Source organism: Aquarana catesbeiana, linkage group LG02 (assembly GCF_042186555.1).
Source record: "Aquarana catesbeiana isolate 2022-GZ linkage group LG02, ASM4218655v1, whole genome shotgun sequence".
Classification (NCBI taxonomy): domain Eukaryota; kingdom Metazoa; phylum Chordata; class Amphibia; order Anura; family Ranidae; genus Aquarana; species Aquarana catesbeiana.
In genome coordinates, this window is record NC_133325.1 from 445,769,027 (window position 1) to 445,913,205 (window position 144,179).

The window sequence follows — 144,179 nt, forward strand, 5'->3', positions numbered from 1 at the left end:
CACCGACAGGAAGAACTTATGGCTAGAGTGAGTCACTAGATTGGGACCACCCTCTCCCCACCGACAGGAAGAACTTATGGCTAGAGTGGAAGGACTCACTAACAGCTCTATCCAACAGCTCTATCCAACCTTAAAATTCCATGCCCATATGCTCCTTGGCCATCTGCAGACATTCAGATGCACAGACTTTGTGTGTTTTTGGATGCTTCTGTTAAAGCAATTGCTGCTGTAGCCTACCTGAAAACCATAGACACTAAAGGACAATGCCACATAGGGTTTGTAATGGGGAAAGCAAAACTTCCCGAACACACCATACCCAGGCTGGAACTTTGTGCTGCAGTATTGGCTACAGAGCTAGCTGAACTAATTACAACAGAGACAAATCTAGAAATTCAAAAGGCTGAGTTCTACACAGACAGTAAAGTAGTTCTGGGTTACATCCATAACGAAACTAGGCGTTTCTATATCTATGTCAATAACAGAGTGTTAAGGATAAGGAGATCCACCTGCCCAGTGCAATGGCATTTTGTGCCTATAAACTATAATCCTGCAGACCTAGCAACCAGATCTGTGATGGCCAGCCGCCTCGAAAGTACTTTGTGCTTCACAGGTCCCACCTTTCTACGTAGTACAGACTGTAACACTAAAGACCTCACCACATTTGATCTAATAGATGCAGACAAGGATCAGGAAATTCACCCTCAGGTTTCTACCGCAGTCACAACAACTTCTCTGAACCAGTTTAAAACCCACCGTTTCAGCAGGTTCTCCACCTGAAAGTCACTAGTTAGAGCTATCACTTGCTTAATCCACATAGCTCAGTCCTACAAAAAAGAACCACCAACTCATGACAATTGCAGAGGTTGGCACCACTGTAGGAAAGTCTACTCAGCAACTGACCTAGAACTATCTAAAAATTAGTTAATATCTGTTGTACAGAGAGAAGTCTTTGCCAAAGAGATTGATTGAATTCTTAACCAGAAACCTGTTCCTAAAGACAGTGTTTTAAAGAAACTTGATCCAATCCTTGATGAAAATGGCATGTTGAGAGTAGGAGGTCGTTTAAAAGAAGTTAGAGTTCCCAGAGAAACATCCTTTAGTGATCCCTGGTCACCATTATATTGCCTATTTACTCATTCAACACTACCATGACCAAACTAAACACCAGGGTCGACTGTTTACTGAAGGAGCCTTACGAGCTGCTGAACTGTGGATAGTCGGAGCTAAGAGATGTGTGAGTAGGTTCCTCTTCAAGTGCGTTATCTGCCAAAAACTTTGTGGAATGTTACAATTTACCATCTGACAGACTTAGCATGGATCCGCCTTTCACTAATATTGAATTTGAAGTTTTTGGTCCCTGGTCTGTCGCCATCCAGTACACCAAATGGGACACTCAAACAGTAAATGCTGGGCAGTCATATTTGTCTGTATGTCCATCAGAGCTGTTCACATTGAAGTGATTGAGTCAATTGACACTTCAAGTTTCATTAATGCTCTTAGATGTTTCATTGCAATCAGAGGTCCAGTGAAACGCATTCGCTCTGACAGAGGGTCTAACTTTGCAGGAGCAGTAAAAGAACTTCAAATTCCTTCTAACTTGGACGTTCCCAGAGTAGAAAGCTACTTGAGTAAACAAGACTGCACGCGGATCTTCAACCCACCTCACTCTTCTCACATGGGAGGTATTTGGGAGAGGAAGATAGGCATAGCCCGCAGAATTCTTGATTCTATCTTCCTACAAGTAGGAACTGCAAGGCTTACTCATGAATGTTTAGTGACATTCCTGGCAGAGGCTACAGCTATCATTAATGCCAGACCTTTGACATCAATTTCAAGTGACTCTGAAGATCCAGTGGTCCTCACACCTGCCATGTTACTCACGCAAAAGACTTGTCTTGCCGGTGCTCCAGCTGGAGAGTTTTGTGAGAAGGACCTTTACAAACGTCAATGGAGACAAGTACAAACCCTTGCCAATACCTTCTGGAAACGGCGGAGGGAACAATATGTATCTACTCTACAAGTAAGGAGAAAGTGGCACACTGAAAAGCCTAATCTTAAACTTGGTGATGTTGTGCTCATGAAAGATTGCCAGATACTAAGGAATATGTGGCCTTTAGGTCTGATCACCAATGTACTTCCAAGCAAGGATAAGGTCGAGGTCAAGATCTTTCAACAGAATGAGGCTAAAGTATTCTTGAGACCAGTGACCAAACTTATTCTGTTGCTTTCTATGGAGGACTCTGTTAGTGACATCACTTGATGTCAGGTGGGGAGTGTTCTGTCCACCAGATGTCTTGCTGATTATTTTTACCTGTGTTGTTAAATTTACATGCAAAATGTGTAATTTACTTGAGACAATCATATGTGGTGTGCAGGCTCCATCTAGCGTTCCTTTTTGGTATTGCTGCGGTTGTTCTGTTTTATTTGACTTACTGTATGTGTAGTTAAGGAAGTTGTCAGCAAGCAGGGAATGCTGGGTAGAATCTTCACAGGAAGTGAAGCAGCTACCATTCTTTGAGAAGATACTCAGGAAACAACACATGTATTTCTCAATCTATTGCCATCACCCCTTGGAGAACTTAAAAAGTTATTTTTTACTATCACATCTTGTATTGTATATCATTGTTTCTGCAATGTATGCTGTATTGTATGCAATATTGTACTTATTGAAGTCTATTTCTGTTATTTGTAGTTTCACCTGGCTTGTTCTAATAAAACTGAGATCAAAGAAATATGGTATCTTAAGTTAAGTTATTGGGACAAGAAGGTTTAGCTATCTGCCCTAGAGACAGAACAAAGGTCATGTCAGGTCACCTTGAGGCTAGGTGACAGATGCACACCGTTGGGATCAGGAGTGCACCGCAAGGCAGTGGACCCTATGGCTGACTGCTGCGGATGGGAGTCCTGGTATAAGGAAGGCAGGGCCGCTGGAACACCAACACGGATCCCACCGGGTTAGAGCATAGGATTCCCTGGAGCACAGAGTCTAAGAGCCAGCAGGTGTTCACCAGAGCCTCTAGTGGTGAGGATGGACTGGGCTGCAACTGGCTCCAGGTCGCAACCCCCAGGGTCCCCCAGCTCACACCCACAGTAGGCAACAGAAGGATAGGGATAGTATAGGAGTAAGCCAAGGTCAGGGCCACAAGCCGACAAGGACAACAGAGGTTCAGGGTCACAGGCAAATAGGGATAGTCGGGGACACGCCAAAAGGTCAGGGTCACGAGCAGACAGGAATAGTATAGAACACGCCAAGGTCGGTAACAGAAATAAACATAGAGCACACAGCAGGCAGGAACAGGAAGCCAAACACACAAAGGTTGATCAGCAGGGCTCACCTGCAGTGCAGAGGTTAATATAGAGTTCTCTGATAGGAGCTGGGGTGGAGCCATGCTAGAGGAGAGTTAATAAAAGCAGTCAGGTGAGAGACAGCTGGTCTTTGGAGATGAACACATGGAGACAGGTAAGCTGACAAACAAACTCTATTGCATAACCATGACAGGTCATAATACAGCATCTCAATTGGATTTAAGTCCGAGCTTTGACTAGGCCACTCCAAAACCTAAATTTTGCTTTGTTTGAAACATTTGGAGGTGGACTTGTTGTGTTTCAGATCATTGTCCTGCTGCATAACCCAAGTGCATATTTGCTTAAGGTCACAAACTGATGGGCGGACATTCTCCTTTAGGATTTTCTGGCAGAGCTTAGAATTCATGGTTCTATCGGTTATGGTAAATCGTCCAGGTCCTGAAGCTGCAAAGCAGCCCCAGACCATCATGTTAGGGTATGACACTGTAACTGAAAATCCTCCTGCAGCAACACTGAGGATTTTCAGTTACAGTGTCATACCCTCAGGGAAAGATTTATTGAAAAGGGATACAGACCATCTGACCTTGATAATACCATCAGAGAAGTCGGGGAAGTGGATAGAAATTCGCTTTTGATTGACCGCCCCAAAGTACAGGGTGACAACCCTCATAAATGGTCGTTCTTTACTGCATTCTCCACCCAACATAAAGAAGTTAAAAGGATTATTGACAGGCACTGGAAGGTCCTAAAAAATGACCGTGTTCTCGGTCCTGTATTACCGGACCGGGCCGATATCATCTTTCGGGGCGCACGTTCAGTCCAGGGGGAAATTGCCCCCAATGTCATTGACCCCCCTCGGTCTATTTCTTTCTTTCACGACTGTAAGGGATACTTCCCGTGTAGAAAGTGCAATGTGTGTCTACACAATACAAGTGGGAGACGCAAAACAACCACTTTTCAATCCACGGTAAGATCTAGAGAGTATAGCATGAAACACTTTACCACATGTGCTACCCGACACATTGTTTACCTTATTACATGTCCATGCGGTAGACAGTATGTCGGGCGCACTACTAGAACTTTTTCTATTAGGGTCAATGAACATATTGCCAAAATTAAGAAAGGCTGCATTAAGCATAGTGTTCCCCGTCATTATTTGGAGAGTCACAATAGGGATCCTATAGGTACCTCTTTCGTGATCATAGCCAAATTTGTCCCCCATTGGAGGGGTGAGTCTTGTCTTAGGGGTGTGTCGCGGCTCGAAACATATTGGATATATGAGCTTAGGTGTTTCTCGCCGCATGGTATGAACGTTGAGTGGGACATCAATAGTTTCATTAACCGTGCGTGAGGGACACCAGAGTTCTCGAGCCGTGACACACCTCTCTTTCATTTATGTTTAGTCTTTAGGATGCTGCTTTGAGTGTTATTGGGGTTTTATATTTGATTTTATCTTCATGCCATTGTGTTCCCTTCCCCCCTCCCTCTTTTTTTCTTTTCTAGCTTGTTGAGTTATTGTCTCTCACTTTTGAGTACCCGCCCCATTGTGGTAAGGTACTTTGCACTCTGTTTTGGGACTTGCCTCCATAATGGCTGGCTGATGCCAGATAGAGTAGACAACTGCCTCAAACTAGGACATCAGTGGTGAGCCAAAGCAGATTTGGGGGCCATCCAACATGTATTTATGTTGGCTACTCATCTATCTGCCTTCCCCCCCCCCATATTTTATTTAAGTTTTTGGTCAGGTGATCGACTTGTCAGGGATAAGTCGTTCGGCCTACCATTCAGCCTTCAGAGTCCTAGGGTGGGAGATAATGCCACCTGTGGACCCTGCTATTGGCTACTGTTTGGTATATTATGACATACGTGAAGAGGTTAATTATACCATATTTCCCCAACTTTAGGACCTTAAATTTCCCCCCGGGTCAGTCTGACAATGTGGCATTGCTCAGTCTTCACCTTTGGTGGGCTGAGCCTGTATTACTGCGTCTGAGCTGCAGGGGTGTGATCGGTTCAGGTATTAGCCGGTTAAGTTCATTTTTATTAAAGATGTAATGTAGGGGTTTCCCCTCTTCCATCTGATCATTGCGCCAGGCCCACCTCGCTAGACATTACCTATTTGATCACTTTTTACTTGGTCACCTCTTTGGGGATGATCAAGGGTTGGGAATTGGATTTCTCATTACGGCCGCGTTACCATGGCTTTGGCTTCTGCCGTTGCCATGGTAGCGCTCATTGTGACTTTTAGGTTAGTGTAGTGACGATAGGAGGGGAGTGACCAACTGCCCAGCTTCCCGGTGATTGGCTCGGCTGGTCTTGAACACTGACGAGGCTGGCTCCAGAGTGGCCGTCCGCCCCTCCCCATATAAGAGCCCTGGAACGCACGCTCCATATGAGGGAGTGGAGGAGATGCCGGCAGCGTATTGGTTGTCGGCTTGTATCTCCTCCCCACCTGTGGCTGAGGCTTGGAGCGCACGCCCTGCGTGGTGACCGTGAGAGACATCAGCGGCGCAGAGCGTGCCGGCTGTCGTTTCCTTCCGGTCACATGTCCTAGACACTTGGAATGCAAGTTCCTCTAACCAGTGTGAGGCTTGGTACGCAAGCCGATTCAGTGATTCGATTTTTGTGACCCCCCACTATTATATACACTCCTATTTAACCTTCAGATCATCATACTCTTCAAATCCTATGTAGTGTGTCAGTTTACATGCGATACATACCATATTAAGCCAGTTTACATTGTTTGTAGTATTAACCTCGCACTTCCGGTTCCGCCATGATGGGGGCGGACCCAACTACTTTGTAATGGTGTCTACAGTCTATATATATGGGCAATGTGGAGAAGCTGTTTCATGCCCCAGTTGAAGGCTTTTCAGTCGAAACGCGTAGGGCATTCAAGCTTTCCACATTGCCACCAATTTTATTTAGTGATCACTTTTTACCTTGTAAGGCCTTTATTCAATAAATCCCTTTTATTTTTGACCTACGCCATGTGGAGCCCCTTTTTTCTTCTTTCTCCATGATTTTATCTATGATTGGCTTCTTGAGACCTTTTGATCCTGCCCGGAACCGGAGAGTGTGGGAGTGACTGCCCTGGCTATCGGTGACCGTGACCCTAGTGATTACCTGCCTATCGGAGATCGTGACCGAAGGGTGAACCTTTTGGGAGAGTTCACGGGAGGCTACTTACACAAGCTCTGATAGACGTACTGCTATATGGCTGATACGTCCCACTGGATCCGGTAAGAGTACCTAATCTTAGATACCTATAACGTGTCGTCTGTGATCGATGTGTTTTCCAGTCTTCAGTCAAGATCATGTATCCAAGCACCCCCTGTGTTTGAGAAGACATCTTCTACCTATATGCATTGACTCTAATCTTTGACTCTAGTCTTACTCCTGGACATATCCATATTTAACACATTTCTTTGTGACATTTTTATACACCTCACCAATGTTTATTTTGTTGATTATTTTATAGTTGTTTATTGTCACCAATTTACACATTTATGTTTGACACACTTATATATATTTTTTTAGCGCTGCACGTATTATTTACACATTTGATGCGACTTGGTTTGTTTGTGTGCTAGCAGCTTTTCACCACGTGTTCACATATTTTGTCTTGGGGTCAGCGCAACTTCTCATTTACACCACATGTATTAGATATATGCCAGATGTAATGGGACGCACACCTTCCAAAAAGTTAAATTTTTGTCTCATCAGTAAACAGATTATTTGCCTAAAAGTCTTTGGGATAATCAAGATGTTTTTTGGTAAATGTGAGATGAGAATTTGTGTTCTTTTTGGTCAGCAGTGGCTTTGGCCTTGGAACTCTCCCATGGATGCCATTTTTGCCCAGTCTTTTTCTTATTGTTGAATCATGAACACTGATCTTACCTGAGGCAAGTGAGGCCTGCAGTTTTTAGATGTGGTTCTGGGTTTGTTATGACGTCCTGGATGAGTCGTCATCATGCTCTTGGAGTAATTTTTGTAAGCCGGCCACTCCTGGGAATGTTCCCCACTGTTCCAAGTTATCTCCTTTTGTGGATAATGGCTCTCCCCATGGACCACTGAAGTTCCAAAGCCTTAGAAATGCCTTTGAAACCCTTCCTAGACTGATACATGTACATTACTTTGTTTCTAATCTGTTCTTGAATTTTTTTGATTGTGGCATGATGTGTGGCTTTTTGTGATCTGTTAGCGTGCTTCACTTTGTCAGACAGCTTCTATTTATGTGATTTCTTGATTCAACAGGTCTGGCAACAATCAGGCCTGAGTGTGACAAGTGAAATTTAACTCAGCTTTCCAAAAAATTGTGGTTAATCACAGTTAATTCATGATTCAGCATGGGAGGGGGCAATTACTTTTTCACATAGGGCCAGGCAGGTTTGAACAGCTTTTTTCCCTTAATAAATGAAATAATAATTTAACAATTACATCTTGGATTTACTTGAGTTATCTTTGTGAAATATTAAAATTTGTTTGATGATCTGAATCATTTAAGTGTGAGAAATATGCAAAAAAATAAAAAATCAGGAAGTGGGCAAATACTTTTTCACACAACTGTATATACAGTGGATATAAAAAGTCTGCACACCCCTGTTAAAATGTCAGGTTTCTGTGATGTAAAAAAATGAGACAGAGATAAATCATTTCAGAACTTTTTCCACCTAATGTGACCTGTAAACTGTACAACTCAATTAAAAAACAAACCAAAATCTATTAGGCGGGGGGGAGTAAAAATAAAAAAACTAAAATAATGTGGTTGCATAAGTGTGCACACCCTCTTATAACTGGGGATGTAGCTGTGTTCAGAATTAAGCAATCACGTTCAAACCCATGTTAAATAGGAGTCAGTACACACCTCCCATCATTTAAAGTGCTTCTGATTAACCCTAAATAAAGTTTAGCTGTTCCAGTAAATCTTTCCTGACATTTTCTTAGTCACATCCTACAGCAAAAGCCATGGTCCGCAGAAAGCTTCCAAAGCATCAGAGGGATCTCATTGTTAAAAGGTATCAGTCAGAAGAAGGATACAAAAGAATTTTCAAGGCATTAGATATATCATGGAACACAGTGAAGTTAGTCATCATCAAGTGGAGAAAATATGGCACGACAGTGACATTACCAAAAACTGGACGTCCCTCCAAAATTGATGAAAAGACCAGAAGAATACTGATCAGGGAGGCTGCCAAGAGGCCTACAGCAACATTAAAGGATCTTCATTAATATCTGGCAAGTACTGGCTGTGTGGTACATGTGGGGTAGAGTGGCAAGACAGAAGCCTTTTCTTACCAAGATAAACATCCAAGCCCGGCTAAATTTTGCAAAAACACATCGGAAGTCTCTCAAAAGCATATCGGAAAATGTGTTATGGTCTAATGAAACAAGGTTGAACTTTTTGGCCATAATTCCAAAAGATAGGTTTGGTTCAAAAACAAAACTGCACATCACCAAAAGAACACCATACCCACCGTGAAGCATGGTGGTGGCAGCATCATGCTTTGGGGCTGTTTTTCTTCAGCTGAAACAGGGGGCTTACTCAAGGTAGAGGGAATTATGAACAATTCCAATTACCAGTTGATATTAGCACAAAACCTTCAGGCTTCTGCTAGAAAGCTGAATATGAAGAGGAACTTCATCTTTCAGCATGACAACGGCCCAAAGCATACATCCAAATCAACAAAGGAATGGATTCACCAGAAGAAGATTAAAGTTTAGGAATGACCCAGCCAGAGCCCAGACCTAAATCCGATTGAAAATCTGTGGGGTGATCTAAAAAGGGCTGTGCACAGGAGACAGATTTGGAGTGTTTTTGCAAAGAAGAGTGGGCAAATATTGCCAAATCAAGATGTGCCATGCTGATAGACTCATACTCAAAAAGACTGCTGTAATAAAATCAAAAGGTGCTTCAACAAAGTATTAGTGTAATGGTGTGAAAATTATGCAACCATATTTTAGTTTTTTATTTTACTTCCCTCCAACTAAAAGATTTCAGTTTGTTGTTCAACTCAGTTGTACAATTTATACAGTTTGTACAATTTATACAACTATAGCTTGGCTGACGCATGGTTAGTAGGTCCGGCTGCTGATGTGCTGTCTCTCCCTTATTGTCATGCCAGTGTGACGTTGGCTGGGACCCTGGTCTCACCCTGCAGTTCCCCTTCAGTGACCTTTTTCTTAGCAGTCCCACACTGCACTCGATTTTTGGTTCATATCCCATTAGGACCTACATGGGTAAATACATAGCAAGCTCTTGATTTATTCTTAAATTCTTCTATAACAAGCATTACTAATATTTCTTTACTCTAGTTTTCATTAATTTCTCCTGATTTCAGGAATCTCATCTCCTCTTCCCCATTCTTACTATATAGACACCCCATTTTTTTAATTCTGTTTACCTTGTTGATATGCTCCACAATATACTTCTATACTGTGGTGATGAGTCTACTCTATATGACATTTCTTTTTTTTTTCTTTTATTTATACCAATATGGTAACAAACCACTTACTTTATTGTATACAATACAGAAATCCCATCCAAGATTTTTCCATACACACTTTTTTTGGGGGGACTGCGTGTGCACTCCTGATCCATGCTTGGGTCCTTTCCTCAGCTCCCGTGCTGAACATAATTATCTGGCTGACCTCCGGCAGGTGGTATCGCATGCCCTAGTATCACCTCGCATGTGAGTACTTTCAGTTATGGCCGTTTATTTGTACATCATCATCTTTAATCCCTCTACCCCTCCAGTCTGTGGTTATATCAAACTATAATGGTGATTTTTTTTAATCCCCTTTTTAGTATATGGATGCACTTGCTCCTGATGAATGGATAGAAGTCCATGAAACGTCGTCGAGCTTATTTTGATGCATCCATCTCATATTCATGATTCTAGATTGTTTTTATTGCTCTACCGCCCTGATATGTTATGCCTACACCATTTGGGGGACTGTGATGTATAATATTTAATTTCTGTGTCATGTTGGTGACTATCTTCAATATGTATGTTGATACTTTGTATTTTATATGCCAATGTGCTATTACGTGTTTTTATGGGTTGATCCATGCCCTATCTTTGGTCTAATAAAGAATACAATTTTTTTACATATGTATATGGTTTTGTCTGGCTCTACCCCACACACCTCATCTAAAGTACCACCCTCCCCCCCTCTTTTTTGCAAAAGCAACCAGAGATGGAGGCGCAATAGTCCCTGTTGCATCTCATTTAAAGTCCCAAATATTCCCTTTTTTCGTTGTACAGTTTATAGGTCACATCAAACATGGAAAAAGTTCTGAAATGATTTATCCCTGTCTAATTTTTTTACATCACAGAAACCTGACATTTTAACAGGGGTGTGTAGACTTTTAATACCCACTGTATATATATATATATATATATATATATATATATATATATATATATATATATATATATATATATATATATATATATATATATATATATAAATATACAGTATCTCACAAAAGTGAGTACCAGTGGTGGCCTGTCCATGGGGGGGCGCCCGGGCGCCGCCCCCACCCTCAGGCAGTCAAAAAAAGGAAAAAAAAAGTCCTTAAGTGCACTGGGGGAGATTTACTAAACCTGGAGAGTGCAAAATATGATGCAGTTCTCCATAGAAACCAATCAGCTTCTACATTTTATTGTCAAAACCTAATTGAACAAGCTGAAGTTAGAAGCTGATTGGTTACTATGCACAGCTGCACCAGATTCTGAGTGCACCAGTTTTAGTAAATCTACCCCAATGTGTTCGGGCGATGGACACAGTGCACTATGGGAAGCACCACGTTTATGCAATCATGAGATTGCAGATGAGGCACTTCATTGGCGGGGTTTGGAGCTGCTTTGCGGCTCAATCCATCGTGTCGAACAGATTCCGCCCGACGCCCGTAGTGAATCACTACAGCTGGCTGCTTTGTTCTCAGTGTGAGGAGGTACTCCGCTGATGGGGACACAGATATAAGGAGGGACTCCGCTGATGGGGGCAACTGATGTAAGGAGGGACTCTGCTGGGGGCACCTGATGTAAGGAGGGACTCCACTGCTGGGGGCACCTGATGTAAGGAGGGACTCTGCTGGGGGCACCTGATGTAAGGAGGGACTCTGCTAGGAGCACCTGATGTAAGGATGGACTCTGCTAGGGGCACCTGATGTAAGGATAGACTCTGCTGGGGGCACCTGTTGTAAGGAGGGACTCTGCTGAGCTAACCTGATGTAAGGAGGGACTCTGCTGGGGCACCTGATGTAAGGAGGGACTCTGCTGAGGTAACCTGATGTAAGGAGGGACTCTGCTGGGGGCACCTGATGTAAGCAGGGACTCTGATGGGGGAACCTGATGTAAGGAGGGACTCTGCTGGGGGCACCTGATGTAAGGATGGACACTGCTGGGGGCACCTGATGTAAGGATGGACTCTGCTGGGCCCACCTGATGTAATGACGGGCTCCACTGGGGGCACCTGTTGTAAGGATGGACTCCGCTGGGGCACCTGATGTAAGGATGGCAGGTGACACGCTCAGGGCTCCCACTGATTCTGCATTATGGTGAGTTGAATGATTTCATTTTATATTACAATGTAATAATAGAAATAGTGTGCTTCAATCATCCTGACACCATAACATCCATGGTGCCGGGATGATTGAAGTGCTAAAACCAGGTGTTTGGAGTATCTTTATCTGCTGATTGTTAAACTTTCTAGAATACAAATATTTCTATTGCTGTGTAGGATCTGGGCCTGCTGTCCCTCCCTCTCTCCCTCCCTCTCCCTCCATTCCTTGTTCATCTCAGAGGCTAACCACACCCCCTTAGAGCCACACAATTTAAGCCACGCCCACTATTTCACTGAAACCACGCTGATTTTCACCAAGTGGGAGGGACCAAAAAGGAAGGGCAGGGTCTGGCACCCCCCATCCTAAAACTTCACCAGCTGCCACTCGTGAGTACACGCCTCACATTTTTGTAAATATTTTATTATCTCTTTTCATGTGACAACACTGAAGAAATTACACTTTGCTACAATGTACCGTAAAGTCGTGAGTGTACAGCTTGTATAACAGTGCAAATTTGCTGTCCCCGCAAAATAACTCAACACACAGTTGTTAACGTCTAAACCGCTGGCAACAAAACTGAGTACATCCCCAAGTGAAAATGTCCAAATTGGGCCCAATTAACCACTTTCCCTCATATGACTCGTTAGTGTTAGAAGGTATCAGATGTTAATGGGGAGTAAGTGTGTTAAATTTGGTGTTATCTCACTCTCTCATACTGGTCACTGGAAGTTCAACATGGCACCTCATGGCAAAGAACTCTCTGAGGATCTGAAAAAAAGAAATGTTGCTCTACATAACGATGGCATAGGCTGTAAGAAGATTGCCAAGTCCCTGAAACTGAGCTGCAGCATGGTGACCAAGACAGTACAGTGGTTTAACAGGACAGGTTCCACTTAGAACAGGCCTCGCCATGGTTGACCAAAGGAGTTGGGTGCACATGCTCAGCGTCATATTCAGAGGCTGCCTTTGGGAAATAGACGTATGAGTGCTGCCAGCATTGCTGCAGAGGTTGAAGGGGTGGGGGGGTCAGCCTGTCAGTGCTCAGACGCCGCACACTGCATCAAATTGGTCTGCATAGCTGTCGTCCCAGAAGGAAGCCTCTTCTAAATATGATGCACAAGAAAGCCCACAGTTTGCTGAAGACAAACAGACTAAGGACATGGATTCCTGGAACCATGTCCTGTAGTCTGATAAGACCAAGATAAACTTATTTGGTTCAGATGGTGTCAAGCATGTGTGGCAGAAACCAGGTGAGGAGTACAAAGACAAGTGTGTCTTGCCTACAGTCAAGCATGTTCATGGGAGTGTCATGGTCTGGGGCTGCATGCGTGCTGCCGGCACTGAGGAGCTACAGTTCATTGAGGGAACCATGAATGCCAACATTAGGGATGAGCCGAACACCCCCCTGTTCGGTTCGCACCAGAACATGCGAACAGGCAAAACATTTGTTCGAACACATGAACACCGTTAAAGTCTATGGGACACGAACATGAATAATCAAAAGTGCTAATTTTAAAGGCTTATATGCAAGTTATTGTCATAAAAAGGGTTTGGGGACCTGGGTCCTGCCCCAGGGGACATGGATCAATGCAAAAAAAGTTTTAAAAAGGGCCGTTTTTTCGGGAGCAGTGATTTTAATAATGCTTAAAGTGAAACAATAAAAGTATAATATCCCTTTAAATTTCGTACCTGGGGGGTGTCTATAGTATGCCTGTAAAGGGGCGCATGTTTCCCGAGTTTAGAACAGTCTGACAGCAAAATGACATTTCAAAGGAAAAAAAGTAATTTAAAACTACTCATGGCTATTAATGCATTGCCGGTCCGACAATACACACAGAATTTCATTGATAAAAACTGCATGGGAATTCCCCACAGGGGAAACCCGAACCAAAATGTAAAAAAAAAATTTTGTGGGGGTCCCCCTAAATTCCATACCAGGCCCTTCAGGTCTGGTATGGATATTAAGGGGAACCCTGGCCAAAATTAAAAAAAAAAAGAATGACATGGGGGTCCCCCTAAATTCCATACCAGGCCCTTCAGGTCTGGTATAAATATTAAGGGGAACCCCGGCCAAAATTTAAAAAAAAAATGGCGTGGGGTCCCCCTCAAAATCTATACCAGACCCTTCAGGTCTGGCATGGATTTTAAGGGGAACCCCGCGCCAAAATTTAAAGAAAAAACAGCGTGGGGTCCCCCCAAAAATCCATACCAGACCCTTATCTGAGCACGCAACCTGGCAGGCCGCAGGAAAAGAGGGGGGGACGAGAGAGCGCCCCCCCTCCTGAACCTTACCAGGCCACATGCCCTCAACATTGGGAGGGTGCTTTGGGGTAGCCCCCCAAAACACCTTGTCCCCATGTTGATGAGGAAAAGGGCCTCATCCCCACAACCCTGGCCGGTGGTTGTGGGGGTCTGCGGGCAGGGGGCTTATCAGAATCTGGAAGCCCCTTTAACAAGGGGACCCCCAGATCCCGGCCCTCCCCCCTGTGTGAAATCTGTCAAAAATGTTAAAAATGACAAGAGACAGTTTTTGACAATTCCTTTATTTAAATGCTTCTTCTTTCTTCTATCTTCTATCTTCCTTCGGTTTCTTCCTCCATCTTCTTCTTCTTCTGGTTCTTCTGGTTCTTCCTCCGATGTTCTCATCCGGCATCTCCTCCGCGGCGTCGGCGTCTTCTTCCCTTCTTCTCCTCGGGCTGCTCCGCATCCATGATGGCATGCAGGGAGGCTCCTGCTCTTCTCTTCATCTTCTTCTCTTCATCTTCTTCTCTTCATCTTCTTCTCCGGGCTGCTCCGCATCCATGGTGGCATGCATAGATTTTGAGGAGGACCCAACGCCATTTTAAAAAAAAATTTTGACCGGGGTTCCCCTTAATATCCATACCAGACCTGAAGGGCCTGGTATGGAATTTAGGGAGACCCCCCTTGTCATTTTTTTTTTTACATTTTGGTTCGGGGTTCCCCTGTGGGGCATTCCCATGCCGTTTTTATCAATGAACTTCACTCAATATCTAAGGCTCAGTTCTTATGCTTGAAAAAGGAACTACACCAATCCAGGACACTTTCTTAAGGAGCCTGCAGTTTTAAAAGCTAGGTTTGTAGCTAAAGGTTACGATAGCAAAACCTTGGACTCCCTTATAATTGAGGTCAGTAATAGGGATCGTCAGGAACTGCTTGTGGAGAGAGAGGTGCAGGGTGCCGACATGGAGGACTATGGTTTGGCTTTCCTTACCACATTCTCCAGTCAGCACTGGTTGATCAAAAGGCATTGGCCGATCATTAAGAATGATCGAGTCCTAGGTCCTCTCTTATCTGAGCGGCCCTGTGTTATCTTTAGGGGTAAAGTGATGGTGACAGGAATCCAAAGGAATATATCCATTTCAGTCAGTTTGTTTAAAGATGGTAGAAATGACTATTCTACCCTCTGGTATTGTGATCTTTAAATCCAGAAATTGGATTTCTGTGGGACTTATCTCATGGCTAAGAATAATTCCTCTGTCATTATCATTCAAATGGATCTGAAAAGCTTGAGCAGATTCAATGTCACCATCCCAAACAAAAATTATGTCATCGATGAATCTTTTCCACACATCAAGTTCAGGGCATCTGTTGCGTAGAATCATATCCTCCTCCCATTTCGACATAAAGAGATTGGCCATGCTTGGGGCAAACTTGGCTCCCATGGCCACTCCTTTGATTTGCAGGAAGAAGGCCCCAACATGTCAAAAATAGTTATGGGTCATTGAGAATTCTAACAGTTCCAAAACAAAAACCCTGTGTGGCTGAGATAGTAGAGTCACGACATAGGAAATGTCGTACTGCTTCATGCCCTAATTGGTGGGAAATTGCCGTATATAGAGAAGCGACATCCGCAGTCACTAATAAGTACGTTGGTTGCCACTCAATGCTGTTTAATACATTAATGGCATGTCTAGTGTCCTTTAAGAATGAGGGGGTACTATATATTTACCAATATGTGAAGTTATAGACTCAATACCACTGATGATGGGTCGACCCGGGGGGTTAGATAAGGTTTTATGAACCTTAGGCAAGCATCTGTGGGGCATACTCAAATGAAAGATGGAGGAGCGCAAGGTCTCTAACATCCACCAGCTCCGTGATGTTATCATGGAGGAGTGGAAGAGGACTCCAGTAGCAACCTGTGAAGCTCTGTTGAACTTCATACCCAAGGGGGTTAAGGCAGTGCTGGAATATAATGGTGGCCACACAAAATATTGACACTTTGGGCCCAATTTGGACATTTTCATTTAGGAGTGTATTCAGTTTTGTTGCCAGCGGTTTAGACATTAATGGCTGTGTGTTGAGTTATTTTGAGGGGACAGCAAATTTACATTGTTATACAAGCTGTACACTCACTCATTTACATTGTAGCGAAGTGTCATTTCTTCAGTGTTGTCACATGAAAATATATAATAAAATATTTCCAAAAATGTGAGGGGTGTACTCACTTTTGGGAGATACTGTATATATACAGTATACAGGTGCATCTCATTATTAGAATATCATCAAAAAGTTCATTTATTTCAGTAATTCAAGTCAACAAGTGAAACGCATATATTATATAGATTCAACACACAGAGTGATATATTTCAAGCATTTCTTTCTTTTAATGTTGATAATTATGGCTTACAGCTAGTGAAAACCCAAAATTTTGTATCTCTATACAGAAATGTTTGCTTACTGAAAAGTATGTCCATGTACAGCATAGTATGCACTCAACACTTGGCCAGGGCTCCTTTTGCATGAATTACTGCATCAATGCGGCTTGGCATGGAGGGGATCAGCCTGTGGCACTCCTGAGGCGCTATGGAAGCCCAGGTTTCTTTGATAGTGGCTTTCAGCTCATCTGCATTGCTGGGTCTGGTGTCTCTCATCTTCCTCTTGACAATACCCCACAGATTCTCTATGGGGTTTAGGTCAGGCGAGTTTTCTGACCAATCAAGCACAGTGATACCATGATCAATAAACCAGGTATTGGTACTTTTTGCAGGTGCCAAGTCCTGCTGGAAAATTAAATCAACACCTCCACAAAGCTGGTCAGCAGAGAAAAACATGAAATGCTCTAGAATTTCTTGGTAGAGGGCTGCGCTGACTGGATTTGATCAAACACAGTGGACCAACACCAGCAGATGACATGGCTCCCCAAATCATCATGGGCTGTGGATAATCTTGTATTAAATTAGTAAATCAAGGTTCCAGAGTCTGGAGGAAGAGTGGAGAGGCACAGAATCCAAGTTGCATGAGGTCCAGTGTGAAGTTTCCCCAGTCAGTGATGATGTGGGGAGCCATGTCATCTGCTGGTGTTGGTCCACTGTGTTTTACCAAGTCCAAAGTCAGCACAACCCTCTACCAGGAAATTCTAAAGCACTTCATGCTTCCTTTTGCTGACCAGCTTTATGGAGATGCTGATTTCATTTTCCAGTAGGACCTGGCACCTGACCACACTGCCAAAAGTACCAATACCTGGTTTAATGATCATGGTATCACTGTGCTTGATTGACCAGCAAACTCACCTGACCTAAACTCCATAGAGAATCTGTAGTGTATTGTCAAGAGGAAGATGAGAGACACCAGAACCAGCAATGCAGATGAGCTGAAGGCTACTATCAAAGAAACCTGGGCTTCCATAACACCTCAGTAGTGCCACAGGCTGATCGCCTCCATGCCACGCCACATTGATGCAGTAATTCATGCAAAAGGAGCCCTGGACAAGTATTCAGTGCCTACTATGCTGTACATGGACATACTTTTCAGTAAGCCAACATTTCTGTATTATTATTATTTTTTTTTATTGGTCTTATGTAATATTCAAATTTTCTGAGATACTGAATTTTGGGTTTTCACTAGCTATAAGCCATAATCATCAACATTAAAAGAAAGAAACGGTTAAAATATATCACCCTGTGTGTAATGATCTATATAATATATAAGTTTCACTTTTTGAATTGAATTACTGAAATAAATAAACTTTTTGATGATGTTCTAATTTTATGAGATGTACCTGTATATAAATGAACCAGTAGGTATGTAAGTGTATAATTATACTTCTAATATCTCTATATTCTCTATAGACATTCGTACAGCAAAAATATCTCCTGAAGTGAACCATGGATCACAAAATGCGTCGAGAGCTATGGTGTTGCTCAGCCACTTTTCCTGGCTATGATCTCAATTTACAGGGTTGGATGTATTTATACTGCTGATAAATGCATTCTGTCTGTGTACATTAATTCAAAGCTTTTGGATAAGTGAACCCCCTTACTATAAAATGAGAGACACAAAACGGCCATGGTGACAGTGTATTAGAAGCTGCTGTAGGGAAAGGATAGGGATAACAAAGTGCATAGGGAGAGACTAGGGATAGTTAGCAAAATGTAAATGAATTCTCTTTGCTAGCTCTTTGGGCAATAAACTTCATTGTTGCCTTTTTTGTTCCTATTATTGGGGGTTTTGTCTTTAATGTTATTTTGTGTTTGATTTGAGGTCAGTGGTCACTTTTAGCTACTATTCTGCCCAAGAAAAACGTTTGTGTGTTGCAAATCATCTTTTTAAAAATAAGATTTTGTTTCGGAGGGTGCTATTTTGCGGTTTTCATTTCTTTTTTTATATTTTGCATATCATGTTTGTTGTTATGATCAGAACCCACTAGAGTATTTTCTGCTAGGTTTAATTGGCAGGTGACCCTGCTTACAGTGCTTAAAAAATTATATTTATGTTGCAGTTACTTATACTTTTACGTAGCCTCCCTGGCGGTTTTCCTGAGTGTGGCTCGGGGTTAAAATTCAGGACCATTAGTGGTAACCCCGAGCCACACTCGGGATTGCATCGCAGGATCCTGGTGCCTCCTTACTTACCTTGTCCCCGGGATCCTGCGATGTCCCCCGCAGTGTCCGCGGGCTGTGTCCTGTTCCGAAGCCTCTCTGTGCCAGGCTCCGTTCCCTGCGAGCATCGCGACGCATGGGGGCAGAGCCTGGCGGCAAATTCAAAAAAATGTAAAAAGCATAACACATACAGTACTGTAATCTTACAGATTACAGTACTGTATGAAATCATTTCACATCCCATTTGTCCCCAGTGCTCTGGCCCATGCCCTGCATGCAGTTTTATATTGCATATACTGTTCTTTCTGCCTGGAAACCTGAGATTGTCCATAGCAACCAAAAAGTGTCCCTTTACGTCAAAAATGGCTTTAGACCAGCTAGAAAACAGCGATAGTAAATTAGAACACTTGCAGAATTGAGCGATAGTGAATCGTGTGGAAATTTATTTTATTACTATTTATTTTTATTTTTTTTAATCATTATTTTTTTTTTATTATATTATAATTTATGTTTTTGTGTTTCAATCTTTATCATACCCGGGATATCTACTAGACTCTTGTTTGGACAGATTTAAGTGTGTTATTGTTAAGAATTACAGGCCTACAATATAAAACGCCAAATTTCCATGCAAAATAATTGTACCGCTTTCAGCACCTAAAATCCGAAATAATCATACCGCCAGGGAGGTTAATTTACCAATATAGATTCTTGTTTGTTTGTTTTTCTATTTTGTATTTAGATAATCAATACAGATAAATACCATATTTGCTTCTCTATTTTTGTTTTCAGCCCGTGTGTTGAGCCTGTTTACTTTTTAAAATACTAGTTATATTTTTTGCTTCTCTCTGGCCTTTTACGATTGTCTGTGTCACAGATTGACTGTAATACCTTTACAGTGTTTATAATCAATAATGTACTTTACTCTGCTCGTTTCAGAACTTGTGTGTTATTATCAATAGTTTATTTTTAAAGCAAATTAAACTTTAATTGCCAAATCTAAAAGTTACTTTTGATTTCCCAAATGTTTCCTCTAATTTAAAAGTATTTTTCTCTTATGCCATCACTGGTGTTCTACTGTTCCAAGGTTAATAATGAAACTTCCCTATAAATCTTGACTCACAAAATGATACAAGTGCACATAGGTTTATACTGAGCACATTTTATTGCATATAAAAGCACAGCTCATTTCAATAGATCTTTTGCGTGGTATTAAGAAGAGTTAAAATTCATTTTTAGTTGTTCTGCTGTAATCCTGAAATTCTGAAGACAGTCTGTCTGCAAAAATGATTTTGAAAACATGTTTACTAGCATTGCTTTGTATAGTGAGACAGCCTCTATGCACTGTAGTTCTTTTTGGTCTTTGTTGCTTTGCATTGGAAACTCTGTTCCCTTTGGTCTCCATCACTTAGAGGCATGAAGAATGTCTCATTACTGTGGACAGAAGCTGGTTTCTTTTATAGGCTTGTGTTTTAGACAGTGGAATATGGAGGTGGCAAATCTTTTGATGTTGTTTTAACGGCCTCCTCATAGGATGGTAGTGCTACCTGTAATACAAAGAAACAACATTTGTAGAAAATAAAGAAGCAGTATATTGACAGCTTTCTGGGTGACTTTTTTTTATTATTGAAAAGTAGTAAACATTCTGAATGAAATAGAGCAGCTCTGAACATCTAAGGAGCTTCTAGATATGTTTGAGCTCCTCTGCAATTTCCAGTGATGACCCATTCTGAATTGGACCTAACAATCACTGACACACAAATAATAACACAAAGGTTTTTATTAGGGCCAAGCCCTGTAAGAGAAGATTCAACAATGACAGGATCAACCATGTATTAAAGTCGGAACAATTATACAGTAAGTACAGCCAGATAAATGACGTTCATTTCCCAAGCTGTCTGTGAAACAGCCTGGCCAGGATGCACTAAGCAGGTGTAAGGGAACAATGTTAACAAAGCAATATCAGCACAAAGAGAAGTATATACTCTGGTAATGTATGATATTTGTAAACCAAAGGTAACATAAGAGCGATGAAATACCTCATAGGCAGAAACTCAGTGACAGCAAACCATTAAGCACACAGAAATAGCTAATACTGTCGGTCTCCCACCACAATGATGGAGTATAGATGTCCTCCTACCAACAGTCTGTCACTTGATGGTCACTAGGGTTGCCACCTCATCCCTTTAAACCCAAACACATATTAATTACACAGGTTCCTTGGCTGATTAAGGTGATAATTAAACTCACTTGGTGCCTTATCTGCATTAAATTAGCCTCTGAACCTGTGTAATTAATATGTGTTCGGGTTTAAAGGGATGAAGTGGCAACTCTAATGGCCACATTTGTAGGCTAGGTGGAGGCAGATGGCCGTAGGCCACACTTCCCCTAGTAGTCTGGGCACTACTGGTATTTGGGGGTTCAGGAAAGACCGCAATGCCCTGGGCCTTCCTTCTAAAACCTGCACATTTCCTCTGCTCTAGCTGCTCTGATACTACTACTAGATACAAAGGATACACTCTCCATGTGTATCCTTTGTATCTAGTAGGTTCCATTCAAGCAAAAGGGCTTTTTTTTGTATTGATTGTTGGCCAAATTTTTTCCCCTATCATCAGTAGCATCAAAGAAGTCATATACAGTATCTCACAAAAGTGAGTACACCCCTCACATTTTTGGAAATATTTTATTATATTTTTTCATGTGACAACACTGACGAAATGACACTTTGCTACAATGTAAACTACTGAGTGCACAGCTTGTATAACAGTGTAAATTTGCTGTCCCCTCAAAATAATTCAACACACAGCCATTAATGTCTAAACTGCTGGCAACAAAAGTGAGTACACCCCTAAGTGAAAATGTCCACATGGGCCCAAAGTGTCAATATTTTGTGTGACCACCATAATTTTCCAGAACTGCCTTAAAGCGGGGGTCCACCCACACCGCCAAAAAAAAAAAATATTAAAAGCCAGCAGCTACAAATACTGCATCTGCTGACTTTTAATACATGGCCACTTACCTGTCCCAGGGTCCAGCGATGTCGGCAGGCGACGCCGAGAACCCGCTCGGTTCTCGGCAGCTGCCGCCGCCATCCTAGGCGGGGGAATCAGGAAGTGAAGCATTGCGGCTTCACTTCCCAGTTCCCTACTGTGCATGCGCGAGTCGCGCTGCGCGTCCCAAGTGGTCCCCGCTCTCTCTTGGGAGCTGTGTGTTTCCCAGGAGACAGCGCGGTGGGGACGGGAAGAGGCGTAGACTCCCATGGGAGTCTATGCCGGAAGTGGGTGAAAATACCCCCTCCCCCCTGAAAGGTGCCAAATGTGACACCGGAGGGGGGGAGGGTTCCAAAAAGCGGAAGTTCCATTTTTGTGTGGAACTCCGCTTTAACCGTGCGCTTCTCCACCTTCTGTTTGATTATGCCCCACAGATGCTCAATAGGGTTTAGGTCTGGTGACATGCTTGGCCAGTCCATCACCTTAACCCTCAGCTTCTTTAGCAAGGCAGTGGTTGTCTTGGAGGTGTGTTTGGGGTCATTATCATGTTAATATACTTCCCTGCGGCCCCGTTTCTGAAGGGGGGGAGCATGCTCTGTTTCAGTATGTCACAGTACATGTTGGCATTCATGATTCCCTCAATGAACTGTAGCTCCCCAGTGCCGGCAGCACTCATGCAGCCCCAGACCATGACACTCCCATCACCATGCTTGACTGTAGGCAAGACACACTTGTCTTTGTACTTCTCACCTGGTTGCTGCCACACACGCTTGACACCATCTGAACCAAATAAGTTTATCTTGGTCTCATCAGACCACAGGACATGATTCTAGTAATCCATGTCCTTAGTCTGCTTGTCTTCAGCAAACTGTTTGTGGGCTCTCTTGTGCATCATCTTTAGAAGAGGCTTCCTTCTGGGACGACAGCCATGCAGACCAATTTGATGCAGTGTGCGGCATAAGGTATGAGCACTGACAGGCTGACCCCCCACCCCTTCAACCTCTACAGCAATGCTGGCTGTACTCATACGTCTATTTCCCAAAGGCAACCTCTGGATATGACGCTGAGCATGTGCACTCAACTTCTTTGGTCGACCATGGTGAGGCCTGTTCTGAGTGGAACCTGTCCTGTTAAACCTTTGTATGGTCTTGGCCTCCGTGCTTCAGCTCAGTTTCAGGGTCTTGGCAATCTTCTTATAGCCTACGCCATCTTTATGTAGAGCAACAATTATTCTTTTCAGATCCTCAGAGAGTTCTTTGCCATGAGGTGCCATTTTGAACTTCCAGTGACCAGTATGAGAGAGTGAGAGCGATAACACCAAATTTAACACACCTGCTCCCCATTCACACCTGAGACCTTGTAACACCAACGAGTCACATGACACCGGGGAGGGAAAATGACTAATTGGGCCCAATGTGGACATTTTCACTTAGGGGTGTACTCACTTTTGTTGCCAGCGGTTTAGCCATTAATGGCTGTGTGTTGAGTTATTTTGAAGGGACAGCAAATTTAAACTGTTACATAAGCTGTACACTCACTACTTACACTACTACATTACACTCACTACATTATAGCGAAGTGTCATTTCTTCAGTGTTGTCACATAAAAAGATATAATAAAATATTTACAAAAATGAAATGTGAGGGGTGTACTTACTTTTGTGAGATACTGTATATATTTGAGTAAAATTACAGCGTCTTTCCTTATTTTAAACTGGGTAGGAACCTGTAAAACAAGCTTTGTCTAAAAGAAGTAATTTCAGCTAAGGGGCTGAGCTCTGTGTGTGCTTGCCTACAGGTTCCAGTAGTAAAAATATGGCCCTGGTACCATGAAATCTGGACATTTCACATTTTCCAGTAGATTCATTTTTAAGGCCATGTCTGCTCTGCAAGTTTACAAACTTGGTTTTGGAATTACTGTGTAATTAAATATTGTCACAAATGTGATGTGGCAGCTTCTGTTCAGATTAGATATCCTTGGGGGTAGGGACTGTCTCTATAAAGGAAATCAATACTAACTCTAAAACTATGAGGAGGTCTAACTAAAAGAAATATGGAATATACAACATAAATCTCTATATATATACATTTGACCCAGGTGGCAATTTATAAACCCACGGTGTCCTTTTTTATATATTCAGGCCAAAAAAAAAATTATTTCAGCACTCTTTCCTTGTGTTGATTCTGACCCATTGAAACACATGTTTCAATGGGTCAGAACACATATGGTTAAAAATCCTTACGAAAGCTTCTGATCAAAATATCTATTTCCATTCATATTCTTACTACTTCTCAGAAAATGAGAAATGCCTGAGAATTAGGTGATCTCCCTGCCCAATATTCAGCATAGAATGGAGGCCTCGCACAGAAGTCTTCCCTTGAGTTCTGATTTCTCTACCATCTTTCTACCTTTATGCTATTGTAAAATCACTGGTAGACAGGTAAGCTTGCCATCTTACCTTTGTGAAATCTTGTTGTTGAGGCACATCTTTCTTCTTTGCCGGAGGATTCAGAGACTTGAAGACTTTCCAGACACAGGAGATCATAAGTGCCTGTAGACATTGGGTAGAACCATTAAACTATCACTCTACATGCTATATAAAGAATGTGTGTCTTTGACAAATGTAGACTATGACTTCTTTTTACCTACTGCCAACTGGACCATGGCAAAGTCAGTGTAAGACTTGCTGCAGACTGGCACATTGACTCAAAAGAAAGACTTGTGTTACTTTACCCATAAACAACTTTCCCTTCCAACAAAATGCAGGTAGTTGGTGTAACTAAATAAATACATTTCTGCCCAGGACAGAAACTTCTCTTTAAGATGATATTTTGCTATAGCCTTTATCAGTCACTTTTTTTATCAAAACTACTTTCAAAATAAAGTAAATAAAAAATAATTTATTTACTTTGTAATTAGTTTCATTGGGCTTACATTTATCCAGAGATTTGTGACTAGTTTGCAGTCTGAATTTTGCTCTCACAGGAAGTACATTTATGGGTTTACTAAATGTAGTGTCCAAAACCTTGTAGTGATCATTATATAATTAGCTATTTTTTTAATAATGTGCAGATTTAAAAGAATTATATGTTACTTGCAAAGAACTAGATGCTCAGCTCAGCTTGATGTTTTATGTCTCTTTATTGCACCTTTACTTTTTAGTTGTTTATTTGTCATTTTCGTTTTTACGAGTTTTATTCCATTAAAAATGAACACTAATAGGGTTTGTGTATGTAAGATATAAAAGCCTATGCAAATGATTAAAAATTTTCATGTGCCTCTTTGCATACTTTACTGTATATAAAATTAATAATAAATATAAAGTATAATGAACAGTAATGGCTAGGAATTTGAGATTTACTCATTAGTACCTGTATTTTAATTGTTTTTATGGTTCAAAATGTTCATCTATCACTATTTTCAACTATTCCACGATTACATCTTGTTTAGCTAGGGAACTGGCAATGCTATTGTGCGGTACAATCACAGAGGAGTGAAGGGAATCCCTAGTTGACTACTATGGCGCATGTCACACAGAGGTCATCAGTAAGCTGTTCTAGACCAGAGTATATGTAGCCTCTTCATTCTATGTTCATCTCTCATTCATTGCACGTAAGCAAATCATTGTCTAATGCTGGTATAAAATCCGGAATAAAAACAGTATTATGAAATTATACTAAAATGTGCACATGCTTCGAATCTCTCTATTAGGAATCCAATTATTTCCTCATTTGGCCTCTGGAAGCACCCCACATGACTCATCAGCATAAGTATTGGCTTCAGTAAGTTGATTGGAATCCCTCTCCACCCCACATGATCAGCTGTGTCTTATTGGGGGGAGTTGCTCCAGCAGGGATAATTGAGAATCTTCTTCTGCCCTGCTAGCCGCCTCTCATGACACCTCTTAGCAGAAATTATAACTAATATTTTATACTACTATTTTTTTTTTAAATCATATGTGACCACAGCAGCACCCAATCAGCTTTGTGCAACCATGGGAATACATAGTCAACTTCCCACAGTGATGTCTGCAGTCGATGTAACAGGTTTCCAGCTTGACCACCCCCTGATCTCACAGCGCATTATGGAGCAAGCGGCAGATGTCACATGATCACAGTATACAGCAAAGAAAAAAGGTACAATGTATTTTGCTTCAGTATTTCCAGTGTGCAATGTATTGCTGCTCATGGTAATAGATGTATGTGAAATACTGGAAATGGGTTTAATGGCACTTTATGAAAACTAGAGTCAGAATTTAAGATGGCTGGATGAGTGCTTGTGACATTTTGACTAATGTGTCAACTAATTTTGACACAGGGAAACTAGAGCAGCTGAATCACATGTCCAGATCAGATTTAAAAAGGGTAAGTACATACAGTTGTGTGAAAAAGTATTTGCCCCCTTCCTGATTTTTTTTTTTTTTTTGCATATTTCTCACACTTAAATGATTCAGATCATCAAACAAATGTTAATATTACACAAAGATAACCTGAGTAAATCCAAGATGCAAATTTTAAATTATTATTTCATTTATTAAGGGAAAAAAGCTGTTCAAACCTGCCTGGCCCTATGTGAAAAAGTAATTGCCCCCTCCAATGCTGAATCATGAATGAACTGTGATTAACCACATTTTTTTTGAATGCTGAGTTAAATTTCACTTGTCACACCCAGGCCCGATTACTGTCAGACCTATTGAATCAAGAAATCACATAAATAGAAGCTGTCTGACAAAGTGAAGCACGCTAACAGATCGCAAAAAGCCACACATCATGCCACAATCTAAAAAAATTCAAGAACAGATTAGAAACAAAGTAATGTACATGTATCGGTCTAGGAAGGTTTTCAAATCCATTTCTAAGGCTTTGGAACTCCAGTGAACCACAGGGAAAGCCATTATCCACAAATGAAGATAACATGGAACAGTGGTGAACCTTTCCAGGAGTGGCTGGTCTACAAAAATTACTCCAAGAGCATGACGACGACTCATCCAAGAGGTCAAAAAAGAACCCAGAACAACATCTGAAGAACTGCAGGCCTCACTTGCTCAGGTATAATCAGTGTTCATGATTTAACAAACAGAAAGAGACTGGGCAAAAATGGCATCCATGGGAGAGTTCCAAGCCCAAAGCCACTGCTGACCAAAAAGAACACAAAGGCTCATCTCACATTTGCCAAAAAACATCTTAATTATTCCCAAGACTTTTAGGCAAATATTCTGTGGACTCATGAGACAAAAATTTTACTTTTTGGAAGGTGTATGTCTCGTTACATCTGGCATAAAACGAATACAGCATTTCATAACAAGAACATCATACCAATAGTCAGACATGGTGGTGGTAGCATGATGGTCTGGGGCTGCTTGGCAGCTTCAGGACCTGGACGACTTACCATAATTGATGGAACCATGAATTCTGAGATCTACCAGAAAATCCTAAAGGAGAATGTTCGGCCATCAGTTTGTGACCTCAAGCTTAAGTGCACTTGGATTATGCAGCAGGACAATGATCTGAAACACAACAGCAAGTCCACCTCCAAATGTTTCAAACAAAACAAAATTTAGGTTTTGGAGTGGCCTAGTCAAAGACCGGACTTAAATCCAATTGAGATGCTGTATCATGACCTTACACAGGCCGTTTATGCTGGAAAACCTTCCAATGTGGCTGAATTAAAATAATTCTGCAAAGAAGAGTGGGCCAAAATTGCTCCACAGCAATGTGAAAGACTCATTGACAGTTATCGCAAACGCTTGATTGCAGTTGTTGCTGCCAAGGATGGCACAACCAGTTGTTAGGTTTAGGGGGCAATTACTTTTTCACATAAAGCCAGGCAGGTTTGGGCAGCTTTTTTGCCTTAATAAATTAAACCATCATTTAGAAACTGCATTTTGTATTTACTTGGGTTATCTTTGTGTAATAATAACATTTGTTTGATGATCTGAGTCATTTAAGTGTGACAAATATGCAAAAAAATAAAAAATCTGAAAGGGGGCAAATACATTTTCACACAACTGTATATATTTTTTTTAACCACTTTAGGTCCGCCCTATAGCAGTTCCACTGCTACAGGGCGGCACCTGTGTGCCGGATCCTGTATATATATATGACCTGACGCTACTCCCTTCCTCTGCGATTACACACAGCAGAAGCCGATCGGCGGGGGCAGGGTACTTGATGTCCTCTGGCACCCACCGATCGTCAGGCATAGAGCCAGAACTGTGATCTGCCTATGTAAACAAGGCAGATCACTGTTCTGACAGGAGGGAAGGGATGGAGCTTGTGTCCCTCCCCCCATCTCTTCCATTAGTAAAAGCACCTCACATAGTATAGTAAAACACTGGCTAGACTTTTTTTTGTTTATAGCGCAAAAAATAAAAAATGCAAAGGTAATCAAACACCACCCAAAGAAAGCTCTATTTGTGGAGAAAAAAAGGACATACATTTAATTTGGGTGTTGCATGACCACGCAATTGTCAGTTAAAGTATGGTAGTGCCGTATATCAAAAAATGGACTGGTCATTAAGGGGGGTAAATCTTCCGGAGGTCAAGTGGTTAAAAAGGGTATGCAGGATAAAGAGGTAAAGGAAGTGGGAATTTTTCAGAAATAATAGATTGTGTTCAAAATGCAATAACACTGTTTACCAGAAATGCTCTGGTAGCAAGCCATGTTGTGGTTGTTGTGGTTCCATTTATATAGCCGTGTAATTTTACGACTGTGCGTGTTTTATGTGCTCTACTGTAGCTCATCAGAGAGGCTTCTCCAAGGACCACTGGCACTGCTCTGGTGTTGTTGCCTGGACAGTTTTGATTTTCAGCATTTACAAAACCTAATTAACTTTAGGTTTTAAGTACATAACCTTATTTTTTTCAGTAATCTTCATCTTCTGATGACCTTTTAATAGTATTTTGCTAGACAATGCACAGTGTTTATTCCAGTGAGTGCTGGAACTCTTCTTGTGCTAAGCAGCAAAGTTTATGGAGCAGGCATGGTATATATTCATCTTGCTAATTACATCGCACTGAACTGCTGAATCGCCTTTTTTTTCTGCTCACTCGGTTTGATTAAAAAGCTTTCTATAAAGTTTAGACATGTGTACTCAAACAGAGAAATGTTACCTTGTACAAAATCACAGCAGCGTGGAGCAAAGTGAAGATGATCAGTCTGGTGGTATATTTCTGAGAGGGGACTTTGTTCACCAAAATATAATTCTGAGAAGATAAAGAAAAGTGCTCATTACTATTTTGTACCCTGAACCTAATTGCTAATGGGTGTCATAAAGATAAACACAGAACATAAATATAGCTATACTAGCACAGGCAGCTGGTGTACTCTATAACATTTTTTTCAAGATCATGGCCTATTCTGATTTCAGTCTTAATAAAAGCCCTAAAATTAAAGATAATTAGTCCAACCATATACTATATAATGTCGGCCTGTAATATGGCTTCTCCAAGATTGGTGGCAGCTGGCAGGGTGCGTTAACAAATAAGCAATAAACAGTGACCCAATCTGATCTCCCATTAGGTCTTCACTGCTGTCTAGGAACCCAGTGGTGAACTTTCCCAGTATTCTCAGCAAGTATACGAAAGGCTAAAAGCTTGTGTTTTCAGCAATGATAATTGTCACCAGCTTGAGAAATCTTTATCTCTTCCTAAGGAAAATCAAAAAAATGGAGCAGGATTTTCTGTACTCTGCATCTTTTATGAACAATTCATTTCAGATAGCAATAATAGTAGCTCTACCGAAAAGCCACGGAAATATGTACATCATACAGCTGCTTGTTTACAAGCAGGAAAAAGTAGCCAGGGAATGTCATAAGCCAGCAATTTATATATTTTTTTCTTTTTATATGTCACTTTAGCTGCAGTACATCGTAAAGGTGCACGTTTTCACAGGCAGGTTTAGGGCATCCCCCAAGCATTGTATTTCAAAGGAACCGCGCTTTTTTATTATTGCCCTTTAGGCCCCTTTCACACGAGCGCCTCCGTGAAGCAGAATCCACTTGCTTAGCAGGGGATCTCTCAGCCAATCCCGCTGAGCAGGCTAATGACAGGTCCATGTCCGCTCCACTATGCAGAGCGGACACAGACATAGTCCCACTCTCCTCTATAGGACAATCAGATAGAAATGGACTGCCTCTCCGTTTCCATCCAATGCCATCTGATCCGATCCACCAGGAGGATGGGGAAAAGGTCCACCATCTATCTCTTTTTGGTGGACAGGATCGGATCGAATGGCGGCAGGAGCAGGTGTCAGCGGACATCTTCTGCTCCATAAAAGAGACTGGAGGGTCCGATCAGGTCAGCCTGAAAAACTGAGAGGCGGACCTGAATGGATCGCCCATGTAAAAGGGGGTTGCATCCTTTATCCTTTAGTGCTGCTCCCTTTTTTTTTTCTTTATTTTGATTTTGGTACAGTGGCGTATAATCCATGTGTGTAGGGTGTTCACTGTACACGGGCCTCCGAGGGGAGGGGGGCCCATTGTGACCCACCCTGCACACATGGATGATTGTCCCTTCACAGCCGGGGATGATCGGTGCAGCAGGAGGGACAGCTGTAAGCACCGATCTGCCTGCATGACAGCCCCTTTTCTTCCTCTCTTCCCACGGCTATTGGTGCTTACAGCTGTCCCTCCCGCCGCACCGATCCTCCGGGCTGTTCTCCATGTCCTTCTCCTCCTCCCATACTCCTTCTCTGCTCCCCATGTGCTCTCCCAGCTCGCTGGGTCCTCCTTGTCTGCTCCCCCGTTCTCTTCCTCCTCCGCCCCCCCATTCTCCTCTGGCCCACTGTGTCCTCCTCCTCCGCCCCCCACTCATTGTGGGATGTGTCAGGATGGAGAGCTGAGGAAGGGGCCAGTAAATATGTAATTTACTGGCCCCTTCCTTTTCTGAATTGGACACAGAGAGCGATCGTTACCGAGCGCTCTCTATGACCTGTAATAACTGAGCAGAGTAACCTGTGTGTTACTCTGCTTCAGTTTATGAATAGACAGGAGCCTCTGTCTCCTGTTCATTTATCTTCAATGCTGAGAAAGGGACTTTGGAATCTGTGTCCTCAGTCCCTTTCCCTGTCTCAAAGGGGAGATGTCAGGGGTCTCTTTAGACCCCTCATATCTCACCAAAGACCACCGACAAGGCTGATTAAAAAAAAAAAAAAAAAAAAAAAAAAACAATATTGCAAAAAGTATTAAAAAATAATTTAAAAAAATAAAAATAATTGTAAAACAAAAATTTAAAAAATATAATTTGTAAAAAAATAAAATAAAAAAACTACTGACTCCACCCCCCTCCCTGCCCTGCCTACACTTTCCACTGCCTCAACCCCCCCACCCCCTCCCAAAAAAAAAATTACAAAAAAAAATGAATTTGTAAAAAAAAATAAATACAAAAAATTAAAAACTGACACCATCCACTGCTCTACTGACAACAACCTCTGCCCTATTGACATCGTCCACTGCCTTATACCCCCCACCCCCTTCCCCGGAAGCACTGTGAAAAAAAAATATTAGGAGAAATATCAAAAAAATTAAAATAAACAACAAAATCGTAAAAATTAATAGATAATAAGATAATAAAAACCAAAAAACTACTGACACCGTCCACTGACCTACTGACACTGTCCAAATCCCCCCCCCCCAAATCATTGTGAAAAAAATAAAATAATACAAAAATAGATTTTAAGAAATTATTTAAAAAATGTAATTGTAAAAAATAATTTTTAATTTTTTAATTTTTTTTTTATGTAATTGTAAAAAATAAAATAAAAAAAAATTCTGACCTGTCCATTGCTCTAGTGACACCGTCCACTGCGCTATTGGCACCACCCACTGAATGCCAAAAAGCATTTTGAAAAAATGAAAAAAAAAAAATACTAAAAAATGTAATTGTAAAAAATAATAATAATAAGAAAAAAATACTGACAACGTCCACTTCCCTAGTGACACAATACTGAACATAATACCCACCACTGTACACTCTGCGCTCCTCACCTGCACATACTACCCACCTCCATACACTCCGCACTCCACTTCTGCACATAATACCCACCTCCATACATTCCACACTGCTCTTCTGCACATAATACCCACCACCATACACTCTGCATTCCTTACCTGCACATAATACCCACCACCATACACTCCACACTCCTCTCCTGCACATACTACCCATCTCCATAAACTCCATACCCCTCTCCCTGCACATACTACCCACCTTCATACACGCCAGACCCCTCTCATGCACATACTACCCACCTCCATACATTCCGCACTCCTCTCCTGCACATACTACCACCAAGCACACCCCACTCCTCTCCTGCACATACTACCCACCATCAAACACACCCCACTCCTCTCCTGCACATACTACCCACCACCAAACACACCCCACTCCTCTCCTGCACATACTACCCACCACCAAACACACCCCACTCCTCTCCTGCACATACTACCCACCACCAAACACAGCCCAATTACCCAATTGCTGCCTGAGCAGTTATATAGGCAGAACAAAGGGTAATACGACCCCTATAAGTAAAGAGGAAACAAATAAAAATGACATTTGAGCACTAACAGAAAGTGAAACAAGCTGAAAAAAGATCATAGTATAACTATACATTGTATATGTATATCCCTATGCATGCCATATATATGTGTACTCATACCGCTGGATCTTCACCCTCAGAAGCATGACCCGTGGGGGACTCAATGAGGATCCTGAGGATCACAAAATCACCTAATATCACAGAGCACTTAAGTGGTTCTAATTGGGCTGGCACTAAGTACCTACTGTACTCTATCTAGCCTAACGAGCGGTTCACTCATATGGCTATGGTAGGTCTTTATTTGACCTCAATAGTGCTGCCTTCAGTAATATAGCGCTGATCCGCTCTTCGCTGCCTACATCATCAGCGGGCGATGGATGACGCGGAGATCTTCTATAACTGTGTGTGAGTAGTTTCTTTTTATCGTTTTTAATAAATTCACATCCAAAGGATAATGCACATGGCTGGTGCGCCCTTTCTTTTTTTTTATCTTTGTACTCCTCACCTGGTTGCCGACACACACGCTTGACACCATCTGAACCAGATATTTGATGGTACATATCTGTTGTTAAAATGACCGCTTGTAGTTTCAGAAGCTTATATGACTGGGTGACAATGAAGGCACCCACTCCCAAGGAGTCACTCTATAACAAAAATGGCCTGAACACAGACCTTAGTGACAAAATCATCAGTATTGCTATAATTATAGCCACAGATTTCAAAATATTGAAAGTTACTTTTTAAATGACATTATGTGTTAAAAGAGAATTTGGTGATTGTATTTAAATCTGCTTTGATGGATTAAAGCAGTGGTCTCCAAACTGCGACCCTTTGCTTGCTTTTATCTGCCCCACCACTGACACCAATGAAAGGGCACAATTCCTCCCAATGACACCAACGATGGAACACTATTCCTCCCACTGACACCAAAGGTGGGACATTGTTTATTCCAACTGACATAAGTACCCTTTTAACTCCCCATGGCCACAGTCCGGCCCCCATTAAGTCTGAAGGACAGTAAACTGGCCCTTTTGTTTAGAAAGTTTGGAGACTCCTGGATTAAAGCATGCTTATGCATTGGCACATTTTCTCTTTGATGAGGCACTGGAGAGCATTTTAGAAAGCTAGGAATGCAAACAACAGGCCACATCTTTATCAAACAAGAACATATATTCTGATAAAACTGACACTGTTGCAAGATATGTAAACACCCAAATCCAAGCTCCAAGGCACTAGAAAATACAGCATGTAGTATGGGATGTATGGTTAATCAGGAGAAAACCAAGTACATGGCTAATGCTAGAAGTGATGAAGAAGAGGAATAAACACGGATGACATTTTTCTCTTAAATGTCTAAAGGTAAAATCAGAGAATTGTATTGGTGACAGAACTGAAGTTGGTGTAATGATTGGCAGCAGATCCTCATGCACAAATTAATTGAAATCCAAACTTTTGAGAAAGACAACCAAAGTTCAGCTACATAAGACACTTGATTATCTGTCATGTATAAAACTGAATATTTAAGCTGGTCACAAGAATATAAGAAAAGGTTGGACATATTTGATAGCACGGTGCTTAGGGGAATATAGAGAGGTGTACTTGAAAATGGAATGTGTGGATCAAGAAATAAAAACCTTTATGAAAGATATAATGAGTTTATATTATCAGAAATAATGTGCATTGCTCTTAAGCCCCATACACACGATAGGACTTTGTACAAACTTTCCCTTGGATTTTTTTACAAAGGGCTTGGCTAGAAGTTTGTCTTGCATACAGACGACAGGACTTTTCCAGCCAACTTTCACCAAATCACGTGGTTTTCCAGCTCTTTACCACCACCCTTTGGACAACTTCTGTATTGTCGTCTGATATTGTGTCAATCTCGCCACTTTTACTGGTGAGATTGACACCATGTGAGCCGGGATCACACTGGTGCGGGGATCCGACTTGCCAGGCACTGTGTTTGGTATGAATCTTGAGGGGGAACTCCACGCCAAATTTTAAATAAAAAAACGGCATGGGTTCCCCTCCAGGGGCATACCAGGCCCTTAGGTCTGGTATGGATTTTAAGGGGAACCCCCTACACCAAAAAAAAGGCGTGGGGGTCCCCCCCAAATCCATACCAGACCCCTATCCGAGCACGCATCCCGAAAGGGGGTGGGGACGAGCGAGCGCCCCCCCCCTCCTGAGCCGTACCAGGCCGCATGCCCTCAACATGAGGGGTGGGTGCTTTGGGGGAGGGGGCACCCTGCGGCCCCCCACCCCAAAGCACCTTGTCCCCATGTTGATGAGGACAAGGGCCTCTTCCCGACAACCCTGGCCATTAATAAGAGGGCCCCCAGATCCCAGCCCCCCACCCTATGTGAATGAGTATGGGGTACAGCATACCCCTACCCATTCACCTAGGAAAAAAGTGTCAATTAAAAAAACCACACTACACAGGTTTTAAAATGAATTTATTAGGCAGCTCCGGGGTCTTCTTCCATCTTCAGGGGTCTTCTTCTGACTTCGGGGGTCTCTCCGGCATCTTCTCCCTCTCTCCAGTGTCGTCTCCGTGCTCTCTGGTTCTTCTCTGGTGCCTTCTTCTTTCTGCCAGGCTGCTATCTTCTGCTCTTTTGCCGCTCTTTTGCTAGCAGAGGAGCCCGGACATCTGGATCATCTTCTTCCTTCTTCTCTTCCAGAGATGTTGACAGGACGCTCTCTCCGGCTGTAATGCTGTCTGTGCGCTCTGCTATGACTTATATAGGCGGTGACTCCGCCCCCTATGACATCCGCCCCCTATGACATCACAGTCCCGGGGCATGCTGCGGGGCAGCTCCCCACCCGCCCCGCCCCCCCTCCCCCAAAGCACCCACCCCCCATGTTGAGGGCATGAGGCCTGGTACAGCTCAGGAGGGGGGGCGCTCGCTCATCCCACCCCCTTTCCTGACCGGCCGGGCTGCGTGCTTGGATAGGGGTCTGGTATGTATTTGGGGGGGACCCCACGCCGTTTTTTTTGGCGTAGGGGGTTTCCCTTAAAATCCATACCAGACCTAAGGGCCTGGTATGCCCCCAGAGGGGAATTCCCTCTCGCGCTCGCCGCAGTAGGAAAATGTGTTTTTCCTATTGCAGCCAGTGCGAGATGTACAGTACCCTGTCACCGAGAACCAGCGCGATGGGTTCGCGCTGGAAACATTCTCACGGCTGCGTACTGTAGTTTGTACAAAAGTCCGATGCTTTTGTGTACACACGATCGGACTTTGCTCCATCGGACTTTTGCTGCCGGAAAGTTTGTCCATTCGCACAGCCAACAAAAGTCTGATGGAAACAGAAAAAGTTTGTCCGATGGAGCGTACACACGGTCGGATGTTGCTCTAAAACAGCTAATTTGGCATTTCAAAATGTTCTGGTCAAATTAAAGAGGTGGTTGAAGATGGTAGACCAAAATTGATTCAGACAACAAGATTACGGTGGGTGGAAAGAGACATACTGGCCGACCCAGAGCAAGATGGCAGATGAAGTCAAAATGCAAGATTGGAAGCAGGGGATGGTGGCCTGTGGTCAGGATCAGAACATAACAAAGGTAGATATTGAAGGAAACCATAACTCTGAAGCAATTGTTGCACAATGATGATGATGATGGTGATTATGAACAATAGTAATCATTATAATATAAATATTCCCTATTCATTAAACATAATAAAATTGCACACTGGCTCATTGGCATCTTTGCAACAGCTTTGTTATGTGGTGCACAACTGATGGTTCAAATTTTGGAATTTATTTACCAGGTAGTTTTTAACTGTTACTTTGGCTTGTGCTTTCTTTTGAATAACCAATGAAAGAAATGGTCATAATGAAGTTAAGATATATCTTCTATATTAGATTGTGAAATTAGAGTGAACCCAAATTAGGGTGTAAATCACAACCCCCCCCCCCCCCTTCTTAGAAATAAAGTAAACTTTTGCTTGTTACTTACCATGTAGCTTATAGCCTTGAGATCAAGGTAGGTTGGCACTTCAACAAAGCAACTACAAAAAGTCAACAGTCTAAGACACATTTCACAAACTTTCTGTACTCCAGCTGGAGTGTCAGGATCAAGAATTACCTGAAAATAATAGACAGGAGTTTTATGAATGTAAGTAAAGCAAAGGCAAAATAATTGAGTGCTAATAACAGTACTGGAGAACATCACGCACCATCTTGTCTTCAGTGATAGATGTTTGGCTGGAAGGCATATCGCTGTAAAAACTACAGAACATGAGAAAACTTAGGATCAAATCCATTGTCTGCAAAGCCAAAAATGGAATAACCAAAGATCTTTGATTCTAAAACACAGGAAAAAGAAGGAAAAAATAAATACAGTTATGCGTTTGTTTTAAAGAGACTCCCACCATATACTGTATAATATGACTATCTTAGCAAACAAAACTGCCCCTTAAAGGTGTTCTATAACATTCTGAAACAAAAGGCCTCCAATTTCTGTTTTTATATAACAAATATAACTTGATGCTGAGATTTAATTTACTGTATAAAGATTTTCAGACTGGCAAATCCCAAGATCATGTTGCCAATTTTAATGATTGCAGAACCAGAGATAATTATGCACCTAGACACTAACAGATGTGTTCAGACACGTATACATCGAGATCTGAGACTCCTGATAAACCCTCTTTAACTCAATTCAATGTATTTTTGAATAAAATTTACATTTTAGTTAGGTGAAATGAACTATGTAGCAGAAGAACAGAAAACATTTAAATGTAGGTTGCAAAGTACATCACAACAGAGCTTACCTTAATGTGACACTAAACTCTGGTTTAAAAAAAAATATTTTCAAGTATGCAGTCTTAACTCAAAATAGTACCTTTATTGCTCTCAGCCTTGCAGCCTCTCAGGCTCCTCCAAAATCTCCAAATTAATTTTTTTCTTGCTGCTGTGATCCAACTTCCTGTTAGAGGGTGGCTATGTTTGTTCTCCATGGTCACCCTGTATGTAGGAACATAGCCACCTTCTTTTGCTCGCATTGGGGATAGACTATATACTGTGGACTATGGGATGTGTAATATATATATATATATATAGATATAGATAGATAGATAGATAGATAGATAGATAGATAGATAGATAGATAGATAGATAGATAGATAGATAGATAGATAGATAGATAGATAGATAGATAGATCTATCTATCTATCTATCTATATATATATATAGTAGCTCACAAAAGTGAGTACACCCCTCATATTTATGTAAATATTTTATTATACCTTTTCATGTGACAACACTGAAGAAATGACACTTTGCTACAATGTAAAGTAGTGAGTGTACAGCTTGTATAACAATGTAAATTTACTATCCCCTCCAAAAAACTCAACACACAGCCACTAATGTCTAAACCACTGGCAACCAAAGTGCGTACACCCCTAAGTGAAAATGTCCAAATTGGGCCCAAAGTGTCAATATTTTGTGTGGCCACCATTATTTTCCAGAACTGCCCTAAGCCTCTTGGGCACGGAGTTCACCAGAACTTCACAGGTTGCCATTGGAGTCCTCTTCCACTCCTTCATGACGACATCATGGAGCTGGTGGATGTTAGAGACCTTGTACTCCTCCACCTTGCGTTTGAGGATGCCCCACAGATGCTCAGTAGGGTTTAGGTCTGGAGACATGCTTGGCCAGTCCATCACCTTTACCCTCAGCTTCTTTAGCAAGACAGTGGTTGTCTTGGAGGTGTGTTTGGGGTCACTATCATGTTGGAATACTGCCCTGCGGCCCAGTCTCTGAAGGGAGGGGATCAAGCTCTGCTTCAGTATGTCACAGTACATGTTGGCATTCATGGTTCCCTCAATGAACTGTAGCTCCCCAGTGCCGGCAGCACTCATGCAGCCCCAGACCACGACATTCCAATCACCATGCTTACTGTAGGCAAGACACACTTGTCTTTGTACTCCTCACCTGGCTGCTGCCACACACGCTTGACACCATCTGAACCAAATACGTTTATCTTGGTCTCATCAGACCACAGGACATGGTTCCGGTAATCCATGTCCTTAGTCTGCTTGTCTTCAGCAAACTGTTTGTGGGCTTTCTTGTGCATTATCTTTAGAAGAGGCTTCCTTCTGGGCTGACAGTCATGCAGACCAATTTGATGCAATGTGTGGCGTATGGTCTGAGCACTGACAGGCTGACCCCCCACCCCTTCAACCTCTGCAGCTATACTTGCAGCACTCATACGTCTATTTCCCAAAGACAACCCCTAGATATGGCACTGAGCATGTCCACTGAACTTCTTTGGTCGACCATGGCGATACCTGTTCTGAGTGGAACCTGTCCTGTTAAACCGCTGTATGGTCTTGGCCATTGTGCTGCAGCTCAGTTTTAGGGTCTTGGCAATCTTTTTATAGCCTAGGCCATCTTTATGCAGAAAAACAATAATTTGTTTCAGTTTTCTTTGCCATGAGGTGCCATGTTGAACTTCCAGTGACCAGTATGAGAGAGTGACACCAAATTTAATACACCTGCTCCCCATTCACACCTAAGAGCACTAACGAGTCACATGACAGCGGGGAGGGAAAATGGCTAATTGGGCCCAATTTGCACATTTTCACTTAGGGGTGTACTCACTTTTGTTGCCAGCGGTTTAGACATTAATGGCTGTATATTGAATTATTTTGAGGGGACAGCAAATTTACACTGTTATTCAAGCTGTACACTCACTACTTTACTACTTTACTTTACTACTTTACTACTTTTACTTTTGTAGCAAAGTGTCATTTCTTCAGTGTTGCACATGAAAAGATATAATAAAATATTTACAAAAATGTGAGGGGTGTACTCACTTTTGTGAGATACTGTGTATATATATATATATATATATATATATATATATATATATATATATATAGCAGTGTACATTACCACAACTAACATGCACTGTTTGTAAGCAAAAGTGAAACTGCAGCACAGGAAATCATCTCCCCTGCCAGTTAGAACCGTGCTGTGAGGCAGAACTGTGTAAATTGCATTTCTGGATGGACAGGAATACAATTATTTTTAGAAGGTAAAACTGCTCTCATATACTGTATGTATTTCATCTGTGTATTTAGCTGTATTACCAGATTTTTTTCATTTTGGATAGAGTAGGAATTGATAAAAATCCACATTTTTGCCCTCTGTGTCATTAAGAGATTTCTATTTACTGTCTGTCTTGTATACAAAGAAGAAAGTGTGAGGAAATGTATCCAAAGTGAAGGATATCCCCACCTAGAAAGTTGTCATCAGAACACATATCCCCTTTGAAAGATTTCCCTTATTTTCCAGTTCTGGTGACAAAAACTTTTGGATTTTCTCTCATTTTTAGGCTGTATTCACACTACAGCGTTTTGAATTGCGGGCAGATTTGCCATGGATCTGCCCACGATTTGACAGCACCAAGGTGTGAATGACAAAACACGGGACTCGCATTCGAGATGCCATTCATTTGAATGACACCACAAATCGTGGTGCGGGTCTGCCGCGCTTGTCATGCGTCAAAACGTGCTGCAATCGCGGGACGCATGTCGCCCAAAAGTAGCTCCTGAACTATTTTTGGGCAACATGTGCCCCGCAGATTGCCGTAATTGTAGCATGTTTTATCACGCGACAATCGCGGCAGACCCACACCGCGATTTGAGGTGTCATGCAAATGAATAGCATCTCGAATGAAAGTCCCGTGTTTTGTTTCCGAACGTTATGAAAAATTCTCGTACGACAGCTTAAAAAATCGGAAGTGATGTCATGTGTTGTAGTGTATTTCTATTGTATTTTAGGACAACAGTATTGATTAAAAGAAAATCATCCGATCTGGTATCATACGAGAAAAATTTTCGTGTTTGTCTGATCGGATAATATGGGATGAACTGTCATGATCGGCTCTTGAAAGCTCTGTACTAACGATCCAATTATCGTACGATCGCTTTGAAAGTGATATTTTTTGTTCGATTTTCGGATAGTGTGTACAGGCCATTAGTCTCAGTAGAAATAAAGAATGTTCCACTTGTTTTCTCTCTCTTTTTTTCTTTCTATTACTTAATTACCTCCCTTCTTGGTTTTTTTTTAGTTTTCCTTTTCTTGTATATCTTTTTGGACAGCCCTTTTCTTTCTTCTTTTTTTGTATGGGCTGTTCTTTGTTCTTTGGAAACACTGGGTTGCACATCAAATATATATTTTCAAAAATTACGTGTGTAATATGTGTCCAGAACTAATGTTTTCAACCCTACTGAAGAGTTGTCACATTTGTGTTTTATTGCTGTAATATTGTATCTGGAAGGGATTATGATGTTTTGTGCTCTGAGCTCCCCAAGTGTCTCCCCTAAAAGCTGTTCAATAAAACCTATTCTATAAAAAAGAATGTAAATCACTGTTCTAATTCTTCCACATGCCATCTAAAACCATCTAAAATGCCACAAAACAGTTTACCAGCCCAAACAGTGTGCTGCTTCTTCTGAGGCAGAAAGTCATTCATTTATTGGTGGTAAGTGTTTTTTTTTTTTAATCCCTTACTAAAACCTTCTGAATATGATGATGGAGCAGTCACAGGTTATATATATATATATATATATATATATATATATATATATATATATATATATATATATATATAAAATATATACATATATTTGGCAAACAAAACATACTGTAAGTGTTTTTTTCTTCTTTTACAGTTTGTTGTTTTATGGTTTATGGTCAGTTTATTTGCCTACAATGATTGGTAAAGCTCTTAACATATGACATCAATTTAAAATGTAAAATCATGATTCACTTACCACTATGACTCCATATAAAAAAGTACTGCTGATCAGAAGTAAGACCACAAGCAGAAGATAACTTGAGATTATATCTGATGAAAAGAGAGAGAGAGAGAGAGAGAGTATAAAAAAAGACAAAGGTGTGTTCCAGTTGATTATTATTTTTAAACAGCTATTGATTAAATCCCAAACACTTACAGTGGGGACAGAAAGTAAGTATTCAGACTCCCTTAAATTTTTGACTCTTTGTTATATTGCAACCATTTGCTAAAATCATTTAAGTTCATTTTTTCCTCATTAATGTACATGCAGCACCCCATATTGACAGAAAAACACAGAATTGTTGACATTTTTGCAGATTTATTAAAAAAGAAAAAACTGAAATATCACATGGTCCTAAGTATTCAGACCTTTTGTTGTGACACTCATATATTTAATTTAGGTGCTGTCCATTTCTTCTGATCATCCTTGAGATGGTTCTACACCTTCATTTGAGTCCAGCTGTGTTTGATTATACTGATTGGACTTGATTAGGAAAGCCACACACCTGTCTATATAAGACCTTACAGCTCACAGTGCATGTCAGAGCAAATGAGAATCATGAGGTGAAAGGAACTGCCTGAAGAGCTCAGAGACAGAATTGTGGCAAGGCACAGATCTGGCCAAGATTACAAAAAAATTCTGCTGCACTTAAGGTTCCTAAGAGCACAGTGTCCTCCATAAACCCTAAATGGAAGACGTTTGGGATGACCAGAACCCTTCCTAGAGCTGGCCGTCCGGCCAAACTGAGCTATCAGGGGAGAAGAGCCTTGGTGAGAGAGGTAAAGAATAACCCAAAGATCACTGTGGCTGAGCTCCAGAGATGCAGTCAGGAGACGGGAGAAAGTTGTAGAAAATCAATCATCACTGCATCCCTCCACCAGTCAAGGCTTTATGGCGGAGTGGCCCGACGGAAGCCTCTTCTCAGTGCAAGACACATGAAACCAAAGTGCAGCACTAAGAGTATCTAGCATATACTAGACAAATAAGTGAAAAACCAATAAAGTACTGAATAAACATGTACATAAGACAGCATATTAATGTGAAAAGCCGGCAGTAGGCCCAGCTCTAGTTAATCAAAATGTCCAAGTGAAGAATGGGACGGCAAATGGTGAAAGTCCATAACATGTGAGATAAAGGAGGATGTCTTCTCCAACAGGAGGATAACAGTAGACGCCAGGAGGCGTGTGGGCACTCGAATGGGAACAGCAGATACCACAGCACACAGATCTTCAATGAAAATAAATGGATACCCTTACCTGATCCGTAGGACGCACATACCGTATAACAGTACGTCAAATAGGCATAAGGGGATGATCTTCTGTGATATCCAGCCGGATGATGTCCCACAGGCCGCGGTCACCGGTAAGGAGTGGTAGTCACAGGTGGAAGTCGAACAGCTCCCGAATACGTCCTTCAATTCCAGACCGCAAAGATCCCAAAGAAGCAGATCAAAATGGGGCCACGGAGAAAGAAAAAAGGAAGCTCCACATGGTGTAGGTCAAAAATGGGATTTATTGGATAAAAACCATGAACAGATAAAAGTGATCACAAACAGGTTAAAAATGGCAATGTGGGAAGCTGAAAATGTTAGCCCTATGCGTTTCGACTGAATAGTCTTCAACAGGGGCATAAACCAGCCTCCCCACATTGCTCTTACTTATAGACTGTACAAAAATTTGTAAATGAGTGGATCCGCCCCCAAAATGGAGGAACCGGAAATAAAACAACCATAATAAAATATAAGACATCCATAATACTAAGGATACAGCATTAATATGGCCTAACTGTTTACAGTTCAAAAGATGTAAGTAAAACAAGGCTATATACATGTAGAAACAAATAAAGATTAAACTGGTGAGGGCAGCTTGTGTTCCAAGCCTCGTTTTGAAGCAGGCAGGAAGAAACAAATACATCCGGCTTGCGTTCCAAGCCTCTTTCAGGGCCGGCAGGACAGGATGACACATCATCACCAAGCCTCGTTTTGGAGCAGGCAGGGAAAGACAAGCATATCCGGCCTGTGTTCCAAGCCTCTTAGTGGGACTAGCAAGACAGGACAGCACATCATTGCCTGTCAACGGCTAGCAACATTAACCCCTCACATAGGGGGGCCTGCATTCCAAGCCCCATGTGCAGAGGGAGGATAGCACTGCCGGGATACGGCATCATCGCCGCCCCTCTTTCATTGGAAGATGAGCGACCAGGCCCCGCCCCCACTAAGGGCACAGCATAAGACACTGAGAGTGCTTTAGGAATGGCTAGCAAACCACGACCTAGTACAAGTATCACAGCCAAAATGTTTGGAAAAATGTAATAAGGACATAATAAAGTTAACAATGACTGGAACTGAATCAGTGTGACATGGCCCATAGAGGGACAAACAAATATTATATGCCCAGACATAAATAGCCAGCACAGTGCACCGTCAGGATGCCTCTCTAAAAAATTGGGGACATGACAGAACTGGGATCTGGATGAGAAAACTAACACCGGCTCCCAGTCCAGGTACAGCATCATACCCCCAGATGAATCCCCATTGGTACAGTGTTGACATAATGGCCTGAAGCCAACATCACAGCTGAAAAATAAAAATGACTGAACCCCCTGTGAGATGACAGAATTAAGCGGAAACTAGTAAGGGTGTGTCGCAGCCCACATATCCAACGCCAGTGTGAAACCAAAGCCGGGCATCAAGGGCAGCAGTACATCCACCTACCATAAAGTAAAATTGAATGCATACAGATTGTAAAGGCCCCAGGCTAAAAGATGTCTGAATAAGGGTCTGAATACTTAGGATCATGTGATATTTCAGTTTTTCTTTTTTAATAAACCTGCAAAAATGTCAACAATTCTGTGTTTTTCTGTTAATATGGGGTGCTGTGTGTACATTAATGGGGAAAAAATGAACTTAAATGATTTTAGCAAATGGCTGCAATATATCAAAGAGTGAAAAATTTAAGGGGGTCTGAATACTTTCCGCCCCCACTGTATTTGTATGTATATATCCATGCAGTTGTATGCAAGCCTCTGCAGTTCTATGGGCCAGCTCTCTTGTACCGTGTGTAATATGCTTTAAAGCCTTTTTTCTATAGAATTTTCTTGGCAATTCGTTTATAAGGTTGGTTGCTAGGTCTTTCCCCAACCCCATCAAATTGCTCTGATTAAAATGGACATGTAACAGTGTGGTGGCACATAGCCAATTTGTGCACACATACTAGGGCTAATTTAAACAGGAGCCAATTAACCCACTGCATGTCTTCAGAATGTGGGAGGAAACTGGAGAACCTGGAGGAAACCCAAAAGAACACAGGGAGACCATGCAAAAAGGAGTGTTTTTTATAGAATTATTATTCAACTAATTCCCATTCCAAGGTGGATTACTTCAGGTAGCTACTATTTTGGCACAAAAACATCAATATGTATTACCTTTTTTAATATCACCATATATTAATTCAGGATTTTAAATACATCATATCTCTCAGCGCAGATATCTGGTTAATACATATTGTGTCTTCTTCCAAAGAATACTAAAGAGACAGAGCTTTGTAGACTCAAAAAATGCAATATATTATATATGTATATTTTATATCAGTGGACCATAGTATTCATACATATTATTATCAGATGGACCAGTCTTCTACATACTATCTTCCATTAATCATCATAATAGTCAGCACCATTGCGTCATTCACAGTATGTCTAATGTAAACAACTGTTTTTTGTGTGTTGCCGCAAAAGAGAACCACAATAACTTATAGGATGTAGGTTCAAATTAGAAAATGATTTCCCAGCTCACCAGCACCTTAGTAGAAGATCTTCATGCACCTCATTGGAAAAAAGTTGCACCTCGTCTGATAAGTATGTTGTATTAATCTTGTTCAGTTCAGTAATTTTTCCTATCATACATACTGAATTTAACATGCATATCAGTGCAACCATTTGCAGTGCTTTTTTAATATCAATTGTTCATATCTTTTTCACATCAGCAAGCTGTCTGCTGTTATCTGTACTGTTATACGTCTCTGTACTGTTATACTTCTCCCTGGTTTTTCGCTGCAGGCTGTGTGCTGTCTAGGGATGAGCCGAACACCCCCCCAGTTCGGTACGCACCAGAACCTGCGAACGGACTGAAAATTCACACGAACGTTAGAACCCCATTGACGTCTATGGGACTCGAAATCAAAAGTGCTCATTTTAAAGGCTAATTTGCATGGTATTGTCCTAAAAAGGGTTTGAGGACCCGGGTCCTGCCCCAGGGGACATGTATCAATGCAAAAAAAACTTTTAAAAACGGTAGTTTTTTCGGGAGCAGTGATTTTAATGATGCTTAAAGTAAAAAAAAAAAAAGTGAAATATTCCTTTAAATATCGTACCTGGGGGGTGTCTATAGTATGCCTGTAAAGTGGCGCGTGTTTCCCGTGCTTAGAACAGTCCCTGCACAAAATGTCATTTTTAAAAGAAAAAACGTCATTTAAAACTGCTTGCGGCTTTAGTGTAATGTCAGGTCCTGGAAATATGGATGAAAATCAGTGAGACAAACGGCATGGGTACCCCCCAGTCCATTACCAGGCCCTTTGGGTCTTGTATGGATATTAAGGGGAACCCCGCACCCAAATTAAAAAAGGAAACAGCAGTATACAGGCTCTGTACTCTGAACAGCAGTATACAGGCGGTGCAAACAAGATAGGGACTGTAGGTTTGTTGTTAAGTAGAATCTGTTTGTGATTTTTAACTGGTACATTTTTAACGTGTTTAGCTCCAGCCAAAAAATCTATTTTAGGCTTTTTGGAAAACATAGGGAAGGGTTATCACCCCTGTGACATTTGTTTTGCTGCCTCTGCTCCTCTTCAGAAGATTTCACCTTACTTTTTGTCCCAATGACAAATGTTTTTTGAAAATTTGGGTTTTTTTGTGAAACAAGGATTGGTGATAAAGCATCAGTGGAAAGGAGAAATGTTTTTCCTATATTAACTCTTACAGGAGAGAATTTCCCTTCCTAGGGGTAGATTGCATCTCACTTCCTGTTGTCTCTTTCTGTTTGCAAGTAGGAGTCGTTTGTAAGTTGGATGTTTGAAAGTAGGGGTCTGCCCTATATACTCAGCAGTAGGGATGAGCTTCGTGTTCGAGTCGAACCCATGTTCGACTCGAACATCGGCTGTTCGATCGTTCGCCGAATTGCGAACGTTATGGGCCGTTCGCGCTAAATTCGTGTGGCGCGTCACGGCCCATAATTCACTGCGGCATCGCAGTGCATTGCTGGCTGATGATTGGCCAAGCATGCACTATGACCCGCATGCTTGGCCAATCACAGCGCCGTCAGTAGAGAGAGCTGTAATTGGCCAAAGCCAGGGTGGCTTTGGCCAATTATGGCTCAGGGGATTTAGTACACACCCCACACTATATAAGGCCGCCTGCACGGCGGCCCTGTGTAGTGTGTGTTCCGGTGTGCTGAGAGATAGAGAGAGAGAGAGACAGTGTAATTTGATTTGAGTTAGATAGATTAGGCAGAACAGTCAGTCAGTTAGCTGCACTTACAGTGTATTGTGTATATATATGCATCCCAGGTGTTGCATATATATATATATACACTGTATTCAGTTTAGCTAGATCCGTTCCTGTTATCTTCTATCTAGACTATTTACATTTAATGCAGTGCGTCCTGCTCACAGTGTTCAGCTAGATCCGTTCCTGTTATCTTCTAGACTATTTACATTTAGTGCAGTGCGTCCTGCTCACAGTGTTCAGCTAGATCCGTTCCTGTTATCTTCTAGACTATTTACATTTAGTGCAGTGCGTCCTGCTCACAGTGTTCAGCTAGATCCGTTCCTGTTAAATTCCTACTGACAGGCAGGCTTGTCTGGTTACAGTATATAAAGCTACCTGAAGAAAATTACAGGTGTTCTATTTGATCCTATTAGTACCACGGTCAGGCAGCTAGACTATTTACATTTAGTACAGTGCGTCCTGCTCACAGTGTTCAGCTAGATCCGTTCCTGTTATCTTCCTACTGACAGGCAGGCTTGTCTGGTTACAGTATATAAAGCTACCTGAAGAAAATTACAGGTGTTCTATTTGATCCTATTAGTACCACGGTCAGGCAGCTAGACTATTTACATTTAGTACAGTGCGTCCTGCTCACAGTGTACAGCTAGATCCGTTCCTGTTATCTTCCTACTGACAGGCAGGCTTGTCTGGTTACAGTATATAAAGCTACCTGAAGAAAATTACAGGTGTTCTATTTGATCCTATTAGTACCACGGTCAGGCAGCTAGACTATTTACATTTAGTACAGTGCGTCCTGCTCACAGTGTTCAGCTAGATCCGTTCCTGTTATCTTCCTACTGACAGGCAGGCTTGTCTGGTTACAGTATATAAAGCTACTTGAAGAAAATTACAGGTGTTCTATTTGATCCTATTAGTACTACGGTCAGGCAGCTAGACTATTTACATTTAGTACAGTGCGTCCTGCTCACAGTGTTCAGCTAGATCCGTTCCTGTTATCTTCCTACTGACAGGCAGGCTTGTCTGGTTACAGTATATAAAGCTACCTGAAGAAAATTACAGGTGTTCTATTTGATCCTATTAGTACCACGGTCAGGCAGCTAGACTATTTACATTTAGTACAGTGCGTCCTGCTCACAGTGTTCAGCTAGATCCGTTCCTGTTATCTTCCTACTGACAGGCAGGCTTGTCTGGTTACAGTATATAAAGCTACCTGAAGAAAATTACAGGTGTTCTATTTGATCCTATTAGTACCACGGTCAGGCAGCTAGACTATTTACATTTAGTACAGTGCGTCCTGCTCACAGTGTACAGCTAGATCCGTTCCTGTTATCTTCCTACTGACAGGCAGGCTTGTCTGGTTACAGTATATAAAGCTACCTGAAGAAAATTACAGGTGTTCTATTTGATCCTATTAGTACCACGGTCAGGCAGCTAGACTATTTACATTTAGTACAGTGCGTCCTGCTCACAGTGTTCAGCTAGATCCGTTCCTGTTATCTTCCTACTGACAGGCAGGCTTGTCTGGTTACAGTATATAAAGCTACCTGAAGAAAATTACAGGTGTTCTATTTGATCCTATTAGTACCACGGTCAGGCAGCTAGACTATTTACATTTAGTACAGTGCGTCCTGCTCACAGTGTTCAGCTAGATCCGTTCCTGTTATCTTCCTACTGACAGGCAGGCTTGTCTGGTTACAGTATATAAAGCTACCTGAAGAAAATTACAGGTGTTCTATTTGATCCTATTAGTACCACGGTCAGGCAGCTAGACTATTTACATTTAGTACAGTGCGTCCTGCTCACAGTGTTCAGCTAGATCCGTTCCTGTTATCTTCCTACTGACAGGCAGGCTTGTCTGGTTACAGTATATAAAGCTACTTGAAGAAAATTACAGGTGTTCTATCCCAGCTTAGTGCAGCTACAGGCCATTAGTATGTCTGGAAGGCCAAGAAGGAGAGGCAGACAGTCACAAGCCAATAAGAGAGGGCAAGCAGGCTCTGTGTCTAGTGCTGGTCGTGGAGACGGTGCATCCTCATCAGCACGTGGCCATGGGACACGCTTGGCCTTTTTTTCGGCAGCTGGCCGTGTTGAGCCGCAACATGCGGAAGACTTGGTCGAGTGGATGACCAAGCCGTCCTCATCCTCCTCATCCTCTCTCACCCATGCCCAGGGTGCTTTGTCTGGCAAAGCAGCGGCCTCTTCCCTCAGCTCAATGTCATCAGTGACTCCTTCCCTAGCTCCACCATGTCCTCATGAGGATTCCCTCGAACTGTTTGACCACAGTGTTGGGTACATGCTCCAGGAGGATGCCCAGCGTTTGGAAGGCTCTGATGACGATACTGAGCTCGATGAAGGCAGTAACATGAGCACGGACAGAGGGGGTGCCCAAGAAGGACAGCAATCTGGCAGTCATGCTCCCCCTGCTGCAGCATACTGCCAGGTTTGCTCCAGTGATGAGGAGGGAGGGGATGATGAGGTCACTGACTCAACGTGGGTGCCTGATAGGAGAGAGGAGGAGGAGGAGGAGGAGAAGGAGGAGGAGGAGGAGGAGGCGGCGGCACATCACCAACGAGGCAGGATGCCCTCCAGGGGCCAGCCTAAGGGCAGCACATTGACTGCATCACACCCCAAAGCTCCACATGTGCAGGGCGCTGCAGTCTCTGCGCGTTATTCAAAAAGTTCTTTGGTGTGGGCCTTTTTTGAGATGAGTGCATCAGATCGCACCGCTGCTATTTGCAACATATGTCTCAAGCGTATCTCGCGTGGCCAAAACATCTCCCGCTTGGGTACCACATGCTTGACCAGACATATGTTGACCTGCCATGCAGTTCGTTGGCAAGCGTATCTAAAAGACCCACACCAAAGAACAAAGAGGATCTCTCCTTGCTCCTCATCAGCTGAGATTTCCAACCCCACTAGACCTTCAGTCCTCTCTGAGACCTGCAGTGAGAGGAATGAAGGTGTAGAATTAGGTGTGTCACAGCCAAGTACTTGTGGGCAATCTGCTTTTGGTACACCGACGTCAGATTGTACCAGGCAAATTTCCCTGCCCCAGCTGCTGCACCGCCGAAAGAAGTTTGCTCCCAGCCATCCACATGCCCAGCGGTTGAATGCTAGCTTGGCAAAATCGCTAGCACTTCAACTGCTGCCTTTTCAGTTGGTAGACTCTGCCCCCTTCCGTGAGTTTGTGGAATGTGCGGTTCCTCAGTGGCAGGTACCCAAACGCCACTTTTTCTCACGGAAGGCGATTCCGGCTCTCTACCGGCATGTGGAAGGCAATGTCCATGCCTCGCTGGACAGGGCGGTCAGCGGTAAGGTGCATATTACCGCTGACTCATGGTCCAGCAGGCATGGACAGGGACGTTACCTAAGTTTCACGGCGCATTGGGTGACTCTGCTGGCAGCTGGGAAGGATGCAGGACAAGGTGCAGTAGTGTTGGAGGTTGTTCCGCCACCACGCCTCCAAAATGCTGATTGTGACACACCTCTCTCCTCCACCCCCTCCTCTTCTTCTTCCTCCATGGCCTCTTCCTCGGAACCAGCGGTGCTCCGTAAGCGTTCAAGGGGCTACGCAAGTACGCAGGCCAAAAGATGCCATGCGGTGCTTGAGCTGGTGTGCTTGGGGGACAGGAGCCACACTGGGGCAGAGGTTTTGTCAGCTCTGCAGGGGCAGGTTCAGAGGTGGTTGACGCCACGCCAACTTAAGGCAGGAATGGTGGTTTGCGACAATGGCACCAACCTCCTCTCTGCCCTCCGACAGGGACAAATGACCCATGTGCCCTGTTTGGCTCACGTCCTTAACTTGGTGGTGCAGCGGTTCTTGGGCAGGTACCCGGGCTTACAGGATGTCCTGAGGCAGGCCAGGAAAGTCTGTGTGCATTTCCGCCGGTCATATAATGCCAGTGCTCGGCTGACGGACCTCCAAAAGGAGTTTAACCTGCCCAAGAACCGCCTAATCTGTGACATGCCCACCAGGTGGAACTCAACGTTGGCCATGCTGCAGCGGCTGCACACGCAGCAGAGGGCCATCAATGAGTACCTGTGCGACTATGGCACCAGGACAGGGTCAGGGGAGCTTGGTTTTTTTTCCCCACGCCAGTGGGCCATGATCAGGGATGCATGCACTGTCCTGTCACCATTCGAGGAGGCCACGAGGATGGTGAGCAGTGACAGTGCATGCATCAGTGACACTGTCCCCCTTGTCCACCTGTTGGAGCACACGCTGCGTGGAATAATGGACAGGGCACTTGAGGCAGAACAGAGGCAGGAAGAGGAGGACTTCCTTAGCTCTCAAGGCCCCCTTTATCCAGACAGTGTTCCTGCGTGCCCGCCGATCACACAGGAAGAGGACGAGGAGGAAGAGGAGGAGGAGGAAGATTGTGTCAGTATGGAGGTGGAGCCTGGCACTCAGCATCAGCAGCAGTCTTTAAGGGATCAGTCCCAAGAAACACATGGACTTGTACGTGGCTGGGAGGAGGTGGCTGCGGACCATGTCGTTCTTAGTGACCCAGAGGACTCCGGACCGAATGCCTCAGCAAACCTACGCTGCATGGCCTCCCTGATCCTGCAAAGCCTGCGTAAGGATCCTCGTATTCGTGGTATCAAGGAGAAGGACCAATACTGGCTGGCAACCCTCCTTGATCCACGTTACAAGGGTAAGGTTGCGGACCTTATCTTGCCATCGCAGAGGGAGCAGAGGATGAAACATCTTCGGGAGGCCTTGCAGAAAGGTCTGTGCAACGCGTTCCCAGAGACTGGGAGGTTACAAACTCCTGTTTCTGGACAACGTGTTGCTGAGGCTTCGGTCAGTCAAAGAAGGAGCGGTGGAGAAGGTGGCCGTCTGACCGATGCGTTCAGACAATTTTTTGGTCCGCAGCCCCAAGGTATGATCGGTTCCAGCAACCATCGCCAGCGTCTGTTTTACATGGTGCAGGAATACCTAGGGGCAAGATCAGACTTGGACACCTTTCCCACCGAAAATCCTCTGGGTTACTGGGTCTTGAGGATGGATCACTGGCCAGAGCTTGCACAGTATGCAATTGAGCAACTGGCCTGTCCTGCATCCAGCGTTCTTTCGGAACGCACATTCAGTGCTGCTGGAGGCGTGGTAACCGATCACAGGGTGCGTCTGTCCACCGACTCGGTCGATCGGCTGACCTTCATAAAAATGAATGAGTCTTGGATCACCACCAGCTACCAAGCACCTGATGCTGATGTAACCGAATAATTTTTTTTGAAATCTCAGATCCCTTCAAAGACTGCCTATGCTGATGCTGAGTGACTATCCCTGAGTAATTATCCTCTTCCTCCTCAATCATCACGCTGATAGCTTGTAAGAACATTTTTGGTTCTGGGCGCCACCACCAGTGCCTAAGGCACAATTTTTCAGCCCCTGTTTAACAGGGGCGTGTAATTACAATTTTTGATGTAATACTTTGCAGCAGGGCTCGTTCCTGCATTCCAACTAGAGTGTCTGTGAGGGGTTGCAGTGTTGTGGCACCAGCACCAGTGCCTAAGGCCCAATTTTTCTGCCCCTGTCTAACAGGGGCGTGTAATTACAATTTTTGAAGCAATACTTTGCAGCAGGGCTCGTTCCTGCGTTCCAACTAGAGTGTCTGTGAGGGGTTGCAGTGTTGTGGCACCAGCACCAGTGCCTAAGGCCTAATTTTTCAGCTCCTGTTCAACAGGGGCATGTAATTACAATTCTTGATCTAATATTTCACAGCAGGGCCCTGTGAGGGCTTACAGTGTTGTGGCCACAGCAACACCTAAGGCCCAAATTTCTGCTGAGTATATAGGGCAGGACCCTACTTTCAAACATCTAACTTACAAACGACTCCTACTTGCAAACGGAAGGAGACAACAGGAAGTGAGATGAAATCTACCCCTAGGAAGGGAAATTCTTTCCTGTAAGAGTTAATATGGGAAAACAATTTCTCCTTTCCACTGATGCTTTCCAATCCTTGTTCCACAAAAAAACCCAAATTTTCAAAACACATTTTTCATTGGGACAAAAAAGTGAGGTGAAATCTTCTGAAGAGGAGGAAAGACAGCAAAACAAATGTTACAGGGGTGATAACCCTTCCCTATGTTTTCCAAAAAGCTTAGAAAAGATTTTTTGGCTGGAGCTAAACACGTTAAAAATGTTCAAAATTACAAACAGATTCTACTTAACAACAAACCTGTATACTGCTGTTCAGAGTATATAGGGCCTGGTGGCCCCACACCTTTCCTTATTTTAATTTGGGTGCGGGGTTCCCCTTAATATCCATACAAGACCCAAAGGGCCTGGTAATGGACTGGGGGGTACCCATGCCGTTTGTCTCACTGATTTTCATCCATATTGCCAGGACCCGACATGACATTAAACCCGCAAGCAGTTTTAAATGAGATTTTTTCCTTTAAAAATGACATTTGGTGCAGGGACTGTTCTAAACATGGGAAACACGCGTCACTTTACAGGCATACTATAGACACCCCCCAGGTACGATATTTAAAGGAATATTTCACTTTTTTTTTTTTACTTTAAGCATCATTAAAATTACTGCTCCCGAAAAAACGGCCGTTTTTAAAAGTTTTTTTTGCATTGATACATGTCCCCTGGGGTAGGACCCGGGTCCCCAAACCCTTTTTAGGACAATACCATGCAAATTAGCCTTTAAAATGAGCACTTTTGATTTCGAACGTTCGAGTCCCATAGACGTCAATGGGGTTCTAACGTTCGTGCGAACTTTCGGTCCGTTCGCGGGTTCTGGTGCGAACCGAACCGGGGGGTGTTCGGCTCATCCCTACTCAGCAGAAATTTGGGCCTTAGGTGTTGTTGTGGCCACAACACTGTAAGCCCTCACAGGGCCCTGCTGTGAAATATTAGATCAAGAATTGTAATTGCATGCCCAACAGGGGCAGAAAAATTGGGCCTTTGGTGGTGGTGCTGGTGCCAAAACACTGTAAGTCCTCACTTGCTCTTGGTGGGTGCAGAAACGGACCCTGCTGTGAAATATTAGATCAAGAATTGTAATTACATGCCTCTGTTGAACAGGGGCTGAAAAATTGGGCCTTAGGCACTGGTGCTGGTGCCACAACACTGCAACCCCTCACAGATACTCTAGTTGGAACGCAGGAATGAGCCCTGCTGCAAAGTATTGCATCAAAAATTGTAATTACACGTCCCTGTTAGACAGGGGCTGAAAAATTGGGCCTTAGGCACTGGTGCTGGTGCCAAAACACTGCAACCCCTCACAGATACTCTAGTTGGAATGCAGGAACGAGCCCTGCTGCAAAGTATTGCATTAAAAATGGTAATTACACGCCCCTGTTAAACAGGGGCTGAAAAATTGGGCCTTAGGCACTGGTGGCGGCGCCCAGAACCAAAAATGTTCTTACAAGCTATCAGCGTGATCATTGAGGAGGAAGAGGATAATTACTCAGGATAGTCACTCAGCATCAGCATAGGCAGTCTTTGAAGGGATCTGAGATTTCAAAAAAAATTATTCAGTTACATCAGCATCAGGTGCTTGGTAGCTGGTGGTGATCCAAGACTGATTCATTTTTATGAAGGTCAGTCGATCGACCGAGTCGGTGGACAGACGCACCCTGTGATCAGTTACAAAGCCTCCAGCAGCACTGAATGTGCGTTCCGAAAGAACGCTGGACGCAGGACAGGCCAGTAGCTCAATTGCATAATGTGCAAGCTCTGGCCAGTGATCCATCCTCAAGACCCAGTAACCCAGAGGATTTTCGGTGGGAAGTGTGTCCAAGTCAGATCTAGCCCCTAGGTATTCCTGCACCATGTAAAACAGACGCTGGCGATGGTTGCTGGAACCGATCATACCTTGGGGCTGCGAACTAAAAAATTGTCTGAACGCATCGGTCAGATGGCCACCTTCTCCACCGCTCCTTCTTTGACTGACCGAAGCCTCAGCAACACGTTGTCCAGAAACAGGAGTTTGTAACCTCCCAGTCTCTGGGAACGCGTTGCACAGACCTTTCTGCAAGGCCTCCCGAAGATGTTTCATCCTCTGCTCCCTCTGTGATGGCAAGATAAGGTCCGCAACCTTACCCTTGTAACGTGGATCAAGGAGGGTTTCCAGCCAGTATTGGTCCTTCTCCTTGATACCACGAATACGAGGATCCTTACACAGGCTATGCAGGATCAGGGAGGCCATGCAGCGTAGGTTTGCTGAGGCATTCATTCCGGAATCCTCTGGGTCACTAAGGACGACATGGTCCGCAGCCACCTCCTCCCAGCCTGTACAAGTCCATGTGTTTCTTGGGACTGATCCCTTAAAGACTGCTGTTGATGCTGAGTGCCAGGCTCTACCTCCATACTGACACAATCCTCCTCCTCGTCCTCTTCCTGTGTGATCGGCGGGCACGCAGGAACACTGTCTGGATAAAGGGGGCCTTGAGAGCTAAGGAAGTCCTCCTCTTCCTGCCTATGTGATCCCTCAAGTGCCCTGTCCATTATTCCACGCAGCGTGTGCTCCAACAGGTGGACAAGGGGGACAGTGTCACTGATGCATGCACTGTCACTGCTCACCATCCTCGTGGCCTCCTCAAATGGTGACAGGACAGTGCATGCATCCCTGATCATGGCCCACTGGCATGGGGAAAAAAAAACAAGCTCCCCTGACCATGTCCTGGTGCCATAGTCGCACAGATACTCATTGATGGCCCTCTGTTGCATGTGCAGCCGCTGCAGCATGGCCAACATTGAGTTCCACCTGGTGGGCATGTCACAGATTAGACGGTTCTTGGGCAGGTTAAACTCCTTTTGGATGTCTGCCAGCCGAGCACTGGCATTATTTGACCGGCGAAAATGCACACAGACTTTCCTGGTCTGCCTCAGGACATCCTGTAAGCCCGGGTACCTACCCAAGAACCGCTGCACCACCAAGTTAAGGACATGAGCCAAACAGGGCACATGGGTCATTTGTCCCTGTCAGAGGGCAGAGAGGAGGTTGGTGCCATTGTCGCAAACCACCATTCCTGCCTTAAGTTGGCGTGGCGTCAACCACCTCTGAACCTGCCCCTGCAGAGCTGACAGAACCTCTGCCCCAGTGTGGCTCCTGTCCCCCAAGCACACCAGCTCAAGCGCCGCATGACATCTTTTGGCCTGCATACTTGCGTAGCCCCTTGAACGCCTACGGAGCACCGCTGGTTCCGAGGACAAAGCACAGGAAGAGGCCATGGAGGAAGAAGAAGAGGAGGGGGTGGAGGAGAGAGGTGTGTCACAATCATTAGTAGTGGCATTTTGCAGGCGTGGTGGCGGAACAACCTCCAACACTACTGCACCTTCTCCTACATCCTTCCCAGCTGCCAGCAGAGTTACCTAATGCGCGGTGAAACTTAGGTAACATCCCTGTCCATGCCTGCTGGACCATGAGTCAGTGGTAATATGCATCTTACCGCTGACCGCCCTGTCCAGCGAGGCATGGACATTGCCTTCCACATGTCGGTAGAGAGCCGGAATCGCCTTCCGTGAGAAAAAGTGGCGTATGGGTACCTGCCACTGAGGAACCACACATTCCACAAACTCACGGAAGGGGGCAGAGTCTACCAACTGAAAAGGCAGCAGTTGAAGTTCTAGCTATTTTGCCAAGCTAGCATTCAACCGCTGGGCATGTGGATGGCTGGGAGCGAACTTCTTTCGGCAGTACAGCAGCTGGGACAGGGAAATTTGCCTAGTACAATCTGATGTCGGTGTACCGAAAGCAGATTGCCCACAAGTACTTGGCTGTGACACACCTAATTCTACACCTTCATTCCTCTCAGTGCAAGTCTCAGAGAGGACTGAAGGTATAGTGGGGTTGGAGATCTCAGATGATGAGGAGCAAGGAGAGGTCCTCTTTGTTCTTTGATGTGGGTCTTTTAGATACGCTTGCCAACAAACTGCATGGCAGGTCAACATATGTCTGGTCAAGCATGTGGTGCCCAAGCGGGAGATGTTTTGGCCACGCGATATACGCTTGAGACTCGTCTCAAAAAAGGCCCACACCAAAGAACTTTTGGAATAATGCGCAGAGTCAGCAGCACCCTGCACATGCGGAGCTTTGGGGTGTGATGCAGTCAGTGTGCTGCCCTTAAGCTGGCCCCTGGAGGGCATCCTGCCTCGTTGGTGACGTGCCTCCTCCTCCTCTCTCCTATCAGGCACCCACATTGAGTCAGTGACCTCATCATCCCCTCCCTCCTCATCACTGGAGCAAACCTGGCAGTATGCTGCAGCTGGGGGAGCATGACTGCCAGATTGCTGTCCTTCTTGGGCACCCTCTCTGTCCGTGCTCACGTTACTGCCTTCATCTAGCTCAGTATCATCATCAGAGCCTTCTAAACGCTAGGCATCCTCCTGGAGCATGTACCCAACACTGTGGTCAAACAGTTCGAGGGACTCCTCAGGAGGACATGGTGGGGCTAGGGAAGGAGTCACTGATGCCATTGAGCCAAGGGAAGAGGCCGTGTTGGCAGCTGCTTTGCCAGACAAAGTACCCTGAGCATGGGTGAGAGAGGATGAGGAGGATGAGGACGGCTTGGTCATCCACTCGACCAAGTTTTCTGCATGTTGCAGTTCAACATGGCCAGCTGCCGAAAAAAAGGCCAAGCGTGTCCCACGGCCACGTGCTGATGAGGATGCACCGTCTCCACGACCAGCACTGTTGCCTCTAGACACAGAGCCTGCTTGCCCTCTTTTATTGGCTTGTGACTGTCTGCCTCTCCTTGTTGGCCTTCCAGACATACTAATGGCATGTAGCTGCACTAAGCTGGGATATATATATATATATATATATATATATATATACTGATACTGCAGCTAGCAAAATCAACTGCCTGCCTGTAGTATGAGAACACCACCAACCTTCTACAGGTATCTTTAGCTGAACACTGTGCAGAGCTTGCAAAAAACTAACTTGTAGCTTATTTAGCTGCCTGCAGTAGTGATAGGATCAGGAAAACACCACCAACCTTCGACAGGTAGCTTTAGGTGAACACTGTGCAGAGCTTGCAAAAAACTAACTTGTAGCTTATTTAGCTGCCTGCGGTAGTGATAGGATCAGGAAAACACCACCAACCTTCTACAGGTAGCTTTAGGTGAACACTGTGCAGAGCTCGCAAAAAACTAACTTGTAGCTTATTTAGCTGCCTGCGATAGTGATAGGATCAGAAAAACACCAACAACCTTCTAAAAGGTAGCTTTAGGTGAACACTGTGCAGAGCTTGCAAAAAACTAACTTGTAGCTTATTTAGCTGCCTGCGGTAGTGATAGGATCAGGAAAACACCACCAACCTTCGAAAGGTAGCTTTAGGTGAACACTGTGCAGAGCTTGCAAAAAACTAACTTGTAGCTTATTTAGCTGCCTGCGGTAGTGATAGGATCAGGAAAACACCACCAACCTTCTACAGGTAGCTTTAGCTGAACACTGTGCAGAGGTCACACTACACTAACTTGTAGTTTTAGCTGAACACTGTGAGGAGGACGCACTACACTAACTTGTAGCTTTAGCTGAACACTGTGCAGAGGTCGCACTACACTAACTTGTAGTTTTAGCTGAACACTGTTCAGAGGATGCACTACACTAACTTGTAACTTTAGCTGAACACTGTGCAGAGGTCGCACTACACTAACTTGTAGTTTTAGCTGAACACTGTGAGGATGACGCACTACACTAACTTGTAGCTTTAGCTGAACACTGTGCAGAGGTCGCACTACACTAACTTGTAGTTTTAGCTGAACACTGTGAGGAGGACGCACTACACCAACTTGTAGCTTTAGCTGACCACTGTGAGGAGGACGCACTACCCTAACTTGTAGCTTTAGCTGAACACTGTGCAGAGGTCACACTAAACTAACTTGTAGCTTTAGCTGAACACTGTGAGGAGGACGCACTAACCTAACTTGTAGCTTTAGCTGAAAACTGTGCAGAGGTCACACTAAACTAACTTGTAGCTTTAGCTGAACACTGTGAGGAGGACGCACTATCCTAACTTGTAGCTTTAGCTGAACACTGTGCAGAGGTCACACTAAACTAACTTGTAGCTTTAGCTGAACACTGTGAGGAGGACGCACTACACTAACTTGTAGTTTTAGCTGAACACTGTGAGGAGGACGCACTACACTAACTTGTAGCTTTAGCTGAACACTGTTCAGAGGACGCACTACACTAACTTGTAGTTTTAGCTGAACACTGTGCAGAGGTCGCACTACACTAACTTGTAGTTTTAGCTGAACACTGTGAGGAGGACGCACTACACTAACTTGTAGCTTTAGCTGAACACTGTGCAGAGGTCGCACTACACTAACTTGTAGTTTTAGCTGAACACTGTGAGGAGGATGCACTACACTAACTTGTAGCTTTAGCTGAACACTGTGCAGAGGTCGCACTACACTAACTTGTAGTTTTAGCTGAACACTGTGAGGATGACGCACTACACTAACTTGTAGCTTTAGCTGAACACTGTGCAGAGGTCGCACTACACTAACTTGTAGTTTTAGCTGAACACTGTGAGGAGGACGCACTACACCAACTTGTAGCTTTAGCTGACCACTGTGAGGAGGACGCACTACCCTAACTTGTAGCTTTAGCTGAACACTGTGCAGAGGTCACACTAAACTAACTTGTAGCTTTAGCTGAACACTGTGAGGAGGACGCACTACCCTAACTTGTAACTTTAGCTGAACACTGTGCAGAGGTCACACTAAACTAACTTGTAGCTTTAGCTGAACACTGTGAGGAGGACGCACTACACTAACTTGTAGTTTTAGCTGAACACTGTTCAGAGGACGCACTACACTACCGTGTAGTTTTAGCTGAACACTGTGAGGAGGACGCACTACCCTAACTTGTAGCTTTAGCTGAACACTGTGCAGAGGTCACACTAAACTAACTTGTAGCTTTAGCTGAACACTGTGAGGAGGACGCACTAACCTAACTTGTAGCTTTAGCTGAAAACTGTGCAGAGGTCACACTAAAGTAACTTGTAGCTTTAGCTGAACACTGTGAGGAGGACGCACTATCCTAACTTGTAGCTTTAGCTGAACACTGTGCAGAGGTCACACTAAACTAACTTGTAGTTTTAGCTGAACACTGTGAGGAGGACGCACTACACTAACTTGTAGCTTTAGCTGAACACTGTGCAGAGGTCGCACTACACTAACTTGTAGTTTTAGCTGAACACTGTGAGGAGGATGCACTACACTAACTTGTAGCTTTAGCTGAACACTGTGCAGAGGTCGCACTACACTAACTTGTAGTTTTAGCTGAACACTGTGAGGATGACGCATTACACTAACTTGTAGCTTTAGCTGAACACTGTGCAGAGGTCGCACTACACTAACTTGTAGTTTTAGCTGAACACTGTGAGGAGGACGCACTACACCAACTTGTAGCTTTAGCTGACCACTGTGAGGAGGACGCACTACCCTAACTTGTAGCTTTAGCTGAACACTATGCAGAAGTCACACTAAACTAACTTGTAGCTTTAGCTGAACACTGTGAGGAGTATGCACTACCCTAACTTGTAACTTTAGCTGAACACTGTGCAGAGGTCACACTAAACTAACTTGTAGCTTTAGCTGAACACTGTAAGGAGGACGCACTACACTAACTTGTAGTTTTAGCTGAACACTGTTCAGAGGACGCACTACACTAACGTGTAGTTTTAGCTGAACACTGTGAGGAGGACGCACTACCCTAACTTGTAGCTTTAGCTGAACACTGTGCAGAGGTCACACTAAACTAACTTGTAGCTTTAGCTGAACACTGTGAGGAGGACGCACTAACCTAACTTGTAGCTTTAGCTGAAAACTGTGCAGAGGTCACACTAAACTAACTTGTAGCTTTAGCTGAACACTGTGAGGAGGACGCACTATCCTAACTTGTAGCTTTAGCTGAACACTGTGCAGAGGTCACACTAAACTAACTTGTAGCTTTAGCTGAACACTGTGAGGAGGACGCACTACACTAACTTGTAGTTTTAGCTGAACACTGTGAGGAGGACGCACTACACTAACTTGTAGTTTTAGCTGAACACTGTGCTGAGGTTGCACTACACTAACTTGTAGTTTTAGCTGAACACTGTGAGGAGGATGCACTACACTAACTTGTAGCTTTAGCTGAACACTGTGCAGAGGTCGCACTACACTAACTTGTAGTTTTAGCTGAACACTGTGAGGAGGATGCACTACACTAGCTTGTAGCTTTAGCTGAACACTGTGCAGAGGTCGCACTACACTAACTTGTAGTTTTAGCTGAACACTGTGAGGAGGACGCACTACACTAACTTGTAGCTTTAGCTGAACACTGTGCAGAGGTCGCACTACACTAACTTGTAGTTTTAGCTGAACACTGTGAGGAGGACGCACTACACCAACTTGTAGCTTTAGCTGAACACTGTGAGGAGGATGCACTACCCTAACTTGTAGCTTTAGTTGAACACTGTGCAGAGGTCACACTAAACCAACTTGTAGCTTTAACTGAACACTGTGAGGAGGACGCACTACACTAACTGTAAATAGTCTAGCTGCCTGACTGTGGTACTAATAGGAACAAAAGAACACCTAAAAATATGTACCACACTGTATGTCCTCTATGCCCTCAGCAAACCTGCTTCACCAACCATTTGTACTGGATTTTCTTGGTAATCACTGTGGCTTTAGGGGGGGCTGGCAATCAGTAATGTAATGCATATTAGTAGGTTGAATCTCACTAATGTGTCACTTCAAAAACATCCAGGCAGCAAGAGTCACAAGGAGAAATTTGAAGTTACTTTACAGTGTGCATGAAACACATCAGGTATTCAGTATTTGCTATATAATAGCACACACTGATAACACTGACATGGAGGAGGAAAGCAGAGAGAGGGCACAGTTAGGTACCTGCATGTTAGTCCTGGGGCCATTTTATTAAGGGCAATTTTATTAACATTTTCTTAGTTATACAAAACAAGAAAATGCATAATTACGCAAAAGTATATTCAGTGCAAATGCAAATACACTATATTGTCAAAAGTATTGGGACACATGGTATAGTGGAAAATGACCAGAGAGAAGAACAGGTATTTATGAAAGTGGAAGACAGTGATCACAGAGGGGAGAAGAATGGGCATGGATCTATGAGGATGAAAATGGAAAGAAAGGAAACTAAGGATCTCCTATCTGGGGAAGCCTAACATAAAACTCATAATATCCAAAGTTGTTAAAATGGCCCCAGGACATGGGCCCACTAGTGAGACAGTACTGGTTGAAAATTTTTAGGTTTTTTTAGGTAGAGGAGAAGTTACCTATTCCAAATATCTACACCACAAACTCGCTCATCCATGTCTTTATGGATCTTGCTTTGTGCAATGGTGTGCAGTCATGTTGGAACAGAAAGGGGCCATCCCCAAACTGTTTGCACAAAGTTGGGAGCATAGAATTGTCCAAAATGTCTTGGTATGCTGACGCCTTAAGAGTTCCCTTCACTGGAACTAAGGGCCAAGCCCAACCCCTGAAAAACAACCCCACACCATTATCCCACCTCCACCAAATGATTTTGACCAGTGTACAAAGCAAGGTTCATAAAGACATGAATGAGCGAGTTTGGGGTGGAGGAACCTGACTGGCCTGCACAGAGTCCTGACCTCAACCTGATAGAACACTATGTTTTTTTTTATTAATCGGATTTTTTTTAATTTTTACTATTAAACATACATACAAACAAATAACCATATTTAAATCATATAGGGATAACCCCCCCCCAAAAAAAAAAGAAGAAAATACATCAATTACATATATTATGTAAAATTAATCCATAAAGTATCAAAAATAGGAAAGCACACAAAACAAACAAACCTTGCACCTCTCGGACTAAAATAGCTTAGCATATAGTAAACAAAACATAATATTATATAGAGACATGGATACATTTTACACGTTGAATTGTTCACCCCTAATATCAAGCATCAGACTATAGCAACTTCCTCTATGCAGCATCAAATTATCTTTCTTTTATGTGCTCATTTCTTCTCTTCTACTGCTCACCCCTCCACCTCTGCTCTTTGCTCCCATCTATCACCTCTATCGTCACTCCTTTCCACTAGGTAAACCATCATATAGTTGATTACTAGGTTCTTGCAACATGACCTTATTTTACCAAACCTTTGGGATGTACCTTGGGGGTGGCACAGTGGTGTAGTGGATAGCAATTTCACCTAGCAGTAAGAAGGGTCGCTGGTTCAAATCCCAACCACGACACCACCTGCCTGGAGTTTGCATGCTCCCATGGATAATGGGAATTTACCCGACGTTTTGCTAAATTTGACAACAGGGGGGAGTATATTCTTATCTGTATATTCTGTAATATTCGGTGTAATTATCACTCCCAAATATTTAAATGATGTAATCAGGGCCATCTGATGAGCCTGGTGTGGATGCTCCAAACATGCAGGGTCCAAAAGCAGCATTATGGACTTAACCCCAATTAATATTGAATCCTGAAAAGGATCCAAACAATTCTATTAAGGACATAACATATCCCCCCAAAACACTGTCATCTGCATAGAGTACTATGTTATCTTCACCTGTAGATCTACGAAATCCCACAACATTTGTAGAAGAGCGAATAGCCTCAGCCAGTGGTTCAATGACCAGAGCAAAAAGAAGTGGGGATAGGGGACATCCCTGCCTTGTCCCTCTGGTCAATGAAAAAGGGGCCGATATGCATCCATTCACCTGTACCCTTGCATTTGGGGAGTTATATAAAAGTTGCATCCATTTAATAAATCTAGGGCCAAACCCATATAGTTTTAAGCAATTCCACAAAAAGACCCACTCTATACTGTCAAATGCTTTAGCTGCATCGAGTGACAGTATAGCTCTGTTTCCCATGTTGTCTGTTGGGAGTTGTGGATTTAAAAATAGACGCCGGATATTATTCGCTGTAGATCTATTAGGAATAAAGCCTGACTGATCACAATGAATTAATTTTGAAATGCATCTTGATAATCTAATCGCCAGTACCTTTGCCAGCAGCTTGATGTCGGACGTTAACAAAGATATTGGACGGTATGAGTCAGGATTACTTGGGTCCTTCCCAGGTTTCAATAAGACAATAATTACTGCTTCAGTCATAGAGGGGGGTAATGAACCCACCTCCATGGCATAATTAAAGACATCGAGCAATTCAGGTAACAACACATCCCCATATTTTTTATATATTTCCACTGGAAGACCATCTGGTCCTGGTGCTTTATTACTAGGTAAATTGGATGCTGCATTTCTTAGCTCGTCCAATGTTAATGGGCCCTCCAAAGGCACCCTTTCATCATTTGAAATGCTTGGTAAATCAATAGTATCAAAGATAAGAAAAAGTGGGATGATGGCGCTACCATACAGGCACTAAGTGGTTGTAGGAAAAGAGTGTGTGATAAACCAAATTCTTTCACCATACCATAAAATTTATAAAGGTACTAATTGTGGTTCACAGATGTGTGATAAGAAAGTGAACGTGTAAAAAATTCCGAAACAAACGGAAAAGAATTATTAAATTACCTATATCCCTAATTACTTGAAAAAAGTGTATTAGATCTAAATGTATAAATAAGACTGATAAGCAACCTAAATACCTGGTTAATGGGATACATGTCCACCCTCATCCAACCTAAAAACCGTTGCAAACATAATCATTAAACCATATAATAAGAGTGATTAAATATACAGATATCCCCACATCTATTATATGCAGAAGCTGAATTATATAAACGCACCCTAAAAAATGTGCAAAAGCAATCCACAGTAAATACTTAGTATTGGTGAGTGTTCAGTAAATAGTCAAAAAAAACTGACCATTAATGACCATAGAAATGTGCAAAAAAGTCACTCAATCAGAAGATTAAAAATTAAAAAAGGAAAAAAAAATATATATGATCCCAGATGTCCAAAACCAGGTGACTTCGGTGCAAGACACATAATGTGACTGTAGTGCTCCCCCAGTGGGTCCCCACTCACCAGAGGTAGATACCCCTGCAGGGGTAGTAGGCAAAAGAGTGGGCAACTCCAGTAGGATCTTCACCTTGGTACGCCGTGCTAGGTTTTCTATACCTCCATGGACCTTTCCACCTGTTCTGTGAGATTTCATGTTATCCTCCGATCAGGGTTCCCCAGGTCCTTCCACAGCAGCAGGCGGCATGATCCTCACAGAAACAAACAAGGGGCTCCCATAGTGTAGTAGTAAAAAGGATTTTATTTTAAAAAATGTATTAAAAACAATTGCTAGTAACGATGGTACACGTGAGCGAGGAACCGCATATGTAAGTAAGCAGTATGCCGGTCCATGGCATGCATACCAATCTGCGTTCCAAATCCAGACACTTCTGGGTATGACGTAAGAGCGTGGCTCCGCCTTACGCGTTTCGTCATTGGATGTTCTCAAAGGCGGTGCCATCACTCCATGCTCTAACAACTCATATAGACGAGCGGCCCAGCGGCACCTCCCGCCCCCCTGCAATGGCAAATGAGCGGTTTGGGACAGCTGAGGATGCGGCCAGCCATAAAAGCAGACCTCACCATAGATAAATTATATTCCGCTCGTCTATGTGTGGAACAGACAGAGGAACCATAAGACACACCAAACATATTAATCATACGTTTATATGCAGACATATTATAGTAATACACCATATGAGTGAGTCTACTGGAAATAAAATGAGGTAAAAGAAAACAATTGATTAAAAGAGTAAACTAAAATAAAATAAAATAAAAACTATAGTTAAATTGATATGGATAAAATAAGAAAAAGAGGAGTACGGCCAAGTTTCTTTTCTTTTCCGTTTGTTTTGGAATTTTTTACATGTTCACTTTCTTATCACACATCTGTGAAACACAATTAGTACCTTTATAAATTTTATGGTATGGTGAAAGAATTTGGTTTATCACACACTATTTTCCTACAACCACTTAGTGCCATCACCCCACTTTTTCTTATCTATACATGTAAGTTCCCTTGGGAACCTAACAGGGGAGGCTGCAACCTTCGATCCTAAGCGCGGAATCTAATATTTACCATTTTACAGATCACCTTAGGGTGTGACTTCTTCTGCTGCTATGGATATCTTTGCCTATATGACAAATAGAAATATAGATATAGAGGGTATTTTCAGCCAAGAGCAGGTTACTAATAACAAGGATATGCATGGCCTGATGAAACAACTGAAACATACCTTAGAAAAACAATTAAGGGTCTGGTGGGACATTGCTACTTTGGAGATGTACATTACGGAAAAAATGACCCCCAGGAGACTCAGGTGGGATGTACACCCTAATGATAGCATTGATGATGCTGACCTTATGAAAGACTGGTATACCCTCTTTAATAAATGTGAAGGAGAACTACTCCAAAACATTATAGCAAGGAGAAAGTTCAAATTAAGGGGGATTGAAACCAATATAATGGAGATAAAAAAACCTACTCGCACCTTTTGCCCACTTAAAGGAATATAAGGATAAGGAGAAAGAGCTCCAATAATCCATCAAAAAATATGACAGTGATACTCAGGCCAAAAAACAGAAAAAAATTAAGAGAGATGTGTTGGATTATAAAAATTCCGAAGTATATAAATGGCAAGTAACACTGGAAGACCAACAAGACGAACTAGAAGATCTCTCTATGGATGAGAGCTCTGAAGAACCTATATCAACCCGACCCCTAGGATTGTTGGGGTTCACACGAACTGAAGTAGTTAACAATCCACCCTTGAGTCAGGAAAGACCTGGACCCTCTAATAGATACCCAGGAAGGAGGGAAGATAGAAGAGATGAATATCAAGCGCCCCCAGCCTATAGAACCCCAAACAATAATAGATATAATGTACCCATATATAATAGTTTTTCACCATTACGGAGGTATGAACAGAGGGGTCCCCGTTCTCCTTATAGGAGGGATTATGAGGATGAAAGGGGTTTTCCCAGGGCTACCCATCGGGACAGGCCACCTGGGAGATGGAGACCCCATATCCCCTACAGGAATTCTGGATGGAGAAGACAGAATGGGTACAGAGGAAGACCTCCAGGAGAAAAATCATCAGTATGCGAGGGAAGAAAGGGTCCCGACCGAACATCAGGCTTATGGAGATAACATACACCCTAGAATCAGGAGAGATCATTACCAGGGAGGAAACACAGGACCCATACAGAGGAACCTAGAAAGAGAAAGCAGACAAGAGGAAGAAGAGGAGGCAAGAAGAAGAAAAAGGAGGCGAGAATGTTAGGCCAAGGAATTTTTAATCTAAGTAATGTACAGTTTTCTAAAGAGGAGTTGAAAGTGCTTGAATTAGGGCTTAAATATGCCCCTGACAAGCCCATGGATAAATTTGAGGTCTATATTGACCTCCAAAAGTTTTTGAGGAAACTCAATATAAAGAAACATTTTGCCATAAATACAGTGAACGGGAGAAGGGAAGACTCAGAGTATATACAGACAAACCTGAGAAACAATTCCATCTTCAATCCGAAAACGCCTGGTAACCAATGCATAAATGCATTCAAGAAGATGGTAGAGGATGATATGAACGCAATGTGGAAAGGCAATAAGAAAGCACATAATATCTGGAGAACTATCAAAGAAATAGGAAGCAAGCATGAGGTGATAATACGGCCTGCAGATAAAGGGGGAGGATTAGTAATCTTAAACAAAAAAGACTACCAAGAAGAGATGGACAACTTATTAAACACAGAAAATACCTACATGAAACTGAAAGGAAATCCCAAGAAAAGATATGAGAAGAAACTGAACAGTTTTGTGGAAAAAGGGAAAAATAAGGGTATCCTTAATCCCAAAGAAGCGGAATATCTGGTCTCAAATTCCACAAAAACACCAGTGGTATATTATACACCTAAGATCCACAAAAGACTGGAAAAACCCCCGGGGAGACCCATTATTAGTGGAATCAATTTGGTCTTCTCTAGACTTGGGGAGTACCTGGACAAATATCTTAAACCTTTGGTACAAGAAGGCAAATCTTATCTACGGGACAGCATGCAACTCATCCAAGAGCTCCAGAGTATACAAGGTGTGGAACACTGGTTGCTTGCTACAATAGATGTCAACTCATTATATACAAGTATCAAACAAAAAGATAGCCTCTTAGGAGTGGAGAAAGCATTACATGCCCACACAGGGATGAAGCAACAACAAATTAATTACATTCTAGAGGGCCTAAAAATCGCCATGGAATGTAACTACGTTTGGTACAACAAGGAGTACTATGTACAAATAAAAGGTGTTGCAATGGGAGCTCGCTACGCTCCAAGCGTAGCGAACCTATTTATGAATATGTGGGAGGACAAGTATATTTACAGTAAGAATATCCCTCAAATCAAGATGTACAAAAGATACATTGATGATTTGATAATACTCTGGGATGGAACACCAGATAGCTTTAGCAAATTCCTTGAAGATCTGAACACAAACAACTACGGAATTACGTTCACAGGAAAGTGGAGTGATCAGAAGATAGACTACTTGGATTTGGAGATTTTCAAAGTAGGGGACACTTTATCCACTCGTACATTTTTTAAGGCGACTGACCGGAACGGGTATATCCCCACTTCGAGCTGCCACCACCCACGGTGGAAGTGTAATATTCCCAAAGGCCAACTAATGCGGATACGCCGTAACTGACACAATTGAAGATTTCAATGCTCAGGCCGATATTTTAATCAATAGGTTCCATGAAAACGGCTATGGATTTGAAAGCCTCTTGAAACTTAAAACAGAAATCATGGCAATGGATAGAAATACTCTATTTCACAAAAAGAATAACAAGACGAATGAACCAACCGACATAGCCTTCATAACTGGATCTAATAGCCAGTTCAAAGATTTGGAACGGATTGTGAAAAAATACTGGCCGATATTAATAGAGGATTGTGTTCTATCTAAAATCCTGCCCACAAAACCCAAATTCATATATAGAAAGGCACCCACCCTGAGGAACCATCTGGTACGTAATGCTATAGACCCCCCCAAACCGATCAAAATTCTCCCTGATCTCAAGGGGTTTTATAGATGTCTAAGATGTCTACCTTGCAAGGTTATCAAAAGACAACCAAGAAAGAAGACCACATTTAAATCGCTTACTGACCATAAAGAATACCATATTAAGCAATTAATTACATGCCGGAGCACACATGTCACATACATCATTGAATGCCCTTGCCACCTTCAGTATGTGGGCAGAACCACCCGCCTCCTCTTTGTCCAGATACGGGAGTACATTAAAAACATCAAAAAAGGTTTTCCCAATCACAGCTTGTCAAGACATTTTGATGAGGCCCGCCACCGAGATCCAAGTGGGCTCATTTTCTATGGGATTGATTCCGTACAAGAACATTGGAGGGGTGGTAACAGGGAAACCCTAATTTCCAGGAATTAAACTAGCTGGATATACTGGCTGGGGTCCCTTGCCCCCAAAGGACTGAACCTAGATATTGATCTGAACTGCTTCATAGCAAATCCTTGAATACCTATCATAGATTAGGAAGGTGATAACACATGAAGCTGGGCCTAATGATTAGAAATGGCTCTTGGCAATAATGGATGGCTTTTGGGTTATCTTCCACTCATAGCCAATATCATATATCTTCTCCTTGAGATATACTCAATGAAGTTAGCATAACATCTTCTTAATTAATGTACCAGCCTTCTAGCCCACCCTGCGCACCAGCGCCAAGTGGGGTACAACTCTGCCCACCGGATGCTGGTGCGTTTATCTAATATAGGTATTAGCGTCCCACTACATATGAGACTTACCCCCTCTACAACTTAATAGCGTGTACTCATCTCCTAATCCACCGATCACAACCTCCCCCAGGCCAACTAGGGACACCACTTTTCCCTTCCCCCTTTTTTAATTTTAATTCTAATTTCCCTGGGCATATGATGCCCTGGGATTATGGGTCACATTCAGACCTAGTAAGATGCCTGTTATTAGTGGCTTAGCATAAGATGTAGGATTTGATTTAGAATATTTATTTATATATTAGCTTTATATTAAGGGGGTGTATCATAAGGGGTGAACCTTTTGTACCGACCCCCTTAGTTTAATATTTAGCTGCAACATAACACACCATGTGGGGGGAGTCTCTCTGATGGGTGTTTTAATGATTTGTATATAAGTAGTACACTTTATCAAAAAAAAATTTTTTTTTGCTAAACATTAAATAATATCTATCTTTAGAACACCTTGCCCTTGTTCTGGTAATGGGAGAGTGGAATCCATATCTCCACCTTATTGTATATTGGGCACCTTTCCACCTTATGCGATTTTTTCACATGCATTTCAGTGCTAAATACACTATTACATATGGATGCACGCTATTGATATTTGGTACTGTTTCAGCCTTATTTTAATGCTGAGGGGTATGTAGTTTACAATTGGAATGACCCTCCTATATATACTTTTTAGTTATAGTTATTATATATTATCTATGGGTTGATCATCTACATTGTTTAGCCACTTAGTGGGGATCTTATCCACTTCGGGCTATTTGTATGCATTGAAGGTTTGCAATTAGAAGTATAATGCCCCATGTATATTTCATCACCAAGGCTATATGCAGTACCTGAAGTGACCACTTGGCCGTACTCCTCTTTTTCTTATTTTATCTATATCAATTTAACTATATTTTTTTTAATTAATTTTATTTTAGTTTACTCGTTTAATCAATTGTTTTCTTTTACCTCATTTTATTTCCAGTAGACTCACTCATATGGTGTATTACTATAATATGTCTGCATATACAAATATGGTTAATATGTTTGGTGTGTCTTATGGTTCCTCTGTCTGTTCCACACATAGACGAGCGGAATATAGTTTATCTATGGTGAGGTCTGCTTTTCTGGCTGGCCGCATCCTCAGCTGTCCCAAACCGCTCATTTGCCATTGCAGGGGAGCGGGGAGGTGCCGCCGGGCCGCTCGTCTATATGAGTTGTTAGAGCGTGGCGTGATGGCACCTCCTTTGAGAACGTCCAATGAAGAAACACGTAAGGTGGAGCCACGCTCTTACGTCATACCCAGAAGTGCCTGGATTTGGAACGCAGATTGGTACCCACGCCACGGACCGGCATACTGCTTACTTACATATGCGGTTCCTCGCTCACGTGTACCATCGTTACTAGCGATTGTTTTTAATACATTTTTTAAAATAAAATCCTTTTTACTACTACACTATGGGAGCCCCTTGTTTTTTCCTGTGAGGATCGTGCCGCCTGCTGCTGTGGAAGGACCTGGGGAACCCTGATCGCAGGATAACCTGAAATCTCACAGAACAGGTGGAAAGGTCCATGGAGGTAAAGAAAACCTAGCATGGCATACCAAGGTGAAGATCCTACTGGAGTTGCCCACTCTTTTGCCTACTACCCCTGCAGGGGTATCTACCTCTGGTGAGTGGGGACCCATTGGGGGAGCACTACAGTCACATTATCTGTCTTGCACCAAACTCACCTGGTTTTGGACATCTGGGATCATATATATATTTTTTTCCTTTTTTAATATTTAATCTTCTGATTGAGTGACATTTTTTGCACATTTCTATGGTTATTAATGGTCAGTTTTTTGGACTATTTACTGAACACTCACCAATACTAAGTATTCACTGTGGATTGCTTTTGCACATTTTTTAGGGTAGCGTTTATATAATTCAGCTTCTGCATATAATAGATGTGGGGATATCTGTATATTTAATCACTCTTTTTTAATGGTTTAATGATTATGTTTGCAACGGTTTTTAGGTTGGATGAGGGTGGACATGCATCCCATTAACCACGTATTTAGGTTGCTTATCAGTCTTATTTAGACACATCTAATACACTTTTTTCAAGTAATTAGGGATATAGGTAATTTAATAATTCTTTTCCGTTTGTTTTGGAATTTTTTACACGTTCACTTTCTTATCACACATCTGTGAAACACAATTAGTACCTTTATAAATTTTATGGTATGGTGAAAGAATTTGGTTTATCACACACTATTTTCCTACAACCACTTAGTGCCTGTATCGTAGCGCCATCACCCCACTTTTTCTTATCTATACATGTAAGTTCCCTTGGGAACCTAACAGGGGAGGCTGCAACCTTCGATCCTAAGCGTGGAATCTAATATTTACAATAGTATCAAAGATTCTATTCAGGGACTCCTCTGGGTAAAATACTCTACTCTTATATAGTGCCTGGTTAAATTCCCTGAATACCTCCAATATCTCTGGGGTAGTATCAATCCTCTTATTTAAAGATGATTGTATTTATATAAGATGATTGTATTGAAGATGATTGCATTGATTGAAGATGGTTGTATGTATATAAGCTGAGCTTTTACAATAGATGCCAATAGGTGCCCTGTCCCCTTTCCCTTCTCAAACTATGATTATTGTAGGAAGAATCTTTTATTTTCTGCCTTCTTCTCAGCCACTGCTGCAAAATGTAGTTGGCTATGAAGCCATTCTTTTTTACTATCTTCATTTGGATTAGTTATATATAGGAATTCGGCCTTCATCATGTTATCAGCTAGAGTTTTTTCCCACCGCCTAGATTGTTTCTTAATTTTTGATATCTGCACAATAAGGAGACCTCGGAGATACGCTTTCAATGCATCCCAATATATTAGAAGTGAGACTGAGGTTCTGTTTATATCCTGGTAAGTAATTAATTCAGTCATAGTTTCTTCAGGTGGAGAAAAAAGTGACAACCAGTATGAGTTCACCTTCCATAGAGTACATCCTGAACTAGTCCTAAAAGAAAAAATTAGCACTATAAGGGAATGTTCTGAGATACCCCTGGCCTCATACTTAATATCACAAAGATATGGGAGCAAGGAATACAGTGCCTTGCAAAAGTATTCACCCCCTTGACTTTTTACCTATTTTGTTACATTACAGCCTTTAGTTCAATGTTTTTTTTTAATCTGAATTATATGTGATGGATCAGAACACAATAGTCTAAGTTGATGAAGTAAAATTAGAAAAATATATACATAAAACTATTTTTCAAAAATAAAAAACTGATCATTGACATGTGCGTATGTATTCACCCCCTTTGCTATGAAGCCCATAAAAAGCTCTGGTGCATCCCACTACCTTCAAAAGTCACATAATTAGTGAAATGATGTCCAATCTAAGTGTCACATGATCTGTCATTACATATACACACCTTTTTGAAAGGCCCCAGAGGCTGCAACACCTAAGCAAGAGACACCACTAACCACTGCCATGAAGACCAAGGAACTCTCCAAACAAGTAGGGGACAATGTTGTTGAGAAGTACAAGTCAGGGTTAGGTTATAAAAAATATCCAAATCTTTTATGATCCCTAGGAGCACCATCGAATCTATCATAACCAAATGGAAAGAACATGGCACAACAGCAAACCTGCCAAGAGACGGCCGCACACCAAAACTCACCGGGCAAAGAGGGTATTAATCAGAGAAGTAGCACAGAGACCTAAGGTAACCCTGGAGGAGCTGAAGACTTCCACAGCAGAGACTGAAGTATCTGTACATAGAACGACAATAAGCCATACACTCCATAGAGTTGGGCTTTATGGCAGAGTGGCCAGAAGAAAGCCATTACTTTCAGCAAAAAACAAAACGGCACATTTTGAGTTTGCGAAAAGGCATGTGGGAGATTCCCAAAATGTATAGAGGAAGGTGCTCTGGTCTGATGAGACTAAAATTGAACTTTTTGGCCATCAAAGGAAACGCTATGTCTGGCGCAAACCCAACATATCACATCACCCAAAGAACACCATCCCCACAGTGAAACATGGTCAGAGTTGGGATACTGGTCAGAGTTGAGGGAAATATGGATGGTGCTAAATACAGGGATATTCTTGAGCAAAACCTGTACCACTCTGTGTGTGATTTGAGGCTAGGACTGAGGTCTACCTTCCAGCAGGACAATGACCCCAAACACACTGCTAAAGCAACACTTGAGTGGTTTAAGGGGAAACATGTAAATGTGTTGGAATGGCTTAGTCAAAGCCCAGACCTCAATCCAATAGAAAATCTGTGGTCAGACTTAAAGATTGCTGTTTACAAGTGCAAACCATCCAACTTGAAGGAGCTGGAGCAGTTTTGCAAGGAGGAATGGGCAAAAATCCCAGTGGTAAGATGTGGCAAGCTCATGGAGACTTATCCAAGGCGACTTGGAGCTGTGATAGCTGCAAAAGGTGACTCTACAAAGTATTGAATTTAGGGGGGTGAATAGTTATGCACATTGACTTTTTCTGTTATTTTGTCCTATTTGTTGTTTGGTTCACAATAAAAAAAAATCTTCAAAGTTGTGGGCATGTTCTGTAAATTAAATGATGCAAATCCTCAAACAATCCATTTTAATTCCAGGTTTTGAGGCAACAAAACACGAAAAATGCCAAGGGGGTGAATACTTTTGCAAGGCACTGTATGTAGCAAGTAATGGATAGGATGGCAGCTGGTATTGTTTTTATAACAGCCAGCTGATATCTAACAAGCAGCTATTATAACAGGCAGCGAGTAAAGCAGACAGTTAAAATATTTTTAAAATCTGAAGCAGGATAGATAATCAGAGTTGCCATAAAGTGAGCCCAGAGATCCTAGGAGACCACGGGGGGTCCTTGGGGGGTTTGCAGTCACTTAAATACCTGAGACAAAGTCTGATCAAAGAAGCCAAAGATGAATCTGATTAACAGACCGACCAGAAGGAGGATCGAGTGCCGAAGAGTCCAGGATTGCCGTGAGGCCATGGAGAAGCTGCTGATCTCATTGAATGCCAAGAATTTCCTCAGAGCACTGTAGAGTAGCGATAATCAGAGATAAGGCAGGCATACACTGAAAATCAGCAAGCACTGCTGCGAGCAGAGCAGTGATACACCAGCTGACACACCAGTGATAGAGAGAGGGAGGAAGCCAGCGGTAGGAAGCCAACGGTCGGGGCCGGGATCTACACGGCTTCAGCACGGCTCATCATACCATCAATCTCAGGATAAGAGGGATAGAAGTGAGAGTTAGCAGAGGAGCTCTATCCCATCACGTCTTCTCACATGGGGCATCCTCTTTCACTGCCGTGCCCTGCCCCCACTGGTCCTGATAGAACACCTTTGGGATGAATTAGAGCAGAGACTGCAAGCCAGGCCTTCTCTCCAACATCAGTGCCTGACCTCACAAATGTGCTTCTGGAAGAATGGTCAAACATTCCCATAGACACACTCTTAAACCATGTGGACAGCCTTCCTAGAAGAGTTGAAGCTGTTATAGCTGCAAAGGGTGGACCAACTCAATATTGAATCCTATGGACTAAGACTGTAATGCAATTAAAGTTCCTGCATGTGTAAAGGCAGGTGTCTCAATACTTTTGACAATATAGTGAAATAATACTTTCTCAAGACATGGTACCAGTATTAAGTAACATTTTGTACCTAAATGTACATGGCATTTAGTTACAAATGACCAGAGAATGTGTTTCAACCATCAAAGAACTATAGACTTGTGAGAAAGTTGACACTGAAAGCTTCGTATTTAACGTATGGCAATATGAATAACTGGTACAAATGCAATACTGCACACATTTATTCTCCAAAGAGTTCAGAGTAGAGAGAGCATCATAATACATGATAGAAAAAGTCTACTTGAAATACATTCAGCAACAAGCTGTAGACACAATTTTAATATATAGTATCACTCCTCTATGGTAATGGACATAATGGAGACGATCTATCCAGAATTGGATGATGAGGGGATTTACTTCTTTCCATCTCTAAGACAGAGTAATGCCTTCTGTGAACCATGCAGTTACTCCTCAACAAATGGGGTGCAGATATTTGGAATAGACAGCTTCTCCTCCAGACACCTAATAATATCCAACCAGTAACTGTCTCATTCGTGGGCCCATGTCCCAGGGCAATTTTAAGAACTTTGTATATTAAGAGGTTTATTTTAGGCTACCCCATATATGAGATCCTTAGCTTCCTTTCTTATCATTCTCATCCTCATTGTTCCATTCCCATTCTTCTCCCCTCTGTGATCACTGTCTTCCACTTTCATCAATACCTGATCTTCTCTCTAGTCATTATCCACTATGCCTATTCATGCTTACTTGATTCTCCTCTTTAATCATTATCACCAACTAGGAATGTTCTTGACCAAGCTGTATTGGTGTTGGAAGGCAACATGGTTTAATATCATATTTCTGGAGTTTCTTTCTGATTGATAAAACCAGGTGACTTAAGTTGAAAGTTGACCCAGCAGGGTGTCAATTCATGCCCCTAGCAAGGATGCTGAACAAAAACTTGGCTCCTGACCAACTGGTGTGATAAGATTGAAATCCTTGATTAGCACTCTGCAAGCAAGCTTCAAAGAGGGCCATGGCTGCCAGGATGATTTATGAGGGTGGGCTACAGAAGATCAAAGGACCAACAATCACTGAAGATGACCCGGCTCACATAGAGATGATACATGGATGTTGCCCCTAGAGGCGAATACAGCAGGACAGACAGAAATATATTAACTACTTTGATTCGTCAGAAACCGAGATGGGCTGGCAATGGGGTTAGGTCTGGACGGTGTATGGATGGATTTTAAAAAGTGCACACAGAAGGGAAATCGTTCCTTTCCACTCTTAGCTCGCTTGCCTGATGGCACTCGTGCCGCATGGCTCTCTTGCCATTTTGAGCCCAGCTGACAAGACAATATCTAGAGGACCGCCTTGCGTTAAGTATCTTTGATGTTCTTTTGTTATATGCTCTGTAGGGATGAGCTTCGAGTTCGAGTCGAACATCGGCTGTTCGCCAGTTCGCTAAACACTAAACTTTGGGGTGTTCGCGGCAAATTCGAATGCCACGGAACACCCTTTAAAAGTCTATGGGAGAAATCAAAAGTGCTAATTTTAAAGTCTTATATGCATGGTATTGTCATAGAAAGTGTTTGGGGACCTGGGTCCTGCCCCAGGGGAAATGGATCAATGCAAAAAAAAGTTTTAAAAACGGCCGTTTTTTCAGGAGCAGTGATTTTAATAATGCTTAAAGTGAAACACAATAAAAGTGTAATATTCCTTTAAATTTCGTACCTGGGGGGTGTCTATAGTATGCCTGTAAAGGGGCTTATGTTTCCCGTGTTTAGAACAGTCTGACAGAAAAATGACATTTCAAAGGAAAAAAAGCCATTTAAAACTACTCGCGGCTATTAATGAATTGCCGGTCTGACAATACACATAAAAGTTCATTGATAAAAACGGCATGGGAATTCCCCACAGGGGAATCCCGAACCAAAATTTAAAAAAAAAATGACGTGGGGGGTCCCCCTAAATTCCATACCAGGCCCTGGATATTAAGGGGAACCCCGGCCAAAATTTAAAAAAAAAAAGGCATGGGGTCCCCCTCAAAATCTATACCAGACCCTTCAGGTCTGGTATGGATTTTAAGGGGAACCCCGCGCCAAATTTTTTAAAAAAATGGCGTGGGGTCTCCCCAAAAATCCATACCAGACCCTTATCCGAGCACGCAACCTGGCAGGCAGCAGGAAAAGAGGGGGGGATGAGAGAGTGGCCCCCCTCATGAACCGTACCAGGCCACATGCCCTCAACATTGGGAGGATGCTTTGGGGTAGCCCCCCAAAACACCTTGTCCCCATGTTGATGGGGACAAGGGCCTCATCCCCACAACCCTTGCCCGGTGGGCGAGCGGGGGGCTTATCGGAATCTGGAAGCCCCCTTTAACAAGGGGACCCCCAGATCCCGGCCCTCCCCCCTGTGTGAAATGGTAAGGGGGTACAAAAGTACCCCTACCATTTCACAAAAAAGTGTCAAAAATGTTAAAAATGGCAAGAGACAGTTTTTGACAATTCCTTTATTTAAATGCTTCGTCTTTCTTCTTTCTTCTATCTTCTATCTTCTTTCTTTTATCTTCTATCTTCCTTCGGTTTCTTCCTCCATCTTCTTCTTCTTCTGGTTCTTCTGGTTCTTCCTCCGGTGTTCTCGTCCGGCATCTTCCTCGGTGGCACCAGCTTCTTCTTCCCTTCGTCTTCTGGGTCGCTCCACATCCAGCATGGTGGGAGGCTCCCGCTGTGTGACGCTTCTCCTCGTCTGACGTTCTTAAATAACAGAGGGCGGGGCCACCTGGTGACCCCGCCCCCCTATGACGCACGGGGGCTTGACGGGGACTTCCCTGTGGCATTCCCCGTGATGTCAGGGGGGGCGGACAGGGAAGTCACCATGCGTCAGAGGGGGCGGGGTCACCGGGTGGCACTGCCCTCTGTTATTTAAGAACCGTCAGAAGAGGAGAAGCGTCACACAGCGGGAGCCTCCCACCATGCTGGATGCGGAGCGGCCTGAGAAGATGAAGGGAAGAAGACGCCGGATGCTGGACGAGAACACTGGAGGAAGGACCAGAAGAACCAGAAGAACAAGAAGAAGAAGAAGATGGAGGAAGAAACCGAAGAAAGATAGAAGATAGAAGAAAGAAGATAGAAGAAAGAAGAAGCATTTAAATAAAGGAATTGTCAAAAACTGTCTCTTGTCATTTTTAACATTTTTGACACTTTTTTTGTGAAATGGTAGGGGTACTTTTGTACCCCCTTACCATTTCACACAGGGGGGAGGGCCGGGATCTGGGGGTCCCCTTGTTAAAGGGGGCTTCCAGATTCCGATAAGCCCCCCGCCGGCAGACCCCCAAAACCACCGGGCAAGGGTTGTGGGGATGAGGCCCTTGTCCCCATCAACATGGGGACAAGGTGTTTTGGGGGGCTACCCCAAAGCACCCTCCCAATGTTGAGGGTATGTGGCCTGGTATGGTTCAGGAGGGGGGCGCTCTCTCGTCCTCCCCTCTTTTCCTGCAGCCTGCCAGGTTGCGTGCTCGGATAAGGGTCTGGTATGGATTATGAGGGGGACCCCATGCCATTTTTTTTTTTAATTTTGTCTGGGGTTCCCCTTAATATCCATACCAGACCTGAAGGGCCTGGTATGGAATTTAGGTAGACCCCCCACATCATTTTTTTAAAATTTTGGTTCGGGGTTCCCCTGTGGGGAATTCCCATGCCGTTTTTATCAATGAACTTTTATGTGTATTGTCGGACCGGCAATTCATTAATAGCCGCGAGTAGTTTTAAATTACTTTTTTTCCTTTGAAATGTAATTTTTCTGTCAGACTGTTCTAAACACTGGAAACATACGCCCCTGGTACGAAACACCCCCCAGGTACGAAATTTAAAGGAATATTACACTTTTATTGTGTTTCACTGTAAGCATTATTAAAATCACTGCTCCCGAAAAAACGGCCGTTTTTAAAACTTTTTTTTGCATTGATCCATGTCCCCTGGGGCAGGACCCAGGTCCCCAAACACTTTTTATGACAATAACATGCTTATAAGCCTTTAAAATTAGCACTTTTGATTATTCATGTTCGTGTCCCATAGACTTTAACGGTGTTCGCGTGTTCGAACAAATTTTTTGCATGTTCTGGTGCAAACCGAACAGGGGGGTGTTTGGCTCATCCCTAATGCTCTGTAATATTTCCCTTGGTGTTTTTTATGTTAGCATTCCCTATTTTCTTGGGAAATAAAAAAGACGTTTTAGTAAGCAGTGTGTTTGTTTTCATAGCTATCCTTATATCATTGGAAAAAAAGAAACTCAAACTGCGCTAGGGTAAGGCAAGAAAAAGAAAATAAAACCCATTCAATATTAACAAATGGATAAACATGTGAAAAACAGCAGCAATTCTCCTGTATAACATAAGCACAGTGCACAAAAATAAAAAAATTCTAGGTTTTTTAATCCTTATATCATTGTCCTATCAACAGTAACATTATCAGAGTTTTAATAGACTAGCTAACTATAGGAATAGACAAGTTAATATGTATATGGAATAAATAGAGGGAATCCATAACCACCTGGCAATATTTATTAATTTAACTCAAGTAGAGAAAAGTGAGGTCAGATCTTTGCTGTGATATCTGGCAGGACTGTGTAGAAAACTGAGAGAATAGCATTACGGTCTGTGTTGACAGGCTTTTGGGCTTGTGTCAATTGCATCAATTTGACATCAGTTTGAGAGTCTGCTGAGATCTTTCAGAATTCATTGTCAGATGCAGCTGACCTGCAGTTAACTGCTTTCTGACCTGCATTTGACCTGCAGGTTTTGCATTCTCATAGACTTGTATGAGAATGCAAAACCTGTCCTACAATTCATAATTGTTTTTTCAACTGGGAATTTAGCTCTTTGCCTACCTATTTTCTTAAGATATTCATCCCCTAAGAGGTAATAGGAGTCTCTGGCAGGTGATGTCTGTCTGGCATTTTATTTGGGGCACCGATGTTAATGTCAAGTTCCTCAGTGAATAATTACTGCTAATCCACTCATCACATACAACATATCTATTACAACATACTAGATTTCTGGTTTATTTTCAACTGAAAAACAGCTGCTAATAATTAAGCTAGAACTACAGCGTCCAACAAGCACAGTTGATGATTAACATTCATTTCCGGTTTGCCACTTTAAGAAAAAGCAGAAGTCCAGGAAACCACAACCGCATATAAGAAATATTAATAGTCTGAAAAACAAGCCTTAGCTTCAGGTAATGACTGTGTGCTTACCAAGGCGAATATAATTGCTGATCTCAAGGCAGCAGCTCTTTCTTCTGGTCAGTTCAACAGAATATTCGATTAAAAGAATAATGCTTAGTACCTGTAAAAATTAAAATTAGAATATGTGTAAGGTACTTCATAGTACATTGAATAGGATGCACTATTTTATGCACAGCATCATAGAATATTTATGATCAATAAATACCTGGTGATTCCTCTAGTGGGCCCTTTATTTTACTTATTAATGCTCGTGTCTATTGGCAAGTCTGTGTCTATGCCAATCATGTAAAAATAATAAGTGCAGGTTTAAAACTCTTCAACTGTTTTAAAATACCTAGGTTGTCTCACCTCCATTTCTATTTGTGCTTGCTATCCTTCGAGTTCATTTCTTGATGTTAAAAGGTCATCAACACCTTGCGTGTTGGCAGTCAGCAAGCATTTGATGCTGCAATATATTTAAAGCGGTAGTAAACTAACGTTTTTTTGTTGTTTTTTTCTTTTTAAACCTGCAAGTCAAAGTTATAATGTGTGAGTATGCATCGCATACTCGCACGTTATGTGAAACTTACCTTAAAATGAAGCCCTCCAGCGGCACGCTGTCACAGAGTTTCCATCTTCACCCGGTCTTCCTTTTGGGTTGGCGGGCTCCAGTCCTTTGATTGGATGAGCCGCGATGATGTCACTCCTGCGCATGTGAAAAGGAGCCGCTGTTTATGGCACAGGGCTCTGAAGGAACAGCACGGTATGCCATTCCTTCAGAGCGCATGTGCCGGTGACGTCACCGGCGGCTTCACAAGTAAATATCTCCTAAACAGTACACGTTTAGGAGATATTTACTGTACCTTTAAGTAAGCCTTACTATTCGTCTATGGGAGTTTACTCCCACTTTAAAGTGTATGTAAACTCTAACCATCAATGCAACGTTTTTTGCTCTGTGAAATATACTATTGATAGTATTTTATTATATCTGTTGTACAGGTTGAAAAAAATAGCTGTTCAGCCATACATTTTGTGAGCTGATAAATGACTGCGCTTTCTGCCTCTAGACTACTATCAGTTAGCAGTGTTCCCTGCTATCTCCATGGACTACAAAACACCTCCCCTTGTTATGGAGAACAGAGGGAGGTGTTATGTAACCCTAACGTGCCTTCTGTGCTAGGGTGACAATGTTGCTTAGTACAGTTGTCACTCAAGGAAATGAAGTAAGTTAGAGGCAGAATTACCTTACCGGGTTGAAACAAAGGGGAAAAAAGTGTGAAAAAAATAAATGTGAGGGGAGGAGGGGAAGCTGGCCACCAGCACTGCAGGAAGGAGGCGCCAGGGGATTGGTGAGGTGGGGAGCTGTACAGTGGGGAGTCAGCAGCAGGGGTTTGCAGCACCCAAAGCCGGTGGGAGGAGAGAGGAGAGAGGAGAAGAGGCTGGCAGCTGCAGGGAAGCCTTAGGGGATTAGTGCTGTGGGGAGGGGGGAATTGGCAATGATGGAGGGGGATTGGTGGATTACTTCCAATGTGCGATGTGTGACAGGGCCCCCTTTTCCTCAGTGCCCCGCCCACACTTGCACACTGGATAATAGCCACTGGTGCCCACCCGCCAGAGCACAACAAGAACACAAGGCATGTAATCCGCTCGGCAGCTTTGAACATTAATCATAAGTAGGAACACCTCCATCACCTGTGATTGGCTGTTGGCTTTGAGAACTTCCCTACTGGCATAAGCATGTGCACAGGGTGTGCCCTAATCATCCCATGTGAGTCTGATTACTCCTGCTTTCTCCCCCTGCAGTGCTGCCAGCTTCCCTCCCTCCTCTCCTGCCTGCTGTGTGGAATGATTTCAGGATGGAGAGCAGGGGATGGGGCTAGTAAATATTTCATTTAAGGGCCCCTTCCCTTTCTAAATGAACACAGTGAGTGATCTGTACCAGTCACTCCTGTGTTCATTCCCATCCTTCAGTTTGTGAATGAACAAGAAGCCGCTCAGCACAGAGTTCTTCCTATTCGTTCACTGTCCAGTGCAGCTGAGGCTGCAAAGAAACGGACTGGGGAATTTCTGTCCCCTCTCCCTTTCTCTGTCTCAAAAGTGGGACATCAGGGGTCTGTTTAGATATGTCACCAAAGCCCCCCAACAGGTCTCCTAAAAAAAATTGTAACAAAATAAAAAATAATTTTGTAAAAAAATAATGAAAAAAATAAAATTGTAAAAAATAATAAAAATAAAGAACTACTGATACCGTCCACTGCTCTGCTGATATACATGCATGTGTGTTTGTGCTCTGTGGTGCACTTCACACCCTAATGCAATAGGCTGCGCACACCAATGCCTGCAGGATAGTTCAGGCAGCTTTGGACCAGTGTCTGAAGCTGCCCGAGCTCATCCCTGCTATCTACCTGTTAACTGCCCCCGATAAACCGGTAGATCGTGATTGACAGGTTGCTGACCCCTGTACTAGACATTATATTACAATATTACATAAGATGTTACCAGATTATGAAGAAAAAACAGGACTGGGGGCACCTTAAGGTGAGTAGGAATGCCCAAAACTCTAAAGTAGGCAGAAACAGAACCAGAAGTTAGGGTATGTTAAAGTGTTTGTTTGGGCAATAAAATAAGTCTATGCAGCCTCTCTATTAAAGGCTGGCATAGCACACTGTTTAAGTTATATTTAGAAATGAGCGCTGTAAATACTGAATTCCTGCTGCCTTCAGGCCAGCCGCTTTCCAGCTCTGATGGATGTCTTCTGCGGGAGGGGCCATGATCTCCCTCTGACGTCAGAGGGAGATAACGTGGCCGCTCGTCTCCTCCGCAGAAGCAACCCATCGGAGCTGGAAATCGCCCGGCCAGAAGACAGCAGGAATTCAGTTTTTACAGCGCTCGTTTTTAAATACAACTTACACAGTGTGCTATGCCAGCCTCTGATACAGAGGCTGGCAGTGATAAATTTAAGATTTTAATATTACAATAATAGCGGCGGGGGGGGGGGGGGGGGTCGGAGACAGATAGAGAGGGAGGGTGCTGACAGGGAGGAAGGAGGGGTGTGAGGGGGAAAGAGGAGAGCAGAGAGCAGGCAGCCTATTACGGAGGGAGGCACTTTGACCACGGCGATCAGGGCAGAGCAGCCCTGGTTATCGTGGTCTGTTTAGTAGAGGGCAAACAGGAAGTGGCAGGTTGAGGGAGGTTTTTTTTTTACTGTTTAGAGGGGGGCAGATTACACAGCACAAGCGCTGTACTGTGTAATCTGCTTTAAGGGTCCAGAATCTACATATTTATGATTGGGTTAACAAACTATTTAATTCCACCACTGGAGTTCCAAGTGTCTTTGTCCTCTTTATTGACATAATTTTGTTTCAGGTACTGATGCTAATGTTTTTTTTTTTTTTAATTCCACAATATTTGATTAGTTGAAAAAAATAATACTGTTAAACAGAATGCTGGTGAAACATGTTGATAGTTACAATCAATGGTAAAACAGTTGTGGTCAGAACAAACGATAGTATATAACTATGCCAAAAGTCATAACAAAACAAGTATTATTTAAGACATAGGGTCTGGTTGTGTTGGATCCATTAGGGTTCAGTTAACTATAATAAAAAGCCTTCTGTCTATTGCTAGATTGGTTTGGGGTGTGTATCTTGTATAAAATTGGATGTTTAAGAGTTGGTATAATAACTACGATCTTTAGGTGTGGTATTTCGCCCATGTGACACCTGACCTGATCTGGTAAATTTTTGGTGCTTTATGAGATAGAGCTCTAGTGGTTGCATAATTTCAGTGAAGCTGTAAACCATAAGAGAAAAAGAAAATAAAATGAGCAAGGCTTCATGTACACGGAACGTTTTTACAACCTCTCCTGAATGATTTTAACTTGACAGATAGTAACCCACATTTAAAATGTCTGTTTTGCTGCGTTTACATGCCATGTTTAGCTGCGTTTTGCAGCGTTTCACGTTTAGAAGCGTTTAAAAAAAATAATAATTCAATTTTTTTAAAAATAGCCAAAAATGAAAAACGCCTTTAAACGAAACGCAGCTAGACGCGAGTTACTGCGTTTAGCCGCATTTAGAAGCGTTTGGCGCTTGAAATGCCTGTAAACTCAGCTTCTGAATGCATATTATTGCGTTCCAAAAAATTCCTCTAAACACAACTGCCTAGAAACAACTGTAAACGACCCTGTGTACATGTATTGACAAGATAACATAGAGGAGAGTTCAGGGGCAGTTGAAAAAAACTCCCAACTGCTCCTAAACATCCGTTTACCAGCAGCAGTGTACATAAAGGAGGGGGGGAGGGGCGGGAAGAGGAAGTTGTGTTGGGGGGGTGTAATTCACCTCCCAGTCTCCACCAACCGCTGCCAAAAGTTGATGAAATACGGATAGAAACAGCCAAGTCCAAAAGTTTCAGACATGTAATTAAATGTCTCGAGAGGGGTCCTCCCTCACTCTTCCCTTAAAATACAAGACATAGGGGAGGCCCTACATCTCGTATTTTATTAGTTGTCACACTAAGCTTCCAAAAAGCTTGAGTTAAGGTTAAACATTAAAATAAATGACTTTACTCAAAAGTTAATTTATTTAGAGTAGCAAAACAGTTATATAACTCTAAAATGACTCCTTCTCTATTTGCAGTCAGAACATCCTTATAACTCAAAATACAGCTTACAGTTTCAGGTTTACAGTTAAAGTTCTCTTATCACAACACATGTCACAGGCAGATCTGCTTTGTTCCCATCTGACAACTCTTTTTTAGATACTATTGAGAATTTTCAGTTTTATCCCTGTATATGTGCGCTTTCTGTCACTTGTTTACTGTACTTCTCTTAGAGCGGTGAAATGACTTTGCAACTTAAAGAGGAAAGCTAACTGTATCTTAGCACCACAAACTGAAAATGCTTTTAAATTGATTTGTAATATTTAAAGCAAATTCACCCATCCACCCTTGCCTCCATCCTTTATTTTGTTGAGAAATTTCCCCTCCCCCTCATAGCCATCTTGAGTAAGGGCAGATGATTCATGTAGAATTTACTTCCTGGAATCCATCTTCCCTTAGCTCAGGCATGCAGGGAGAAGGTGTGCTTGGCTGAGAAAGTACCTCCTCCAGATAAAAGATAATGAAAATGCCCATGAAGACATCATTTTGGCCTAGGCCAGAAAACAGGAAGCAACTAAACAAATGTAAAAAAAAAATAAAAACGTTAACTTTTTTTGGAGGGAGCTTAGCCCTGCTTTAAATTTTTGAACTTCCAAGATATATATTAATGATAATTCCTTTGCAAGCTTTTTGTTTCAAATATGCACACATGCAATGTAAAGGGGATTATGTTTTTAGGGCCGGTGCTAACAGGCTTTTGTTTGTGTCAGATCTTCTTTACTCCCCATGAGAGTGTGTGGGAATGCAATAGCAGCTCTAAGTAGGTCACACGGAGGACAACTGTAGGTCAAATGCACCTGTCAATTACTTTTTAAAGTATTATTAAATGTTATGTCATACTCACCTGCTTTGTGCAGTGGTTTTGCACAGAGCAGTCTGATCCTCCTTTTCTCGGGTCCCCCACCGGCGCTCTTGGCCCCTCCCTCCCACCGAGTGCCCCCACAGCAGCTTGCAATGGGGGCGCTGAAGCAGGCTCGTTCCCATGCCATGGCTATGCATGTGTCCATTCACACGCAGAAAACTTCCAGCACACTAATCCCAACACACACATCCCTGTAGGTCACATTCCTGATAAAGGTGTCCTGCATATGTCTCTGAAACATTGCTATCAATTTAACGATGTGATCACTGATTAAAGCTTTGGACCCACTCTGGAGATCCTTGGTGTGCTGGAGTTGCGGCTTGGCCTGTTCCCTCTCTCTCCTCATTGGCTCACTTGCTGTGATTGACAGCCAATGGCACCTGCTGCTGTCTTGGCCATGAGAAGGGAGAGTCTCTGGAGAGCTGAGACTGGATATATATTTAGAGCTTCACCCACAGTAGCCGCTTGGTAATTTGAGTTCTCTGTTCTGCTCCTTGACATTAAGAACAACATCAGCCCTACTGACACACCTAGTCAAATGAAAGTTACTTCAAGCATTTATAAGAACACGACTTTAACCCAGCTATGAATTAGCACCCGGAAATAGACACAAAACCTTTTAGTGGTAAATAAACTCAGTGTGTTGGTACAGGTTAGAATAAAGGGTGGTTTGAGCATAAACACACAGAACATAGGTTCAGACACAGTCTGCTAGACAGTATAATCACTAAGCCAAAGTAACTTAGAATAGACCTATGGGATTAACTCATGAATCAGCAAAATCACAATAAACAGTGCATATAAGCATTAACTGCAATGTGAACAATAATACTATAGTTAGCCTAAAGGAGAATGGCTAGGATATGGTGCAATGTCCCCTGAGAGATACCTCTTAGCTTAAGCAATAGGTGAAGATTTCTGTTCAGCAGCTGTTAAAGGACAGTCTTTAGGCCTAATTCCTCAGCTGGTTAGCGTTGGGGTCCAGGTGTACTGTTGGTGCATGTGCTGATAGTCCCAATAAAGCCTGTAGGCAGCTATAAGGCTGCTAGATGACTGTATGGTCATTTCCTAAATGGCTCAGTCTCTCTAGCAGCACCATCCGGTCACACACAGTGATTGGTCTACTCTTCGTACCCAGGTGACTCTGGCTATTGGAGCTCCCAGTGCTCCAGATCTTGGCCAGGCCGCCGACATGTAGCAATGGTAGTGCACACTGGACAGTGATGAGCACTCTCTGATCACCCTCATGGCAAGAGGATGCTATGTCCTTTACAGCATGATAAAATGCAGTTCTTCCCCCTTCTCCTGGCAATCTCTTTCTGGGATATGCAGTTCAAAAGCTCTTGATTATAATAGTGTTTGCTCTGGACTACAGTTCCCACAGTGCAATGCTTCCTGATTCAGTCTATTGAACACTCCTCGCTCAGCAGATCCCTCCTCTTGCTTATATAGCTGTTAACCAGTTCAGCACTGCATGGCAGCAGCTACAGAAAGCAGCTGCAACCAGTGTTTCTCTGGAGAGTGAGAGAAATATAAGAGATTTGCAGGTGTTGTCAGGTGAATAAACTGTACAAATCTGAGCTGCTGCTTGCTCAAAAAGTTGTTATTAAAATTTTTAATTTCTTATTCACCAATTGTGAGTGTCTCACATTGCGGGAACTAGTAAAAGTATGCCATTGTTCAGGATGTGACATCAGCTGTTGAACAGTGGGTAGTGATCTGCTGCCTTCTGCTGTCAGGTGTTATTATCATAATGTTATGTATATTTATGTATTAGCACTTCCTGTCTCTTGGAAACTGGCTTTGAGAAACCCCAGAAGGAGGAAGTGGAAAGATAGAGAAGGTCTCAGCCACACGTCCTGTCCATGCTGCTATACACCAGCCAGAAGAGACTAATATGCAATTAGTCTATGTTCTAATAGTTTAACTGCAGCTGCACAACATGCACTGTTTAACCCCTTACGGACCTCCCCATGTACATGTACTGTGGCAGGGCAAGCCTTCAGCACCAAATCATGTACCTGTACGTCTTTTTTATTTCTGGGTCTGGGACGCCCATGTGCACCACTGGCCACCCGCTCCTGCTGTGATTGGACACAGTAGGAGCCAATTAGCGGGTCCGGCGGACCCAATGTTCAGCGGCACCTGACAATCGTTCCCGAGAGGGCAAAACGGCATTCAGAAGATGGAGATCCTGTGTTTCTGCTAAGCAGGGACAAGGATCTCTGTCTTCCCACAGTCAAAGCATCCCCCACACTGTTAGCAAGCACTCCCAGGGACACACATTTAACCCTTTGGTCGACCCTGATGTTAACCCCTTCCCTGCCAGTGTCATTAGTAAAATGACAGTGCATATTTTTTAGCACTGATCATTGTATTAGTGTCACTGGTCCCCAAAAAAAATGTCAAAAGTGTCACTTCATCCGATTTGTCCACCACAATGTCGCAGTCCCGCTATAAGTCGCTGATTGCCAACATTACTAGTAAAAATACTAGTAGATACTTTTAATTTAGGACTTAATAACCAGCCTAGGCTAGAACCAGGTTAGGCATCCAACGGCCACTTCTGATAGTTAGAGGTTAAGAAACTAGAAACTAGAGATGAGCCGAACACCCCCCGCATAACATGTGAACAGGCAAAAAATTCGCTCGAACACACGAAGACCGTTAAAGTCTATGGGACATGAACATGAATAATCAAAAGTGCTAATTTTAAAGGCTTATATGCAAGTTATTGTCATAAAAAGTGTTTGGGGACCTGGGTCCTGCCCCAGGGGACATGTATCAATGCAAAAAAAAGTTTAAAAAATGTCATTTTTTTCCGGAGCAGTGATTTTAACAGTGCTTAAAGTGAAACAATAAAAGTGAAATATTCCTTTAAATTTCGTACCTGGGGGGTGTGAGGCTCTTTTTTATTTTTTAATAAAGGACTTGTCCTAAGCAGTTTCTTGTCATTTTTACCATTTTGACACTTTTTTTGTGAAATGGTAGACTACCCCAAAGCACCCTCCCCATGTTGAGGGCATGTGGCCTGGTATGGTTCAGGAGGGGGGGTGCTCTCTCGTCCCCCCCTCTTTTCCTGCAGCCTGCCAGGTTGCATGCTCGGATAAGGGTCTGGTATGGATTTTTTTTTTTTAAATGTTGGCGCGGGGTTCCCCTTAAAATGCATACCAGACCTAAAGGGTCTGGTATGGATTTTGAGGGGGACCCCCACACCATTTTTTTTATTTCGGTGTGGGGTTCCCCTTAATATCCATACCAGACCTGAAGGGCCTGGTATGGAATTTGGGGAGACCCCTACGCAATTTTTTTTAAATTTTGGTTCGGGGTTCCCCTTAATATTCATACCAGACCCAAAGGGCCTGGTAATGGACTGTGGGGGAATCCCATGCGTTTTTTTTTAATGACTTTTATGTGTATTGCCGGACCGACAATTCATTATAGCCGCGAGTACTTTTAAATGACTTTTTTCCTTTAGAAATGTCATTTTGTACAGAGACTGTTGTAAACACGGGAAACATGCGCCACTTTACAGGCATACTATAGACACCCCCCAGGTACGAAATTTAAAGGAATATTTCACTTTTATTGTTTCACTTTAAGCATTATTAAAATCACTGCTCCCAAAAAAACGTCAGTTTTTGAAACTTTTTTTTGGATTGATACATGTCCCCTGTTGCAGGACCCAGGTCCCCAAACACTTTTTATGACAATAACTTGCATATAAGCCTTTAAAATTAGCACTTTTGATTTCTCCCATAGACTTTTAAATTGTGTTCTGCGGCTTTCGAATTTGCCGCGAACACCCCAAATTGTTCGCTATTTGGCGAACAGGCGAACACCCAATGAACATCAGGCTCATCCCTACTAGAAACTACTAGGGAAAGACTGAAGCACAGAGTGGATAGAAAGGCTCTGATTTTCAGTGCCACACTACCGTTTCTGTACTTTTTTTCTTTTTCTTCAGGTCTTCGACACAAAGACAGATGCCACATAATCCTCAGGGGTCCCTGTAACTGCACTGTGCTACAACGTTCATCTGGAGGTATCTCTGTTAATAACTATATATATACCCTGGTATACATGAACAATTCCATCAGGACTCCTATTGGGCCCCATTGCTAATAATACTAATCTTTTCTTATATAAAGCTTGTATTATTTCTGAACTGGTGTGCACCTATGTACGTATGGTTAATGCTATATACTGGTTGCAGTATTTCTTCAGCTCCCACTTACTTTGTTTAGATTACTGGTTAATTTCCCAGGAAGGGACACCCCTCTGTTCACAGAGGCCCTGTGAAGGTGCTGCCAACTTTATTATCAAACCCATGCTTCCACTTAGTGAGGGTTCTGGTTCTCTTATTTACCTGCAGGTTTAGCACAATATCCCATTCGGGGAGGACCATTTCTCATAACACCCACCCCAAAAAGGGTTACAGATGCTAGGTGCTTTCATTAGTTTGTGGGCCACTGAGGAAATGAGGTTTGAGCAGGGTGTGATTGGGAGAGGTTAGCACTTCCCGACTCACCAAGAGTTACAAACTTCTGGCACTGTTTAACTCATGCCCAGCTTACCAGTCCATGGAAATGACCATGCCCACCACATTCTAGGTGGGAGCCCCTAGATGCTCCTAGGTTTCCTGTTTAATTCAGTTCTAGCCAAAACTATGAAGCTGGAACATGGAAATGCTCTATGCACTGTACAACTGTACTTTTATTTTGCAGTTTTAAAAGGCCTTGTGTCCCTTCACATGAATGTGATGTTTTGAAAGATATTGGTTTCAAAACACTGTTTTTCACACAATCAGATTTGTGTGCTTGACCTAATTTTTGCATAATTTAAATGTTGATTTTACTAATAGTGCAAACTATCCAAAATAATAAACTTCATGTCTTTATGTTTCTCCATATATTCTGAAAAGGAACTGTGTTGTAAATGTCTTGCATAGAGACAACACAAATAAATATATATTGTAGCTGTCATATATTCAGTGTTTGAGACTAGTTAGCTGCTATTAACACCATTAGAGTGTAAGGCTATCCAAAGCAATTATTGCTTATAATGAAACCATATATAGTTCCAACTATAAGCACTGGAAGCACTAATTGTGTGTAGCCATGGAATATGCTGCACGAATAATTCCATGAAGTCACTGAATGTTTAAATATCATTATAATACGGCACTAATTTAATCCTAGCACAGTTTTGTAGTTGACTGTAGAGCAGCTTCAGTAAAAGTTGAACATTAACAAATATGAAACTTTCAGAAAAGGCAACGGCAGTGTCATCCAACTTTCACCAGGTGTTTGACTGTAGAAAAATTCTATACTGGTAGTCAACAGCTGCTTATAAATTGGAAAAATGACAGATATTTACAGTGTTAGGCAATGTAATATTGTACATATCCAATATTGTGGTGTGAAACTAAGTGTTGCTGCAAATAATATATATAACACTCCTGCTAAAACCCTGCGCATGTCCTCTGAGCTCGTATGGTACATCCTATAGCTCACCCCCCCCCCCCTCAGGGGCCCTTTCCTATTTCTCACTCCTCATTTCCCTCCCACCTTCTTTTCCTCACACCCTAGCCCTCTTCCCTTCTTTTCTGTTCCTTGAGGCTTCCTCCTCTTCTCTTCTTGCTCCTTCTGCCTGCGGATTTCCTCTGTTCCTGGTTACCCGCTCAAATAGATGCTTACTGAGGTAACATCAGCCACGCATTCTTTCACCAACGTGAGACCTTGTAACTAGTTGGATGCCCTCTCCTCTGTACTGTATTACTTGGCTTGATCACTGTATCCTTCTCAAGCAATCTTGCGCCTCATGAACCCAATAGTTGTGGCCACATGGGGTTCCACACCAAGATAGGGCATCTTTAGGGCTTATAATTTTATGTCTCTGTTGGGATTATGAGATTCACATGCCACATAGAAACAGTCCGTGGTTAAGGTGTATCTAACTGGAACTTTAAGATACCTCCTTGCATATCAGGGGCTGTATCCCCACTGTTCAGATGTGTCACTAGGCATCCGCCCTGTTGTATTCTGCATTGCTTCTTTGCCTGTACTTCCTGTACTTGTATTTTCACAATAAAATATTTGAACAAGAAAAAAAATATATAACACTTACTTTCTCATTAGAATAAACAGGGCAGACTACTGACAAAGATGGTCTCCTAATTGCTTTATCTAGTGGTAGACACAGAGCACAGAGGACCCATGTAACAGTAACAGTTTTGGCCACCTTCTGACACTCATAGTTGTTTTTTTTGCATGATGTCACAAAAGCCTGAGTCCATTCACAACTCCTCAGGTTCTTACAGCATGTTGTGTCCAATGGTTCCACCTAGATGCAGTTCGCTTCCATATCAAAAAAATGTACTCTAGCTCTGGGCTCAACGACATTAACAGTAAAAAATAACATTACATTGTCTAACTAGCTTCACCAGTACCAGTTAAGCACTGTAATAGGAATCCCCTCATTCTACAGAGGGGAATAAATGTCACATTTATAGTGTAGAGGCCCCCATTGGCCCAGTCTCCATATTGGCTACGTAAACTGGAACTCCACACAAGATTGGTGGTTATTTAATAACATAACCAAGAGCTAGGATGTGTAAACAATAAAGGAATAGCTCTTCCCAGTCTAACTACTGTAGGTTAATACAAATTGTCACGGAACGCCCCACACTCCGCTTGAGTGCTTCCGTCATATACCGCTTCCTAAGTTCTGGAACACGAGTCCAATGGATCTGGCTATAGGAACCCCAAGAACTAGACAACACCAGTCTTGGAGTACATCAGAACTGCCTTTTATTTTGAGATTTCACAGACCTTTATACAGCAGGGATGACTGAAAGCTAACCTAATTAACATGAGCTAATTTACTACAAAATGTACCCAGACCAGATGACAGACTTGTAGGCACCGAGCTTCACACATTAATATAAACACAATAGCTGGAGCTAATTACAACTAACAATACAAACAACAATCTCCCCCCTCCTCAGCCCAGACCATTCGTCTATTAGCCAGTGCTGGTGGCTAATGTGATCAGCTCTCTCAATTAACATAAACAACAATGGGTGAAAAGACTCTTAGAGCCACACTAAACACATTATAGCAGAATTGATGACATTAGCATTTAACAGTACGAGTCCCAATGGTATAAATCAGTCACCATTCTAATATGGCATATAAAGGGTTCCAGAGTCTGTGTGTTTTGGGGGGACATGGAGCTGAATCCATAGTAACATCAACCCCAGGGTCCCCAGGCATACAGCTCACAGAGAGCACCATTCCCCCAAATGCTAGGGCCCATAATCGGTGGGCAACAGGCTTGCATACAGTCCTCTCCAACAGCCTCCGTCCCGGCCAGGTCCGTGACATTTCTCCCCTTTCGGCAGGAGACTAACACAGGAGGAGACCCCAGACGGGTTGACTCCGAAGTTAGTAAACAGCTCCAGTCCTCTACTGCCTGTACCCACACCGTACCCCAAATAAATTATTCCAAACAGAGTATCACTCACCCAGCCAACCTCTCTGTCATGCTGTTGGGGATCGGGGCCCACTGCCCAGCATCCCTGGGGTATACAGGTGGAGACTGAAGTCCCATCCACCTTCACAGGAAATCCATCCTCTGTTAGTTGAGGGCAGAGTCCAGCAGTCCTCGGCCCTGTTGCCAGCCCTTCTGCTGGAAACTCCACACCATCTGTTCCGGCTAACTGTTGGAGAGGGAGGCCGACTGCCCCGCCTCCCTGGAACTCTGTATTTGTTGCTGGTGCTGGGCAGAGGTTGGTAGCACTCTGCCCTGTTGCCAGCACTTCTGCTGGGGACTCCGCATCCTCTGCTCCAGCTAACTGTTGGGGAAGGCAGCTGGCTTCCTCCCCTCCCAAACTGTGTAGCTGCCATTGGGGAGGTGAGCCGGCTGCTTCCTTTTCCATTCCCTCATCTGGCTGCTGGGACGACATGTCGATGGTACTGTCTCCCAGGTACACGGATCTTTGCTGGGGAGGAAAGCCCACTTCCTCCACCCTGGCCAACTGTTGGGGAGGGACAACACACACCTCCTCTCCCTTCTCCCCCTGTATCTGCTGCTGGGAAGTGATTGCCATCTTCTCACCCTGAGCCTCCACAATTGCTGCAGATGTGGGGCAGAGGTCTTGGACCCTCTGTCCGGTTGCCAGCACTTCTGCTGGGGGTTTGCTAGGTGGTTCCTCCTCTACAGAAATGTCTATTAAATCCCCAGTCTCTGGAAGTGGTAAAAGTGTGGGACAGAGGTCTTGGACCCTCTGTTCAGTTACCAGATCTTCAGCTGGAGAAGTTTGTTTTAACTCCATAGATGCTGCTGGCAGAAAATCACATGTCCCTGTCAGTGTTGTGGGAGAAAGGCCGACTACCTCTTCTCTCAGGAAGGCCGAAGCCACTGTTGGTGCTGGGCAGAACACAGTGAACTTTGGCCCTGATAGCAGCTCTTCTGCTGGAGGCTCATCAGGTTGTTCTTCCTCAGCAGAAAAGTCTATCAAATCCCATGTCTCTGCAACTGATGTCGGGGAATAGGGGTTCACCATCTCCTGTCCATGGAACCCAGAAGATGTTATCATTTCTGGACAGAGGTTAGCAGAGCTCTGCCCTGTTGTCAGCACTTCAGGTTTGGGGACGGCAATCTCCGGATTTTCCACTGCCGATTCTCTGGCATGCTGCTGAACTTGTTCTAGCAGTTTCCTGTATGCCCTTTCCAGATGCTGTTCCTTCCTTAGCAAATGGTCCAGATCAGGTTTGAGCTCTGAGACCCCTGCAAGACCGAGCATAGACTCTCTATAGTCTCTCATGTCCTCAAGGTCAGGTTCCCCTTCATCGCCAAACATAAAAAGATCTGTAAGGTTCTCCCACAGCAATCCAGGGCCGCCAAAGTCATATCCCTCCGGAGAGCATTCTGTTGTCTCCCCTAAATATCCCTCCTCTGCGTGCCATTGCAGAGCCCGATATCGATTGTCCAGCTCTATCTCCTGCTGGACCAACCTGTCCAACTCAGTCACCCATTGCTCCTGGGGCTGCTCTCCCAGGAATGCCATCCGCAATGCCCGTTGGTCACTGGCCCGTTGCTCTTGGGTTGGAAAGCACTTGCCCTGTTTTATACCAGCGAGACAGAGGGCTGCAATCCAGAGCTCCACCCGAATCAGCTGCCTGAGCTCCAGGTATTCATCCTCAGACACAGTCCTGGTGTACGTTGAAAGGATGATCCGCAGCAGCCCCGGGAATTCTGATGCCAGGTCCATATCTCCGCTGGGGTGACTGAAGTCTGCTATGCTGATCTTGGATCCAGTTGGAGGTTTGGATGTCCCAGACTTCAGACTTCAGGAAGCTTTCCCGCTGCTTGCCACCAATGTCACGGAACGCCCCACACTCCGCTTGAGTGCTTCCGTCATATACCGCTTCCTAAGTTCTGGAACACGAGTCCAATGGATCTGGCTATAGGAACCCCAAGAACTAGACAACACCAGTCTTGGAGTACATCAGAACTGCCTTTTATTTTGAGATTTCACAGACCTTTATACAGCAGGGATGACTGAAAGCTAACCTAATTAACATGAGCTAATTTACTACAAAATGTACCCAGACCAGATGACAGACTTGTAGGCACCGAGCTTCACACATTAATATAAACACAATAGCTGGAGCTAATTACAACTAACAATACAAACAACAATCTCCCCCCTCCTCAGCCCAGACCATTCGTCTATTAGCCAGTGCTGGTGGCTAATGTGATCAGCTCTCTCAATTAACATAAACAACAATGGGTGAAAAGACTCTTAGAGCCACACTAAACACATTATAGCAGAATTGATGACATTAGCATTTAACAGTACGAGTCCCAATGGTATAAATCAGTCACCATTCTAATATGGCATATAAAGGGTTCCAGAGTCTGTGTGTTTTGGGGGGACATGGAGCTGAATCCATAGTAACATCAACCCCAGGGTCCCCAGGCATACAGCTCACAGAGAGCACCATTCCCCCAAATGCTAGGGCCCATAATCGGTGGGCAACAGGCTTGCATACAGTCCTCTCCAACAGCCTCCGTCCCGGCCAGGTCCGTGACACAAATCAATTCCTGATTTTTTTTTACAGTATATACTGTACTTGCACAGTACACTGTGTCATTAAATAATCCCCTAAATCTTCATCACATACCTAAAACCCAGAGAAAAGTGAAAGCTCCCTTCCAAAGCGGAATAAGGTGCACATGTCAACACCGTACAAACTCTCTGTACCTTTTGCATATTTTGCACCTACAGTATATGCTCCTACTTCACTACTGACTGGAAACGTTTTCATCTTCCGATTCAGTGGTAACTTTAAAGTTTCCATTTTCACTCAGCAATAGATTCCCTTGAGATATGACCATGTCATCCTACAGACAAGATGAACATTTGTGTGCTGGCACCTGCTATCTTTAGTGTAACCGCAGATACCAGCTGCTGCAGCAAAGCTAGGTATTTCTATTTATATTATATTGGCAGATATACATGCCTGAATTTAAATAAAACCAGCAATATTAGTCATATTGTATTCACACCTACTATTCTGATTCAGTAAATAGTAATTTCCAGACTGTTCAAAGTTATGATGGAATAGCAATAACTTACAAATTGGCCGAATCCACAGATAAGTGACTCAATAGAAGACAAAACTGCACTGCTGATCTGTGTGGCCTGGGCATCCAGGAAGATTGTTATGAGTGACAGTGGGCAGCCATCTTCTTCAGTAAGTGAACAAAGAAAACCCTAAAATAAGCTGAATAATTGGTACACTAAAATGACTTGCTACAGTCTTGGATCAAAGAAAAGAAAAAAAACGCGCTGTCTTAAAGTGATAAATAATAGCTGCCAGCACAACAGAAATCTGTGAATATGTGTACAAATGGGAAAGTGGTAAAGTGCAGCGCTAAAAGTGAAGGTGAAAGTGAGATTCCCCGGATGGGATCAAACTAGTAAAAAACCATTACTGATGTGCATAAACCATGATAAAATACATACAATATTACTCTAATATACAAACAACAATAATGATGATGTATTACATAAACTAACACTGCATATATATATATTAGAATGGAAGTGCATAAAGTGACTCCAATATATAAAGTGACTTGCAGGATAAATCTGTGAACTAGTTGTCTGTTGATAATCCACCACCAAAAGGAAAGAGCCTTACCAGACAAGTTGAACCCAACTAGGCATACGCCTGATGAGTCAACAGAGCTTGTGGTGTAACAAACCCAGGGAAGAAAATCAGCATACACGGTTTCCAATGTAGACCACTCAAGCAGGGGTCCATCACAATGTATAACATCAATGGGTATCCACCAAGGGAACAGTGACCAAAGACCAAGAACAGATCCTCCCAGTATTATACATGGTAAAAGGAAAAAAAATTGGCCACATAGTGATTCCATTTACATAAAAGGCATTTTATTGAAATAAGTAAAATGGTCACTCATGTTTGAGAAGGCATTAAAAGGCATGTAAGTAAAATCAAATATCGCAGTGGCATCAGCAGAGCCCATCCCAACCGGTTTCGTCTCAATAAGACATCATCTGGGGGGATTATCATTATTGTTGTTTGTATATTAGAGTAATATTGTATGTATTTTATCATGGTTTATGCACATCAGTAATGGTTTGTTACTAGTTTGATTTCATCCGGGGAATCTCACTTTCACCTTCACTTTTAGCGCTGCACTTTACCACTTTCCCATTTGTTAACAGTCTTGGATCATCTCCACTTGACTCCTGGTAGCTCTGTGTGCAGCTCCAAACCTTCCACCAGACTCAAACACCACACACAGCTGGGCTCACTCTGTAGCCACCTTAGAGTCTTGTATACTGTATAGGACTCTATATAGGGACACACACTCTCCAGGTTTCCACCCCATTATTTTGTACTGACTACATAGGATCTGATAATATTGATTCCAAAAAATTACCTATTACACATTATCACTTACCATCAGATGTTTCTTTATCTTCTTTTTTTTTATTCAGATTTTATTGAAATGTTCAATCTTGAAAAATACAGACACAACATACAAAATACATCACGGAGCCTCATGCATGCGCAGTAGGGATCCGGCGTGAAGCCATAATGCTACACTGCTGGTCTCCCTTACCCGCAATGGCAGCGGCAGCACCCAACATCTGATGGGAACATCAGCTGCGGTGCCAACATCGTTGGACTCCAGGAGAGCTAAGTGTCCTATTATTAAAAGTCAGCAGCTGCAGTATGTGTAGCTGCTGGCTTTTAATTTTTGCAGCGGTGGGCGGACCTCCACTTTAAGGGCAATTTGTTTGTGGGCCACAAAAAGAGCACACAAAATGGTATTCAGCATAGACGGGAGTATAAAAAGAAGAATCAAGGTCTCCCAATAGGCATGTAAGTGGTTCAACAGAAATGTTTACACTGAAAAGCCCATTAAGTGTGCCAACCACCTCCTCCCAAAATCTCTCAAGTTTGGGGCACCACTATAGAAGGTGTACAAGAATACCTGAATTACCATATCTGGCACAGGCTGGATCAGATCTCAAGCCTATGGAATGCAAAACTTCGGGGGCTCTATATACCCTGTGGAGAATAAAGATCTAGGTCAATCTTTGTGATGGAGAGAGAGAGGCAAGGGGCAGGGAGCGAAGGATCTCTTCCCAAAGCTCCTCAGAGATAGGACCAATATCCTGTTTCCACCCCGCCTTGCAATCGATAGGAAACCTCAATAAAAACGTATCCAATAGCACTGTATATGTTAAAGAAGTAAGTCCCTTAGTTGACCTCGCTTGTACTATTCTATCCAGAGCAGGGGTGGGAGAAAAAGAACAATTCAACTGAGGAAAATTGGGCACGTAGTGCGTGACGCAGCTGAAGGATCTGATAGAATGAGCTTGACTGTAGGGAATACTCTGTCCTCAGCTGCTTGTAAGTTTTAAGAGAGCCGTTCTCATAAAGGTTACCCATGCTCTCTCCCATCTCTGAAAACCCTGAATAATAGGGAGCCTATAATTTCCCTAAATGGGAGTATATCTAGTAGGGCAAGAAATCCCCATCATTTTCTTAGTTGCATACCATATTTTACAAATTAGCACTAGGGTGGGCATAGCAACACGTGAGACCCCCCCCCCATCCCTTCAGTACATGCAATGGTGGCCAACCCCCGAACACATGAGAGAATAGACGATAAGCGGCGCAAGGTGGTAACTCGGAATCCCATCCTGCAAAATACTGTAATTGACCTAGAAAATACATCCTCGGGTTGGGTACTGCTAATCCCCAAGCATACTTGGGGTGTTGTAATACCTCCAGTTTTATACAATGGGCTTTCTTTCTCCAAAATAAGTGCCTAAATATGCTATTATTCTTGTTAAAAATACACAGGGGTAGCCAGACAGGTGAATTGTATAGGAAATACAGAATTTAAGGCATCCATATCATCTTGAGTAGGTTAATACGACTTACTACAGATAGAGGTAACTTATTCCAAGTTTACTTTGAATTTGGAATCTAGAAATTAGTGGAGCTATATTATTTAAGATAAATGCCTGGGAATAAGCAGACATAATTATACCAAAGAACTTTATGGTGGACACCACCTTAAGGAGGGAGAGTGTAGATGGTAGAGCAGCTGGCAAGGGGTCTAATGGCAAAAGCATAGATTTCTCCCAATGTATACCAAGCCCTGAAAACCTGCCAAATTCATCAACATATTTCATTATTGCAGGAAGAGATGACTGGATATTAGTTTGGAACAAAAGGACATCATACGCATATAGTGCTATCTTGTCTCCTCTAACAAGACCAGTAACCTCCTCAGAGGTCCACAGGTGACAGGCCAGAGGCTCTATAGCAATGGCAAAAGCAGGGGAGACAATGGGTACCCCTGCCTCGTGCCCCGACAGAGTCTGAACAAGGGATACTGAAGGCCATTAACCCTAAACAAAGCCCTAGGAGTGGAATACAACAGGCAGACCCTCTGGCAAAAAGATAGAACCAAAACCAAATTTGTCAAGATTGGCCCACAAATATGGCCACTCAACACTGTAAAAAGACTCAATGGCACCTAGCGCCAAAAAAGCACGATCTGGGTGGTCCAAAACTGAAACCTGCATATTTAAATAGGCACACCTGATGTTGACCACTGTTGACATAATAGGCATACATCCAGCCTGGTCAGGGTACTTTAGTAAGTATTTTTAATTTTTTTTGTAATTCCTTTATTTAACCAACAATTGCATTATACAAGGTAAGATATGGATAAGGCTAGAAACAATGACATACTTATGATAAAAACAAATAAGAAATATCCGCATTAGCTTCAAGGGTAACTCAACAGATCCAAAGCATACACAATATGGCAAGTTACGTGGCATGCTAAATATTCTTAACTGGGAGGGTGTAATTATAATTATGTTGAAGGGGTGAGGAGTCAGCCTGTCAGTGTTCAGACCATACGCCGCACACTGTATCAAATTGATCTGCATGGCTGTCATCCCAGACGGAAGCCTCTTCTAAAGATGCTGCACAAGAAAACATGCAAACGGTTTGTTGAAGACAAGCAGACAAGGACATGGATTACTGGAACCATGTCCTGTGGTCTGATGAGACAAAGATAAACTTTTTTGGTTCAGATGGTGTCAAGCGTGTGTGGCAGCAACCAGGCGAAGAGTACAAAGACAAGTGTGTCTTACCTACAGTCAATCATGGTGGTGGGAGTGTCATGGTCTGGGGCTGCATGAGTGCTGCTGCCCCTGGGGAGCTACAGTTCATTGAGGGAACCATGAATGCCAACATGTACTGTGACATATTGAAGCAGAGCATGATCCCCTCCCTTCAGAGACTGGGCTGCAGGGCAGTATTCCAACATAATGACCCCAAAAACACTGCCAAGATGACCATTGCCTCTGCTAAAGTAGCTGAGGGTAAAGGTGATAGACTGGTCAAGCATGTCTCCAGACCTAAACTCTATTAAGCATCTGTGGGGCATCCTCAAACGGAAGGTGGAGGAGCGCAAGGTCTCTAACACCCACCAACTCCGTGATGTTATCATGGAGGAGTGGAAGAGGACTCCAGTGGCAATCTGTGAAGCTCTGGTGAACTCCATGCCCAAGAGGGTTAAAGCAGTGCTGGAAAATAAAGGTGGCCACACAAAACATTGACACTTTGTGCCCAGTTTAGACATTTTCACTTAGGGATGTACTCACTTTTGTTGCCAGCGGTTCAGACATTAATGGCTGTGTGTTATGTTATTTTGAGGGGACAGCAAATCGACATTGTTATACAAGCTGTACACTCACTACGTTACAGACTTTAGACTTTATGATTTTATAAGTCGCATTTACATTATATTGTGATTTGTTGTAGCCCTGATGAATGGGAGTTTTTTCTGACCCACTAAACATGTTTGCTGTTTTCCCATTTAAAAAATAAATTAATTTGGACATAGTAACCTGCTGGGGTACCCACTGCAGGGTAGCTTTGTCTATTGTCTGCAGCCTAACCTGAGCCAGGGAGCTCTTCTAATGTTTTTGTCCTCTTACTACTTTGTATAATCTCACATCAAAGTCCCATGGCCTCTTGGATGCTTTTTTCTTCATTGGTTCACTTGGGGTCATGGCCACGAAAAACTCTCCAGACTTAAGAAAAACAGTGAGACTAGCTGGTGGAGCAAGCCAAGAGCACAGTGTAGCATTTTTGGTTTCACTGTAGACCAATCCAAGGAATGTTTACGTTCCTATTTTACAGCTTGGATCACATTGCTGAATTCCATAGATTTGACAGTAAAGCTGTAAATGAGGCCAAAATCTGCTAAATGATTGGACACAATCTGAAACCTTGTGTATCTCATTCCTTCTGATGCAAATCTTTGATATTGTTGGTCCAGTTTCAGAGTAGCAGAGGCATGGAATTGTTTGTCACAAAGACTAGCAACACCCTTCTGCAGCATTCTGTTACTGCTGTCATTGAAAACTATTTATGTCAAAAAAGGCTCACAGGGAAGTAAAAGAATGCCCTGATAATTGTCATAGGATGAACCCACTTTCTAACCCCCCTTGAATGGTTTTAGTCATACCTCCCAACATTTTGAGATAGGAATGAGGGACACCTACTAGCAAATGTATGTAAGCATAGGACACGCCCCCTGCCTCACCCCCTTAAATTAGAATTAACCAAAAAAAGGTTAATTAAATCCACAAGGGCTTTTTTTTAACCACTACTATTAAAGGGGTTGTAAAGATAAAAATTTTTTCACCTTAATGCATTCTATGCATTAAGGTGAAAAAACTTTTGACAATACCGCCGCCCCCAGCCCCCCCGTTTTACTTACCTGACGCCTCGAATCTTCGCTGCTCGTGCTCGTCATCTTCATTGCAGCTCAGCCTGGTTGCTGATTGGCTGCAGTGGATGGATTGAAAGCAGCGCAGCCATTGGCTCGCGCTGCTGTCAATCACATCCGATGACGCGGCGCGCCGGGGGGCGGGGCCGAGTGATACAGCGAGCGGCTATAGCCGCCGGCTGTATCACGGGAGCGCGCCCGCAAGCACTCACCACCGTGCGAGGAAGCTCGCATGAAGGTGGTAAATGCTTGCGGGGAGGAGCTGAAACAACCGCCGAGGGACCCCAGAAGACCAGGTTCGGGGCCACTCTGTGCAGAACGAGCTGCACAGTGAAGGTAAGTATAACATGTTTGTTATTTAAAAAAAAAAAAAAATAACTTTACAACCCCTTTAATTTATACTGGCTTTTAAAATTTACAAATGCAGCAATTTAGAAATTGGATGAGAGGTTTAGCACTGGGAAACTCCTTTTGAAAGATAAAAAGTGCATTTTATATACAACTATATAGATCAGACCAAAATGAGGGACAAATGAGAGGGGAAGAGGGACAGAGAGACATTGCTCCAAATCAGGGACAGTCCCTTGAAATCAGAGACAGTTGAGAGCTATGGTTTTAGTGTCAGAATTTCTATAGAGTCATTGAACAGGTGTCAGCCAACCTGGAAGAACATTAAAAAAATGAATCTTTGATCTGTAATATTTATAATTCCAAACTGTTCAATCAGAGCAAAATAAGTGATATGCCAGCCGAAGCTTTGTAAACCATAGCACAGTTGACTGAAGTTGATATTGTTAGAGTTGAACTTTTTCATCTCAAAGAAAATGATACAGTTCTTAAGAATGTATGACCTACTTAAATGCCATTGATGAGTTTTGAGTACTTGATGAGTTTTTCAAGTGCTTCTTAAGCCTTGTACACACGATCGGATTTTCGGCAGGGAATTGTGTGATGACAGACTGTTTGCCTAAAATCTGACCGTTAGTATGCTCCATCAGACAATTGTTGGTCAACTTTCCCCCAACAAATGTTGGATGGCAGGCTAGTAAATTTTCCCGCAGACAATGGTCTGTTGTCAGATTTTCCTATCATATGTACACATGTCCGTCACACAAAAGTCCAAAGTACAAACACGCATGCTCAGAATCAATGCTCACCAAACACGACATTAGCAGAAGGTGCCCAAAGGGTGGCGCTCAAGAGCTGAAATTCCACGTAGTACGTCACTACGTTCATGTTTGTTGGCCGACAATTGTGTACCGTTTGTATGCAAGACAAGTTCACGGCACACGCCCTTCAGACAAAAGTCTGCCGCTTTGTTTGCAGAAAATCCAATCGCGTGTACGAGGCTTTACTTTTTCATTCACTCAAGTATCTTGGTTCACACTATTGCCACATGTGGCTCACAGCAGGAGTCCGGTGTGTCCCCCTTTACCATTTCAGGTGCGATTTCACCTCAAATTTTTGGATGAATTTGGACCTGAAATGGACCAAAAGATGCACAGGACCCCTGTGAAAATTCACATCGGAGCCACAGTGGAGATGTGTGAACTGGCTCCATCCTGCTATTGCGAATTGGATGCTGACAATTCGCACTAGTGTGAACCCAGCCTAAAGTATCTTGTTTGGGCTGGATCTTCTGTAGAGATGAACGCAAATCTCATCCCTATTGAAGAGCACATTAAGCAGATGAGGGGCAATGGGCAACGAAGGATGGTCTGCTTCTACTTCAAGTTTCAGTGGAAGCCTAAACTTAAAGTTTATCTGAAGCCAAAACTTTATTTTATAAGTTTTTTTGGGGTGAAATAAAAACCTGACATGGTCTCTAAAACTATGGCACTCTATCCAAAACTAAAAAAACGTTTGCCTTTAGACCCAGTTTAAAAAAGATATACTTAAGGAAATCAGCTTACTATTGTTGCCACTGATATTCTGAAAAAGCTAGTTGTATGACTGTTTATAGCCATAATACTTTTTAAACTACTGAATTGAAGTAAATATGCAGCAAGTGAAGTCAAGAGTCTTGATGTTCATACATGTTCCTCATGAGTAACTTAGAAAGTACAATATTGATCAACAACTAGAGTTTTAAAAGGGAGCTGAGCAATGGCAGTTTAGGTTTCCTGGTTGAGACAAGAAAGTCTCTTGCCTAAGCAGTTACAACGAAGGGGCCAAGCAGTATAGCCTTACAAAGTAAGTTTATTGATTATATGAAAATACAAAACACTGGAAACATCACCTCCACCCAAAACCCCATTAAAATCATGACAATGTTGTCATTAATAATGGCCAGGTGCTTCAGCTCTCAAATGCACACACAGACTAACGCACTAAGCTAGCAAATGATAAAAACCACATAACATGGTTTAACTGCCCAAATGTTTTCCACGGGTAGTGGCAACAAGCTTGAGTATAAAGCCAGGGGGAATTAGCAGGGAGCACCCACAGGTGATAATTTGTGGTTTAGATTTCCTCCAAGGTTTTTTATGCAATAGACAGTTTAATTTCAGTATCCACACATACACTATAAGCAGTATGAATCTCATATGAAATTATTAATAACAGTTTTGAACATTGTTTTAACATTATTAACAGGGATGTTTAGTTCGTTTTTTCTATCCTGATGTTCAGAGAAACCTTAGACCTTAGTAACCAAACAGATTTGACCATTCATAAGTGTATAACAATCATAATGAAAGGTACTTGCTAATTGGTTGTTATAGGTTTTAGTTTTATGCACACTGTTCTTTTTTTTTGGCTTAAGTATTCAGACAGTACAAATAGCTGTGATGATGCATAACACATGAAGAAGATAATGAAACAACTTTAGTTCTTCATGCATCAGTCTACCCCACTCCCTTTTGTCATTAATCTGGTGATATGGGATCAACTATTTCCCAGGAGAGTAAAATATGAGTGTATTATCCAAATAATCCTTAAAACTGCTTCTCTGTGTAACCGTAAAATGAGCATTTACAACTACTGGCTGAAGTGAGACTGAGCCTGGTATAGGTAGAGCAGATTTTTCACCTATACCGATTTCTTAAAGTTGAACTCTAGGCAGGTATAAAAGACACAAATTAATGCAGCTCTGTAATTATTAAAGAGTAGCGCTACTCTGGTGGAAAAAACAAACTCTCTCTCTCTCTCTCTCTCTCTCTTTTTTTCAGACACTGCAACTCTTCTCATCAGAACACAAAGAGTGTACAAGCTGAATGATAATGAAAAAGTCACTCCCATTCAGAATCAATATACACACAAATACACAATATAGAATAAACAGCTTTTTCTTCAGAGCTGAAACAGGCAGGAATCTGTAACAGTTTATTAAAATCCTCGCAATGTCAAATATTGATCACCTAGAGGGTAATGTTTTTTTATCAACAGAAGCAGAGTTACTATTTAATACATCATTAATTGTACCGTTTAGATACAAGTAGTGTAAGTACCAGAATTTGGTCTGGTATTAGCCTCTTGCAGTCCCTGTATTGCAAAGCTGGAGCATACGAAGAAGAAGTAGTACAAGGAACCAGTCAGATCATGTGCTGACAAAAAGCAGACTGTGCTGCTCCTCCTTTCGCTGTCCAGTAACAGGCTGGAGTGGGTCCAGGATTATTATTATTATTATATAGGATTTATATAGCGCCAACAGTTTACGCAGCGCTTTACAACATGAGAGCAGACAGTACATTTACAATACAAATCAATACACGAGGGATCAGAGGGCCCTGCTTGTTGGAGCTTACAATCTAGAAGGATAACTTGGGCTCAGAGGAATTGGATTGAAGGATGACTGGGTATGTCTAACAGCAGAAAAAAACAACTGCAGTAAAAATCTCTGCATTGAATGGGAACATCACATAAAAAGCTGGTTTTGTTATTTTATATTTTATTGAGCTTTTTATTTTTTTCCTGTTAATTTTTAATGGAATTCTGCACTGATGAGGCTGCTCTGATGGGCCCTAATTAGGCGGCACTGATGGACACTGATAAGCTGCACTGATGGGCACTAATGAGGAGGCACTGACGAGGCTGCACTGATGAGGCGGCACATGATAAAGGACCACTGTCATGGTAAAGGACCACTGTGATTGGCCCTTCCCATTACATCAATCTGTGCTTGGCTGTGTCCAAAGGACACAGCAGTCACAGAGCACACCCCATGTGTGCCCCAGGGGTTTTGCAAGCAGCACGCTCATGGGATATAATCAAAGTGGTGAAAAGCGCTGATCAGAAGACATAAATAGGACCCTCAGAGGCAAAGTAAAAACGTTTTATTATTGTTAAAAAAATAATAAAATGTTCTCCAAGGCATACAGCAGTCAATTGATGGCCATGCAGAGACTTGGATTAAAATACTGACAGTGCCTGGAGGCTGGAGCCGCATGGATGACACAGGGGCTTAGGGAAACCCAGCACAAAGCCGTTAGACAAAGTACACAGGAGCACCACTGGTGGGGGGCCCATCCAGGACTGTAAGGCCAGGGGTCCGATGAAGGGGGAACCAGTCTGGCGGCAGTCAACCAAGGGAATCTAAAGAGTTTGGGCAAACCCTGCTGCTGGGGCCAATTAGGAACTGCCGATGCCAAGGGAGCAAAGAGAGTCACACATCGCCGACTGGAAACACTACATGTTTTGGGGACACACCCCTTCTTCAGGTTAAAAGGGGCATGTCCCCGAAACATGTAGTGTCTCCAGTCGGCGATGTGTGACTCTCTTTGCTCCCTGGGCATCGGCAGTTCCTAATTGGAACACTAAGTTTCTCCCCACCTCCTCTCCCTCCCTAATAAGGATTCAATTTAATGTCTTGGCTTGCCATTTAAGAAAAATGCTTGGCAGAGAGAGGAAAAGGAAAATGAGAAAATTAAATAAAGGAAAAAAAAATAATTAAAATTAAATGAAAATCAAGTAGAAACAAAAGCGAAAACAAAAAGAAGGCAAATAGGCGATATGCCTTCTAGAGGAAGAGTATTCATAATTCTATGCATCTATTAGATCGGGTTTTCAGATTTTCAGCCAAATATGGAGTCTTAGCGATCAAGAAATGACCCAACATTGCATTTTGTGTTTAAGCCAGCGGGAGCGAGTGCATTGAGGTAGGAGAATAGTGTTGTAGTCAGCCCTCCGTGGTGGCAGTTTGAGAGTATATATACCTTTCATTTGGGTATTTACCACCATGGAAATCAAGGAAGTGTGCAGCCACTGGAGACAGGTCCTTTTTCTTCTCCTTTTTCTCCTCCTTGTTGTGCTCACCGATACGTACCCTAAGTTGGCGCTTAGTTTTACCAATGCAATATCTATAATAAGGGCACTCCAACATGTAGACTACCCTTGAAGTGGCACAGTTAATGAAATTTTTAATCTGGTAATCTACAGGGTGGCCAGCGTCGGTGGACACAGCAGTCCTATCGACATGTCTACACATTTGGCAGTGGCCACATGCATTCATTCCTTTAGGGGGTAAACCTGTTAGCCAGTTACCGGTTGTTTCTCGCTTGTACTCTAAGTGAACCAAGGCATCCCGGTGATTGTGAGCTCTACAAGTCACCAGTTGTGGACTTAGGCCAACAATCTCTGGAAGCACTAGAGATTTAGTCAGAATGTTCCAATGCTTGGTGAGAACATTACTGACCTGTTTCCATTGCCAGTCGGACATTATCAGTTGCCTCCACCCTGAAGTCCTGATCCACTGGGATCCCCTTGATTAGGGGTGCTGCATTGTGGCTTGAAGCCTGCAGCAAAGTATTTGCTGCAGTAAGTTTCCTGTATGTACAGGTAATGATTTTTCCTCCTATTATTAATATTTGTAGATCCAAGAAAGGGATAGTGTCTTGATCAACTGTGTACATTAGTTTTATTTTTCTATCATTTTGGTTCAGGGCATGGATAAATTTGTCAAGCTGTTTCTTCATCACCTCTCCACAGCTTCAGGACATCGTCAATGTACCTCAGCCAGGCAGGCGCCATCTCAGTCTCTTAAAGGCCCAGGTGTAGGCATGCATATGCTGGGCCCAAGGGACCACCATAGCTGTACCCCTGGTCTGCTAGTAGTAGCCAATGAGAAATTGAAAAAAAAGTTATTCAAAGCAAACTCCAGGAGCTCAATAATAAACTCTTTTTGAACTCTGAATTCAGAATGTTTTAATTCTAGCAAGTGAGAGACTGCCCGGAGACCCCACTCATGGGGAATCAATGCATAAAGGGATTTCACATTGATCCCCACCAGGAGGGCCCCAGGGGGAACCTCAAGGCTCTGTAGTCTCATAAGCACATCACAGGTGTCTTGGATGTATGATGGAAGTGTGACAACTAGTGTTTTAATAAATTCATCCACACTTTTGCCTACCCTTTCTAAAGGGCCCTTGATGGCTGACACAATTGGTCTCCCTGGTGGATCAATGAGAGATTTGTGGAGCTTTGGGATAATATAGAAGGTGGGATTATTAAATTCAGCCACCTTCAAATATTCACATTCCCTTTTAGTCAATAGGTTTGCCTCAAGGGCAAAAAACTATTTCTGATTTAAAGTGTCAAAAAGGGTTGTAAAGGGATTGCCTGACAGTTTGGTATATGTGAATGAGTCACTCAGCTGTCTAGATACCTCCTTTTCGTACATCTCATTAGACATCAACACAACATTACCCCCTTTATCGCTTTTCTTTATGGTTAGATCCTTTGCCTGCTCTAATTCACGTAGAGCCTGTCTCTCTACAGGGGATAAATTGTCTAGGCCTCGCCAAGACCAGTCAATTTTCCCTAAGTCTTCCTTGACTTAGAATCCAGTGATATTTTTGTAGGGGGGGGCATCTTAATGGATTTGATGTACAAATTATTTGGTCTTCTGAAGTTGGAGGGCTCTTCATCTTCTTTAGGGTCTAGTTGCTCATCAAGGAGTGCTATCAGATTATCCAACGCTACTTTTTCTTCCCTGTTCTCAGGGGACAAAGACACCAATTCAACCCCGTCACTCCACCCACTGTTAGTGTTGTGGGCGGTGTGCGAAAGTTGGAAGAGAACCTTTCGTAAAAATAAATCGATGTTTTTGAAAATAGTAAATTCATCCATTGACTCAGCTGGAGAAAAAGACAGACCTCTGCTCAAGAGGTTAACATGCCTATCACTGAGTGGAAAGCTGGACAAGTTGATAACCTTCAAATCCTTGTCTAGATTTTGGGTGGCCAATATGGGCTTGTCTGTGTTTAATGCTTTCCGCTGTGGGTCCTCATTTGATTCCTGGGCATTACACCGCTGGTATATACACCTCCTCTTTCTTTTCCTCGTCCTCTTTCCCTTCCCCTCCCCTGCTCTCCCTCCCCGTAGTGACTTCTCAAATCTATCTGTTCTGCAGCCTTGGTGTCAGCGAATTAGTGTTCAGTGAATAGGCCATAGAAGTACTGGCAATCTTGCCAGTAGAAGAAATGAGCGCCATAGGCGCATCATGTGATAGATGGTTCCCCCTTCTGGCCTATAAAAGGCTGCCTCTGTCTGACCCAAGTTGCTGGATTGTCTTCAGCTCTTCCCTTTCAAGTGATTCCTGCTGTGACACTGACTTTGCTATACTTGCATCTGCCTGATTATCAGTATTTGACACCCGGCTTGGCTCACGGACTTGCTATCCTTGCACCTGCCTGATTACCAGTGTTTGACCCACAGCTTGGCTCACGGACTTAGCTATACATGCACCTGCCTGATTACTAGTGTTTGACCCCTGGCTTGGCTCTCGGACTTGCTATACTTGCACCTGCCTGATTACCAGTGTTTGACCCCCGACTTGGCTTATCACTTACCTGTGATTGACCCTCAGCTGGGCTCACCACAGACTCCAATCTGCTCTCCTGTGTTCTACCCTCAGCCGGGCTTTTACTAGTGACCGGATTACTCCTCATCGTCTTCTCAAGCAAAGTCTCCCAGTGATCAACAGCTCAAGCCTTCTGAACCTGCTGGCAACCCATGCTTCTTTGAGCCCTATACCTCCTGTACCACCTTCATATACTGCGCTTAGCCACAAGGGGAGCCTCTCTCAGCATCTTGGCCTCGAAAAGGCACCTGACACTTGGTCTCTGCTTCTAAAAAAGTGACAGATTTTGACTCTGTCTTCGTTATCACTATCGGAGGAACATCGTCTGGTTCTTGATTGGGTATTAGATCTATTCCTATTACGTTTGGATCTGCTCCGTCCTCTAGGTACCGTTAGATCAAAAACATTGTCCTTTTACCAATCGTCTAGATTGTGTCTGAACTTCTGTTGTTTGGTACTTCTGAGATGTTTTTGAACTTTTTCTACCTCCTTTTTAAGGAGGTCATCACATTTTCAAACTCATGTTCCCCTGTGAGGGGTTCCAGGACTTTACTGCTCTCATCAATCTCTGACTGTATTTCATCTAGTTGGATTTTTTCTTCCTCAATAATAAGTTTTAAGATTGAGATCCCATGCTCAGTGTATTTGAGTCTCCATTTTTCCAGAAACCTGGGTGTATGTAGGTGCTCTGCAGGAGTTGCCCTTTCCCACAGACCCCTAGGTATGACCCCGGACTGGACCTGTGACTCCAGGGAAGAAATGTCCCACTTCCTGTTGAGGTATTTAATTGTTAGCTTTTTATGTTGTTTGAACAGTTGTTTAATCTGGTTATTACCTGTTGATTCCGGGCCCTAGTCCCGTGAGAACTCCATTTGAATTTTTTTGTATAATAAAGTTCCCTTATCTATAAGCTGCATGGTCCATAGTAATTACTGCAAGTGAGGCTCTCTTTTCACCTTACTCTTTCATATGCTTGACAGATTACTAGGATCACACCTTATTGAGGTGAGTCAGCTATCTGAGGGACGCTGTGTTTGCTCTCATACAGAGCCTTCCCAGCCCATACGCCCCAGTGAGCTACTGGCTATCCTCTTGTTTTCTTTCCCTAGATCCCTACAATGTTACAGTATTTGTATCTTAGAGTAGACATGTGAAAAAATCAAACAAGCACAAAATTACTGAACACCTTTAGGTTGTCATTTTTTTGTCAGTTGTATAAAATTACTGCAGCTCAATATTGAAATGGAAATATAATTTTATGTAACATTTAATTATAAAGTGGCTTGTGCAGTAATTTTATATGCAAACTTATTTTTTTAGCAACAGTGAAATTTCCCTTTATTCACTTTTCAGCAATGTTTTATTATTATTAGAATCCCATGAGTAAGTCAGGTATGACGAAACATGTCGGGGCATGGCTGTACGGCATCCATCTGTAACAGCATGTGACAGAGGACGCGCTGGTTTGAGTCCGAGAGCGGGGATCCAAGCCCAAGTAGCGAGGATTAGTGAGTGGTGGTGAGAACTTTATCCGCACACCTCGGGTCCGCCATGACCATTATTGCATCTGGTGTTGGGCGGTTACACAGGAGGATTGTGATGTGATGTTGCTTTGAAGTTTGCTCGTTTAAAGAGATTTTATGTGAGTGTAATGTTTGAAGCGCACACAGTGAATATTAAATCTGGTTTTACGTTATTACACTATTAGTGCATTTTTCATTTACATGTGGATTGAAATGGCACATGCACGGATGGAAATTGGATTACTCGTTTAAACCTGAGTGTAAGGTTTATCACGCTTATTTGCCAAAACACGAGAGTGTGAGGCATGTTTATCCGGTGAGTTTTGAATCTGAAGGGAGAGGAATCACTGACACGTGTGACTTGGTGGATACTTTAAGAAATCTGCACATCATTCACGGTGTTCATCTATCTATGGACTTTACATTATAATTTATAATAATTTTTTCTTGACACAGGGTGGTTTTTTGTGATTCTTTTTGTTGTATGACATTACAATATATATTGGTCAAATGCATGGTCACTTTATCACATTATAGTGTCACTGTCAGCGCCGCTTATATTAATTTTCTTTAGTTTGCGAATTAATAGAGTTCACAATGTTTTATTATTCTCACATGTTAAAATCTGCATTTTTTTGGAAATTACCTTAAACCCCCAAATAATTTTATATTATCTGAAAGCAGAGGACCTTAAGAATAAAATGCTGACAGTTTCACTTTTTTATGTTATGGTGTTTGCACAACTGTTACTCAAAGACACATTCAACCACTTCAATACAGGGCATTTTCATCCCCTTCCTGCCCAGGCCAATTTTCAGTTTTCAGAGCTGTTGCATTTTGAATGACAATTGCGTGGTCATGCAACACTGCACCCTAATAAAATTTTTATCATTTTTTCCCCCACAAATAGAGCTTTCTTTTGGTGGTATTTGACCACCTCTACATATTTTTAGTAAAAAAAAAAATTGCAATAAGCGTAATATTGATTGGTTTGCGCAAAAGTTATAGTGTCTACAAAATAAGGGATAGATTTATGTCATTTTTATTATTTTTTTTATAGTAATGGCAGCGATCTGAGATTTTTATCATGACTGTGACATTGCGGTGGACACATCGGACACTTTTGACACATTTTTGGGACGACTGACAATTATACAGCGATCAGTGCTATAAAAATGCACTGATTACTGTATAAATGTCACTGGCAGGGAAGGGGTTAACACTATGGGGGCGATCAAGGGGTTAAATGTGTTACCTAGGGAGTGTTTCCTGCAGACGTCATATTACTATGGGTGGGGTATAAAGTGGTTAAGGAAAAATACACTAAAATTTGTTTTAGTGCAAACAAAAAAGGTGTTGTGTTGAATAAATAGATATCAAACATGCCAAGCCTTAAAATTGTTTGTACCTGTGAAATACAAAAAACTATGGTACAAAATATTCTTCATATGCAATGCTTTTAACGCCTTTACAGATTATGAGTTTGAAGTTATCCATGATCTATGGCCCTAGAATTATTGTTTTCATTCTGATGTTCACGGTGATACTTCACATTTTATATTCATATACACATGTGGGCCCTATGCTGTATTCACATTGGGGTGTGTGTGGGAGTGAGAGGGTGCTGTGCTTTAATTTTTCTTTCTATGAATTTAAATTATTTAATATTATTTATTTTTGTTACATTTTTTCCCATGTAACTGTATTGCTATCACATGGGGTCTAACAACCCCCCTATGTGATAGCATGGGCAGGTGGCAGGTCCATCTCTCCTGCCCTCCACTGCAGCTAATTCAGTACTTCAAGTTTAACCCTTTGCTGACAAGAACATTTGGGACTGGTACATACATTTTCACTACTGCAGTTTTATATGGTCCAATTTCATTTATTCAATACTTTACCATCACTGATTTCACAAATCTTTTGCTAATTTTCCACACCCAAAACACTGTAGCGTAGTATATTTAAAGTGGTTTTAAGGACTCAAGGTTTTTTACCTTAATGCATTCATTGCATTAAGGTAAAAACCTTCTGAGTGCAGAACCTCCCAGCCCCTAACCCCCTATATATTTTTCTGAGCCTCATCTCTATCCCAGCGATGTGCATGAGAACAGCGGCTCTCCCAGGCCTCTCTCTCCTCATTGACTTACACAGCAGCTGGAGCTATTGGCTCCTGCTGCTGTCAATTACAGCCAGTAAGTCAATGAGGAGAAAGAGGGAATGGGGGGCCGAGCCACAGCTCTGTGTGTGAATGGATACACAGAGCTGTGGCTTGGGAACAAGCCTGCCTGGGTGCCTCCATTGAAAGCTGCTTGCTCTGGAGGCAGGAGGAAGGCCAAGAGCGCCAGTGAGGGACCCAAGAAGAGGAGGATCAGGGCTGCTCTGTGCAAAACCACTTCACAGAGCAGGAGAATATAACATGTTATTTATTTTTTGCCCCCTTGCCGGGGACTCAAAAAGAAGAGGATTGGGGCTTCTCTGTGCAAAACCATTGCACAGAGCACGTAAGCATAAGGTGTTTGTTATTTTTTTAAATTCTTTCCTTTAGAATCACTTTAACCTCCCTGGCGGTATGATTATTTCAGATTTTTGGTGCTGAAAGCGGTACCATTATTTTGCATGGAAATTTGGTGTTTTATATTGTAGGCCTGTAATTCTCAGCAATAACTCACTTAAATCTGTCCAAACCAGAGTTTAGTAGATATCTCGGGTTTGAAACATGAAATCATAAATTATAATATAATAAATAACTATAAATAATTATACCAAATAATAATATAATAATAATAATAAATATTCAATAATGTAATCAAATTAAAAACACTGAAATTTGCTCAGTTTCAGAATTGTCGCTGTCATTACTTTTCAATGTTTGATGACGGATCTCCCCACAAATCATTATCGCTCAATTCTGTGAGTGATTCTAATTTATTATCACTGTTTTTTAGCTGGTCTAAAATCACTTTTGATGTAAAGAGACGGTTTTGGTTGCTATGGACAATCTTCTGCTTCCAGGCAGAAAGAACAGTTTTCATCATATAAAACTGCATGCCACTAGGAACAAAAGGGATGTGAAATAATTTCATACAGTAATGTAATCTGTAATCTGCTCGCAGGGAACGGAGCTTGGCTTTGTGATGAATCAAGCGGAGGATGAGCCGCTCACACTGCGGGGAGACATCGCAGGATCCAGGGGATAAGGTAAGTAAGCTCTTCCTGGATCCTGCGATGCGATCCCGAATCTGGCTCGGGGTTACCGCTTTTGGTTCTGAAATTCCACCCCGAGCCAGACTCGGGAATACCGCCAGGGAGGTTAACTCTAATTGCTAGATGCCTGGGATCCGGAGAGATATGGTGCTCTGGAAGAAAAATTCTAAGCTAGGCCATCAGGGTGTCATAAAACCTGTCATTCCAATATTTCCAATATGTCCTAATTATTTAATGACAGGTTCTATGAAGCTCCATTCCCAGTCGAAGTCTCCTAAGAGGAAACACTTTGGATCGGAGCTAGCAAAACGGCATCCATCTGTGCCGACCGTTCTGCAGACGGTCAAGCGTGATTTTATGATTCATTGCACTAGACCATCTTTTGGGATCCAAGCCTGATTCCATTCTTTGAAGCTAGCTGTACATCAGCCTACAGGGAGGATCCACACGGGTTAATGCGATCTCTTGGTCTTTCCATGAGGAGCTACTCAAGCCGGATTCTATGCTTTATTATCCATGTGGCCATTCACCTACAGGGAGGATTCATACAAGCTCATATGATCTCATGGTGGGATCATTCTTTCAGGCAAGCAGTTCACCTTATATATTCAGCACAGTGGTGATATCTCCTTAATGTGGGATTAGTGGATTCCCAGTACGATCTGTATTTGGAATCTGTCTTTTTCATTTTTTTTTCTATTTATTTATGTGAACATATTAAATTGTGAAGCATTGTTTTCATTTTTCATTTATATTATTCACCAAATTGACACGTCTGTCTTTAGCATTTAAACCCACATGCTGTGGGCAGTTTTTAGGGATCCACTTGTTGTGGTTTATTGTGGTTTTCTTTTACACTTTTTGTTTCATTCATTCTTCTAAAGTGGTTTTGACCACTTTATATTGTTAATAATTACACGTATTTACTATTTTTTAGTTTTTGTGACAATCAATTAACAGTGCCTATTACGTTTCTATTATATATTATTTCTCAAGGATTTTTGATTGCAGCTGTTTTTTGATCTTTTATTTTTTAGGCTAAGCGCACCTTTGTTTTATTTAACAAGTTCTATGACACCCTGATGGCCTAGGTTAGAATCTTTCTTCCAGAGCACCATATCTCTGCAGAATGCAGGCATCTAGCAATTAGATTTAAAGTGATTCTAAAGGAAAGAATTAAAAAATAACAAACATGTTATGCTTACCTGCCCTATGCAATTGTTTTGGACATTATTATTTAATGAAAGTGGTAAAAAATAAGAGTAGGCCATTGTTATTGTTAATACTGTCATTGCTAATAATTTCAAGAGAGGCGATTTTATTGAGCCGATAACAGCCTCGGTAAAAATGAGTCAGGGTAAGAGTAATGACTGCAGTTTTGAAAATATATCTGTAAATAATTTATAGATCTGTGTTTATGTATTTATAATGATAACCATACTAAAAGTTTACCGTAGGAATAATGTTCCTTACCTTCTCTAACTACTTAAACTATGAATTTGTACCATTTTAGCCCCTATGCATTGATTTTCACTATACGGGGACCCAAGAAAAGTGGTGCCCAAAAATATATGCTATTAATTTATAATGGTATGGTGTCCATATACTTTAACCAATAAACTGGCTTCATCAAAGTTACACTCATGGACCCTGTTTGGAGTGTCAGCTTGCATCAGCTCCTCTAATCTAAACACAAATTTCCATCAGAGTATTTAAGATGACTTTTGTTTTGTGACAGTTGTGTAGAAATAAGATAGACAGTTTCTATCATTTAGCTAAGTTATCTGCGCCTCCACTTATCCGGTGTCTACTTTTCATTAACTGCAACAAACTTGTCGATGTGTTTTCAGGTTGAGCATATTCTACTTTTTTTTTATTCACTTCTACAGCCGCAGCCTTGTCAAATGTAATTAATTGGTGTTAGATGTATTTTTTTAACATCAGTTATGGAACTCAGAACAGGTTACCATAATTATAAAATATTGAGGAAACAGAAAGCATGCTGCTCTTGCTATATAGAAATGGACGGCATTGATACATTGAGTATGGATAAAGGTATATTTATTTGTTTATTATTTATAATCTTTTATTCTTTACTCAAATCATTAAGTTGGATAAGTTATCTTTTTTTTTTCTCTGTTCTTTGTTTATCTTATCTACTTAAATTATTTGATTGACAAATATAATTGCCACATTTTTTTTGTATGAAATAAGAGTTTAACTAACAAAAGCCTTCTTGTGAATCATTATTTTATCTTACGAAGCTTTATCCTGTAACCACTTCAAATAACTGTTTTCTGTTCTCCTCAATAGATACCCCACTGAAAGTCACAGTTATGGCTGACCTGAAACTGTTTAGGAGGGGTAGTCTGCACACGAACCTGTATGATTTTACTTTTACAGTCAAAAGCCATCAGAAACTGATAAAGAAACATATGTATAGTAATCTCTGCAGAATTGTTTTTCGTGACTTGAAAATTTATTTTTTTATCTTAAAATAACCCCAAGGTGTGAAAAAGAAAATACTGCATGTTTTACAAATTAAGAATTAGGCCTATTGTAACTGTTAAAAAGATCTACCTAGAACAGACTTTGATAGTAGATTGTGACCAGGGTACAGTAAAGCTTTGTGGGTTTAAAATGTTTCTCAATAAATATATTTTTTAAAAAGCTATGTTTTTATTTATTAAATAAACATGCAAAGAATCTACTTTTCCGTATCTGCATGAAGCGACAGCCGGTTGGTGACAGTGTATTGGTATCACGACGTAGATATACACTTTTAGACAACTACGCATTCACACCCATTAATCTTTCAGGATCTGTCTCATAACCTGTCGTCCTTTTTCCAAGGTGACTGTCTAAGATGACAATTCTGTAACTATCATGCTGAGGAAACCAGGTTACCTTCCATTAAATGACTTTGATCTACTTTTTTTAAAAATGTCATTGCAGTAAAAATATCAGTCCTCCTTTCTGCTTGACTGCCAATTACACACACAACCTTATTGGTCCTGGGCTGTCTTAACATAGGCTTTCCCGCATTTAAATTTTTTTTTTTTTTTTTTTTTTTAGATTAAGGTTTACATATGTCTTACACAAAAATGCTTAATTATTTGATAACCAATCATAATGGGTTATTTTAAGAAGTGATCAGATCTTGATTGGACAAACCAATAGAAATGTTTGCTCATGCTCAGCTATAGATACTCTTACTACAATAAACAAATTATTAATTGTAATCATCAATGGGTACATCTAAAACAGAGTATCTGCTGCTTACTTGCATACTGGTTATTGTTGTAAATGGGCATTCAGATTCTATGCTGTAACTTAAAGGATCGCTATTGTGTTAATCATTGTGGTCTGGTAAGTTGTAATAATCGTATTCAATGTGTTCATTTACATGCCTTTAGTTGTATTTTTTTTTTCCACATTTTAATTCCACACTTTTTTAGCATGGTTTAAACCTTCTTTAAAAAAAATGTTGCCACAACTTTTAAGGTACTCCTGCAGGGTCTCAATACCGGTCACTTTTGCTGGACAGCTTAGTATGCATGTAACTAATAGGCTCCATGCACACTGGGCTTAAAAAAATGCCAGTTCCCTTGGCAGAAAAAAAGCAAATTTTTTTGTACAAAGTTTAGACGAGTTTAGGGGAGTTTTGCGTTTTTTCTGCCAGTAGAAAAACAGAGCTCCAAGCAGAAATGCAAATCAGAAGGTTTTTTCTTCCTGCCTCTAAACTTTGATCTCAAAATGTGCCTGTAATCGTCCTAATGTGTATGGACACATAGGATGACATAGGATAACATTGAGCTGCTTCTATAGGCAAAACACAAAACTTCTGCAGAAGCATTTCTAAGGCAGTGTGCATGTACCCTAAGGAACAACTACACATACATACATGAGAAAAAAATATTAATTAATATACTGAATATTATTACAAGATTTTGACCCCCAGATTTTTTCAGAATACAATATTTGTCAAGATAGTGACATTGTGCACTATATAGAATATTAGTTACAGCCACACCTATTTCTGACTAAGTTCTACAGCTCCTGTAGTAAACCATCGACAATAAGGCCATGGTTCAAATTTTGGTCGGTTCCTGCTGAACGGACCAAGATTCAAACCGTCCATGGCTGGCTTAGGACAACATATTATCACCAACAGACAATCACAATAACTGATTATGTTACAGCTGTGCTCTTATGTTTTAAGGTTTATTGTTTTCCCTCTCTTTTTTCTTGAATGCTTTCAAGTCAGCTCCCCATGTCTCCAAAGCCAATTTATCTGTTACGCCTCAACAGGAACAAATAATTGATGTTTGTAAATTAAGATCTTGTAAGCCAGGTCTTACTATATGATGTAATGGGTGCTTGACCAGATCTCTTTTACCTTGAATTCTGTAATTGTTAATGGATAAAAATGTTGTAATAAAGTATGATGAAAAAAATAAAGAAAATGTGCTTGTGTTGTCATGTGTTTGGCTTGTTTTGGCATGTCAGTGTTTATGAGAGTTTATAGGTGTATGGTGTAGAAGCATATGCATGTAAACATATTCTATAGGCTAGAATATTATTTTATTCCTGACACTGGAATTAACTTACATGCATATATGTGTGTTTATGTGCATATGAGTATTAATGTTGCAATAAGCTCCTTTCTGAATGCAGGTTTAGGGCATTCTCTTTTATGCCTCTAAAATACAAACCTAAATGCTGCAATGTACATAGACACATTTGGGGGTTAAGAGGCATAAAAAAATTAAAAATGCCTTTTTTTTCTGTGTGCATGTGCATTAGGTCTAAGGCAAAATATTTTATAAACAATGCAAAACTTTCCTTCTTTATATTATTTAGTTACTGAAAAAGTGTTTAGTTCAAGTTTGGTTTTCAGCGACACTGCAAATGATGCATCCAAAATATCAACTGTACTCTTACATAACTATGTAGTGAAAGCACACCTACTGCCTAATTGTCATTGCTTGAAAAAACAACAAAGATACAAGTCGGCCAGGTACAAACTTGGGAGGATAGAAACTCTATGTCGGAATGTCTTTTGAAGAATGAAGATTTGCAATGTATAATGCTTCTATCAATTCTTCCATGGAGTTTCCTAGCCTCCTGTCTGTAAAATATTCCTATTGGGTGCATCTTTGTATTGTTTGTGAGTATCCACATACAATTGCCAAGAAGTCTGTTTCCTAGGACTTAAAGCATAAGACAAATACATTTTGTGACTCACCAAATGGTATATGGCCAGAACATGTGCCACAGCTCGGATCTTGGAGCTGCTGGACTTGTTAGATGCCTCAGTCTGTTTAGCTGCCATGTCTGTGCTGGATTTGTCTTTGTGTTAAGTCACTGTTGCTAAGAAAGAAACTTGCTTGATGTACAAACTCTAGCCAGTTTCCTTCCTGTTTTCATTCTCTTTTACATAGATGCGCAGCTCAAAACCGATAAGATTATATCTGCATGTGACAAATATGGAAGTAGTAAGGGGGATGTAAAGCACTAGACCTTATCCTTCCTCAGACCTGATGTACTTATGTTTTCTCCAGGCTGACTGTCTTTCTTATATATAAAATAATTTAGCTGTATATAAAAGCTGCCTTTCAGGATCTTAGTAGTTTCTATTTTCTACATGAACAAAATTCCAATTAACTATATAATATTTAAAGCTAAACTCCAGTTATGGCAATGTTTACAAGCTTGGACTAATATAAGTTTGTATGCACCACACCTGTGGGATCCCCCTTGAAGATGGAAATCACTGTAGTAAGCACCACCACTACAATGATTACTGCCAGCTTCTGGGCTCCTGCACTGAGCAGCTGTGCTACTGCTTATTTATGTAGCACCCTCTAAGGTAGGTGCTAGAGAGAAAGAGCATAGTTTTGGGTCTCCCTGCATACCAGGGAGGCTATCAGGTAAATGTAGGTGTTCTCTGCCTACCAGGGAGCAGTGATCAATTGATAGGGTCTGCTCATTGTGCTCAGGTGCTGCTCATGTTGTCTGCCTGTTTTGCACTGGTCTAATAGGACAAGGCATATTGAACAGTGGGATGAAATCTGACAAATGGGAGCATAGGCGTAGTTACAGTCCTGGCCATTGGCAGAAGCAGGTGCCTCAGGGCATGCTGGGTAACTGTATATATGCCTAGGGCACATGGGCTCAGGGTCTTCAGCTGAAGAGCAGGGTCCCGGAAGGAGGGGGCTGCTGTCCCACTTCTGTACAGGCTGTCATGCAGCCTCAGGTGGTCGACCTGAGGGCCAGAATTGAGGAAGCTGCAGCCCAGATGTCCTGTGGAGCTGACTAGGAGGGAGACGCATCTTGAAGGATCTGTTTCTGGCTACAGTGAGTACAGACCTGTGTCTAAGGGCCTGTTCTGTGAGGGCCATCCCTTCAGGCTAGAGAAGTCAGTGGATGGGTGTCAGCTAAAAGAGATACTAGTGAGTGCCCTGAAGAGAAGTGGTACAGTGAGTCTGCAGCCAGAGCAAGCAAAGCACTTATCTTCTGACACGGCCATGTGTGGTCTATCAGCAAATCTGCTATCCGGATCAATTTATTGGGATCAAGATTGGTCCTCATCTGTGCAAAAAGTTCAAGTTGGAGTATCCCAATAATCCCTTCGCCTATCCAAGTTCTACCATTAAATACAAAAAAAACAACTACCCAAGACTTTTGGATAACAAGCAGAAGAGTGTGTGGATGTAGTATGAAAATTCCCAAGTGTCTGGATGCAGGAACATCAGAGGGAGGCCTAGGGAAGACTATACTCAGCATCCCCTATGGGGGCAGTGCTACACTTAACACAGGAGGTCATTTGCTCGACATGCACACCATTCAGAAAACATTTTCTATTTTATTGAAGGCAAAGTGTTCTGTGATTGGACGAAGTGTGATCATGATGTCACCGCTTCATCTCCACACCTTGTTCAATCATAGAACGTTTTGTATTCATTAAGAAGTTGTAAAATGTGTCCTTCCCTAAATGGTGCCCCTATAACTGGCAACCTCCTGTGTTCACAATGCAGCAAGGCAGCAACTCAGCAGAGGACCCCGAAGCTGGTAGAGATCACTGTAGTATTGGTGCCACTGCCTACTACAATGATTCTCACTTCCACAGGGATCCCATAGGTATGGTACATACATATGTACAATGGTCCACTGTAACCAGGGCTGGGACAAGGGGGGGGTCGGAAGGGACAGGAGCCCCAGGCGCAACAATTCACTGGGGGGTGTAGATGGAGTGCAGTAATCACATTGCTAAAGTCAGCTGGGGGGGCGATTGTTGGTTGAAAAGATAAAGCAGACAGTGCACAGATCACCGCTGCTGCCCACAACACACAGTACTTTTGCAGAGCAGCAGTGGGAGCCAAGTGATAGAGTGGTCCCTGCTCTCCCCCTGCACCCATGTGTAAACTGCCACCACTAGAAGACACACATACACATCTCCCTCTGTCAGGTGTAGTGATCTCTGCCCAACCGATGATTTGTAGTACCAGCCTCTGACATGATGTCATTCAGAGGCCGGAACAGTTAGAGATAGCGGTGTTGCAAGGGAGCAGGTATGAGCAACTGAGTAATACTTTAGTAAACACAGCAGTGTAAAGTTAACTTACTGTGGCTCAGTCAAAGTCTTTTACTGTGAACTTGACTAGTCAACACCTTGGGGAGTGTGGGGAGATAATTGTGATTTAGTGGGGGTGAAGGGGTTAACTATCTAACACAGTCAGCTAGCCATGTGCACCACAAATGGTTAATGTACTGCCACCAGTCACTGCTTCATTAGTGATTAGTGGCTGTGTTAATTAACCTCTTTGTGCTGCATTAGTGGCCATTAATGCAGCACTAAGAGATTAATTGATACCACCAATGACAACCAATGGGGATGGAAATCGAAACAGCACTGCCACACTGATCATCATCGCAGAAAGTGGAATTCCAGCATAAACCTTACTAGCCTTAAAAATGCCCCTCCCCCTCTTAATACCTTTGCTGACTAACTTATTTTCAGACAAATATATTAGAGTGTGGCCTCAAGCCCACAGCCAGGAATACTCTGCTGCACGCAACCAGTGCTCACCCCAAACCACTGGTGCGTAGCATACCTTTTGCGCAATACCTGTGCTTACGCAGGAACTGTACATCTGAAAGTAACTGCAGGATCCAGGCGAATGCCCTACATTAATGATTATTATTGAGAGGGTACTCACGCACAAATCTCAGAAAAGCTTTTAACAAAGCCTTTTCTCGCTCCAGGGACTCTTTACTGTATAATCGTCCCAAACCAAAATCATCTAACGATCCTGTTAGGTTTATTACTACATATTCAGCTCACCATAAAGTACTTAGAACTATCTTATCCAACCACTGGCACCTACTTGCCAAACACCATGTCTTGGGTAGACATGTGCGACCTGTCCCCGATTTGGTGTTCCGCAGGGCACGCTCCCTACGTGATAAGTTGACCTGCAGTCATTATGTGCCCTCAAATCCTTCGAGATCTGAACACTTTGGGACTTTTTGATGCGCTGATTGTCCTCGCTGCCCCTGTGTCCTTGAGGGAAAGCATTTCACCCTATCCAAAGGTGAAGATTTTGTCTCACGAACCTACACAGACTGTGGAACGAGGGGGTCATATACCTGATGGTATGTAACTGTAATGCCTTTTACGTCGGCAAGAATTAGGCAAAGGATAGGTGACCACCTTTACTACTCGAGCAGTGGAAAACTTACTACCATAGGTAGACACATTGGACTTTACCACTGCTACAACATTTCTGTTGTCCAATTCCTTGTGCCGGAGGTGGTTCAACAAAACCCCAGGAGGGGGTGACTGGGACCAAACGATCCTACAGAGGGAGACACTGTGGATCGAAGGGCTTAATGCCACCCTCCCTCCAGGCCTCAATAAATTTGTTTCTTACAAACCATTTTTGTGAAGTAATCATGCCCTGTTCCCTTACTTTTTTCTTTCTCCCCCCTTTTGGTCTGTTTTTAGTGCCCTAACTGCTGCTGATCCACGCATCCAATTGTCAATCCATTTAGGTGACCTAGGTTTCCTTTCTGTATTGAGTTTTGGTGACACTTTGGGAATGTTAATCCCCAATTTTTTATATATTTAAAAAAATTTCCTGTGTATACCTCTAATCTATGCCGTATTAATTTTTGTATTGTAAATTTATTTGTATTGTTGTATGGGAGACCCGCTCCCCCTAGTGGTCGATCCGGCTCCCTCTCTCCCCTTTGGCGGACATGTGTTTGCCCTGGCCGACTTGTGCTTTTAGCCATCTTGGCTTGCCTTGAATGAGCCTGGGCCACCAGGTCTATGGGCTCCATCATGGCACACTTGCGCAGGAGCACGGAATTGTGCACCTGCGCAGTGCATGCAAACTGACCCTGTGATGTCAGACATCACCGACCGGTGGCATGATCTGACGCCTGCAGGGTTGGGGAACTCATATAGCGGCTCCTTCGGGCCCGCTGTGTGAGCAGCAGAGACGCTCCATGCTGGGCTGATACATTGGACGATGCACTGACAGGTGAGTGACCCTTGGTGTGGTTTGGCGCGGGGGAATTGCCTTCTCCCCAAGGGCCCCCTCTCCCTTGTCTGTTCCTCCTTCCCCCTCCCCTCTCCTCCCCCCTTTCCAATCCTCTGCAACATTATGTATTACTATTATGTCTCCCCTGCAGATTTGACTGCTACTAAGGGACTCATAGGCTGATTAGGCTAGGTTACCAGTCTGGTGAGTTACTCTCTGACACATATGCCCTCGCTGTGTTAAGTTGGCTGGTCTTCACCTTGCTGGCACCTTCCCACCCCTTACCTCACTCCCCTCACCTTCCTTTCCCTGGGTTCTCTCTCTTTTTCTTCCCTGTATCTCTCCCCCCTTCCTTCACCATCCTCACATTAGTTTCCCCTTTTCCTTTCTCCTTCCCCCTTTCCCTCCCCCTTTCCTTTTTCCCCCCTTCTTTTCTCCCTCCCTTTGCCAGGTCTTCTCTACACCTCACCCCTTCACTCCCTTTTCTCCCTTCCTCTCACATTCCCCTCACTCCCTTCTTCTCCCCTCCCTCGTTTCACCCCCTCTTTTGCCCCCCTCCCCCCCTTTTCCTCACCCTGTTTTCCTTCCATACTTTTCCCCTATCTCTTTGGCTGTTCTGTCTTGTTTGCTCCTTGGCTTCTTCTCCTCCTTCTCTCCCCTCCTTTCCCCCTTCTGCCCTCCCCCTTCCCCCTCCCCTCCTTGCCTCCCCCTTCCCACTCCCCTCCTTCCCCTCTCCCCTTTTTTCCCCTCCCCCTCCCCTCGCCCCATTCCTTCCTTCTCCCCCCTCTCCTCCCCCCCTTTCTCCCTCTGCTGTTAAAATGGAATTATGCTTTGTCTAAATATGTTACTTGTTCTTTAGACCATTCCTCCTGAAGAAGCGGTTGACACCGTGAAACCGGTAGAGGAAACCACTTATACTCCACTCCAACAGAAGCTCTACAGGGGAACCCGTTAGTATTTAGGTAATTGTGGAGTATTTTTTAATATCCTGTATGTCGGTTCTTTTTTCTGATTTGTATTAAAATTAGATTTTTTATCATATAACCATTGGGTCATTGTATGAGTACCGAGACAGTCCATTAACCACGATAGGTGGTCATGTGTAATGGTCAGCATCAGCTACTGCCCCCACATTTCCATCCTCTCAATTTTCCATAACTTATTTTCAGGTCGCTCCAGTCCGGTCATGTGATCTCCCCTGTTTGAGCCAGCAGTGTATGCAAGGGAGTGGAAGGAGCGCTGGCAACGTCTGGGACATGGAAGCTATGAGTGACATCTTCGCTCGGGCTTTACCACCTGTTGTCAGAGTGCTCTCTCCCCTGCAGCCTCTGCTGGCTGATACATTTTTTTTGCACATGTTGGTCAGAATAGGTGTTAGGAGGGGAAAGGGGCATTTTTAAGGCTAGGGTTCAGGGAGTTAGAAAGCATAATACCATTGACCACTTAAGCTCGGGATAATGTTTGCTGCTACTGACACCAATGCTGGGAGTTAATATTGCGGAAACTGACACTGATGCTAGGGGTTATTATTAAGGAAAATGCCATCTATGCTAGGCGTTATTATTACATAAACCGGCATCACTGCTGGGGGTTGTTATTGCAAAAACTGACACCAATGCTGGGGGTTATTATTACAGAAACTGTCATCTAAGCGGGGGTTATTCTTGCAGAAACTGACACCGATGCTGGGGGTTTTTATTTCTGCTACTGACACCAATGCTGGGGATTATTGTTGTGGAAACAGGCACTAATGCTGGGGGTTATTATTAAAGAATTTGCCATCTATGCTAGGGGTTATTATTGCAGAAACTGGCACCAATGCTGAGGGTTATTATTGCAGAAACATTATACCAATGCTGGGGGTTATTATTGCAGAAACTGGCACTGATGCTGGGGGTTATTATTGCTGCTACTGTCACCAATGCTGAAGGCTATTACTATGTTTGAGTAACTGTCTCTGATGCTGTAGGATATTATTATGGAAACTGACATTTATGCTGTGGGTTATTGTTCCAAACTGGCTTTGAAAAGATGGGGGGGGGGAGTGCAATTTGCTATTTTGTAACTATGTAAAAAGTGCCACTCCTGGAAGTCCTTTAAGGGACATACTAATTTGATTTCATATTTCAGAGCTCCATTGTATGCCCTTCAAATGTTTATTTTTGTACCTCAAAAAATCCTTTTTTTTTTTTTTACTAAGATGCAGCAGCATGTCATTTATGGCTTTCACTCAGTTACAGAATTCAGAACATTTGTAGTAAAAGTGTAAGATAATTACAGTCAAGGGACTAGTGAAATCACTTAACCTTCCTTTGGGATCCGGGAACGCTAAAGAGCCCAAACCTTACAAGAATGCACTCCAGAATTTGTACTTTTTTTTGTTACTGATTTTAGATGGGTAGGGGGCTAATTAATAGGGATTAGATGATTTTTTTCCAATAGTTTTTATTGAATTTATCAAATATAAGGTATATATATATATATATATATATATATATATATATATATATATATATATATATATACATGGGCATGTTATATATTTTTCCAAGGAAGCAAACAATTTAAACGTGAAAAAAGCAAGACACAGTTTAGATGATTTTCAAGTGCAGGGTCTACGTAAGTTAATAAAGGGAATGTATATAAGTTTTCTACATTAGAAATATGCATATTAATATTTAGCATATACCTTTTTTAAGAACAGGTGGCACTTTAGGCTCCTGTTCATTATTTCCAGGTTCCTTCATTGATTTTTAAAGTAGAATTCCAAGCTAAACCTAACTAATCTTAAAAATGCTCCCTTTCCCCTCCTAATACACATGCTGACTAACCTGTGTAAGAAAGATGTAGATGCTTAGCTATTTTAAGCCCACTCCAGTTTGGCCATATGATCTCCTGTGTCAGCCAGCGGCAGCTACAGGGGCGAGGAGAGAACATGCAACAATGGATGCCAATGCCTGGTAGCGGTGATGTTACCTGTAGGCTCCTATGATCTATCCATTGTTGGTGCTCTCTCCTCTCCCCTGTAGCTGCCGCTGACTGACACAGGGGAACCAGATCATGTGACCGAACCGAAGTGGGCTAAAAAAATTGGTAAGTATATACATCTTTCCTACAGAGTTTAGTCAGCATAGGTATTAGGAGGGGGAACAACCATTTTTAATGCTTTTAATGCTCTAAATTAGTTATCTTTATCCTGGAATTCTATATTAAAGTGGACGTAAACCCGATTCATGAAATTTGACCTTGGGCACATATATCTGTAGTGTTTACTTATCTCTCCTGAAAGCCCTAAGTTCTGTGTCTTTCTGCTGCTCCATTCTTCTGCTTTCAGCTTGATAACTTCTGACAAGTTCTCTGACACAGGAGATAAAAGCAGCTGGAAATTTGTATCGGGGCGGGTGCTATAAATAGATTACCAGAGAGTGTGTCTAGTCACAGCACAGCTCTGCAAGTATCTTCGTTCCTATGCCTATATGGAGGGGGGGTGTGTGCCTTTCCTCCAATCAGCTGTCACGCAGTGTATGCCCAGACTCCCCTCCCAATTCTGAGAGAGGAAGAAAAAAATCTAACACGATGTTTACTTTCTAAAGAATATAGAAAGCTGAAGACAGCAGATAAACGATATGTAAAACTTATGTAGGGAGATTTGCTTCATCCCTGTGTATCATCTGAGGCTGTTCACTTCACTGGGTATAGGAGAGGGTTTACATCCACTTGAACCGCTTGCATCCAGGCCAATTCTGACATTTCTCTCCTACATGTAAAATTCATCATTTTTTTGCTAGAAAATTACATAGAACCCCCAAACATTATATACGTTTTTTTAGCAAAGACTCTAGAGAATACAATGACAGTTGTTACAACTTTTTATCTCACACGGTATTTGTGTAGCAAATTTTCGAACAAAAAAAAAAACAGTTTCATGCTTTAAAAAAAAAACAAAACATTAAAGTTAGCCCATTTTTTTTGCATAATGTGAAAGATGAAGTTACGCAGAGTAAATAGATATCTAACATGTCACGCTTCAAAATTTCACACGCTCGTGGAATGGTGCTAAACTTCGGTACCTAAGAATCCTCATAGGCGACGTTTTAAATTTTTTTCCTGGTTGCATGTTTTGAGTTACAGAGGAGGTCTAGGGCTAGAATTATTGCTCTCACTCTAACATTCACGGCAATACCTCACATGTGTGGTTTGAACACCGTTTTCATATGTGGGCGAGACTTGTGTATGCGTTTGCTTCTGTGTGCGAGCACACGGGGACAGGGGCGCTTTAAATTTAATTTTTTTTTATTGTTAATTTTACTTTTCTTTTTTTAGTTTGACAATTAAAAAAAAAAGTGATCACTTTTATTCCTATTACAAGGAATGTAAACATCCCTTGTAATAGGAATATGGCATGATCGATCCTCTTTACATTGAGATGTGGAGTCAATAAGACCCCACATCTCACCTCTAGGCTGGGAAGCCTGAAATAAAAATAAAAAAATAAATGATCTCGGCTTCCCAGCCGAGACGGTGCCATTTGTTTGAATGCAGAGGCCGTGCGTGACATCATAACATCGTGCCCAGCCTCCGAATGATCAAAGAGACTTCAGCGACCATCTGGTCCACCGGAAATCTCTATGGTGAACATCTGGGGCCAGCGGATCCATTCTTCAACTCACCAATGAAAGCAGTGAGTCTGCAGAAGCACCGGAGGGTGGCAGAGGGGGGGTCTTTTCTCGCCGCCCGTAAGAACAATCAGTTGCTAGAACAGCCACTATGATCATTCTTATGGTGTAGGTAATTGCCGGCTGAAAAAGATGATATCTGAATGATGCCTGTATCTGCAGGCATCATTCAGATATCCCCGCTAAAAGTCAAGGACATCCTATTACATACCTTGGGCGGGAAGTAGTTAAGGCAAACACCCATTGTTTACACAGATCAACAGCTCAAGCTAAAATTTACACATATGTAGCACCCTCTACCAGCAGGTAGGTGCTAGTAAGGGTTATATTACTAGGGTTTGTTCAACACAGGCAAATTTAGGCTGGCTTATGCTGCAAGCTAGGCCTGTCTGTTTTGATCTGGGGCTGGGAGTGGTCAGAGTATCAGTGGGTGTGACCACCTGCACATCAGTTTTGAGGTGCCTCCCCTGTTTCTAAGGAGAATGTTCTGGAAAAGGCAAACAAGATATTTGGAGGGCACACCCCAAAAAGATGCATTAAAGATGGTGCAGCCATAAGACAACAGAACAAAATATTACAGCGCACACATGCAAAAAAAAACATTTACCCCCAGCAAAGCTTATTTAAAACACCTAGACATTTCAAAAAACATTATCAAAAAATATGGGGATTTGGTCACACCATATTGCTATATGGTGCTTAAGCCCACTTACTGCGACAAAGTACCCCATTCCCTCATTAAGTACCTCTCATTAGTGTCCACCTGTGTCGTGGAGACCTCAAGTTCTCCCATATAGAGGAGTGTATTTCTCCCATGGTTCAGAGAAGCAGGATCTCCCAATCTATGGATAGTGTAGGACCCACTAATAATGGGGTACTTTGTTGCAGTAAGTGGGCTTAAGCACCATATAGCAATATGGTGTGACCAAATCCCCATATTTTTTGATAATGTTTTTGTTCTGTTCTGGAAAAGGGTCTGGGTCTGGAACTGGAGTGGCAGGCAGCTTGTGTATGAGTTCTGACCAATCCCCATCGGTATTGGCAGGAGGCGGGCCTCATATATAAGCTGAGGTCACATGTCTCTGGGGAGGAGAAGTCGACTGGGTGAAGTAAGAAATGGAGTGCTAGACAGCCGCAGGAGGACCCCCCTGTCTGGTGGGGGGGTGTACCTATCGCAGGAGGAGGCCCGGGGAGAGCTGTGAAGAAACATTGCCTCTACATGGTCATTGGCAATGTCTCTGTCCCCACGTGGTCGGTGGCAGGGAACTTCTGGAGCAGAGGGGCAGGAGAAGCTGTTGGAACGCATGGTCTGGACAAGTTCCTCATCAGGGACTCAGGGCTGGAAGGTCGGTGAGTGTTACCACGGTGCATGGCTGGAGGTGCCAGGGAATCTGTGAGGGAACTCTGCTTCTACACGGTCATTAGCAGAGTCTTTATCATGCACACAGTGGATTGTGAGGAGTCCTAGATCAGAGAAGAGACTGTGGGGATCTGTGTCAAATCAGTGTGGCCGGAGGGCACATGGTTTGCAAGTTGGGCTGGCTGGGAGCAGTAGTCCATTTCCTAGAAGACAGGCTTTTAACCTACTAGGCCTCCAGTTAGAGGTTCTGCAGGCCTCAGGCCTAGTAGCAGCGAGTCACCAGAGCCAGTAGAGGGGCTTATTCAGAGTGAGTTCATACTACCCAATAGAAGAGGGTGTGTCATACTTCAATTAGCAAATACAAGTTTGTGCAGGAAGAATCCAGTATGTACAGGAAGAAGCAAGTTTGGGCAAGAGGTGAAGAGATCTAAGACCATTGCTTTTACACGGTCAAAAGTGATGTTTTTGTCCCTCACACGGTGATGGATGGAAAACTGTTAGAAACAGTAGTCTGCATGGAGATGCAGGAAGAGTAACAGTTGGCATGGAGATGCAGGGGAAGATTTAAATCTAGTCTATTATGCACATTCAATCTTCAGGCTCTAACTTTATTCAAAGTGTATTTTAATCTTTAAATATGATGGCAATGGTGAATTCTATGGGCATCCCACATTCCTATCCATATCCATGTTGTACCCCCCCCCCCCCCCCAATAAAACAACAAAAACAAAGCTTGCAAAAGACTGTTCATTGTCTCTGGAAAGGATGCATGAAGTCTGGCAGTGGGGTGATTTGGCAGATTGTTTGTCAGTAGTGCTAACACCATGGCTACACACACAAGTGATGAGCTTATTGTAGTGACTCTTATGGCTCCCTTCAAAGTTTCATTCAGGCAGTATGAACCTAAAAATAAGCAGCTCTTGCTGTGAGGTTTCTTTAATAATTAAATGTTTATTCGTAAATCAAAGATTACATAGATACCAAAAAAAAAGATAAGGGATGAACTTAAATCAAACAACAAAAATGTAGTGAATATCAGCTTATTGGCTCTTAAATTATGTAGCTGCATTTGTTTTGTTTTGTTTTGTTTTTTTTTATATATTAATTTGCATTATATTAGTTTCATGACATTTGTATTATTTTCACCCAGCACTCCTGCTAATGACACGCTTCCTGTCATTGTGTGTTCACTCCTCCACTGTATCTATGGAGTAAGCCACTTTTGACACACAGGCTGGATTTCAAATATGTCTGCCTGTAATTCGGTATAGTTTTTCTTAAATAAATATGACACAAAAACATTGTAGATTCCCTTTCAATGTCAGATTTTTTTTTTTAAAAAAAGCTGTCTGACACATTGATAATACAGTAGGCAACAGTTACAGGGCTTTTATTATGAAGAAATTATTATATCGAAAAATCACCACATGTTTTTTTGTCCTAATAATTCACAGGCAGTAATTATCTACTAATAATAGTACAGATCATTAATACCTGCAGGGCTTAGAGGACCAGTGTACAAATGTACTACCATTTGCAAAAGGCGAGCAGATATCTTTAATTGTAAAGGTAGGATTCCACCCTGTCAGTCCTAGCTACAGGCTATAGGAAGATCATAGAGGAGTCACATATTATCTCCCAGTTGGATCCCACTGTTGTAGAAAAGGGATTGTAAATGGTTGAAAAGTTTTAACACAGGTTTTAAGACACAAGTTGTGAACCATATTTGCATAACTTTTTTAAACTGTTCTTTGTATAACTATTATATCGATTGCAATAATTAAACATAAATGTCATGTATTAAATATAAAGAGCAATTTACTGTATGTTTTTACCAAGTTCAACAATTAAACTGTACAGTGTTATTAGAGTTACAGATTATTTATGCATAGACAGTAAGTAAAAATATGTAGACTTGTAAAATGATGACGACTGCTTAGGCTTGAACGAAAATGATCATTCTATGTTCATAATTCTTCCTCTTCGATGTCGTGACATTCCAAGAGGACACCTTTCCCTCTGTTGCAGCTGCACATAGAGGCTTCTTGTATGCAGTCTACATAGCTAGCTGAGGCTGTAATATGAATTGTGCAGATGAGTGAGCTCTCTGTGTCTGTGGAATCTGCACATTCCTCTACCCCTAAGGTGGGTTAGTTGATCGGTGTGGTAGGAAATAGCTGGGCCCGGGAGACGCGAAGAGTTGTTTGTTTAGGGAAAAGCATCCATCAGACATTCTCAATTCATGGTTTGTCCTCCTGAGCTGAATGAGTCTCGTATCCCTTGACTTTGACTGCTTTACAGGTAGCATACTTATCATTTCTGTTCAGGGATAAGAACACCTTGGGTGTGACAGTCTGGATTCCACATATCCGGGACTGGGGATTCTGTACAGTCTAACAAGGTTCATAGACAGGATCCCCTTGTTTATTCTTTATGATATAAATCCTCATCGAATTAATCCTTAGGGCAAAAACTGACTTCACTGCCTTTGGAAACGAAGAAATTAGAGCAGAATTGGAGTCTATGGTGATGTCTGTGAAAAGAGAACGCTATTTACTAATTCTGTTTGCAGGAGCAATAAGCAGGAGCAATAAATCAATAATTTATCAGTCTTTTTCCTGCTGGGCGTCATAAATAAAATAAAGGCTTACAGGCTATAATTTGTAATACTGTTTTCCAGTCTAATCAGGAACAGTAAGCATTCTTTGCTTTTCCAGGTAGATAACAGCAAACCAATCAAACCCTTTTCAGAATTTTCATTACCCCCCCCCCCCCCCACAAAATTGTCCACAGCACTACCAAAGCTAACGTTAATGCACCACAGTCCTTCACAATATTGGGCTTATATAAAAAGGGAAAAGTGTAAATTGCAGTAACCATAGACACCAATCAGGGATTGTATTTTACTCATCTGACTTTAGAAGAACTATTCCATAACTGCCCAGAGCAGATCTATGATATTCATATATTTAAGACCCCAACTATCTGTTGGGGATAGAATTTTTTTTTTTTTTTTTTTATGTGGGCTTCCTAACACGTACCTCAGCTATATTTGCTGTATATGTTTCATAGCTGATTTGCATCCATTCGGTGAACACCCGAATTTGCGCGGCTCTTGGCTGGATGTTCGCCTGCCGAGTGCCCCACAATGCAATGCACACTGCACAGTGCATTCTAGGGCCCATTTAGTGCTGTATACAGTGCTGTTTACCCTTTTGTTTTTTTGGCTGCTGAGTTTTTATTGGTTGCTTCCCCCTTTTATTAAATTGTCAGCCACAGTTTTTCTGACCACGCCACTTGTGTTTTTTGTTTTTATTTTTTACATTTCTGTCAGCGGCAGTCCTCAATTTAAAGTGAACCAAGCAACACTTTTCATTGAATAAAGTGCATCCAATTACACATTTCCCAGTATCTATTAAATTTGTGTAATAAGCCCCCCCCCCATCATGTCTGGGAAGCCAACAAGGAGAGACTTTTCCATGCCCCTATGAGGGGGCCAGCAGCAACTGTGTCCAGAGGCATAGGTGGATGTCCATCCCAACCTGGCCCCACCTCAATTGGTTCTCGTTGTTACAAGTGTGATAACTAGACATTTCATTTAGATAGTTATATTTTGTTTTTCACGATACTTAATAGCTAATGGCATACATTTAAAAAACAAAGTGCATATAAGTGCCTTAAAATTCATATATTATCAATATATATATATATATATATGCAGTATCTCACAAAAGTGAGTACACCCCTCACATTTTTGTAAATATTTCATTATATCTTTTTATGTGGCAACACTGAAGAAATTACACTTTGCTACAATGTGAAGTAGTGAGTATACAGCTTGTATAACAGTGAACATTTGCCGTCCCCTCAAAATAACTCAACACAATGTCTAAACTGCTGGCAACAAAAGTGAGTACACCCCTAAGTGAAAATGTCCAAATTGGGCCCAAAGTGTCAATATTTTGTGTGGCCACCATTATTTTACAGCACTGTCCTAACCCTCTTGGGCATGGAGTTCACCAGCACTTCACAGGTTGCCCCTGAAGTCCTCTTCCTCTCCTCCATGATGACATCATGGAGCTGGTGGAGGTTAGAGACCTTGTACTCCTTCACCTTGGGTTTGAGGATGCCCCACAGGAATGCTTGGCCAGTCCATCACCTTTGCCCTCAGCTTCTTTAGCAAGGCAGTGGTCGTCTTGGAGGTGTGTTTGGAGTCGTTATAGTGTTGGAATACTGCCCTCTGGCCCAGTCTTCGAACGGAGGGTATCATGCTCTGCTTCCGTATGTCACAGCACATGTTTGCATTCATGGTTCCCTCAACTGAACTGTAGCTCCCCAGTGCCGGCAGCACTCATGCAGCCCCAGACCATGACAATCCCACCACTATGCTTAAATGTAGGCAAGACACACTTGTCTTTGTAATTCTCTCCTGGTTGCCGCCACACACGCTTGACACCATCTGAACCAAATGAGTTTATCTTGGTCTCATCAGACCACAGGACATGGTTCCAGTAATCTGTGTTCTTAGTCTGCTTGTCTTCAGCAACTGTTTACGGGCTTTCTTGTGCATCATCCTTAGAAGAGGCTTCCTTCTGGGATGAGAGCCATGCAAACCAATTTGATGAGGTGTGTGGCGTATGCTCTGAGCACTGACAGGCTGATCCCCCACCCCTTCAACCTCTGCAGCAATGCTGGCAGCATTCATATGTCTATTTCCCAAAGACAACCTCTGGATATGACGCTGAGCACGTGCACTCAATTTTTTGGTCGACCATGGCGAGGCCTGTTCTGAATGGAGCTTGCCCAGTTAAAATGTATGGTCTTGGCCACCATGCTGCAGCTCAATTTCAGAGACTTGGCAATCTTCTTATAGCCTAGGCCAGGGATATGCAATTAGCGGACCTCTAGCTGTTGCAAAACTACAAGTCCCATCATGCCTCTGCCTCTGGGTGTCATGCTTGTGGCTGTCAGAGTCTTGCTATGCTTCATGGGAATTGTAGTTCTGCAACAGCTGGAGGCCTGCTAATTGCATATCCCTGGCCTAGGCCATCTTTATGTAGAGCAACAATTATTTTTTTCAGATCCTCAGAGAGTTCTTTGCCATAAGGAGGTGCCGTGTTGAACTTCCAGTGACCAGTATGAGAGAGTGAGAGCGATAACACCATATTTAACACACCTTCTCCCCATTCACACCTGAGACCTTGTAACACTAACGAGTCACATGACACCGAAAAGGGAAAATGGCTAATTGGGCCCAATTCGGACATTTTCACTTAGGGTGTACCCACTTTTGTTTCCAGCGGTTTAGACATTAATGGCTGTGTGTTGAGTTATTTTGAGGGGGCAGCAAATTTACACTGTTACACAAACTGTACAATCACTACTTTAGATTGTAGCAAAGTGTGATTTCTTTAGTGTTGTCACATGAAAAGATATAATAAAATATTTACAAAAATGTGAGGGGTGTACTCACTTTTGTGAGATACTGTACATGTGATATACAAATTCATCATAAATAAATTCAATAATGACAATCCCAATTCATAAAGTCCATTCTGTCATGTAAAAAATTATAAAAATACAAATGTAAAAACAGTTACAGACAAGATGGTGATAATTAGATAATAGAGATCCACTGCTGTACTTCTTAATGTTCTTGTGCTCCAGGAGACCACCCAGCAGTGCTCCACTCAAGAACAGATAGATCAGCCTCTTAACAGATGTTGTGACCTCATTACAGGGTCTAGCTTTGCCTTAGTGAGAGCACAGAGAGTATAGCCACACAACTCCCATTCAAACAATATTCAAATGATCATATCGTGGTTTGACCTCTTAGTATGGATCTCCAGACAGCCTCTGCAGCAATATTAAACCAACATACTTGTATCGTATGGAACAGGATTTATATGGGGAGAGGAAGAGAAACACTCATTGTGCAATGTTCACGAATAACACTTTTAATGTAAAAAAAAGACATATACTCACAATCACAATAAGTAATCAGGCATTCAGTACAAAAAAATCGTCCAGGGCCCCGACGGACATGCTGATATCACTGCTGCAAGCGCTACAACCTCAACAAATGACATGCATGTGTTCTCATTTAAGCTATGTCTGGAGTGAGGATTGTTAACTTCATATAAATATAGTATAGCAGGTGATTGGGCTGTAACCGGCTTATTGCTGGTACTTTTAAGGTTTCTTGTTTTCCTTTTATTTCTGATTTTCTTTCTCCTTTTTCCTCTTTGCATTATATACCTTCTTTAGATTTTTTTTTTATGTCAATGCTACTTTGCGGAAACCACCTGACTAAAATAATTTACTGTACTTCGATATTTTGCTAATTTTCCCATATTGACATCCCTACTGTGCAATTTGTGTATCCTATACAGCATAACTTCTTTTCATTATTGTATAATGGTAATGCACTGTGATGCCCTGTACACGCGGTCGGACTTTGTTCGGACATTCCGACAACAAAATCCTAGGATTTTTTCCGACGGATGTTGGCTCAAACTTGTGTTGCATACACACGGTCACACAAAGTTGTCGGAAAATCCGATCGTTCTGAACGCGGTGAGGAAAAACACGTACGTCGGGACTATAAACGGGGCAGTGGCCAATAGCTTTCATCTCTTTATTTATTCTGAGCATGCGTAGCACTTTGTCCGTCGGATTTGTGTACACATGATCGGAATTTCCGACAACGGATTTTGTTGTCGGAAAATTTTATATCCTGCTCTCAAACTTTGTGTGTCGGAAAATCCGATGGAAAATGTGTGATGGAGCCTACACACGGTCGGAATTTCCGACAACAAGGTCCTATCACACATTTTCCGTCGGAATATCCGACCGTGTGTACGGGGCATAAGCCTTTTGTACTTTCTGTGGTGGCACAATAAAAAACCTTTTTCTGATGAAAAACTTACTTTGTCAAGATCCCAACATATTCACTTCCTTGAATTCTGTGACACATACTCACTATATCTTGTGATTAGGCACTACTGTGTCACACATTTCACAGAGCCTGCCTTCCGAAATACAGAGGTGCTAAGAGGAGGAGCTTCAGTTTATATAAGTTTAGGAATCACTGCTTGCAATCATTAAGGTACCATGGGATATGTAGTTCCTAGCAATTGAAATTAAACTGGAGAGGAGAAGCATGCAGGCAATCCAGGAAGTTGTGTAAAGAGATGGCAAGGAGATTTTTCAGTAAGCTTATATTGTATTATTATTGCAATACTGATGTTGTATTGTTATTACAATGCTGATGTTATAAAAGGAAAGCGGTGCTGCCCACCGACCTTGTGTTCTGGCACCATTCTCTTCCCCCCACACCCCCCTTACCACCAGGTGTGCTGCCAGCTGTGTGGAGGAGCAGGTTGTGCTGAGGATCAGAGAGATGTTCTTCTCCCCTTCCCCGCTGTGCTGCCGGAGCTGCTCTGTTGTGTAAAAAATCCTCCGCTCCTTCCTTCCTTCTTCCCTCCTTGTAACTACGACAGTGGACAAATCGAAGGAGTCTGGAGGTGGACCATGGAACATGTAGTCCTTAAATGAGTGTTCTGCTATGGAGGCTATTGTGCTTGAACTTTAACACCCAGGATTCCCTGCAAACACAGAGTAGGAACGGACAGAACTTTTTCTCTGGCGATTTACTGAAGGTCTGGGCAGTGTGTGCAGGGGAGGCGAGTGTGTGCAGACCTGCTGCTGTGTCCTATTCCTAGACCAGAAGATCAGAGAGTACAGAGCTGTAACCTGTGAGCTTGAAGCACTGTGAGGAAACAATCTTTGCTCTGCTGAGTACCAGAGTCACCCCAGGCAACCCAGAAGTGAGCAGACGTCTCAGCAGATGGACCACTGCCACTGTGTGGCTGGAACCATAGAGAGTCTAAAGCAAACAATGCAACATTTAGGAGATATTTATTTTACCTACAGGTAAGCTTTATTATAAGCTTACCTGTGGGTAAAAATAAATAAAAAGAGTTTAGCACCACTTTAATTGAACAAGCTGAAGTTAGAAGCTGATTGGCTACCATCCACAGCTGCATCAGATTTTGCACTCTCCACTTTTAGTAAATCCATCCAGTATCTCTTTAAATAATAACTTTTTTAATGTATCTAATTTATTTTCCAATACTGTGTGGTGCCTGGCACAGTAATTTAGTGGCTAGCACTTCTGCACAAGGTTTGTTGGTTTGGATCCCAACTATGACACCACCTGCCTGGATTTTGTATGTTCTCCCTGTGTTTGCGTGGGTTTTCCATGGGTACTTCAGTTTCCTCTGTTGGGCAGAACTAATGTTAATCCTTGCAATGCATGAGACATTGAATGTTAAATAACGGCGAGAGTATAGGTAGTGTGGCAAATCTGCCAACAATTTATACAGCCTATATTTCTAAATGAAATGCCAGCCAGCCTATATTTCTCAATAAAATTAATTATTTTCTCTAGTTTCCACACTGATAAAAATGATTCCGTTGGCTTGTTATAATTTTCAACATAAAAATAAATGTTAATTAATTTACTTTTAAGTACCTTACCTAATTTTCATTAGTTCTTAAAACACACTTTTTACATTTACAAAAATAATGTATAATATTGAGTATACTAGACACAACTTTTAAGGTATGTGCATTTCCATATTCTAATTGAGTTAGATTTACTTAAAAAAATTATCTTTTCATTTGACTGAAATTGCAGGACGCATATGTTTGCCAAACGTGCAACCGCACAAGTTTTGATGCTGTATATTTTAGAGAGTTTGATGTCTTTTGGAACTTTGAAAGCCTGCACAAGGCAGTTCCCCTACGTTTGAGGCCCATCAGGACAAAAGAGCGCCACCAGTGACAAGATTTTTTCCAAGTCACAACAAAGCCAAGATGCAGGGTGAGGGACCGCCAGCTGTTAAGCTTAAAAACTATTTTGTGCCACAAAAATGAATGTTTCAGCTGGTTCGGTTTTTGAGATATTGGAATTCAAATTCAGATTATGTAACATCAAGCCCCGCCCACTTTGCACCCAATGTTATTAACCACTTGCCTACTGGGCACTTAAATGCCCCTCCTGCCCAGACCAATTTTCAGCTTTCAGCACTCCCACACTTTCAATGACAATTACTCAGTCATGTAATACTGTACCCAAATGAATTTTTTGTCCTTTTTTTCATACAAATAGAGCTTTCTTTTGGTGGTATTTGATCACCTCTGGGTTTTTTATTTGTTGTGATATAAATGAAAAAAGACCGAAAATTTTGAAAAAAAACGCATTTTTCTTAGTTTCTGTGATAAAATTTTGCAAATTATTCATTTTTCTTCATAATTTTTGGCCACAATTTATACTGCTACATATTTTTGGTAAAAATAACCCAAATTAGTGGATATTATGTGGTTTGTGTGAAAGTTATAGAGTCTACAAGCTATGGTGCAAATCATAAAAAATTGATCACACCTGATGTACTGACAGCCTATCTCATTTCTTGCGACCCAAACAAGTCAGGAAAGTACAAATACCCCCCAAATGACCCCTTTCTTGAAAGTAGACAATCCAAGATATTTAGTATTTATATTTATATTTATATATTTAGTAAGATGCATGGTAAGCTTTTTGATGTTGTCATTTTTTCCCACAATTCTTTACAATGACCACAAAATTGTCATTGTAATAGGTTATTTCTCTCACATGGCATGTATATACCACAAACAACACCCCAAAATACATTCTGCTACTCCTCCTGAGTATTACAATACCACATGTGTGGGACTTTTTCACAGCCTGGCCACTTACAGAGGCCCAACATGCAGGGAGCACCATCACGTGTTCTAGGAGCATAAATTACACATCTAACTTGTTGACTACCTATTACACTTTTGAAGGCCCTGGAGCACCAGGACAATGACACGTGATACTGACGTGGCACTGATGACAGACGGCACTGATATGTGGCACTGATGACACGTGACACTGATGTGGTACTGATATGTGGCACTGATGACACTGATGTGGCACTGATGACAGATGGCACTAATACGTGGCACTGATGACAGATGGCACTAATACGTGGCACTGATGACACGTGACACTGATGACAGATGGCACTAATATATAGCACTGATGACAAAAAGCACTGATGACAGATGGCACTAATATGTGGCACTGATGACATGTGGCACTGATGACAGATGGCACTAATAAATGGCTCTGATGACAGATGGCACTAATACGTGGCACTGATGACAGATGGCACTAATATGTGGCACTGATAACAGATGGCACTAATACGTGGCACTGATGACACATGAAACTGATGACAGATGGCACTGATACATGGCACAGATGACACGTGACACTGATGACAGATGCCACTGATACGTGGCACTGATGACACGTGACACTGATAACAGATGGCACGTGACACTGACAGGTGGCACTGATGACAGATGGCACTAATATGTGGCACTGATGACAGATGGCACTGATGACAGATGGCACTTATATGTGGCACTGGGGACAGATGGCAGTGGGGACAGATGACAGTGGGGACAGATGGCACTGACGTCACTTTTTTTTTTTTTTTTACTCACCGCTGCATCGGTTCGCTCTCTCTCCTCACACGCTGTGTGAGGAGGGAGAGCCGGCGATGAGAGATGATCTCATATGTTTACATATAAGATCATCTCTCATTGGCACCGCCGATCACACTGAAAACGGCCGCTATGATTGGCCGTTTTCAGCGATCTGTGACTGGCTGTGTCCAAGGGACATGGCCAGCACAGAACTTCCCCGATGCACATCGTGGAAGTAAACAGGAGAGCGTCCAGGGATGGCCTCCCGGCAGTTAGCGTCCGCGCTGCAGCCGTCTTTCGGCTATAGCATGGGCGCAAAGTGGTTAAAATTTAAAAACAAAGATAGCACTCGTTTGCACTGCATCTTAGCTGATTTGTGCTGCAAAAATGAATGTATGTGCTGGTTTGATTTCAGAGATATTATGCATTATAGTTGATGAAACCTCTCCCACTTTGCACCACATATTATCACATTTAAAAAAAACAATTATACAATTTGTTTGTGCTGCGTTTGTGCTGATTTGTACCACAAAAACAAACTTTCTGTTTGTTCGGTTTTTGAGATATTGGACATTCAACGTTAGATTATGTAACCTAAAGCCCCGCCCACATTGCTGTTATTACATTTCAAAAACAAATATACCATATTTATGCTGCATTGGCAGGAAAAACAAGCATATTGGTATAGTGTATTTTTTTTTCATATAGTACTCTCATGTTTTATCAGAAAGAATGGTTATGGGACTTATTTATGCTTTTAGGCTGAGCTACCCTGAAAACCTAAAATATACCTTTGAAGTTTTTCAGAAGATCTTTTTAGAGCTAGATGTGGGGAATCTATCTTCAAAAGTTCACACTTTAACCACCTGCCGACCAGCCACCGTCATTATACTGCGGCAGGTCAGCTCTCCTGTGCAAACCGCCATAGGTGTATGTCGATCTTTGCACAGAAGATAGCGGGCGTGCCGGCGACCTATGTTCGCGGTGTACAGAGGCAGAACGGGGATCTGCCAGTGTAAACAAGGCGATTCCCCATTCTGCCAGATGACATGTAAGAGATCTTCTGTTTCCAGTGATCGGGAACAGTGATCTCTGTCATGTCCCTGGCAGCCTATTTCCCCTACAGTTAGAACACACCCAAGGAACACACTTAACCCCTTGGTCGCCCCTAGTGTTAACCCCTTCCCTGCCAGTGTCATTTATACATTGATCAGTGCATTTTTATAACACTGATCAATGAAGTTATGTCACTGGTCCCTAAAAAGTGTCATTTGGGGTCAGATTTGTCGCAATGTCGCAGTCCTGCTAAAAATCGTAGATCACTGCCATTACCAGTAAAAACAATAAAGAATAAATTAAAGTCCCTAAATCTATCCCATAGTTTGTAGAAGCGATAGCTTTTCTGCAAACCAATCAATATACGCCTGTGTAGAACAATATATATTGGCCTAAACTGATGAATAAATTTGAATAAATTAGTTTTTTTTATATTTTTTTGGATATGTATTATAGCAGAAAGTAAAAAAAAAATTGTTTTTTTTCAAAATTGTTGGTGTTCTTTGTTAATAAAAAAATTAAAATTGCAGAGGTGATCAAATACCACCAATAGAAAGCTCTATTTGTGGGAAAAAAGGTCAATTGTCAGTTAAAGCGATGCAGTTCCGTATCACAAAAAATGGCCTGGTCATGGGGGGGGGGAATCCTTCCAGGGCTCAAATGGTTAAAGCGCAAATTACTTTCCTAAAGGCTTAAAAAAAAGTCAATACATTATGTATTCTATGTTCTTTACAGATATACTGTATATATATATATATATATATATATATATATATATATATATATATATATATATATATACATGTGTGTGTTTTAGTTTGATTTGTTAGCTGAGAAAGAGGCATTTTTTTTTGTCTTTTTTAAATGTTTACATTTACATTTGATGCTGCTTTAATAATATTACATTTGTAACACTTTATAAATAATAAATGTTAATTTGTTTTGAAAGCCTGTTTCATGAGACTATTCCTTTTTTTAAAAAACATATTATTGTATTATTTTTGTATAAAAACCTTCAAACATATATCAAATACATTTGGAAAATACATTTTACCAACTTAAAAAAAAATGAGTGAGTTACAAGTTAATATCACTTAAAACAAAATAATTAAGTAAAAGGGCAGCATAGTGGTGTAGTGGTTAGCACTTTCACCTAGCAGCAAAAGGATCGCTGGTTCAAATCCAACCACAACACTACCTGCCTGCAGTTTGCATGTTCTACCCTGTGCCTGCATTGGTTTCCTCCAACACTCCATTCACATGCTGGTAGGGTAATTGTCTCCTGTGTAAATTGGCCCTAGTATGTGTATGTATGAATGTGAGTTAGGGAACTTAGATTGAAAGCTCCTTAAAGGGCAGGGACTGATGTGAATATATGACGTATATGTACAGCACTCTGTAAATTGATGGTGCTATATAAGTACTTGAAATAAATAAGTTAATGTATGTGTTTCTAACTTAAACTTTTCTAGAACCTGGAAAAATTGAGTTGGCTTTACTTAAACCTATGGTCTATAAACTGGAAAAATTGAGTTGGCTTTACTTGAACCTATGGTCTATAAACTGGAAAAGTTTAAGTTAGCTTTACTTAAACCTAAGATCTATAAATTGAAAAAAATGAGTAGGCTTTACTTAAAACTATAGTTCCTGAGAAGTTAAGGTATGCATTCCTAACTTAAAACAGTATGGTCTATAAACTGAAAAAAAATTAGTTGGCTTTACTTCAAACAACAAAGTTGAAAACATGAAAAGTCTAATAGGTCAGACAAAAATAAGTTTAGTTGACAGTACTTGCCTCAATTTTTTTGAGTAGACCTAGCACAATATGTTTTACAGTGCATAAAGTGTATTTTCAACACTAGAACACTATAATGAATAAAACACAGTGGTTGTGCGCATAAATATGTAACGTATTTTTTGCTCCATACGATGCACCTGACCATAAGACACACCTAGGTTTTATAGGAGGAAAACAAGAAAAAAAATATTCTGAACCAAATGGTGTACTAAAATATTTACCAGTGCCCATGAAATGCAGCCTGACCTGTGTCAAAGAAATGCAGCCTGACCATTGCACATAAATGTAGCCTGACCATTGCCATAAATGCAGACTGACCATTGCACATAAATGCAGCCTGACCATTGCACATAAATGCAGCCTGACCATTGTACATACAGTATCTCACAAAAGTGAGTACACCCCCCACATTTTTGTAAATATTTAATTATATCTTTTCATGCGACAACCCTGAATAAATGACACTTTGCTACAATGTAAAGTAGTAAGTGTACAGCTTGTATAACAATTTGCTGTCACCTCAAAATAACTCAGCACACAGCCAATAATGTCTAAACCACTGGCAACAAAAGTGAGTACACCACTAAATAAAAATGTCCAAATTGGGCCCAGTTAGCCATTTTCTCTCCCCAGTGT

At 42.3% G+C, this 144,179-nt stretch overlaps 1 protein-coding gene across 1 annotated transcript; it reads right to left on the minus strand.

The window, feature by feature from the left end:
• Positions 1-19,859: 19,859 nt before the first annotated feature.
• Positions 19,860-119,940, minus strand: LAPTM5 (lysosomal protein transmembrane 5). Its single transcript, XM_073615571.1, has 8 exons — positions 119,788-119,940; positions 80,138-80,228; positions 41,033-41,106; positions 36,425-36,553; positions 36,205-36,333; positions 28,820-28,912; positions 24,166-24,258; positions 19,860-20,264 (listed from the first exon to the last, which is right to left on the minus strand). The coding sequence occupies exons 1-8, from the start codon at positions 119,872-119,874 to the stop codon at positions 20,190-20,192; spliced, it is 771 nt and encodes a 256-aa protein (XP_073471672.1). The 5' UTR covers positions 119,875-119,940; the 3' UTR covers positions 19,860-20,189.
• Between the last annotated feature and the right edge of the window lie 24,239 nt (positions 119,941-144,179).

Excerpts from the sequence above, each read along its gene's own strand:
- LAPTM5 (XM_073615571.1), bottom strand. The coding sequence starts at position 119,874 with ATGGCAGCTAAACAGACTGAGGCATCTAACAAGTCCAGCAGCTCCAAG. Across the intron at positions 36,554-41,032 it reads TTTTATATGGAGTCATAGTG|AATCAAAGATCTTTGGTTAT; the intron begins GTAAGTGAATCA and ends CCTGTGTTTTAG. Across the intron at positions 28,913-36,204 it reads TCAAGGCTATAAGCTACATG|AATTATATTTTGGTGAACAA; the intron begins GTAAGTAACAAG and ends TTATCTTCTCAG.